Source organism: Dromiciops gliroides, chromosome 1, assembly GCF_019393635.1.
Source record: "Dromiciops gliroides isolate mDroGli1 chromosome 1, mDroGli1.pri, whole genome shotgun sequence".
Lineage (NCBI taxonomy): Eukaryota > Metazoa > Chordata > Mammalia > Microbiotheria > Microbiotheriidae > Dromiciops > Dromiciops gliroides.
The window spans coordinates 680,662,806-680,806,984 of NC_057861.1; the positions used below are offsets into that span (position 1 = coordinate 680,662,806).

Sequence of the window (144,179 nt, forward strand, 5' to 3'; positions counted from 1 at the left end):
CACCACCTAGTTGCCCCAAAAGACAGCTTTTTAAATAATGGAAATGCCATTAAAGAAGAACCATAAAAAAAGACCATAGAGACCTTCCTATCTGACTCAAAGCTGAAACACACACACACACACACACACACACACACACACACACACACACACATATATTTTCCCCTTGTTAGAATGTCAGCTCCTTTTGAGAGCAGGGCCTGTTTTCCTTTTCTATTTGCATTCCCAGTGCTTAGCAAAGTACTCTGCACATGGTGAATGCTTAATAAATGTTTTTCAAATCCATCCATACATCCATTCATCCATCTACTTATTCATCCATCAATTAATCCATAGGAGGCTTACCTAAAGGACCCTTGAAACTGTGTTGTTTTTTCTCACCATTTAGTTATTTTTCTTTCATTAAAAAACCAGTCTTGGGGCAGCTAGGTGGTGCAGTGGATAAATCACCAGCCTTGGATTCAGGAGGACCTGAGTTCAAATTTGGCCTCAGACACTTGACGCTTACTAGCTATGACTCTGGGCAAGTCACTTAACCCTCATTGCCCTGCCAAAAAAAGCCCCTCAAAACAAACAAAGAAACAAAAAAGAATGCTTAAAAAACCAGTCTCTTCAACTTATCAGAGCTCCTGTGATTTATAGAGATAGATAACACAACACACGCATGGTTACTGGACCTTTCTACCCAGTGTCAGCAAGGATATATTTCCTGACCTCTCCTATGGCTATCCTAAGTTCTTGAACATCAGAACCGAAGAGATTTTTACATAAGGATTATTGTTAAAAATAGGCTTTAAAAGTTTGTTTTATATATATGTTTTTTTTTTTTGGTGGGGCAATGAGGGTTAAGTGACTTGTCCAGGGTCACTAGTAAGTATAACTAGTTAAGTAGCTAGTAAGTGTCAAGTGTCTGAGGCCAAATTTGAACTCAGGTCCTCCTGAATAAGGGCTGGTGCTTTATCCTGTTAAATATTTTTGAGTCTCTTCTTTTCTTCTTCAGCTTCATGTCTCTCTAACAACAACAGCGTCTTTTTGTCTACGACTATAAATGACCTATTTGACAGAAACCTTTCTCCGCTTTTCTTCCTTTTATACTTCCTCTGTGATTTTGCCCACCCAACCTTCCTATAAAGAATGCCAAAGATAGAACCTTTCAGGGTGGCCTCAAGTTGAGGGTCAAAAAAAATTCACTGGTCATTAAAGTAGTTATTTCTGGTCAGCATTGCTCCTGGGGGCTGGTAGGGGACAGAAGAGGCATGCAGTGACTTGGCTTAATACTTCTGCTTTTGGATATTTTGGTACTTCTGCATGGGTAAAGATGAAGGAAGTACTGAAAACTGAAAATTCATCTAAAGGAAATAATCCTTATATTTTCAGACTTTGGAGAGTTTTGGAAGGAGAAAGGGTCAAAATGAAATATACCTGAATTTCTTTGGCCTTTTCCCAAATGGATTTGGTGACCCAGCCCTTCCCTCACATTCCACCCCCTATCTTTTGTTATTTTGTTTTGGATATTCTCCGAGTTTTCTTTTTTGTGCACTTCTTTGGTGGAGCAGAACAACAATATACACCAATAAAGGAAATTCTCAGCGGGTCTGAAAGAATAAAAGCAGGAAAAATCTGGTGATTCATGACTTCCAGGTTATTTTTTCACCCTAAAGGGTTTGAGGTGGGGTTTAACTCAAACCTCAATGGATCCATGATTTCATGTATGTGGGTACTTCACTACTATGGTTCTCATCCTGTTATTCTTGGCAAAGTTTTCCCATAAATCCTCCAGAAATGACTTTACCCAACACTGGGAATTAGGAGGACTGTGATTTTGCCACTGATTTGCTATGTAAGTAACTCCAGGCAAGTCACTTTCCCTTTGTGGGCCTCAGTTTCTCCTCTGTAAAATGAAATGGTCAGACTGGATAATTCCTAAGGTGTTCTGATTCTGTAAATTTAGTCATTAGACTGTAATCTCCTTGAAGGCAGGGGCTATTTTTTTTTTTGTGAGGCATTTGGGGTTAAGTGACTTGCCCAGGGTCACACAGCTAGTAAGTGTTAAGTGTCTGAGGTCGGATTTGAACACAGGTCCTCCTGAATCCAGGGCCAGTGCTCTATCCACTGTGCCACCCAGCTACCCTGAAGGCAGGTTTACTTTGGTCTTTATATCCTCAGTGCTTAGCCAAGTAGGTGTTTAATAAATTCTTGTTGATTGATGAATTGATTTTCTTGGTGAGTAGTTTTACAGGTGATACTTCCCCTCATCATCATCATCATTACTGCTTCTCCTATACTACTCCTCATGGCTGGCATTCATATAGTACTTTAAAATTTCCAAAGCACTTTGCATATTCATCTCATTTTACTCTTATAACAACCCCATGAGGTAAGTAGTGCATCTGGGATGTCACTGATGTAGTTTTCAATTCCTCCGTGCTTGCCCTTACTGTGTGATTCTTTCCATGTCTTCCCCAAAGTTTATCTCAGGCACTCTACCCAGTGTGTGTGTATGTGTGTGTGTGTGTGTTTCCTCACTTTCTCTCAAAATCATGAAGATACAGTATATCAGTTTGTTTGCTTTTGCCATGTTTGTTCCCACTGTGATTCCACTTCTTTACTGCTCTCTGAGTGATTTTTGATTTCCATTCTTTGAATATTGTGGTTTTCCATTATTTTATAGCCATATGGCATCACTGGGACAAAAATTTTTTTGGACAAACCCATCATTTCATTGGCATTGGGAACTCCCAGTGGGGAAACTTCTTCTACCAATGTCAGGAGGCACCTACTGAGCAATTTATAGTCTTAGAGATTGTGTGACTTGGACTTGATATGCCAAGTGTGTGTGTGAGGCAGGTCTTGAAACCAGGTCGACTGGTTCTCTATCTGCTATACTTCATCACCTCTCACTTGAAGAATATGGGTCTTCCACATGAACTGAAGCAGAGAGAAATGTACTGTATACAAAATAACAGCGTTAGTGTGAGATGATCTGCTGGGAAGCATGTGGTTATTTTATTTTATTTTTTTTGTGAGTCAATTGGGGTTAAGTGACTTGCCTAAGGTCACACAGCTAGTAAGTGTTAAATGCCTGAGGCCAGATTTGAACTCAGGCCCTCCTGACTCCAGGGTTGGTGCTCTATACACTGCGCCATGTAGCTGCCCCCTTCACGTGGTTATTTTCAGCAAGGCAATGATCCAATATAACTCTGAAGAACTTATGAAAATTGCAGTCCATCTACAGAGAAAGAGCTGATGGTATCTGAAAACAGACTGAAACACATTTTTTTTTTGGACAATTTCTTAATCTGAAGTTTTGTTTTTATCTGTTTTCTCTCACAACCTAGTTAATGTAGAATTGTTTTCCATGACTACTCATGTATAATTTATGCTGAATTGTTTGAGTTCTTGGGGTGGGGGGTGGGAGAGGAGGGAGGAAGAGAAGTTGGAACACAAAGTTTAAAAAAAAATTGATGTCAAAACTTGCTTTTATATGTAATTTAGAAAATAAAAGTCTAAAAAAAGAGAATATGGGTCTTAATCAAAGATGGGTTTTTGTCTCTAAATGAAGCTTAGGGTCATTAAAGACCTCATAATTTCCCAAGGGCAATCCAGCCTGCTACTTGAGTCCTGATCAATTATGGGCCCAATTTGTTATCTATTTGCATTAACTGTTCAAGATAAATATAAATACAAACACAGATGAACAAATTCTACAGGTTGTTCTAGTTGATGGCACATCTTAGTCTAGACAATAGTATAGATATTATTAGTTTCCATTTGAGCTTCGGTTTCCTAAGTGAATTGCTGAAGGTCACATAGTTAGAAAATGGTAGAGGGGGCAGCTAGGTGGCGCAGTGGATAGAGCACCGGCCCTGGATTCAGGAGTACCTGAGTTCAAATCCGGCCTCAGACACTTAACACTTACTAGCTGTGTGACCCTGGGCAAGTCACTTAACCCCAATTGCCTCAAAAAAAAAAAAAAAAAAAAAAAAAAGAAAATGGTAGAGCTCTGACTGCAATTCAGGCTGTCTGAGTCTAAATCTAGTATCCTTTCCACTCTACCATGTAGTAGATGAAAAGTAACTTATAATGAGAGGATTTAGAACTAGAAGAGGTGTTTAAGTTGGCTTACTTCAACTCTCTTATTTTACAAATTAGGAAAGTGGAGCATAAAGAGGTTAAGTGATTTGCCCCAAACCCTACAGAAAGTAAATAGCAGACATAGGATTTGAACCCTTGTTCTCCAGTTTCAAATACAGTGTGCTTTCTTAGAGGCAGCAGGGTGGTGCAGTGGATACAGCTCTGGGCCTTAGATATTTATTAGCTATGTTTCTCTTTCACTTAGCCTCTGTTGCCTCAGTTTCCTCAATTGTAAAATGGGGATAATTATAATGTTGTGAAAATAGAATGGGATAATATTTGTAAAGTGCTTAGCACAGTGCCTGGAACATAGTAGGCATTTAAATACTTGTTTCCTTCCTTCTTTTTCTCTGCACCATGCTTCAGCCCACCCTGGGTCAGAGATTATAATGAATGTTACAAGTGATAAAAGCAAACCTGGACAGGAGTTGACAAATTATTCTTGACATTTGTTTACATTCTGAAATGCTTGACTTTCCTGTGGCTGAGTGCTCACACAAGCTATTTTAACCAAGAATCTTAGCTATGCTTAAATGCCTCCTGGCTCAGTACTGGTTTTGGATTAGAGAAACTTGCTGTTTTCCTCTTTTCCTCTTGATTTCAGGGAAGCTTGTGACACATTACCCTTAATGTTTGTTATCCTTGTTTTCTTTAGGGAGGAAACAAGCATTTATTAAATGCCTACTATGTGCCAGGCACTATACTGGTTTGTTTTGTTTTTTTTACAAATATCTCATTTGTTCCTCATAATAACTCTGGGAGGTAGAAGCTATTACCACCCCTATTTTACAGATGAAGAAACCAAGGCAGACTTACTCAAGGTCACAAAGCTAGTAGGTGTCTGAGTCTCTATTTGAACTCAGGTCTTCCTGACTCCATGCCAAATGCTCTATTTACTATACCACCTAGTTACCCCTTTAGAAGATTTACAGAATTTCAGAATTGGTAGGAACCTGGTCTAACCTCTGTTTGAGCTGGCATTGCCTTTATAACATCCCTGGCAACTCATCATCCAGCCTTCTTCACCTGAGGTCCTTCAATGAAGGGAGAACCCATTCCTTCTTACCATTCAACTTTTGGATGGCTCTCATTGTTTCCCCTGATATCCAGACTGAGCTTTCCTCTCTTCAATTCCTACCCCTCCCCCATGACTAGTTCTGCAACCCAGAGTCAACCAAAACTATTTAATCCCTCTTCTACTTCAAATATTTGAAGGTTGCTATCATATCTCTTTCTGAATTGTCTCTTCTCTACATTAAACATTCTTAGTTCGTACAACCCATTCTTATATGGTGTGGTCTCCAGCTCCCTCAGCATCCTAGTTACCCTCTTCTGTGTAGATTTCAGTTTTGTCAGCATTCTTCGTTCAATGTACTGCCAGGACTGACATAAGATCTCAGGTATGGATAGTTGAGGACAGATTACAGAAGGCTCATCCCATACATTATTCTGCCATTCCTGGAATGATTATTATTTTGTTATAGTAGTCTGATCATATATACATTAGCCCCATGTTTTCATAATTTATCCTGCTGAGACATAAATCTCCTGGTTATATGATAAATAATCCAAAATAGAGGCAATTTCCAACTTATGAAAGGATTGTACTTTAAAATTTATTTTATAAAACAAGAAGAGAGAAATTATATGTTAAATATACAAACTTCAAAATTAGTATGATGCATATTAATAATAGTTAATAATATAGTTTTGAATCTTCTTCAATAATATGGTTTCAAATCATGATACATAAATTGACATAAATGTTGTTTTATTGCTATTTGTCACATATGGACATCTTGTGAAGTCTCTGTACAAGGACCTGCTTTTTTCTACTTATACCAAGACTTAGGGCAGGAGAAAGCCAGTCATCCAGCACTCTACCCATCCTGTGAAATTTCCAGCTTATTTTAGAGAAGAACCTGTCAATTATAACTTGTCATTCATTGTCATTCATTGGCTCAGCCCCCACTTACCAGCTACTCTTCTCTCCAGATCCAATATGTTGTTTCAGTCACTGAAATCTCAGGGTTGTGGTTCAATGGATAGCTTAATTAGATTAGCAAAGTAATAACAAGAGAAATAATTGCTAGCATTTTATAGTGTTTTAAGATGTGCTAAACACATTAGAAATATATGAGATATGATTATCTCTGTTTTATAGGTGGGCAAACTAATATTAAGTGACTTGCTCAGGGTCACACAGCTAGCAAGTGTCTGAGGCTGGATTTGAACTCTGGTAGTCCTGATTCTAGGTTCAGTACTATTTTCCACCATGTCATGTAGCTGTCTCCAAAATCATGGCAAAATCAAGAAAGCATTAGTTATGTGTATTCTGGGAGTTCCTTATATCAATGAAATCCCAGTCCTCACCCCAAACCTATTTTTAAAATGACCTTCCAGGCACTTCTCAGGTTCATTCCTCATGGCTAATCTTGCTTCTCAGATTAGAGTCTATTTCTATTCTCTTCATTCTTCCAAGTTGTTAGAGAGGGAAGTAGGAAGTACATCTGCTTAATGAGAACATCCCCATCTCTCTCCACCACAGAATTATACTATTCATTCATGCCAGACAACTCACAAATAGATGCTATAGTTTGGAGTCTCCTTTCACTGCCACTGGGCAGAGTAGCATGTGCTGGTCACCCCAAGCCATGTTCTCCTAGCTATTTCTTTATCCCTCAGTTCACTAATGAATTCTTATGCTTTGTGGAAACTTAACTGCTAATAAAAAACATCACGTAAACTCCATATTGTGATAAAACCTCAAGCAATTTATTTAGTAAAAGCATGACAAAATCAAGGAAATACATCAGCAGCAACCATGTCCAACATCCACAACTTAAGCTAGCCAACTCATTTCCTCTCCATTCCCACCAACTTCTATTGTGATTTAGACTTCTCTTGAGCCCAAATTCCTGCTTCACAGTCTAACTTTAGCTCTAATCAATCAAGAGAAACTGGAGCCTTTGGAATAACAATTTACCCATCATCATAGGCAACAGGGAGTCTTCTGAATTGTGAAGTCATGGCTGCTTGACCAAGAACTTGGCTTGATATAGGAACTCTGATTTTAGGAGATGTATGGTCCATTCAAGTCTGGAAGTGCATGGGGACCAATGGATCTGTAATCCCGGCAATAGCAGGAACAATGAAATTTAATAAATACCCAGAGTAGAGTATCACAGGAGGGAAAGAGAAATAAGTTTCCAAAACTCTTGGTGTGATGCAATGTATGTGGCAGTGACCATGTTAACCCCTTGACTTAAATTATTTTTAAAGTCTCACCACTAAATGCATACTTATTTAGAGTCCATTTCCCTTGGACACTAGATAACTTGGGAGGAAAGGGCAAGTTAAGCTATACATTAGCATATTAGAATATTGGCAAAGTGCTAGAAGAACCCTCTTATAGATGATAGGATAAAGGATACAGTGAAGATGTGTACCAGTGACATAAACAAACAAATCTAGGTTCATTTTGTCCTGAGCTAAGACATTCCACAGTACAAGTGTGATCCAGTTAGGAAGAGTTCAGTTATTCCAGAATAGCAGACCAACCTAAGCAGCTGCTTTTTCATACTCAAGAGTAAGCACAGGGAGCTGGCACATAGTAGGTGCTCAATAAATGTTTATTGACTAACTGGCACCCTTTACAAATGAACTAATCTAGAGGAAGCAAATGCCAGGAGCCAAGGGATTATAGCCAGTGCAGGAGTGAATGCCTGGGAAAGGGATAGAGGGAGTAGAAGTCATGAGGGAGGGAATGAAAAGTGACTGAGGGTCATTAGGAATAGAGAAAGATAGAATGATAAAAGATTATGATCAGAGAAAGGCATTTCAGAGTTCATGAATAAGGAAGCAGAATACTTGTGGGTGTTGACAAAATGAAGAATATGACCTCCTGTCTGTGTAGCTGAAGTAGAATGGAGTAGGTCATGAGAATGGAGTAGATTGAGGAACTGGGAAATCATGATATTTTAAGAACATGTATGTTGAAATCCCCTAGTGTGAAGGCAAGAGTTGGGGTGGAGAGAGAGAGTTGGTGGGGGAAGTATGGCCCAGGAAGTCTGGGACTCAGAGTGGAGGGAGTTGGAGCAAACTAGTTGTCACAGTGGATAGAACATTGATCTTGGAGTCAGAACCTGAGTTTAAATCTGGCCTCAGACATGTACTAGCTATGTGACCCTGGGCAAGTCACTTAACTATGATTGCCTCTCCCCCCAACCCTCAACCCCCAGCCCCCCACCCCCCAATCCCAAACCTGTCAATCCCACAAAAAATGAAGTCTGGGATCCCAGTCAGGATGCAGGAGGTACTGTCTCTGGACTTTGTCTGAATAAGCAGGGACTGCTGCTGTGTAAGGTTATTGTACCGAAATACATGCAATTAAGGTGCTAGATAAATGAGTTAGTGTTATTAAATATCAAAGTGAAGTACTTTTGTGAGGCAAAGCAGGAAGAATCTCTCAATCATCCCGTTTCAATATACTCTATTGAACCATATAAATCTTAATATCAACATTAATCCACTGTTGAAGATGGCTAATGTTATTCTCACTATCATCTGAGCAAGTATGATTTCTTCTTATTTTGCTTGGCTTTAGAATTAAGCACTGAGATGAATGGGTGGAAGTTACAATGGTAGTAAAGAGAAGATTTCAGCTCAATATAAGTGTATCAAAGATTGAATTCATCCATAGAGATCATTTCAAGGGAGCATGTGTTCAGTACTCCTGGAAACTTGTGGGGACTTCAGTGAGAGGTTTGACTCAGCATTTAGTTATAATCAGCAGCCCTGAAAACTGCTTTATGTTCTGATGTAATTTGAGTATCAGTTTCCCTGCAAATTATAGTAGTAATTAGAAGTTGTTACTGAATCCCATTTTTTGTAGTTCTGTTAATGTGAGCTATGAGTCTTTTATGCTTAACATTTCTTTTGTGTGTAGGAATAAAATACCAGTCCCACACTTGATTCATATTGTATATTGAATATCTTTCTACTCTCTCTTTTTGGGGAAACCCTGGATATGAACCTAAACCCAATGGTTAAAAAACTCTGATACATTTATATTGAGCTGAAATCTCCCCTTTACCCCTACTATAACTTCCACTCCTTCATCCAAGTTCCCTATTCTAGAGTCAAGCAGAATAAGAACAAATTGTATTTACTCAGATGATAGTGAGAAGTTTCAAATAAACAGAAGTTTTGCATAAAATTTTCCCTGAGGCATCTGTGTAGGAGTCAATGAGCCAGAGTATGAAGAAATGGAACCTAACCATTCTCATTAAAGGTCAATCTCTTGAGGAAGGAACCTAATCTAACCATATGTCAACTTCCAGAGCAAAGGGCCTTCGAAGTAGAAAACAGAGTTGTACAGTACCTTACCAGTACCTTTGGGGTTCAGCATGTGGCTTATTGTTAGTTAGGCAAGGAAGAACTTTTTAATCATTAGAGTTGCCTGACAGTTAAATGGGAGATAGTGAATTTCTGGACCCTTAAAAGGTCTTCAAACAGAGTCTGTGTGACCACTTGTTAATGCAGTTGTAGAAGTGATTTGTGCTTCTCTTAAAAACTGGAGCTGATGAACTTTGAAGACCCATCTACCCTTGCCAAACTGGGTCTGCCACATGGAAACTTCTCCAATGATTGATGTAACTTTCTGAACTTCCAAAAAAGCTTCTGACCCTGGAGGTGAGATTTCTTGTCATAAAAAAAAAACTTCCTCATTTTAAAAAATAAAAAGGGGGAGGGCAATGAGACTTTTTTTGGGCATATCCAAAGAAGAGGTGGAAAATTCTACCCCTTGACTTGCTTTCCATTCAGCCTTCTGGGCAAGTACACCATAGCATAATATTATCCTCATCTAATCTTATAGTTGTGAAAACTGGATAGGACTTTAAAAGTTTTTAGTGGCAATGCTATGAAAGATCACCAGATGTGAATATCATAATAGTGCTACTTGACACTACCTGTGAGTATTGTTTGTGTGTCTCTCTCTGTGTACATGACATACCTGAGTTTCTATTTCTTCCATTATGTGTCTGATTCACTGTATGTGTTTCTTTTTCTCTTGTTTCTTACTCTTTTTCTATATCTCTTTGCTGTTCTTTCCAAGAGAGGCTTTGTGGTTTAGTAGACTCTAAGAGTACCAAACTTGGAGTCAGAACACCTGCACTGGAATCCTGGCTCTAACACTTGAAGCCTGCATGACCATGGGCAAGTCACTTAATTTCTATGATTTTCAGTAAAATGGAAAAAAATGTTTTGTCATAGGGTGATTGTGAAAAGTGCTTGATTAGCACACAATGACTACATTATAAGAACTTGTATCCTTACTTCTCTACCCCTCTTCATTTCCTTTCTTTCTTTACATTTTCTTTCATCCTTATCTTGCCAACCCCCACAACCAGAACATAATTTTTATTATTTGTTGTATTTATTGCATAGAGTTTTTATGATATCCGATCTTAATTTTAGATCAGATGAATGGAACACCTGACATTTCTTTCATGTGAATCAAAGCAAAGAAACACTCAATTATATTTTTTCCCTTCGTAGAAGGTCATTAGTTGACTTTTCCCCCCCTGAGGATTAGAAAAAAGATTTACACCTCTAGTTTAAACATGAATGGATCAGATACCTATGGAATGCTCATTGAGAAATCCCTATTCTATATCCAATCTCAACTCCCACTGGGTTCTGGAGATTAGTTTATGATCCTGTGCATATCTGGAGAAAGGCTAGATTTTCCTCCTCCAAAAAAGGAACTGAAGGAAGATTTGGAATGCTTCCTCATTGGTCTGAGCCATCAAATATATGGCAAAGATGAGAGCTGGCCAGACAGAACATGGCAAGTGTGTGTAAATAAGGTCAAGGTATAGATGCAGCAGCTGTCTAGTGGTATTTTTAAGTTCCAAGTTCTTGGAGAGCAGAGATAAGACAGTTAAAGCATTGGTGCAGTGCTAAAACTCATTAGAGGCTTTGTGAACAAGCAGTGATGTTGGTACTGGTTGAAAAACAGAAGAGCTGATTAATGGAACAGATAAGATAAACAAGACTCAGATACACCAACTGAAAATAGCAGTCTGTTATTAGATAAAGTCAAAGATATAAACTACTGGGGTAAGGACTCACTATTTGACAAAGACTATATTTCTTTTGCTTGTATATGTTTTCCCAGCACTTAGCATGCTACCTGGCACATAGTAAGTGCTTAACAAATGCATTTTTTGACTTGACTTGACTTGAAAAACAACTGGGAAAACTGAAAAGCAATATGGAAGAAAGTAGGTTTAGATTAACATCTCATAATATGTACCATAATAAGTTCCACATGGATACATGACCTAAATATAAATGTAACATAATAAACAAATTAGAGGAGAAGGGAAGGAGATACCTTTCATAATTGTGAATGGGGGGAGAGAGACAATGACCAAATAATAGATAGAGACAATAAGAAAAGATAACATGAACAATTTTGATTACATAAAAGTGAAAAGCATTTTATACAAATTAAAAAAAATACAGTGTAGTGACAATTAGAAAGGAAGTAGTTAACTGAGAAAAAAAAACCTTTGTGGCAAACTTCTTTGATATCTACAATACATACGGAATTGATACAAGTATATAAGAATGAGGGCCATTTCACAAATGATAAATGATCAAAGGATATGAACAGAAAGTTTTCAAATGAAGGAATGAAAGATATCCACACTCATATGAAAAAATGCTTCAAATCATCAAAAATGAGAGAAAGGCAAATTAAAAGGACTTTGAGATTCAACCTCACACTCATCAGATTGACAAAGATGACAAAAAAGGAAAAAAATGACAATTGTTTGAGGAACTATGAGAGGATAGCAACACTAATGCAGTGTTAGTGGAGATTTGAATTGGTTCAACTATTTTGGAAAGATATAGAACTATGTCCCCAAATTGTATAGGTGTTTAATAAATACTTGTTGACTGGGCAACTACTTTGACCCCAAAGACAGAGGGAGAAGACACATATGTACAAAAATATTTATAGATATTTTTTGTTATTATAGCAAAGAAGTGGAAACAAAATAGATGTGATTCAAATGGTGAATAGCTGAACAAATTATAATATATGTAATAGAATATTTTTGCATCATAAGAAATGATGAAAGGGTTAGACTCAAAGAAACCTGAAGACTTAAATTAACTGATCCAGAGTTAAGTGAATAGAACAAGCTGAATAATTGATATAATTAGTAAAATGATATAAAGGGGAAAAAACTTTGAAAGAAGTGTCCAATGCAATGATTAATCATGACTTCAGAATATTGATGACAAAGCATGCTTTCCATCTTCTGACAGAAAGGTGATAGATTAGAGGTACAGAATGGGACATTTATTTCAGACATGGACAATTTATGGATTCATTTTGCTTGACTATACTTATTTGTAGCAACAGAGAGCTTTTATTTTAGGGAGAATTGGGAAGGAGAATAGATGAGTAATGATAGTAATGCAAAAAAGAGAGAAAACATTCACAAAATATTTAAAAACACAGATAGAAGCTAAAGGAAGTTTAGAAGGGGACACAGGCAACAAGCAGGGCAGCTTTGTTATCATCATAGTATATTTAAGATATAGGTCCCAATTAGTGAGGATAATGAATCCTTTGAAGTACCTGCATGAATGAGAATACTACAAACATTTTAATGGATTCTTCATTTGCACCAATTTTAAAGTTTGCAATAAAAATAATAAAAAAATAAGAAAATGCAATTCCTTGGGAGTCACTAAGGTAAAGAATATATATATGTATATGGTATAGAATATACATACACACATATACATATATACAAAACATATATGTATATATTATATATACATAGTATGTATATATACATACAAATATACTCCCACTAGCTTGATTTGCCTAATGTTTGCATATGAGGACTGTGGTTAGACATGATGAATAGATTATGGCTAATAGGCTAGACCAATTTGTACCATGAGACCATTTGTCTCTTTCTATGTGTTTTTACATTTACATCTGTTAGTCTCCTGTATCCCTATGCTCTGTTTTTATGTCTTTACATTTCTCTCCAAGGTGTTAGTAGTATGATGGAAAGAACAATGAAATGGGAAACAAGAGTTTCCCATTCTGGCGTTACCATTTACCAGGTATGTGACCTTGTATGAATCACTTTACTACTAAAGGATTCAGTTTCTCCATTGGTAAAATGGGGAGAATAACTTCCCTGAAAACTTTAAAGAGTTATTGTGAGAATTATGTGGGATATTGATCACTTTGAAAACTGTTAAGTAGTATAAAAATACTGTCATGGTTTCAAGCTGTCAGTACAATTCTGGGAGTCAAGGAGGAAGTGGTATTGCAGGGGCAGAGAAGGGGCAGCTGTGGCTAAAGTCTTAATTAGGGTATCATCCTATTCTGAGGATGCCTTCAAAACAGTAAATAAAAGCAGGAGGACCCCGAATCTTTGAACTGGTTTTTCTAAACTGGCCCTAATACTGTAGTTTCAGATTTGATTATGTTGATAGTAGTGAGCCAGGTAAGCCCTTGTCCTGGTGGGTGGTAGCCCCAGGAATTTGGTGTAGCTTTCTTTCTCTCTTTTTGGTTTCTATCCATGGGAATGTCTTGCCTGCAGGGCTGTGCTATAAGCTGCCTGAGCACAAAGAACACTGGAGGGTTGGATAATGATGACCCTATGTAATAAGCAGCTATATTTTAAGCATTATACATTTTTCTTTTTTTAATAAACATTTTTCTTTTTGAAATCCAAATATTATCCCTTCTTCCTTCCTTCCCCTCACTCCTCTCTGTGGCAGTAAGCAATCAAATATAGATTATACATGTACAATTATATAAAACATTTCCATATTAGTCATTTTGTATAATAAAATGAATAAAAGAAAAAATTAAAGAGTGACAAATAGCATGCTTCAGTCTGTGTTCAATCAATATCCATTCTTTCTTTGGAGGTGGATAGTATACTTCATCATTAGTCCTTTGGGATTGTCTTGGATCATTGTATTGCTGAGAATAGTGAAATCATTCACAGTTCTTCATCAAACAATATTGTTGTCACTGTGCACAGTGTTCTCCTGGTTCTGCTCACTTCACTATACATCAGTTCATACAAGTCTTTCCAGGTCTTTCTAGAATCATCCTGCTTGTCATTTCTTACAGCACAATAATATCCCATAACAATCATATACCACAGCTTGTTTAGCCATTCCCCAATTGATGGGCATTCCTTTGATTTCCAATTCTTAGCCAGTACAAAAAAGCTGCTATAAATATTTTTGTACAAATAGGTATTTCTCTCTTTTTTTTGGGATGTCTTCGTGATATAAACTTAAAATTGCTGGGTCAAAGGGTATGTACAGTATGCCCTTTGGACATAGTTCCAAATTGTTTTCCAGAGTGGCTGGATCCTTTCACAACTCCATCAACAGTGTATTAACAGTTGTATTTTTGACAATAACTTCTAAGCCCTTCTTATTCTCTTATGCTTGTCTCTGTTAAGTGGTTGAAGGACCTTATTGGCTATTAATTGTAGGACCACGGCACAAGCATAATCTGTGGTCTTTATCACCCAATGTTTAGGACTGTATTTTTTAATTTTGTTGTTGTTTAGTCATTTTTCAGTTGTGTCTGACTCTTGGTGACCCCTTTTGGAGTTTTCTTGGCAAAGATACTGGAGTGGTTTGCCATTTCCTTCTCCAGCTCATTTTACAGATGAGGAAATGGAGGCAAGCAGGATTAAGTAACTTGCTCAGGGTCACACAGCTATTAAGTGTCAAGTGTCTGAGGTTGGATTTGAACTCAGATCCTCCTGAATCCAGGGCCAGTGCTTTATCCACTGCACCACCTAGCTGCCCCTAGAGATGCTTTAGAGAGGATTTTCTTTAATGAAAAGAACTTTGATGTCCCTTTCAACTCTTAGATTCTGTGATTCAGAGGAGATAACAAGTTCATTATGAAAAATGGGAATTCAAAGAGTAGGTATGTGACAAGTGCTAAAAAAAGATGCAAATGCAACATAGTGAGGCTAGAGGTGGAAGGTACCCTATAGATCATGTAGTTTTTCTGTCAGCATCAGATCTGGCTTCTAACACGGTTGCTATCTGTTGAGTAAGAAGGGAGGGTGAGGTGAAAGAGGGAGGGTCCTTCACTGACAACCTCCCAAAATAAATAGATACTGTTGCCTAACAGACAAATTTTCTTTTTCTCCCCAATCTTATTACTATTTTACTTTTTTTCCAGTTACATGTAAAGATAGTTTTCAGCATTTGTTTTTATAAGATTATGAGTTCAAATTTTTTCCCTCCTTCCCTTCCCTCCTCCCTCCCCAAGACAGAAAGCAATCTGAAATAGGTTATTTATGTGCACTCACATTAAACACATTTCTGCATTAGTCATGTTGTGAAAGAAGAATTAGAACAAAAGGGGAAAACCTCAAAAAAGAAGAAAAACACAAAAAAAATGTAGGAAAAGCATGGTTCAATTGGCATTCAGATTCTGCAGCTCTTTTTTTCTGATATGGAGAGTATTTCCCATCATGAGTGCTTTGGAATTGTCTTGGATCATTGTATTTATGAGGAGAGCTAAGTCTATCACAGTTGATATTTGCACAATGTTGCTGTTACTGTGTACAGTGTTCTCCTGGTTCTGCTCACTTCACTCAGAATCAGTCCATTTAAGTCTTTTCAGGATTTCCTGAAATTTGCTTGCTCATCATTTCTTATAGCACAATAAGAGTATTTTATTAAATTCATATACCATAACTTGTTCAGCCATTCCCCAATTGATGGACATCTCCATTTCCAATTCTTTGCTACTACAAAAAGAGCAGTTATAAATATTTTTGTACATATAGGTCCCTTTCCCTTTTTTATGATCTCTTTGAGATACAGACTTAGTAGTGGTATTACTGGGTCAAAGGGTATGCACAGCCCCATAGCCCTTTGGGCATAGTTCCAAATTGCTCTCCAGAATGGTTGGATCAGTTTACACCAGCAGACAAATTTTCATCCTTGGAAGCTCTGACTCACTAGGTCTCCTCCATCTTATCCTTATGGTTCTTGGAACTTGATCACAGACAGGAGCAAGGGATTTTAGAGATGGGAGAGACTTTAGGACAATATACACAGAATGATAGAGTTGGATAGGACCTCAGAACCTAGACTTTGAAGAGATAGAAGGGACTGTAGAAAAAAAGAAGAAAAATCACATTAGAAATAACATATTCTAGCTCCTGCATCACACTCTCTTTTCCAAATGAAGAAACGGAGACTCAGAGATTAGTGGATTTATCCACAGGTCAAATGGCATTGGAGCATGGATTTCTGCTGGCATTTATGACTTTTGTCTATGGCTTTTCCCTTAAGTACTTCTGCCCCCATTCCTTTTTAGATTTAGAGGTAAGTGTTGGGTGAGGGGAAGATTGTCCATATGTCTATATTAAGGCCCTGCTTTTATTTATTCTGATCAACTGTTTATTCCAATTTCAATATTTCATTCAACAAAATGTTATTATATTTACTATGTGCTAGGTGGGAATAAAAAAGTTTATATGACAGGGTGGCACATACAGTTCTTGGCAATATAGCTCAAGAGATAACACTTAAACACAGATCATACGTACAACTTTGCATGTTTTATGTATGCCATAGCAAAGTGTTGGAGAGGACTTCAGAGGAAAAATTTGGAGACATGGGTCAACTTTGAATATGGGTTTTGGGACATAAATTATCCCCTTTCAAATCTCAGTTTGAATGAACCACAATGTGTAACTACTGCGAATTTATCTGATTTACTTATGGCATTATTCAAAATATGTATTCCAATAGAATGTAACCAAGGGACAGAGAGAGTTTACTGCTCAGAACTATTGTGAAAATAGTTCAGGTTAACTTCTTATCACAAGCATTGACCTAAATCTTGTTTCTCTTCATAGCCACTTAGAGTACACAGTCCACTTTCTAATTTTCTTTTCTATTTTTATTTTATAACCTTTTTTTTTTTTTTTTGGCAGGGCAATGGGGGTTAAGTGACTTGCCCAAGGTCACACAGCTAGTAAGTGTCAAGTGTCTGAGGCCGGATTTGAACTCAGGTACTCCTGACTCCAGGGCCGGTGCTCTATCCACTGCGCCACCTAGCTGCCCCTCTATTTTTATTTTAAAGCTCTTTGTCTTTGCAAATGCACCAGATGAATTCCTTAAGTTGGGGCCTGCCAAATCCATGACTGTCCTCTGCTTCTTATCTGGCCCTTCATAATTTCAACAGGCAGCTTCAGCCAAGAAAATGATGCAATCTGATGGACTTCACAGATATAAAACTATTCACTGAATAGAGAGAAAACTGCATTAGGAATTCCTTTTCTTTCTGGAACAAAAGTATTAACCACAGATAAAAAGGCAGAAATTGTCCAGGTAGCCCATAATTGGATCCTGCAAATATTCCCTGTTCCTTTTAAGGCATAAATTATGTGCTCCCTGACTAGGAATGTGTTAGCATTCTCTATGGGTTGTTCATATCATAGCAATTTAGCTTCAGAAAGCAATTCCGAATTTTTATTTCCCTCCTGATTCCTGTATGTCTCTCTTCCATTACTGGCTTTAGAAGGTTAGTAAAATTAAAACCCATCTCTGCTTATTAATGATTTATGCTTGTGGGGCCTATAGAAAATCAGTCTTCTAGAGTTACTCTGGGCCATAGAGTTGCATAATGGAAAGTGATGGATATAGTCTTTTTTGTGTGTGTGTGGCAATTGGGGTTAAGTGACTTACCCAGGGTCACACAGCTAGTAAGAAGTGTCAAGAGTCTGAGGCTGGACTTGAACTCAGGTTCTCCTGAATCCAGGGCCAGTGCTCTATCCACTGCGCCACCTAGCTGCCCCTGGATGTAGTCTTAGAATCAAAAAATGTCAGAGGTGGAAGGGACATGAAAACATACCTTAAAAAAAGAGTTCCATGTCCAATATTACCCAACTAGTGGTCATTCAGTTTTTGTTTGGAGGCCTCCAATGAGGCTGAATCTGATGTTTCTTGAAGTAGCCCATTCCATGATTGGTTATTTCTTATTGATCAGAAGCTTTTCCTCATCTCCAACCTAAATTTGCCCTTTTTGGGCTTCTCATTACTTTTAGTTCTGTCTTTAGGAAGCAAAAAGAACAAGTCCAAGATCTCCTCCACATGGCAACCTTTTTATTAGACTCTGAGGATGTCCAAATGGAAACTACATACAGCTGTACATGGAAGGCAGAAGGGGCTCGCAGCTGCCTGTAATTATTAATTGCTCCCTGGGTTGTATCATTTGCTGATGGAGATCTATTTGGCATGGAAGTAGGAGATCCAAACTCTGAGTATGTACTATGGAATTTGTTGTCAATGGACAGCTAGTACTGTGGTTGGAGTGATTAATAGTCTGGTGGAAGGAGAGAGAAAATAGTTTGTCAGTAAGTTTGGATGAGAAGTTGCATCTAGAAGGAGAACCCTGGAGTCAGTGTGGCTTCTGGGTAAGCCTTGTTTTGTGACAGCATGGAAACAGTGGGCACTAGGGTTGGGTGGATGCTAGAATGCTTTCCTTGTGCTTTAATTCCTGAGAATATGACATTGGGTCCAGGTGCCCTCCTACATGGTGATATAAGCAATTGGAGAGCAATGAAGAGGAAGCCCTAACAGACATTGTGGCACAATACTGAGCCCTTTGTTGTTGTTGTTGTTTTCAGGGCAATGAGGTTTAAGTGACTTGCCCAGGGTCACACAGCTATTAACTGTCAAGTGTCTGAGGCCTGATTTGAACTCAGGTCCTTCCGAATCCAGGGTCAGTGCTTTATCCACTGCTCCACCTAGCTGCCCCCTGAGCCCTTTGTTGTTACCACTACAGGAAAATAGAGTAACCAGAGTCTATGTGTGTATATGTGGGTAGAGAATGCAAGGACCAGAGAAGGGGTCTTTATATATAATGTATTATGATATGATATGATATGACATGATAGAATGTATTATATAACATAATAATATGTGCTATAAATATATAATATATCGAGCAGTTAGGTGGTATGGTAGATAGAGCACCTTGCCTGGAGTCAGGAAGATGAGTTCAAATCTGGCCTCAGACAGTTACTAGCTGTGTGACCTTGGGCAAACCTCTTAACTCCATTTGCCTTAGTTTCCTTATCTGTAAAATGAACTGGAGAAGGAAATGGCAAACCACTCCAGCATCTTTGCCAAGAAAACCCCCAAATGGGGTCATGAAGAGTTAGACACTACTGAATAAAAGGCTGAACAACAACAAATACAATATATTTTATATATACAACTTACAAAATAAAATGTGTATTTAATTTATGTTGGGGGAATAAGAGAAAGACTATATAAAGCAGCCTATTACAGCTGTCTGACAATGGAATAGGTTGCTCAGACAGGTGTTGAGTTCTCTTTTGCTGGAGACCTTCAAGTAGAGTCTGAAAGACCACCTATTAGGAATTTTGTAGAGGGGATTAATGGTTTTTTCTTTTGTGCGGGGCAATGAGGGTTAAGTGACTTGCCTAGGGTCACACTGCTAGTAAGTGTCAAGTGTCTGATTCTGGATTTGAACTCAGGTCCCCCTGAATCCAGGGCCAGGGCTTTATCCACTGCGCCACCTAGCTACCCCTGGGATTAATGTTTGAGGTCAGAAATAGGGTAGATGATCTCTGAATTCTTCTTCTCCTCTAAGAGTCTCTGATTCTAGGTAAAAAATGGCAAAGAGGGAGGAGCATGGGGAAAAAAGTGGGGAAAGGAAGCTGTTTCCTTCCAGACTTATATGAGATTTAGGATCATAAATTGACAGTTGGAAGGGACTTCAGAGCTGACAGTCTCAACATCTAACTCAACATCCTGCCTCCATTTTACAGATGTGGAACCTGAGGTCTAGAGGGTGCTGAATAACTTGCACAAGACCACACAGGCAGTAAGCATAAGAGGCAGGATTTGAAAACAGGTTCTCTGATCTCAGAATCAGTGTTCTTTCTACTGCAGCGTGTGAACTCCTCTTATTTAGTTTGTTAGCAGGAAAACCTAGATCTCCAGTTTTACCATTTTACAGATAAATGCCAGAGAAAGGAAGTGATAAAAATAGCAAGCAGGAAAGCCAAGATTTCAACCCAAGTCTTCTGATCCCAACCCAAATGAAGGGCCCACTATCTCACCCTGGCAACATCTGTTCTTGAAACATGTAATAACAGTCTTGGAGTCCCCAGCATATGGGGTGTTCAAGGAGTTCTGGCATATTTGGTGTGAGGTCTTGCATAACCCTTGTCAGGGCTATTCATCTACCTTTGATGTCTACCTGACAACTTTCACCTGTGGCTCCAAGAAGCTGTAGCATGTACAGCAGCCACACCATGGTAAAAATGTTTCTGTAGATGGGCTAAACCAGGTTGAGGGTATCCAATAGGCTTCCAATCCATTGATGAGTTAGGGGAGGTGGTCTACCCCAAGCATGTGAAGACTTCCTCCAGCAGAATGGACAGATGAGAACAATTTGTTCTCATGGCCACGAAGGTGTCTGAAACAGGTGTTGTGGAGGGCTTAGAGCTTAGTCAGACCTCTAAAACCTCAAGGTCCTCCATTGCATCCTGGGCAATTGCTAGTCTCTTGACATCTTGCCACTGGACTTGGATTATTCTGGAATCCAATTCATCCAGGAGTCATTAGTTCTCTTTGAAAATGAAGGATGAACAACTGCTTCTCCTTAAAATGTAGTTTTTCCCCAGAAGAGTATAGAAAAATGGCACAATTACATGTAAGTACAGTACATTCTTTATCCCAAGATAACTAAAGTTCATCTCTTGCCTTCTCTTCATTCTTCTTCTGCCCTATCTTTAAATACTCCCTCCCCCTGCCCACCCCAAACCAAATAATCATAGTCAGCAGCTTTGCCTCCATGGAACAAAGAAAGAGTAAATGAATTTTAATAAGGTTTATTACCTGTTAGTAGCCACCAGTTCCCTCCAATAACAAACAATGACAACAACAACAACAACGATAACTGGCATTTAAATAGCACCTTCAGGTTTGTAAAGCAAACACATGGTATTTCATTTGATTATACACAAAATGAAGGCATCTCCAGATTTTGAACCTTATTCCTAAAAGTTATAAGCATTCCTTCTTACAAAGGGCATTTTTTTCTGAGTTCTGTGGGAAAATTCAACTTGAATTTTAAAAATAAACTGTGTTTTTCAGCCTTTAAAACAGCTTCAATGAGGATGTCTGAAAGAGTAAGAGAAATTTTGCAATGAACTTTTGGAAAGTCCATCAGAATTTGAAAGTAAAGTATTGCACTATGAAAATGCATTTCCTGACTCGAGGGAGATGGAAGGGTGGGTATGAAAGTGCCAATAGTTTTCATCCCTAGCATGGCTCTGCAGTGTAGGTGAGAATCAAATAGAATTTGAGTGGGAAGGGGAGGGTAATGAGGGAGATGGAAGGTTTGGTTCAAATCCTTAGAGCCTTCTCTCATTCTCAGAAGTTATTTTCCTAAATATACCAGACTCATTGCTTGACTTTGAGCCTACTAATAGGTTGTAATTTGATTAGGGCAGAGTCTAGGTTTCCCCCCTTAGATTGGCAGTTTTATTGGCATATAATTGGGCAAAATAGCTCCTAATAATTGCTTTAACTTCATCTTCATGGATGGTGCATTCATCCTTTTCATTTTTGATACTGAATTTGGTTTTCTTTCTTTTCTTAAAATCAAATTAACTAATGGTTTATTTATTTTACTGTATTTTCCCATAAAACCAGCTTCTTCTTTTATTTATTAGTTCTCTAATTTTTTATTTCAGTTTTATTATTCTCCCCTTTGATTTTCAGGATCTCAATCTTGCCGTTTAATTTGGGATTTTTAATGTTGTTGTTATTGTTTTTGGTGGGGCTCTGAGGGTTAAATGACTTGCCCAGGGTGACGCAGCTAGTGTCAAGTGTCTGAGGTCAAATTTGAACTCAGGTCTTCCTGAATCCAGGGTCGATGCTCTATCCATTGCTCCACCTATCTGCCCTCTAGTGTTCTTTTTCTTTTCTTTTCTTTTCTTTTCTTTTCTTTTCTTTTCTTTTTTTTTGGTTGTTTTTTGTTTTTTTGGTGAGGCAATTGGGGTTAAGTGACTTGCCCAGGGTCACACAGCTAGTAAGTGTTAAGTGTCTGAGGCCGGATTTGAACTCAGGTACTCCTGAATCCAGGACTGATGCTCTATCCACTGAGCCACCTAGCTGCTCCTAGTGTTCTTTTTCTAGTTTTTTTGGTTGCATGCCAGTTTCATTATTCTATGATCTCTCTCTTATTGACAGAAGAATTTATATGTATATATGTATTTCTCCCTAAGTACTGCTATGGTTGCAGCTCACAAATTTTAGTATGTTGTCTCAATATTGACGTTATATTTAGTGAAATTATTGTTTTTGTGATTTTTTCTTTGACCCACTCATTTTTATGATTAAATTATTTAGTTTCCAATTAATTTTTAATTTATGCTTCAAAAGCCCTTTATTGAATGTAATTTTTTATCACATTATAGTTTACTAAAGGTACATTTAATATTTCTGCTTTTTCTTTATTTTTTTTTGGTGAGGATTTTGTCCCCTTATGCAGTCAATTTTTCTGAAGGTGCCATATATAGCTGAGAAAAAAGTATATTCTATTTCCATTTAGTTTTCTCCAGAGGCCTATCATATCTAGCTTTTCTAAAATTCTATTCATCTCATTAACTTCTTTCTTATTTATTTTATGGTTAAATTTATCTAGTTCTAAGAGGGGCAAGTTGAGGTCCTCCACTAGTATAGTTTTACTCTCTATTTCCTCCTGTAACTCATTTAACTTTTCCTTTAAGAATATGGAGGCTATACCATTTGGTACATATATATTTTGTACTGATATTACTTCATTGTCTATGATGCAAATGTCTATGATGTCTATTTTTTGCAAAATGCATTTTATTGGAATATCTCTTTTAATTAGGTCTATTTTTGCTTTTGATTTGTTTGAGATCATGATTATTGTCCCTGCCTTTTTTACTTCAGCTGAAGCATAATACATTTTTCTCCAGCTTCTTATTTTAACTCTCTCAGTGTTTTGTTCTAAGTATAAACAACATATTGTTGTATTCTGGTTTCTAATGCATTCTTCTATCTGCTTCTATTTTATGAGTGAGTTCATCTTATACATTTTTTTTTGCAGGACTATGGGGGTTAAGTAACTTGCCCAGGGTCACACAGCTAGTAAGTGTCAAGTGTCTGAGGCTGGATTTGAACTCAGGTACTCCTGAATCTAGGGCTGGTGCTCTATCCACTGCGCCATCTAGCTGCCCCCCATCCCATACATTTTTATAGGTATGATTACTAACTGTATTTCCCTCAATCCTATTTTCTTCTCTTTCTGTCTCTCTCTGTCTCTCCCCCCTGTCCCTCCTGAAAAATCTGTTTTGCTTCAGACCACTGCCTCCCTTACTCTGTCTTTCCTCTTAACACTCCTCTTATCTTAACTCCTTCCCCTCCTACTCCCCTGTTGGGTAAGATAGATTTCTATACCCAGCTAAGTGTATGTGTGTGTGTGTGTGTGTGTGTGTGTATATAAATAATCTTCTCCCAGGGCTTCCCTCTTTTTCATCCCTCCATTTTTTGTTTGAGATCATCCCAACATAATTGATTCACATCTGGACTTGCTATCTATGTAGACTCCTTTTAACTGCCCTAATTATGACAAAATTCTTAAGATTTACATGTATTATTATATGTATCATCTTCACATACAGGAATATAAACTGATAATTAAGTCCTTCATGAATTCTTTTTCATGTTTACCTTTTTATGCTTCTCTTGAATCTTGTGTTTGCATGTCAAATTTTCTATTCAGCCCTGGTCTTTTCATTTGGAATGCTTCAAAGTCCTCTATTTCATTAAATATCTATTTCCCCCTTGAAGGATTATACTCAGTTTTTCTAGGCAGATTATTTTTGATTGTAATCCTAGTTCCTTTGCCTTCTGGAATACCATATTCCAAGCCTTCCACTAATTTATCATGGAAGCTTCTAAATCTTATATGATCCTTACTGCAGTGCCACAATATTTGAATGGTCTCTTTCTGTCTGCTCAAGGTATTCTCTCCTTTACCTGAGAGCCCTGAAATTTGGCTATAATATTCCTGGAATTTTCATTTTGAAGTCTCCTTCAGGAGGTGATTGGTAGGTTCTTTCAATTTCTATTTTACTCTCTGATTCTAAGGTATCTAGACTCTTATTTTGATCATGGCTTTCAGGTAGTTCAGTAATTCTTAAATTGTCTCTTCTTGATCTATTTTCCAGGTCAGTCATTTTTTCTGAGATATTTCACATTTTCTTCTATTTTTTAATATTTTGACTTTATTCTATAGTTACTTGATATCACATGGAGTTATTAGCTCCTAGTTGCCCAATTCTAATTTTTAAGGAATTATTTTTTTTTAGTAAAGCTTTGTACCTTGTTTATCACTTCATGAATTCTGCTTTTTAAGGAGTTCTTTTTTCAGTAAGGTTTTGTATGTCATTCACCATTTGGTCAATTCTGTTTTTAAGGTGTTATTTTCTTCAGGTTTTTTTGTGCTTCTTTTGCCAAACTGTTAATTCTCTTTTTAAAATTTTCTTGCATTGCTCTCATTTCTTTAACTATTTTTTCTCTACCACTCTTATTTGATTATTATTTTTTGCTCATTTTTTATTGCTTTCTTTAGCTTTTTTAGTAATCCTTTTTGGGTTTGTGTCTAATCTGCAGTTTTTCTTTTGAGGATTTGCTTGTAGCTATTTTCACGTCATTGTCTTTTTCTGAATTTGTATCTTGATCTTTCCTGTCAATTTAGTAACGTTTTATGGTCAGCTCCTTCTTTTTCTTCTTCTTCTTCTTCTTCTTCTTCTTCTTCTTCTTCTTCTTCTTCTTCTTCTTCTTCTTCTTCTTCTTCTTCTTCTTCTTCTTCTTCTTCTTCTTCTTCCTCCTCCTCCTCCTCATTTTCCTAGTTAATTTCTTAACTTTGAACTTTATGTTAAAGCTAGGCTCTGCTCACCTGGGTTGGGGGCACTGTCCCAAGCATGTTTTTTTTTTGTTTGTTTGTTTTTGGCTTGTTTGTTTGTTTTGCACTGCTGTTATCACAGTTAGTTCTGGGGAGCTTTAAGTTTTTGGTGCTTCTGAGGCAGTATGATCTGGGGAGAGGTGTGGTACTCTTCTCCTTCTCCCACAAGCTCTCATTTTCTTTTTCCTAGACTATCACAATCATTACAGATCTTCTTGTTCCCACTTTCTGTCACTTCAATGTATTCCTCATATGATTGCCAGGTTAAGCTTCTGGTTGTAATGACTGGAATGATGCCACCTGCTGGAGACTTACTGTAGGAAAGCTCCACCATGAGGAGAAGGCCTCTGAGGGCAAGGCCATGAGGCTTTTCTTTGGCATCAGGAAGTGACGTTTGCTTGTGGGTACTATCTATCAAGGCTACCAGCCAATCAACTTAAGGAGCCTCCCATTTCTGGGAGGAGGACACGAAGTAGGGAGCAGATGCTGGCGAAGGGGTTCTGTCTCTTTTGGTTCCTGACCTTGCCATGGTGGGTCAGATCTTGGGGTCTCTTAGAAATAGTTAGATTTTTTACCTTTCTCTCTAATCCTAATGCTCTGTAATAAATACTTAAACACTTAAATACTCCTGATAAAGCTTACAATTTATTTAGATTTTAGATAGTATAGCTAGAATTTTAGCCCCTTACATGGGCTTTACCTCTTCAGGTTCCTGTTTATTACTATAGGTGAACAGATATATGGGAAAGATGTTATGTGGAAAGGCAGGGTAAATGAAACCTGGTCAGCAGAACTATTCATGTGCTATTGCCTTAGGAAGGTACCAGCAGAATTCTTTGACTTGTATCAACTGCCCAGTCATATTTTAGGTTTCATCCCCAGGGGAATTCTAAAGAAAGTTCTGACTTAATTGGCTCATGAATGGTTCCTTTTGGACAGAGCCAATGATACTTCAAGTTTCCCACAGGCCACTTCAAATGTTATATCTTTGCTGGGGTTTCCCCATCACTAGAAGTATAAGCTACCACCTTTAATAAAAATTATTTTAGTTAGCACATTGTGGTTCCTCTCTTTGTCCTTGTGCTCCAATATTATAAATCCAGGCTCTTATCAGGCCCACCTAAGGGCACAGGATCCCATACTCAGCTATGGGACAAAGTCCAGGAAGAGTGTCCCTGTTATAAGGTTGTCTGAGTTTGAGCTCCTTTGTTTGAGGCTGGACTCTAGTCCTTTGTCCCAGACACTATCTGATTTAGTGTTAGAACCTCCCAAGGTCCATTGGTTTCCCCTGAAAATGAAAGGGAATATAGAACAATCCTTTCCCCACCTTATGATTTTGATCATAAGTCCAGATCAGGGGTTGTTAATACTTTTTTGTGGTACAGATCTCTTTGGGAGTCTGCGGAAATCTATGGGTCCCTTCTCAATATCATGTTTTTAAATGCATAAAATAAAATACCTAGAATTACAATAGAAACAAATCATATTGAAATAGTTATCAAAATATTAAAGAAACCATCTCATAGAACCCATGTTAAAAACCCTTAATCTAGAAGAAGAAAGTGACCTTAGTAATAATAGAGTCTGGTAGTTCTGAGAGTATGATCTGGGGACCCTGAAGTATCTTGAGACCTTTTTTGGGGGGAGGTTTCTCAAGATTAAAGTTATTTTCATAATAGTATTAAGGTCTTCTGATTTCTAATAGGATAAATATTGATAGATATAATGCACATAAATAAAATTTCTTTGAGGGGAAGTCCTCAGTAATTTTCAAGAATATAGAGGGGTCCTAAGACCAAAACATTTGAAAACTACTGATCTAATCCAACTTCCATATTTTACTGAGGAGGAAACATACCAAGAGAGTCTGAAAGAGTTGTTCAAGGTCATGTAGCTAGTAAGTGATAGATTTGAACCTGCCACTTTCTACCTTCAAATCTACAAAAGGTAGAGGAGAACCTGTAGAGAAATTCACTAGGCCACAAGAGAAATTGACCAGGGAAATTCTCCTGTCATGTTGACCAGTTTTTCCTCTTATATTTATATTTATTAATTTGGTTTTCTTCACTTCAAAAATGTCAAGATGATGCTCCAAATACCAATAAGATAGAAACTGACTACAACTGACAAAGAAAATGCAGGAAAACTGTTAAACAAATAGCGTCTACAACTTGGGTCCTTTCTAGGTGATGATGATCACCTAGATCACTGGAGAGGGCATAGAAGGCTTCTATCCACTTTTGCAGGATTACCAGTTTCTATTTCTAGTTTGATTGCTGTGTTGAAGAACAGCTGGGGTCAAGCTTGGGAGACTCTTAGCATCTTTCCAGTCTGCCTGTTTGCTCCATTTCATTTTGATTTCTATTGTTTTTAAAGCATCACTGTGAAGCTGAATAAGTATCCTTTATAAAGACACTCAGCGTAGATTTGTCCAGCATCAGTTCCTTTGAACAGGTTGTAGCCCATGCTTGGAGTGCTCAATTTCACTTCTTGAAATGTTACTATTTTCCTTCAAGGCTCAGTGAAAGTACTGTCTACTACAAGAAACATATTCTGATCCTCTTTCTCCCATAGTCTCTAGTGACCTCCTCATCCCCTTTGTATTTACTTGTTATGTATTTTGTTTTTACTTATCTGTGAATACTTTGTTTTCTCTCAGTAGTATGTGTCTCCATTGAAAGCAGGAATTATTTAGTTTTTGTCTTCATATTTTCAGTATCTTGTATGATGCCTGGCATATAGATGGCCCTCAATAAATGCTTGTTGAATGAACAAATGGTCTAAATCCACTTGGGGGGGAATTTTCTCTGTCTTGGCTCATAGCTTCAAAGCAGGGACCCTGAGAAAATGTATGCAGATCAATTGATGAATCAATAAGTAAAAAAGAATTAATTAAATGCTTTTTATGTACCTTGCAAGCATTCCTGTGGAGAAGGGGTCAGGCATCTTAGCTACCACTAGCACCAACTGCTGTATTGTGAGCCCCTAGAGTAATTTAATTTACTACCGATAATATTCTTAACCATTATTTACTGCTTAAGGAGACATTAGATAATTTTTTTAAGCACGAACTCCTTGGACCATTGTCATGAACCCCCTGGGGATTTGAAAACCACTAAATGGGAACCATTGGTCTAGACATATTCTGAACCAGGGCATTGCATAGTAGGACTGTCATCTCCCTCTTTCTGGATATTACAAACCACTTAAAGATCATTTAGTCCAGGGGTTCTTAAGATTTTTGTTTCATGAACAATTTTGCAGTCTGGTGAAGCCTATGGAGCCCCGCCTCAATAACGTTTTTAAATGCATAAAATAGAATACAAGGGATTGCAAAGGAAAACAATTATATTGAAACAGTCATTAGAATATATATTGTTTAAAAAACAGTAAATGGATAGCATTTTAATAGCTTGTAATGACAGCTTTCAGATTATTTTAGAATATTGTTTAACAAATTACCCCAGGTTAAAACCCCAGGTCTAGTCCGGTTTCTTTGTTTTAAGAGGAGGAAACTGAAGCTCAGAGAAATGTAATAACTTACTCAAATTCATAAGTGATTGATCTGGGATTCGAATCCAGGTTGTCTGACTCCAAATCCGGTTCACGTTTTGTAACACCATACGGGTGGCTGAAGACATGTTGAGATGGGAAGGATGGAAAATCTAGCTTCAGGTGGTATCTTTTTTTTATCCCAATGAATCAGCAGCGAGTTTGCTGAAGTGAGAGAATAACAGGCAATGGGACAAAGAGATTAAGTGATGTTTTAAGGATTTGGAAGAGCTGCTGTGGTGTTCCATTGCAAGTTCAGATTTTCTAAGCAGGAATTATAGCTTATTCTCCCATTTTGTTCTGCCTAGAGTATAATCAAATGTTCATTTATTCGCCACGGGCAGGGAAAATGTTCTGAAACCCAATTAAGAATTCTGGGACTTGGAGTTGAACATCTGGTTACACTAGGGAAAACAGAGTGACATTTTCCTTGTACACAATACTCTTTCTCTGTGCACTTCGGGCACTAGCTGCAACTGAAATCAGTCTAATTTGGTTCAGGATAGGAAGGCAGTGGGGTAGTGAAAAGAGCACTGTGCTATTGATTACCTGTGTGATGTTAGGCAAGTCTTAGCCCATTTCTGTGCCTCAGTTTCCTACTTTATTAAATGAGAGGTCTAGGTGATTTCTAATATCCCTTCCCAGCTCTAAATCCTATGCTTGAGTTTTAAAATTTTTTTCATTTTATTTTCTCTAAAATTCTGAACTCAATAAGTTCTAAAGAAGGTAAACATTTCTATATGCATTTAGAACAGGAGAGGATTGTTCCTGAAAACAAAAATCTATATTATGAAGAACTGGCTTTTCTTTTTGTCAAGTACCTAACACATTCAACATGGAAGTTTTGAAGCTGTTCTGTGTGCCTTTGATTTCTCCTAGCCCTCCTCTTCTTTTGCTTTATTTTTCACTATTATTATTATTATTTTTTGTTTTTTTTTTGTGTGTTTTTTTTAGTGAGGTAATTGGGGTTAAGTGACTTGCCCAGGGTCACACAGCTAGTAAGTGTTAAGTGTCTGAGGCCGGATTTGAACTCAGGTACTCCTGACTCCAGGGCCGGTGCTCTATCCACTGCGCCATCTAGCTGCCCCTATTTTTCACTATTATTGATGGAATAAATATATGGAGTCAAACTTGATTGTGTATTAAAGGGAGGCCAAATTTTGGCTATATCAGTCTTTCATCCCAGGCAGGTTTGGGCTAATTGGTCATAGACTTCTTTTTGTAGAGGATTCTGACATTTTGGGAAAACATTTCTGTGAAATTATGCAAATAGCTTTCAGAGATGTGGCATAAGCTCTTTTTGAAGGAAACATTTTCAGCTCCCTGCAGGTGCTCTTTGTTCCAATTTCCCAAAGCAGCGAAGATGCATGCTGAAAAGCTTTAAGTGGGAACTGAAGGATTAATGAGTTGTGTCAACTGATGTGAGTTGAAATTGGAAATGAGCTGCTTTGAAAGTCTGAACCTGCCTATGAACAAAGAGGTGGAACATCTAAAAGTCTGCTGGATGAAATTCATTTCGTGAATTTCCAGCTGAAGTGTGACTACAGGCTAACCAATGCTTGGAATGTGATAATTCGGCTTTTCTTTTGTTATTGTTAGAACTGGAAGAAAAATGCCATGGCATGGGGAGGGTTATTTTATGTTTTGGCTTTCTGATGGATGTCAGAGGAAAATTGAAATCAGGTCTTCTAAAGAAATGAAGGAATGTAGGGTTCTGGGGGGGATGTGGCAGATGGAGATGTTGTCTCTAATTCAACAAATATTTATCCAGCGTTTACTATATAGGAGGCACTGTCAAGCATTGTGGGACTACAAAGATGAATAAAGCATCTTCCCTGCCATCTGTGTTAACCTTGCAGTAGATTATTAAGATAAACAGACAACTACAGTACAAACTGAAATGGGAAAAGCCTGTGGAAGAACTATAAACAAAGAGCTGTTGGACCTCACAGAAAGTAATCTCTCAATTACTTTGGGGAGAGAATTGGGAAAAACTTCATGGAGGATATGTCATTTGATTGAGGTCCAAAGGATGGATAGGAAATAAATGAGTAGAACTAGGAAGAGGGGTTTTTCCAGGAAAGGGAACAATATGGAAAGAAGGCTCAGAGGCAAGAAGTTGTGAAGTATATTCAGGGAATACGAAGTCATTTCATTTTAATCAGAATGTAGGGTATACTGGGAAATGCTTAACAACTGACTGAAAAAATGTAAGCATGACACACTTGAGACTTAATCTTCACTATTAATACTTTCTCTATCACTTTCTTAAATCTAGACAGTCTACAAAATAATAAACTGAGATTTGTTGGGTTTGTTTATTTCAGAGGTGGAAGTGCTCACACTGAAAATTTAACAATCAGCTCTTGAGAGCTTATAAGAGCAGGCTCCATCATAGGTATGTATGAGACACAAATGAATGTATGAGACATAAATGGAGAGTAATGGGAAATAAATAAGGTTGGGGCTAAAACATGGAAATTTAATAGGAGACCAAGGAGTCAGTCTTCTGGAGGTAATAGGAAAGCATAGGAAGGTTTTGACCCCAAAAATGACATGGACCATAGGATTCAGAGCTGCGAAAAGCTCTGAGAAATCTAGTCCAACCCCCTCATTTTCCAGGTGAAACCGAAGCTTGGGGAAGTTCAGTGAATTTTCTCACGTATGAAAGAGGGATCATGCATTAATATTTCACAGGGTGGTGATGAGGAATGTACTCTGAAGACCTTAAGGCCTATACAAATGTGATTGAAAAATTATTACCCAAAGTCACACAAGTTGTAACTCCATGTCCAATGCTTTTGTCTCTGTCCCACAGTTATGTCTCTACATAATCAGTTGAAGATTATTCTTTCAGTGTAGGTGATATGGAATGGAAGCAGGGTAGAAACAAAGAATATCTTATTTCTTTGGTGGGGGGCAGGGTATTAGGTATTATTAACTTAAGGGCTACTACCTGGTTATTGGAACTAGAGACAAGTGACAAGGTTTGGGAATATGGTCCTGCCACAGGCTTAAGAAGGCAAGTGTAGCTATGAAGGAATGGACACATAAGAATGGAAAGTCAAGGTACCTGGTTTTGACATGTCTTGTTAATGGTTTTATATGGGAAAGGGGAACAAGAAATGTGGCCTGAGGCAGCTGGACAGCACATGGGCTAGAGCTCTAGTCAAGCCTCAGACACTTTCTAGCTGTGTGACCCTCAGCAAGTCACTCAATCTCAGTGTCTTCCTCTGTAAGATGGGGATAATAAGAACACCTAACTCTCAGGGTTGTTATGAGGAGAAAATGTATTGTGACATGTGGAAATTTGAATTATAATTACCATATTATTACTATGTAATGGAAACTACCCCAAGTAGGTCTTGGGGAATGGGATGATGGTGGCTGGTCCCTGGTTGTCCAAAAGTGGATTTAGAGAAGTGTTTTCATAGGCCATTCTCTTCTTTTGGACATATGACAGGAGACACGTGGGTACCCTTTTTTGTTTAAGTTAAGTGACTTGCTCAGGGTCACACAGCTAGTAAGTGTCAAGTATCTGAAGCTGGGTTTGAACTCAGGTCCTCCTGAATCCAGGGCCAGTGCTCTATCTACTGTGCCACCTAGCTGCCCCCTTTTTTGTTTAAATGAAGTAGCAGTCTGCCCCCTTTTTCTAACTCCTCACTCCAGCTGTTCTCCCTTCTCCCCATAATTCTACATGGGTCCCAGGCTTGAAAAAAAGGAATCAGGAAATTCCTCCCTTTCCCTCCCTACTTCTCCATGCCCTTAACAGACACAGAAGGCCATTACTTATGACCATGATTTACTGTCCGCAAATTCCTCCTTTCCTCCCAGCTCTCCTATTGTCTGATAGTAGACTCTCTGTCCTTATCATATGGTTTGAAATTAATCAACCAAATCAATCAATATTTATTTAGCATCTATTATGAGTATTGTGAGATGCAACATTGTAGTGGTTAAAGTGAGGGGGACCAGAGCTCAAATTTCACCTCTGACACAAATCAATGTTTAATCTTGTGTGGTGATTCTGGTAATGCTCTAAGTCTAATGCCCTGATTCCTATCTATTTCTGTAGAATGAATGTTCCTGTGGCTAGAATCACAGGTCTAAGCATTGTGGGAGGGCAAAACCTCTTCTTTTCTCTTCCTACTTCCTTGCACCCCTCCCATTTTGTAGTCTGGGCTTTGGCTTAACTGGACAACTTACAGAAGCCAAGAGGGCAGTAGAAGCTTGCCTTGGGGAGGCAGGTAGCAATAGGAAGTATGGGTACACAGAAATAACTGCAGTTACATCATACTATAGATGTATTCATATCAAGGTATTTGTATTCATAAGCTATTTAGATGTCCTGTGCAGGGGAAACATCTGCTTTTTGCACTTGCTCATTTTATTCTAGTTCATTGGAAATGGCAACTTGGGTGAACTGACTTAAGAGCTTAAAAATCACTTAATGATTTCTACATTAATGGACCTCCCAGCTGTCATAATATGGGTGTGGTGCTGGCTTTGTTGTCTTGTGGCGAGTTGCTTTCACTTAGGATAATATTTATTCATTACACGGCAGAAGAGAACGTAAACTATGAAACTGTAGAGTGTACCAATGCTGAGGATGTTGCCTGCATTTGGTATCTGGAATATTTGATATGATCTAGCATAGCTCAGTGAGAGGATCAAATTAATGTTACCTTGAGTTTTGACTGTATTGATTCTACAATGTAATTGATTTTATTCTGTATTGATTTTTATAATTGAGTCTGCATCTGCCTTAAGCTACCTTTCTATGTCCTTGAGTTAAGCTCAGAAACTTAGCTGTCCCTCTGAGTTATAATTAAAAGTTGTTATCTCCCATACAGGTATATTTCCAGGACATCTGTTTGTTATCTTTAAGTTCCACAAATTAACTTGGTACCATCCCCAAAAGATTTGTCTTCTGTCCTTGCATGTTCTTATGCAATTAAGGGAGTTTTATCTCTTTCAAGAAAATGGCAAGCCTACTAGTTTTGATCCCCTAGCAAAGATTACAAGATGGAGATGTGTCCCATAAAACAATTTTTATTGTTGTTGTTCAGTCATTTCATGTCTGACTCTTTGTGACCTTGTTTGGGGTTTTCTTGGCAAAGATACAGGAGTGGTTTGCTGTTTCCTACTCCAACTCATTTTACAGATGAGAAAACTGAGACAAACAGGGTTAAGTGACTTGCCAAAGGTCACAAAGCTAGTAAGTGTTTGAGGACTGTTTTGAACTCAGGTCTTCCTGACTCCTAACTATCTCCTGTGCCACATAGTCGCCCTTCACTGTCAGAAATGGGGTAACTAGCCTCACTCGAATGCTAATTCACTTTTCTTAATATAGTCAATAGTAATGTTCCACAACTACCAAGGCCCTTTCTTTGTTGTGTGTCAATAAAAAGGGTCCCCTCCTTAATGGGGTCACTGGATTTACTGAGGTTGCCAATCTGACCCCCTTTGTTAACAGTTATGTACACATCACTCTTAATAAACTGATTTAGCTGGGAGTTGTATACCTCAGTTTATCTTTATTGATTTTATGTGCTACATCAGCATTGCCTATTGTAGAAGTGGCGATTACATTCGATATCTCCCACTTTTAAAATGCCTTTATAATGATATAATAAATCTGAAAAGTCTTGCTATTGATCTCCAAAAACAGTCTTCTTTGAATCTTATGAATTTACTTAGATGAAGAGAGCTCATCAGTTATGTTTTTGTTTTCAGGTGTGGGGTGGGGAGAGAAAAAATCCCTTGAAATATAATTTTAGAATTTACTTAATTGAAAGGTACAAATAACCTTGACTCCCTTATTATATCAGTTTCTTTTCTCTCAGAAGGAAGGAAAATGAAAATAAACCTTAAAAATGGAGAGAAAAAAAGGCAAGGGCATATCCTCTAGGATTAGATAGTGGCATAAAGCTATCACCTATGTGGGTACCTTTTATTAAGTGCTGGCCACATTACAAATTGCAGAAAACAGACTCCTGATAGAATCTTTGTGGTTTTGAAGAAAATAACACTACATATTACATTTGTACATTAGATCGGTAGTCTGGTTTACCAGGAAGAGTGCCCAACTTGGAGTCAGCAAACCTGGTTTCAAATTCCCCCTCCATCACCAACCAGGGACCATGAACAATTAGCCTCTCAGAGCCTCAGTTTCCTCATCTGTAGGGCTACTAGTACTTGTAGAACTGTCTTATAAAGACCTTCTTCTTCTTCTTCTTCTTCTTCTTCTTCTTCTTCTTCTTCTTCTTCTTCTTCTTCTTCATCACCACCACCACAACTAAAGAAATAAGAAAAAGGTTTAATGGTTTGGGAATTGGCAGCTATCTTTGGACAACCCTTACCTTGATATCGTCTTCCATTTAGACCCATTTCAAGGTAGCTACGTGGTACAGTGGATATAGTGATAGTCTTCTAGTAATAGTTGTTATTGTTGTTGTTATTATTATTATTGAAAAGCCAAGAAAAAAAATCAGAGTAGCCTTAGTAGTGCCCAGGATAGAAGGACAAGGGATCAGAGTCTACTTAATCGATGCACCCTAATCACTGGTGCTTGAAGAGAGAAAAAGGTGTGTGTGTGTGTGTGTGTGTGTGTGTGTGTGTATGTATGTATGTATGTATTTGTGGCCAATAAGCCATCTGAATGGATGTGTTCGGAGAGTCTTGGCAGGGAAAGAAGGGAAGACAGGACAACTACATATACACATGCACACGTGGTGTTGATGCGCAAAGAAAGCAAAGAAGATACACATACACACACACACACACACACACACACACACACACACACACACACACACACACACACACCCTCCTCTCTCGTGTCAGCCGCCCCAGCTTCTTTTCCTTCCCTCCCTCTGTCCCTCCTTCCTCCAGCAGTCCTACTTCTCACTGGTTCCGGCCCCTAACTCCCCTGGAGGATCCCAGAATAGCCACTACATCCTCTTCACCCTCCAGCCCATCCAAAGAGGACCTGCAGTGGGGGGAGGGAACAAACCACAACCCCTCAAAAGAAGAAACAGGAGAGTTCCAGTTCATGGGCGCTGAGGGGCTGTCTGCCTCTGCTGGGGAGGCGGGGGCAGAGGGAGTCGGGGGAGATCGCAATTCGGTTGGCTCTCCTCTGGCTCCTGCGCCCGGGCTGGCACCGCAGACGAGTTGAGCCAGGGAAGCACGAGGCAGAGAGGAGAGAGTGCTGGGTCCCCAGGCATATCCAGGCTGAGCTGGGTTGGTGGGCGCTGCTGTAGCAGCTCACCTACCTCTGGCCGCCTCGAAGTCCCCTTTATCCCCGCCTCCTCCTCAGATCCTCCCCTCCCCGTCCCTCCTCTCCCCGCCTCCACGAGCCCGAGCCAGCCCCAGGCTCCCCTCTTCTGAGAGCCTTCCTCCGCGGCTTCTCCGAAGCGAGCGCGATGGAGCTGCGAGCACTGCAGCGGCTGCAACTTTTCGTGGTGCTGCTCTGGGGTAAGCGGGGGACCCTGGGCGTCTGAGAGGGACAAAGGGACCGGAGCCTGCTGGGCCAGAGGGGGATTCTCGCTGTGGCTCAGGGCAAGGTTTCTTGGTGCAGGGAGCCCCCTTTCTGAAAGGAGGGGAGCGGCCACCCGCCCGCTGGATACTCTTTTTTCCCCCTCCCGCTGGATACTCTTAAGTTTTTCCTAAGAAGCCTTGTCTGCCCGCCAGGAACTGTATACCTGGGAAGCCTCGCCCGCCCTCCTACTGCCTAACTCAGCCCTGCCCTATTCTGCCCTGCCCCACCCGTGTGCTGCGGGGACTTGAGTCTCTGGGAAGGAGGAAGGAGCTGTCCCTGCTGCCCACTCACGGACTTGGGGGAGTGGTGTGGCTGCCAGGCTGTGAAGGGGTTCTGGGGGCGCCTCAGGCTCTTCTGCCTTCCTCTCTCTCCTCCCCGCTCCCTCTCATTTCTCCCTCTCCTTTCCCGTCCCAGTCCCAGGCTAGGGGGCTACAGGAGTAGAAGAGCAAGAGCTAAGGCGCATTGTTTCCCTTTTTCATTTCGACTGTTGGATCTTTTCTTTTTTCGGGGGTGGGGTGGGTGAGGGGAGGAGACAGCCAGATAGAGATGGGCTTCAGTCAAGTCAGTGGACTTGGGTTAGAGTTCGGGCTTTGTTATTGGCTACCGTGTGACACTGAGCAAGTAATTTCTTTTCTCTAAACGTTTCTCTCCTCATCTCTAAAAAGACTAGGTTGCAGCGGGTGGCCTCTAAGATCCCCCTCAGTTCTAAGGCTGGTTCGTTTAGAAAAGTCAGAGAGAGCTCCTGTTTCTTGGATTTTATATAGTTTTCTCTCTGTGAAGATGGGGGCAGTGGCGGCAGTGGCTTTAGTGCTAAGTAGAAAAGGATGATTAGTAGTTGTGAGCAGGCTAGATCTTTTTTCTCGTATGGTCTTCGAGGCATTCTTCTTTGAATCCCTTCATGGGGGGGGGCGGGACGAGAGTCACCTGTTCTATGGGTCCTAGGGGGCATGAGCTTCTCCTCTCTTCCCCCATCCTTCCCTCTCTCCCGAACCCCTCTCTGGGGGTTTTGGACCAGCTTGGAGGCAGCAGTTTGGGTTCTTCCCCTGCCCCCCGCCCGTCCCTCCTCCCCCCCGCCCCCCCCCGCGACCGAGGAGTGACATCTCATACCTAACTTCGGGGTTTTTTTTTTTTTTTTGGTGGCAGAGACATTATTGTTTAAATATTGTGTCTCTGGCAACCCTCTCCTCTCCCCATTCTCTGCTTACTACTACAGTGCTCTGTACAGAGCCTTAATAAATGTTTGTTGAATTCAATTGTGTTAGATTCCCTGCGTTGAGAATGAAAGGCATGGAGAAAAATGACATAGGAAATACGGGTTGGGGCAAGACTATAATTGATATTCATTTCTCATAACTGAATTGATTGTGTAAGAGCTAAAACACATTTGTCATAATTGTATTTTAGTGAGGATCTTTTTTTTTTTTTTTGGTAGAGGTGGGGAGGATCTGGTGGTGTTGTGAATTGGACATGGACCCTCCCTTTAAGGAGGAATCACTGGAAGTGCTAAGAGAGGAAGGCCAGAAATCCATAAAAACAAAAATAGATTTCTAAGATCATGTGGAAGGACAGGACCGTAGTCGCTTCCTCTATTCTATCCCCACCAAATCCAATTTTCCTCATCTCTCTCTCTCTCTCTTTTTTTAGTGAGGCAATTAGGGTTAAGTGACTTGCCCAGGGTCACACAGCTAGTAAGTGTCAAGTGTCTGAGGCTGGATTTGAACTCAGGTCTTCCTGACCTCAGGGTCGGTGCTCTATCCTCTGCGCCACTTAGCTGCCCCTTCCTCATCTCTTAATCAGAAGTTTTTTCAGTAAGGAGATAGCATGATTTCATTTAGTTTGTATAGACTTGGCAGTATGTTGATGCCATTAGAAGTCTTGTAGGTTAACATACACACACACACACACACACACACACACACACACACACACACACACACATATATATATATATATTTAAAAATGTCAACAAGAGTTCTTCTTTAACTTGCTTTAGCTACTACCCAAAAGGAGTTATACTAGATTTTTGGTTTAATGTATCTTTTAATGGTAAGGAACCTAGAACAATTTTTGGTGTTTATGATGTGCTTTACTTTGAGAGTTAAAAGTGGTGCGGTGAGGATGGTTTGTATAGGCATGTTTTAAAGTTGGCTTTGGGTGTGCATGGGTGTGTGAATTGTGTGTGTACCTGCCTTTCTGGCCTGAGGGCTGGATGGAAAATGGAGGAAAGGAAACTTCCCCTCTTCACCAGTTTTATAGGAATAGCTCATGTCAGAAGAGTTTAGTTTTGTGATTTGATTCTTAAATTCCCAAATTCTTTATGATCATTTAAAGGAGATAGCGAAAAGCCATAAGCACCTTCTTTTTGGATCCTAAAAGTGGTTATTTTGGAAGATTCTTAAAATTAATTAAGTTACCTCTATGCATCTGGAGGTCCCTGTTATTATAAATCAAAAATGTACTACCCCACCCAATTTCATCATTAACTCTAATGCTTGCGTAGCCCAGATTTTTCACTTTAGCACAGGACAGCTGAAACTTGAACAAATACTGATGCTAGGAGGTTAATGAAGGATTTATTTATTCTCTCTCTTTTTTTGGGGGGGGGCAATGAGGGTTAAGTGACTTGCCAGAGTCACACAGCTAGTAAGTGTCAAGTGTCTGGGGCCAAATTTGAACTCAGGTACTCCTGAATCCAGGGCTGGTGCTTTATCCACTGTGCCACCTAGCTTCCTCCAGGACTTATTTATTCACTTGAATGTGATTTATTAATTGATTTCTCTCCCTCCCCCCCTCATTGGGATGCACTAATGAAAGGAATGCTTTTGGTTTTAAAGCAGTTTGTTATTCCCTCTCCCACCTCTTTATTATTTTTCTTGGACAATTTCCAGAGATTAACAGTGTGCTATAGCAGCTAGGTGTCACAGAGTGCCAGGACTGGTTAGGAAGGCTCATCTTCATGGGTTCTAATCTGACCTCAGATACTTACTAGCTATGTAACCTTGGGTAAATCACTTAATCCTGTTTGATTCAGTTCCTCATCTGTAAAATGAGCTGGAGAAGGGAATGGCAAACCACTTAAGTATCTTTGCCAGGAAAAAACCCAAATTCAGTGGAGGAGAGTTCGACATGACTGAAGACTACAACAGCAAACAGTGTGCTATCTCATTCTGTGGATCTATAGCAGTTGAAGAATAGGTATTTTGTCCAACATCCTTAGGTAAAATGGATGTTAGGGGCCAGTGCCATAGGACCAGGGTTTTACAGATAGGTAGGTGACTGGCTACATCACATTTTAATGCAGTTTCCCAGCTTGGTTTTAATGTTAATGTGAAATAACTTGATTGAAGCAACTTTGTGGAGATAGTCCTGTAGTTTTGGACAATTTATTTAGGGTAATTTATAATAGTGCAAATATAATTCACTTGTTTTTCAACCACTTTAGTAGGATTATTTCAGTAGAATTTAAGCTCCTTGAGGTCAGGGACTATTTTTCTTCTTTGTCTTTGTGTTCCTAACACTTGTGCCTTGGACAATGTTTTAATAAGTGCTAATTTATGGATTGGGTTGCAATCATGGGATCCTTAGAGTTGGGAGGGACTTGAGACATAATTTAGTTCAATTCCCTTATTTTACAGATGACCTGAGACCAAGAGAGTGACTTGCCCAAGGTCATATTTTGGCAGAGCTGATACTTGAACCCAGGCTTGTTAGATTCTAGTTCAGGCTCTGCTAATGCTATCATACTACCTACTTCTGCCATGGTGATCTTCTTTGCTTATTTATTTTTATTTCTGCACAACTCACTCTCCATCTGTTTTTTGCCATTTACTGCTCCTCTGCCTCTGTAGTCTGGAAGTCATTGTTTAAAACAAAAGAAGCAAATGTGACACACACCAGTTTATTTTTAGGGTCTGTATCTTCTTTTCCAAGCTTTAAGCAGTAAAGAGCATTAGTAGTTTTAATGTTGTATTTAGTTTATTTAATAATATAACAGGTAGTGTGAATGAAAGCACCAATTTGTGTTCATAGAAAACCAGTTCCTGGGCTGAAGTGTGTGTTTTCTTTCTGGAAAGGTAGTTGTTGGCTTAGCACTATTTGTTCAGGTTCATTATCGATCTATTATAGAATCATACTTAGTGCCGTTATTCAGTATAATTTGAAAAGAATAAAGCAAAACAAAACTTTTAAGTGATTTGAGTCTATTATTCTGGGTTTGAGAGAGTAGGTCAGAGGACAACTGGGGAGAGTAAGGAAATGCAAATCACAAAATGCATCAGAACCCTCTTCGTTTATTCCTCGACTCAAAGGGTACCTTTCTGGAAGCAAGAGCAGATGATTTGGTCTACCCTGCTGACTTTACTGTTAAAGTTATGTGCTGGGTTTGTAAGCTCTTGGAACTTTATCAAATCACTCAATCTCAGAATCTCTAAGGTCTTATAGCTCAACTCATATGTACTTAGACAGGAATCCCCTCTATGGCATTCCTAACAAGTAGACATTCAGTCCCTGTTTGCACATCTCTTATTACTTCCTGAGACAGCTCATTCTTCAAACAAACAGACTGACAAAACCCCTTATAGATGAAAGTACTTTATTAGCAGTATCAACTTGAACTTTTTTGCTAAATGGTGGAATTGACCTCTGGTGTTAAAGTGAAGAAGTCTGGTCCCTGATTTATTGTTATATATTTTAGTTCTGTAAATTGCTGTCATTTCCCACAGCTGACACAGATGGGGATCTCTTGAACTATACACATAGGAATTTCATGAATTGCACAAGATTTTCCAGGTGGTGGCAGCAGAAGACATCCTAATTCATGGCCTAACTCCCCAAGCAAATTTTTCTTTGGAAGAGAGGCAGTTTGTTATTTCAGCAGAACTGAGAGAGAGAGAGAGAGAGAGAGAGAGAGAGAGAGAGAGAGAGAGAGAGAGAGAGAGAGAGAGAGAGAGAGAGAGAAAGTGCACAAGAGTATTCCTTTCCTTTTTCTGCTTTTTTGGACAGGATCTCTTAGCTTATCATTTGTTTTTGCTTGGGAAGATGCCCCCCCCCAGATATAGTAGAACCTATAGACTCTTGGAACCCCACTTTTGTGGCACCAGAGTGGTGCTACATTAAAGATGGTCTTTCTTCCATATTATAGCCCTTCAAAAATTTTGGAGGAAGCAATTGGATCTTTCTGAAGTCTTCCCCAAGTTCAGACTTCTTTACTTCATTTAATTAGTTCTCACTTTATTTGTTTTTTAAAATTAAAATTAAAATTTATTTTTATTTAAACATTTTTTAAAATTATGAAAGTATTTTATTCTTTTCCAGTTACATGTAGAGATAGTTTTCAGCATTTGTTTTTATAAGATTTCTAGTTTCAGTTTTTTCCCTCCCTCCCCTCCCTTCCCCCCTCCTTAAGACAGCAAGTAATCTGATATAGGTTATGTATGTACAATAACATTAAACATATTTCTGCATTAGTCATATTATAAGAGAAGAATCAGAGCAAAAAGGAAAAAAACCTCAAAAAGGAAAAACAACAGCACCAAAAACAAAAGAAATAGTATGGTTCAATCTGTATCCATATTCTGCAGTTCTCTTTTTTTTTCTTCTGGACTTGGAGAGCCTTTTCCATCATGAGTCCTTTGGAACTATCTTGTACCGTTGTATTGCTGAGAAGAATCAAGTCTATCACAATTGATCATATGTTTTTTTTAAACCAGCATACCTGATTATCACCTTTTATATCAGAATTCTTCACTTACTAGATTTACTTGACGTATGAGAATCTAAAAGCTTGATGACCAGTCTTGCTTCATATTTCGCTGAAAAAATTGAAGTCATTCACCAAGAACTTCCTCTTCTTCCCTCCTCAACTCACACCACTCAAATGCCTGCTGCCACCATCTCCTCTGTCATCTCTGTATCATATGGCTCTTCTTCTTCTTCCTTATTTTTCTTAACCTCTCTTCAGCCTTTGACACTGGTTACCTTCAGTAACTTTCTTGTCTCTAGGTTTAAGTGACAGTGCTTTCTACTGGTTCTCATCCAACCTTTCAGAGTGATCCTTTTCAGTCTCCTTTGCTGAATCTTTATCTAGGTCATGTCCACTAACTGTGGGTTTCTCCCAAGACTCTGTTCAGGGCCTTCTTTCATTATTTCTTTTGATGATCCCATCTGTTCCCATGGATTTAATGGGTCTTAAATCTTAAATCCAGCCCTAACCACTCTCCTGGTCTCCTCTTTTACATCTCCAACTGTCTGTTGGACATCTCAAACTAGATGTCCCTTAGGCATCTGAAACTCAACATATCAAAAATTGAACTTATCATGTTGCCCGCAGTGCATCCCCTCTTCCAACTTTCCCGTTGCTGTGCAGGACATCACCCTCCTCCCAGCCACTTAGGTTCATAACCTGGATGTTATCTTTGACTCTTTACTCTTTCTCATTCCTCACATTCACACAGTTGCCAAATCCTGTTGACTCTACCTTTTGCGACATCTCTTGTACATTCCTCTTTCTGTATTCCATCATTGCCACTGACTTAGTCAGTAATATGCCCCCATCACCTCACACCTGAACTATTGCAAAAGGCTTCTGTTCTCCCAGTCTAGTTTTTCCTATTCCTGCCCATCCTCTGTTCAGCTATCAAAGTGATCTTCCTAAAGTGCCTTTCTGACTACCATGTTTCCTTTTTCCTCCCCATTCAATAAACTCAAGTGACTTTCTATTAAATCCAGGATCAAATATAAAATCTTCTGTTTTGCTTTTTTTTGGTGAGGCAATTGGGGTTGTGACTTGCCCAGGGTCACACAGCTAGTAAGTGTTGTGTCTGAGGCCAGATTTGAATTCAGGTCCTCCTGAATCCAGGGTTGGTGCTCTATCCACTGCACCACCTAGCTGCCCCTCTGTTTTGCTTTTAAAGCCCTTTGTTACTTGACTCCCTCCTACCTTTCCAGTATTCTTACACTTTATTCCTTTCCACATGATCCAATAACATTCACCTTCTTGCTTTTCCTTGAACAAGTCACAACATCTCCCAACTCTGTGCATTTTCATTGGCTCTCACCCATGCTTCAAATTCTTTCCCTTTTTATCTCCACCTCCTGATTTTCTTCAGGTGTCATCTAAAATCCAAACTTTTGCCAGTAGCCTTTCTCAGTTTCCCTTAAAGTTAGTGCCTTCCCTCTGAAATTAACTCCAATGTATCCTCTCTCTCTGTGTCTCTTTATCTCTCTGTCTTTCTTTGTCTCTTTCTCTCATTTGTAGTTGTTTGTATGTTGTCTCCTTCATTAGACTATTTAGACTCCCCCATTAAAGCTCCCTGAGGGCAGGGACTGTTTTTGCCTTTATTTACATCCCTAATATTTGCCACAGTGCCTGCACATAGTAAACGCTTAGTGTTTGTAGACTTGACGGGAATTTTTTTTCTCCTTTCTGACCTTTTTTTTTTTTTTACTCTAAAATGAGAAAGATGGAAGAGAACTTTTATGAATGCTCAAGACCCAATCAATATCTTATTATTTTTTCTTTCTTCTTCCTTCTCTTCCTCTTTTGTTTATACTTAATATTTATTATTATTGGTACCATGATCAATAATATTCATTCCATGACTTTAAGGAACTAGAATTATAGTAGAGGAGATAAAACATGTATACAGATATTATGTAACACAGAACGTTATTAGTATATAAAACTACAAAGATAGTTGCTAGGAAAGTGATAGGAAACAAAATCACAAAGTTGAAGGGGATTTCAGAGGTCAGATAGTCAGATCCCTACCTGAAAAATAATATATAGTCTATAACAACCCTACAAGATAGTCATTCTGAGTCATTACAATCTCAAATGGAGACCAGAGATCATGGACTTAGAGTAGGAAGGGGTCTCTGGTCCAACCACCTGATTGTTATGAATTAAGAAAAGAAGGCATAGGGAGGCTAAGTGACTTGCCCCAGATCACATGGTCATTAGGTGGCAGAAGTTCATTTGAATGCATGAGCTCTCACTTGTGAGTGTTCTTTTCATAGCTTTGTGCTATTGGATGCTCTTTTGCCCTGGCTGAACATTCTCAAAGGCTTTTCATGTATTAACATAATTTAATACCACCAAAAGTTGGTGTTCCCTAAATCCTCAGTGGGGTAAGGTGATAGGTGGAGGTGATGAGAGGCTGCCAGGTGAGAGTAAGTAGGGCTGTAACCCACTCTTTCCTTTTACTCTACAGAGCCAGTGCCTAGGAGACAGTGGTGACTTTTGTTTAAAGCAGTAGCTTTGCTTTGGCTTTCCTTGCAAAGATAACATATGGACTACTCCTTATTTTTTTTTTTTTGCCAGCAATGGTTGTTCTTTTAAAACAGGTAAAATAGATTATATTTATGGCATTATCTGGGTAAATTTTTTTTTTGGCCACTTACTCCTCAGAAGGGGTTAAAGCATAGAACAGCATGGTAAGTAAATAAATATGCTATTATTTCTAAGGCATGGGGACAATCCTAGTTGTTTATGCCTAAGAAAATCACTTTGGAGATTAGCTTAGTTTTGAAGTGCTGCAAACATACAAGTTCCTTAATTAGAACTGTATGAAGGAGAAAATTGCATTGCTGGCAGAAAACTGCATTTTCTCTGGTTTTGTAAAATCTTAGCAATTTTTGATTTCACCTTAAGACTTCTGGCAGTGTGCCATCCAAGTGATAGGACACAGAAATTGGCAACGTTTTTCTGGGGCCAAATGTTTTAGGTATCCCCTCCCCTCCCCTCCCCTCCCCTCCCCTCCCCTCCCCTCCCCTTCCCTTCCCTTCTCTTCCCCTACTCAACTATCTACTGAAAACTCAAGAATGAGATATTTTGACCTTAGGGTTTCTCTTTGATACCCACAGCATGCTGAAATTTGGTTAGCCTATGGATCCTCCAGATTGGGCGTTCCAGTTCCCAATCTTGCTTCTAAGGCTGGGTGAATAAATGACCAATTTGTCCAAAGCCCTTTACAGCTATGGCTGCTATCACATTATTTGTGAGAATGACATTGTTTTGGTCCAAAGTGCAAGACCACATGTGGGATGTAAATGTGTATAGTTTTGCATGGAATGGAAAATATTAGTGTTTGTGTACTGTAAACACTATGGGATTTACCCAAAAAGTGCTATAGAAGATGAAATAGACAATGAAAAATTTGACCCAAACAACAGAGCAGGAAGTCAGTCTTAGCCAAAATATAGTCATAGTTATATTGGATATTTCATAGCAAAGGAGTAGATAATTTTATTTTATTTTATTTTGCTTTATTTAATTTCATTTTATTTTCTTGTGAGGGAATTGGGCCTTAAGGGGAATGGATTGGGAAGGAAAGAAAGTTTGAATTTCAAATATGATGCCAACTAGTTGAGTGAAAAGAGGATAAGAAGTGGTTGAAGGCCCTAGGGACAGATGTTAAGCCTGGAGAAGACCTAGAGAGCCCATGATAATACCCTTTTATTGAAGGAAGAGTTAGACCTGTCACACAGAACCCAGATCAATGGGCAGAAGTTTTAGAGAAGCAGATTTCTACTTCATATCTGTAAGTGACCCACAGTGTAGTTTGCATGAAGTAAAGGTATGTGATGGGAAACAGTTCATGGAAGATAAAGTTGCAAAGGGAAGATAGTGATAAATTGTAGAAGACCTTGAATGTCAGAAAATTAACACCTTTTGACTTGCTCTTTAGAATCTGGGCAAGGTACTTATGGGTCCTTCTGCGTGTGAAAATTAGATCTCTTATACTTTACTATCTCTTCACTGGAGTAAGCTTGTATTGTAAAATGGGCAACATGACAGGTCAAAATAAATCATTCTGGTGCCATTCAAATAAGAATTTTCTGCCATTAAAACATGGAGATTTATAAAAGTAATATGAAAATGTATTTCTCATCATACCCCACTTGTATGTTATACCCTAGGTAGTTGACTATCTTGCCTAACCCTAATCCAGGCTCTGTTTAGTTGGTAGATAATGGGGGCTTGAATGGGGATGGCGGGGTGGGGGGTGCTGATGGTGGTGGTATAGGGAATGGAAAAGAGGGGATGCTCTTGCTATGTTGCAAGAATCACAAAGGCATCAACGAGCCAAAGATAACTCTAGTATTTGGGCCTAGGAGTTTGGGGAAAAAGGTGTTGCCACTAACAGGTAGTTAGGAGGAGAAGCAGTAGCAGTAGTCAACAAACCAACAAACATTTTTAAGTGCTTAGTCTGTACCAGGTATTATGCCAAGTGCTAGGGATGCAAAGAAGGACAAATCCATTCATGACCTCAAGTAGCTCATTTTTTTTTTGTGGGGCAATGAGGGTTAAGTGACTTGACCAGGGTCACATATCTAGGAAGTGTCAAGTGTCTGAGGTCAGATTTGAATTCAGGTCTTCCTGAATCCAGAGTCTGTGCTTTATCCACTGTGCCACCTAGCTGCCCCCAATGTGCTCATATTCTTATTGAGGAAACAACATGAATATAACTACGTGCATATAAGATATATACAGGGTAAATTGTAGGTAATTTCAGAGGAAAGGGATTAGTGTTAAGGGGTACCAGGAAAAGGTTCTTGCATTGGAAGAGATCTTAGCTGAGAAAGTCAGAGAAGACAAAAAATGGAGATGAGTAGAGAATTCATTCCATGAATAGGAAAATGGAGTGTCTTGTACAAGGAGGTCAGTGCTACTGGAGTGTGTGTGTGTGTATGTGTATGCATGAGTGTGTATAAAGCTCATGAATGTGTAAGAAGGATTGTAATAGACTTGGCTTAGGATGTGTTGAATTTGGGATGTGGGTAGAGCATCCAGGTAGAGGAGACCAGTAAGCAGTTAGAAATATGGGTCTGGAGCTTCCAAGAAGGGATAGGTACAGATTTGGGAATGGGCATAAAGAGAAAACAATGAGGATTAATGACAGAGTCTTGTGAGTGTATAAATCTAAGGCACTAGGAGCCAGTAAGAGAGACAGGATGAGAGAGGTCCTAGAAATAGTAATAGGATCATGAATGTGTGGTGTCAAGGAAAACAAGGGTGGTGAGAATCAAATACTACAGAGAAGTAAAGGAGAATTAAGAATGCAAAAGTACAATTAGATTTGTTTATTAGAAGGCCATCACCAGCTCCTTGGGAGAGCAATTGCAGAATCCAGATGGTGAGTGGTTAAGTGGGTGATAAGGCACTCTGGAAGAGTGGATCCCTTCCAAGCTCTTAGATGATAGCTCGAAGGGAATCAAGGTCAAAGAAAGGATAATGTGGAATAGAGAAGACTAAGATGTGATTAGGAAGGAGTGAAAGATCCAGTAGAAAAGAAGAAATTGAAGATCAATTTATCAACAAGCACTTATTAAGGTCCTGCTATGTGCAATACACTGTGTATTAGGGACAGGGATTTACAAAGACAAAAATGAAGCAGTCACTACCCTCAAGAAGGTTATATTCTTTTGGGGGAGACAATATGTGCATAAATACAGATATATAGGAAATAAATACAAACTAATTCATTTTTATTTGTGGAAGGGGGAGGAGAGGGCATTAGCCCCTGTATGTGGAGCAGGAAGGATCAGGAAAGGCTTTTCATAAAGAAGGTGACACTTGAGAAGAGTTTTGAAGGAAACAAAGGATTCTCAGAGGTGAAACTGAGTTGAGATTGACTTCTAGGCATGGAGGATGGCTGGTGCAAATGGATGGAGAATGGAAGTAGAATATCATGTATGAAGAATATCCTGAAGGATGGTTTGACTGGACTGCAGTGTGTGAGGAAGGGAGTAAAATATAAGTTTGGAGAGGTAGATTAGGGTCCAATTGTAAGGACTTTAAATTATATTTGATATGAGGCAATAGGGAGCCATTGGAATTTATTGAGTAGGTGTGTAAGGCATTAGGCTCCAGTAAGAGTGATGGAATCACAGAGGTCATAGATCTTAACATGTTAAGATCTGCACCTTTGGGAAATCACTTTGTCATATGGGTGTAGGATGAATTTGAGAGGATTATATTTAGGCAAGGAAACTGATTAAGAGGCATAGAAAGAGGGAATACTTGATGTGGGAGTGTGAGGACCAGAGAAATAAGCCTTGGAAAAGAAAGGACCTGCATTATCCTCTGAGATGGGAGGTAAGGATGAAACAAGGATTAATATAGAGATGTTAAGGTAAAAAGGAAGAAAAAAACATCAAGCAACTACTCTGCAAGACGCAGTGCTAGGTAATAGGAAGAAAAAGACAAAACAAAATAGTTTCACCCCTCCCTTCTACTGTGGTGGTTATAGAGATAAATTATGTACTGAGAAAAGCAAATCTCTTGTAAATGCAAGGTCAGTTATGCCAATACTCTATCCCCAATTGGATTTTAAGCTTTTTGGTGAATAAATTCTTATGCTCCTCTCATTTTCTTGATTAAGACCTAGTAAAATGCTTAAAACAGAATTAATTATGTAGGTACATGGTACTTCTAGACTTTATGGTCAGAGAAGGTTTGGATGAGGGTGCGAAGAATGGTACTGGTGCTGGTGAGAAGAATGCCCCTAAGAAAGGGAAGATTGTCCAGACCTGGCACAGATTGTGGGCCATGTGAACCACTCAGGAGGGTGGAGGTTGGTTGGAAGTTAGGATTAGGGCAGGGTTTCCAGAGCTGAAAGGGTTACGCCTGTCTGGGCGTATTTGAGACTTGGTAGAATATGCATGAGTATTGAGTACTGGTGAATTGTCCATTTATGTTTTTCTGTCTTTGGGTCAAAATCAAAATTGATTTCTGATAGCAGCAACCACTCTATCTCAGGAATGCTGAATATTCTTCAAATGTTGCTTTGCCCACAAAATAACAGTGGGTCATTACATTTCCATGTGAATAAATAAGGGCAGAAAAAGTGAAATGGCCTATAAGATCCATCACAGCTCATGTTAAAATGGAGATTCAAGGTGGTCTAACAAATTTATGAATAAAATTTTTTATTAATAGATGTTATTGTCTGTTACACTGAAGAAATATTTGTTGAATTGTTTATTTAATTGTTGACAATATTTGTACTTGCATGTGAAAGTGTGAATGCATGTTATGTGATTATATATCTTGTATCATAAACATTTTTCCAGATAAAATTAAAGCAGAAGGTTTTAGAGAGTCATTTTCTACATTTGCTTTAAATATAATTACCTAATAGATGAATGAAGGAATATTGGATTTGTATGCTTGAGATTGGCATTCAAATTGTGGCTTTCAAAATTATTAGGTATGTGATTTTGGACAAGTCATTTAATGCCTCTAACTCTCAGTTTTTAAAATTGTAAATTGAGGATAAATTCTGCACATAAAGTTGCTGTATGGAAAGAACTTTAAAGCTTACAAAATGAAATTTGAGCTGGTACTATTTTTTTTTTTTTAGTGAGGCAATTGGGGTTAAGTGACTTGCCCAAGGTCACACAGCTAGTAAGTGTTAAGTGTCTGAGGTCGGATTTGAACTCAGGTACTCCTGACTCCAGGGCCGGTGCTCTATTCACTGTGCCACCTAGCTGCCCCGAGCTGGTACTATTAAAAAAAGTAGGTTTGGTTGTTTATAGGGAAAGAGAATGTGTTATATTGCAAAGAAATAATAGCCTAGTATAATGATTGGAATGACGCCACCTGCTGGAGACTTACTGTAGAAAAACTCCACCATGAAGTGAAGGTCTTTGAGGGCAAGACCAGGAGTCTTTTCTTTGGCGTCAGGAAGTGACGTTTGCTGGTGGGAGGAAGAAAGGGGGAGTCTGGCGCTCTGACTGGGGCTCTTTTCCTGGGGACTCTGGTGGAGAGCGGAGCTAGAAATGTGCTCTCCCTTTTAATAGATAGATGAATGTAGGCCTTTCTCTCTCTCTTTACCAAATTCTTATTCTCCTTAATAAATGCTTAAAAGTCTAACTCTTGCTAAAGCTTATAATTTATTGGTGACCACTCATTAGATATTTTAGACAGTTTAGCTAGAATTTTAGCCTTTAAGACTAGTGAAACCTATGGACCCCTTCCCAGGGCAACACTTTTAGGTGGATAAAATACAATACATAAGATTACAAAGGGAACCAATCATATTGAAATACAGTTATCAAAATATGTATAAAAACCCAAGATCATGGACTCCTGAATTAGAAAAAAAAATGATAAAATTCCCCTGGAAGAACAAAAGGTCAAGAATCTCAATGGAAATAATGAAAAAAAAATAGGAATGAAGTGGCGGCGGGGGGGGGGTGTCTAGTATTATCAAATGTCAGACTATAATATGAAGTCATAATTGTAAAAACTATTTAATATTGGTTTTTTTGCGGGGCAATGGGGGTTAAGTGACTTGCCCAGGGTCCACACAGCTAGTGAGTGTCATGTGTCTGAGACTGGATTTGAACTCAGGTCCTCCTGAATCCAGGGCCAGTGCTTTATCCACTGTGCCACCTAGCTGCCCCAATACTGGTTTTTTAAAAAAAGAAAAGCTAATCAATGTAATAGAATAAGCAAACACAATAGCCTAGTGTTCATTATACTCAGGGATGAGACTGTCTTTTTGATGTCTTGCTGGGAAAATTGGGAAGAAATTTGGCAGTAGGCCAATATTATGAAGTATAGGGTGGGCCAAAAGTCACAATGTTTCAATAACTTTTTGAAAATTATTTTTTCTTTATTTTTCACCATTTATAAGATTTGATTTTCCATACATAATGTAAATTCATTTCTGATATATACTATGTATGATGCTATGGTATTATAAATTAAAAACAAAAAATAAAAAAATAAAGGTGTTATTAAATATTGTAATCCGTTTGTGACTTTTGGCCCACCCTATATATACTGTGCTACAATAAGCTCCAAATGGATACTTGACCTAAATATAAATGTCACATTATAACATAATTAGAGGAAAAGAGAAGCATGTATCTTGCACAACTATGGTAAAAGAGAGAGCCCTTAACTAAACAAAGAATAGAAGTGATCATAAAAGTTTATTGAGTTTATTGTGGGAGGAGGAACATGCTTACTCAGGCTCTTTAGGAAAATCCCTTTGGTAGCTGAATGGAAGATGGAATTGAGGTGGGGAATACTTGAGGCCAGGAGACCTTGAGGCTAGTATAATAGTCCAGGTGCTATATATGTATCAGATGGTATCATCACATTGATAATTATAGTGATGTCCCTTCCACTAAGGGTCTCCTTTGATGCCCTCTACTAATGGCATAGTGACATACTTCTCAAAGTTTACACCAGTGGGATGCAAGTTTTTCTAAGCCCTGCCAAGCTGGAGAAATATTGAATTTTGATCTGATAATGGATGATAGATGTCTATCATCCAAAAACCAACTTTGCTAAATGTGGAAAGGCTTATCACATGGACCACAGAATGAACTTTTTTAAGCTATAAAGACCCATAAGGTAGGCTCTTAAGACATAAAGATAATGACCTGTGTTTGGTGGAGGGAGTACCTCAATTAGTGAAATAACCGATTTTTTTTTTTTTGGCGGGGGAGGAATACTGAAAAACCATAAGCAGAGCATGGGTAGAAGAAAGGTTGCTAATATGATTTTCAGTAGCTAAGGAAAAACATCTAAAGTAAATTCCTTTAGGTATTTACAGACTTGGAGAATATTTGAGAAAGGCTAGAAGGAACCTTCAAGATAATCTAGTCTAAATTTTTCATGTTACAGCTGAGGCTAAGAAAGATCTGCCCATGATAACATAGCTGGAGTCAGGATTTGAACCTACATTTTCTTTCCCTTGCATATCAGATTGGAATGACTTACTCTTGACTTCCTGGAAATGGTAGCAGAAGATCTAGAGAAGATGAAGAAGCATTTGGACATCCAAATTAATCTAATTAATTTATTCATTTGTTCTTTGTAGAAAGAACTTTATGGTTTTAAGGTCAGCTCTTTCATTTTCTGTGGATCAACTCCTTATATGGACAGGGAAGAGTAAGAAGCTCATGCTGAAGTTGATTTTTTTGTCATTTAAAGAGTGTGTTGTCCATCTCTATAGAACTGTGAGCAGTGAAGGCAAAAAAAAGTGAGCAGAAACTCATTGTGTTAATGTCCAATGGGCTTAGGTTGCACTAATCTAATTTCTGAAACTCAAAAGCTTTGCCTCATATAGAAGTCAACAATGTTATGTTTCTGCATTATTTGCCTTCTCTCTTTCTGCTTGTCACAGTATGCCTTTGAGATGTCTTTTCCACATTTAATCATCTCTGTCAAGCCCATGGAAGATAGTTGTGAGCCTGACAAATGATGAAGCATCTCTTTTTTTGTGTGTGAGGCACTTGGGGTTAAGTAACTTGCCCAGGGTCACACAGCTAGTAAGTGTCAAGTGTCTGAGGTCGGATTTGAATTTAGGTCCTCCTGACTCCAGGGCTGGTGCTCTATCCACTGTGCCACCTAGCTGCCCCAGCAACTCTTCTTTTTAGTGACACTGCAGTGTAAGTTTGCACTGGAAATATTGTAGAGTGATTGAAAGTCTCTGGCTTCATAGTGTCCCATTGTTCCCAACCCTGCTTATCAATCAGTGTTGGGGGAGGCTCTGGTGGAGAAAGAGACACTAAGTCTGCAGCTTTTTTTTTTTTTATCACTACCTGCTTTTTGTCACGTACCCTACCTACAAATTGTCAGGTTCTTGCTACCTTGGGAAAGAACTGAGACTCAAGGGTGCAGCCTTTTTTGCTGATTATCTTAGTTACTATAAAAGCTGGCTCCACCTTGAAGCCATTACTAATTTCCGGTGATCAGCCCATCAATGTATTGCTACCTTGACATATAATAAATTCCCTTTAATTCTCTTTGTCCTGAGTTTTGCCTTGTTAATCAGAGTGAAAGCCCAAATAAAGAATTTTCCTTTCAACAACAGATCATTGCTAACATAATTTTCTGGAGAAGGGAGGAAAGTTAGCTAGAGAGTTATAAACTGGTCTTTCTTTAAAGATTTTTTTTTTTTGGCCTCACATTATGAGAGGTTGAAGCTACTTTTTTGAAGACATTTTTTCATAAGGGTCAAGAAGAATTTGCAGAAAGCAGCAAGGATAGTAGAGCAGCAATTTCAAGATGTGGTTCAATTGGGGTAGCTTGGTGGTAAGGTGGATAGAGCACTGGTCCTGGAATCAGGAGGACCTGAGTTCAAATCTGATCTCAGACACTTGACACTTACTAGCTGTGTGACTCTGGGCAAGTCACTTAACCACGGTTGCCTCCCCGTGCCCCCCCCCCAACAAAATGATGTGGTTGGATTATAGTGAGCATCAATGATGTTAGTAAAATTTCCGGAGACTGTCCTCTGAAATTCCACTGCATCTTTGATCTCACTGATGTTGTCATTCCCTCTAGCAATGTATATTTGCAACCTATCCTTTTCCTCTTATTCTTTGTGACTTATTTACCTCCTTGTATTTTGAATATATATGCATATATAAACTTTTCTTTATGCAATTCTTTTTTTTATGAGATATTTTATTTTTTCCATTACATGTAAAGATAGTTCTCAACTTTTGTTTATACAAGCTTTACAATTTCAGATTTTTCTCCCTCCCTCCCCTCCCTCCCCCCTCCCCTAGACAGCAGGTAATCTGATATAGGTTATATCTATATATCTCTATACATATACATATAGATATATATATATATACACACACATATATATACACATAATAACATTAATCCTATTTCTGCATTAATCCTGTTACAAGAGAAAGAATCAGAGCAGTGATGCAAAACCTCAAAATAGAAAAAAAAAAACAACAGCACCCAAAACAAAAGAAATAATATGGTTCAATCAGCATCTATACTCCACAGTTCTTTCTTTCTTTTTTTTTCTTGGATTTGGAGATCCTCTTCTATCATGAGTTCCCTGGAACTCTTCTGTACCATTGCATTGGTGAGAAGAATATAGTCCATCACAGTAGGTCAACACTCAATGTTGATGATACTGTGTACAATGTTCTTCTGGTTCTGCTCATCTCACTCATCATCAGCTCACGTAAGACCCTCCAGGTTTCTCTGAACTCTTCCTGCTCATCATTTCTTACAGCACAATAGTATTCCATTGTATTCATATACCACAACTTGTCCAGCCATTCCCCAATTGATGGGCACCCCCTCAACTTCCAATTCCTTGCTACCACGTAAAGAGCAGCTATAAATATTTTTGTACATGTGGGTCCCTTTCCCCCTTCCATGATTTCTTTGGGCAAAAGACCTAAAAGTGGGATTGCTGGGTCAAAGGGTATGCACAGCTTTATCGCCCTTTGGGCATAATTCCAAATTGCTCTCCAGAATGGTTGGATCAGCTCACAGCTCCACCAACAATGCATTAGTGTTCCAATTTTCCCACAGCCTCTCCAACATTTATTATCTTCCTTTTTTGTCATTTTAGCCAATCTGATAGGTGTCAGGTGGTACCTCAGAGTTGTTTTAATTTGCATCTCTCTAATCATTGGAGATTTAGAGCATTTTTTCATATGGGAATAGATAGCTTTGGTTTCTTCATTTATGCAATTCTTAATGCATTTTTGTGTTGTAAGCAACCTTATTCAGATGTTTCTTTTCTTTTGAGGGGCAATGGGGGTTAAGTGACTTGCCCAGAGTCACACAGCTAGTAAGTGTCAAGTGTCTGAGGTCGGATTTGAACTCAGGTACTCCTGAATTCAGGGCCAGGGCTTTATCCACTGCACCACCTAGCTGCACCCCACCGCGCCCCCCCCAGACGTTTCTTGGTTGATATTCTTTATACTGTTTTTCCTATTTAATATTGTGTAGTATGGCATAGCTTGCTCATACCCATCATATTTCTCTCCTTTGTCTATTGGATGATCTTCTATTTGAAATCATATTGGGAATAATGTATTTTAGAAAACCCACCCAAACTCTTTTAGCTAAACTTGTATAAATCAGTGTAATTAGAATTGAGGGAATAAAGGGATCTTTTGAATTGATACCGTGAGTGTGCTCAATAAGTATAGACTGATTTTTTTTTTTAACACAGCTCTGGCATCATATTAATTTTTAAAAGTAACAAATGTAGAACAATGGTGAGAATCATAAATTTGAACAAGATAACTGAAATTTATAATAGGGGTTTTCAGATTCAGAAAAGCAGATTCTCTGTAACAACCCTGTGTGGTATATAAGACAGATATTTTTGTCACTATTTTTTAGATGAAGATACAGGCTCAAAGAGGTTATTTCCCTATGATTACATGGTTAGTAAATGTCAGACCTGAGATTTGAGATCTCCTGATTCAAAGCTTGGGACTCTTTCCAAATGTGGAAAGTGTGTGTGTGTGTGTGCGTGTGTGTGTGTGTGTGTGTGTGTGTGCTTGTGTTTCTGTATGTTAATATTGATGTGTGAGTATATAGGATGGTGCAGCTTGGCATAGAGGATAGATCTGGTCTTGGAGTCAGGATTGTGTGAGATTAAAATTGGACATTAGATCACAAATCTACCGTACTTAACCCTTCCCTTAATTCATCTCCCAGACTAGTAAATGGAAGAAGCTTCTGGTTTTCTAGATAGACCTTTTATTGTATGGTAGTCACAAGGTGATGCTGATTAGAAGGATAGGAAAGTAGAAATACAATACAAATCGTCTTAAGTCTAGGCTTAGTCTATATTCTGTATAAAACTCACCAAAATCCAAGGCCACCTTTGGGGAGAGAGACCGAGGCAAGCGCGTGCTGTTAACCGAGAGCCGGGCCGAGTCAAACTCCAGTCTGCGTCTGTCTGTGCAGCACAGCCAGGAGACCAGCGGAGCAGGAAAAAAAAGGCCCCACTTCCATTCTCTCCTTGCCTTTTAAGCTCGCACCCCGGAAGTGGAGTGCTAGCAGGCAGTCTGACGTGTGCAGCAGGCGGACTGGCGTGCGTAGCTCATGCCGTTGGTCTCCTCCCTGAAAGGGTGGTCCTTAAAAAAACTGGCGTCTTTCAGTTATCCTAACCGACTGTTAAAAAACTTTCATATTTTTTTTACCACAATTGTTAATTGTGTTCAGTTGTTTTTCAGTCAATAGACTGTTGCCCTGGTCTCACAAGGTGTTAAAAAGTCCTAAAAGAAGGACACTGAAAAATTGGATAGAGTTCTTTTGCAGGATTTTTGGGAGGAAAATGGACAAAAATTATACAGAATGAAGAGGCCTGAATAGGTTGTGAACTGTATCATTGTATGGAGTACCCAACTCAGTGAGACCACAGCTCTACCGAAGTTTTATTCAACCTATGCCAATGTCTAGTGAACATTGCTTTCTTTCCTAAGTGCGCACTATTTAAAAAATCCCTTAAGTGTCTAAGGCCGGATTTGAACTCCGGTACTCCTGACTCCAGGGCCGGTGCTCTATCCACTGCGCCACCTAGCTGCCCCGCATTAAGCTTTTATTAAAGCATACCAAATATTAGTAAAGAGAGAACACATAGCTCAGAAAGTTAAGAAGGCCTATCTAGCTTAGAAGAGAGATAGAGCTCAGCCTGGCTTCCTTCTTTCTCCAAGTCCCCCACCACCAGGCATCCATGAGCTTGTATGAGTGGAAGCTTCCTCTGGGTCCAGAGGAGAGGCAGCCCTTCCACACTGCTTCAAGCTAATTGTCTAGCATCATTAAAATTTATTGGTTTTCCTGGACTTGAGGGTGGTCCATGAACAGAACATGCTGAGGTCAGAGTTCAGATAACACACCCTCTGAGGGCCATGCTTTCAGGTAGATGTGGTTTTAATTAAGTTAACTTTAAGTGAGTTAATCAGGAAAGTCAATCCAATCAATCTTAATATTATCCCCTTGAAAGGGGGGGGGCCCTCTGGGCATCCCAAAACCCATTATTTTCTCATAAGTGGGAGACTCTGGCCTTTTTAAACTAAGGTCTTTTCCAGGTCCCAGTTTGTTTGAGACCACACCCATTCAGTAGTTAAAGGCTGGGTAAGAATTGAGGCAAAAGATGTTCTAGTTTGCCTTCACAAAAGAATCAGTCTGGGAGGGGAAGACTCTTAGAGTTTCTTGGCCAGAACACAATTTGGGCAGTGGGGTAATAAATGCTTGCATTGCCATTTGGAAATCCCGACGCTCAGTTAAAATCCTAATTTGCAAAGAACTCACATTTTTAACAAGTCACTCATTTTGAGGATAAAAAATCATCTCTTGGAGCATTCAGACCTACCAATCAAGAGTATAAAAGGGAATTAAGTTTGAGAGACAAGTTTGTTATTAAGACACTACACTTTTTGCCAAGCGGTGATTGACATTTCCCTATCTCTGAAGATTGCTGCCAGGCTTGATATTCTGTTATTCTTCTCCTCTTCCCTCTGCTGTTCTGACAGCTCAGAATGGTAGAATTGAACTATTTTTCTTGACTTTTGCAGCAGAAACTAATGCTATAGGCTTTTGTGAGCACTGAAGTGTATACATGTGTGATGGTGTTTTTGTCCCAGCCGAACGAATGAGATTGATGCCCTCAAAGGTTTGAGAAGCAGTTGACTCTGCTTAGAGAACCTCTTCCTTGTTGAAGAAAATGAGTCAGAGAAAACTGGCTTTCTCAGGTGTTCTATGGATCAACATTGTGTATGAATGTTTATGATGTTTATTTAGTGAATTAAAGGGTGAAATATTCTTAAAGGAACTACATGAGTGGGTCTTATTTATATTCCAAAGAATGACCATTTTTATACAAGTTATTCAAAGATGTGTGTATATTTGGTAAAATGGGAATAGAAGTGGGTGTATCTGAGTATTATGTTGGATATATTTACATGTTTGCCTGTGGCATAATTTATATATATATATGTATATATATATATATCTAAATCATCTATATCTACATATATTTGTGGAGGGGAGGGAATTAGCATTCATCTTTCAGTCTTGGAAACTTTCTGCTGACTTGATATTATAGGAATTTGCTCTCTCCTTTATGGAAGTCATTTAATATTATGTGCCTATCTCCAATAATACAAAGTAATGGTGTTTCTTTACATCTTCCTGGGAAGAACACTACAGTTAGGATAAGAACCAATTTCAAGTCTTTGGTTTGTTGCTTATTAGCTGTTCAACTTTCAATCACTTTATCTTTCTGCTCTCACTTTCCCCATTTTTAAAGTGAGAGAATTGGATCAGATGGTCCAGTGCTTAGCACAGTGCCCAACATATAGTAGGCACTTAGTAAGTGCTTGTTGATTGACTGGCTGACAGTCCCAAAGGTCTCTTTCATACTGTCATCCTTATGATAATTATGAGATGAGACTTGGAAGGAATTTTAGGGTTATTAGTTCAACTCATACCTGAACAGGAAATGCTTCTTCAACATCTTTTTAAAGTTGGTGTCCCCACTATTGGAGGGCTTTCAGAAGAGGCTGGATGACCATTTGTCACATGTGGTATGAATGAATGAATGACTGAAAGAAATAGTACTTATTAAACACTTACTATGGGTCAGGCACTGTGCTAGGCTTTTGGGATACAAGTAGCAAAGTGATACTCCTTGTTCTCAAGTAACTTACAATTCAATAAGGAAATTCTCTCTCTCTCTCTCTCTCTCTCTCTCTCTCTCTCTCTCTCTCTCTCTCTCTCTCTTTCTCTCTCTCTCTCTCTGAAGGGAAGAAAATAATAGGGATATATATGTGTGTGTGTGTGTGTGTATGTCTTTCCCTATTATTGCATCTTATATATTATAGATATATAGTCTTCATTTTTTCCTTCATCTATATATCTGCATATGCATATATGCATACATACACACATATATCTATATATGTATGTGTTTATATCTACTTATCTATGGAGGGGCAAAAACATTTATTAAGTACCTACTACATGCCAGGCACTCTGCTAAGCACTTTACAAATGTCTCATTTGATTCTCTTAATAACCCTGGAAAATAGGTGCTATTATTATCCCTGTTTTAAAGTTGAGGAAACTGAGGCATACAGGTTAAGCCACTTGCCCAGGATCACACAGATAATAAGTGTCTGAGGCCATATTTGAACTCATGTCTTCCTAACTCCAGGCCCAGCACTCTATCCGTTGGACCTCCTAGAGGCCTACAAGGAGGTGATAGCCAGGTAAGGAAATTTTAGTTTGGGAAGTCACAGGGATGGTGAAAAGAATCAGAGCAGTTGATTAGCATTTGTTTTTTTTAAAGAAGCAATGACAGTCAAAATTTGACTGCTGTTTCTAGATCAAAAGATGGAAGTGGAGGGGTAGAGGGATGTAGGGTAGAGGGAGGAGAAGACTAAGCCTGGTGGCAAGGGACCTTGAGTGAATGTGAAGCATGGTCTAGGGCTAAATATAGAGGATATGAGAATATATAATATATAATATGGTGGGGTTTCCCTTTTGGAACCAGTAGGACCATATGCCCCATAAAATCCCTTCCAGTAAATTCGGTAATTCTGTGGTTATCCAGCCACTGCTTGAAGACCTGCAGTTATGGGAACTTATTCTTACAACAGTAATGCTTTAAAATTTTGGGCCTTCTATAAAAGGAAAGACTATTTGAATTTATGAATTTTAAACTTACATTTTTCCTGCATTTATGGAACTGAGCTCTTTGACACTCATCTTTCTCATTGTTGTTCGTATTCCCTTGCTGGCTATGATCTAGAAACTTGATCTAGAAACCTGAAACTGCTATAGATACTGAGGTTTGTTTGCACACATTACTGAATGTGCTTGCAATTTCTGTTACTTTTATTGTCTTTTCCTACTAACTTCATTGTGTTTATTGTTATTATCATTGTCAATCCTCCTTGCCAGATCTTGACAGAGAGATTTGTTCCAGTGTTTGGATAAATATTTATGTAGTATCTATTATGCATTGGAAACTGTTTGGTCCTATGGGGAATACAAATAAATATAGCACAGTCTTAGAGTGGAATAAGCCTCAAAGGCTTATTCCACTCCTTATAAGCATAACTGTGGTTCACTGGTGGGCCTGGAGTCAGGAAGACCTGAGTTCAAATCTGCCCTTAGATGCTTAGATGTGACCTGGGCCAAGTTACTTAACCTCTCTGCCTCAGTTTCTTTATCTGTAAGTTGGGAATAATAATAACAATAACAATAATAATAATAATACCTACTTCCAGAGCTGGGAGGATAAAATGAAATATTTGTTTTTTTATAAAATATATATGATAAACTTTGCAAACCCTAAAACACTATAAAATGCTATTATCTTCATTATTTGAATAATCCATTATTTGAAACAAGTATGTTTTCTAAATTATTTGGTGGCTAGACTGTGCTTTCTAAAATTATTTGCTAGTCATTTATTTGGCTATTTATATAATAATGGCTATTGTGCCTATTTTGGCAGTAGTCATTTATTATTAATTAATATTAAATATTAGTAAGGTATTGACCGAGTGGCAGTTAACATAAGCAGAAAAGCCCCAGTGCCATGTGGCCTCAAGGAGAGCTCATTTATTTATTTATTTATCAATTTATTTGCTTATTCATTTATTCATTCATTCATTTATTTAGAACTTTCCCCAAGTTACATGTAGAAACAAATTTTCTCATCGATTTTTAAAACTTTGTGTTCCAAATTCTCTTCCTCCCTCCCTCCCCACTGCCCCTTAAGAACTCAAGCAATTCAATACAAGTTATACATGTGCAGTCATGCAAAACATTTCCACATTAGTCAGGTTGTGAAAGAAAACAGACATAAAAGAAATTTAGAAAGAGGAACTACCAAAAATTATACTTCAATCTGTATTCAGATACCATCAATTCTTTCTCTGTAGATGAATTGCATTTTTCATAAGTCCTTTTGATAGCACCCTGTTCATCATTTCTTACAGCACAAAAGTGTTCCATCCTAATCTCATCTCATAATTTGTTCAGTCATTCCCCAATTGATTGACATCACCCCAATTTCGAATTCAGCTTTTTAAAAAATCTCTTTTAGGATACCAATGTAGTAGTGGTATTATTGCTAGGTCAAAGAGTATGCATGGTTTTATAGCCTTTTGGCCATAGTTCCAAAGTGCTCTACAGAATATTTGAATCAGTTTACAACTTTACCAAGAGTGTATTAATATCTCATTTTCCCCATATCCCCCACAACCTATGTCATTTTCCTCTACTGTCCTATATCCAATAGGTAGTACCCAGAATTGGTTTGATCTAAATCTCTCCAATCAATAGTGAGTTAGAGCATTTTTTTCAATATGACTATAGGTGGCTATGATTATTTCATCTGAAAACTTCATGTCTTTTGATTATCTATCAATTGGGGGATGGCTCTCATTTTAGAAAATTTGACTCAGTTCTCTATGTGTTGAGAACTGAGGCCCATCAGACAAACTTGCTTCAAATTTTTTTTCAGTTACTATTGCTAACTGTATTACTCTCCATTCTATTCCTCCCCACCCCCCTCAAGGAGGGTTCAGAAGTCCTTTACCTACTCTGTCCTAAGAGGAGAGCACACACCAAATGACCACATTCTGAGTCAAGAGCACAAGCCCAAATGGTGCTAACCTTGAGCCTGAATGGTCCAGGCTTTTATCCGCTTTTGATAGAGGGGGGTCACTATATATTTATCAAAGCTAATTGGCTAGCATCATTCAATTCTATTGGTTGACATGACTTGAGGGTTGTCCAAATTAAAGAGTTCTACCTATGATCTAATGGGAGGGACTATCGGGCAAAGAGTGAAGTCTAGTCTTTTAGGTGTGGTATAATCCCATCAACTCAAATTAGCTAGACAAAAGAATCTATCTCCATTCCTATTGTACACCTTAGGCTAAAGTTCCTGAGAACTGGACTTTCTGGGGTGAGAGGAAGAGAGGGCTAAAACTAGGTCTCTGGGTCCCCCCCAAGAAAACTCATTATTAATAATTATTTTCTCACACAAGTCAGTGTTGCTATTACCATATTAAATTTATTATTTACTTAAAAATAATCTATATGCAATAGAGATATAGTGTCATATACAGTTCTCTTTTCTGTTATTTGTATATAGAAGTGTTTGTGTTTGTCAAGTTCATAAAAAAGCAGAAGCATTTTATAAGAAGATAATATTTTTGTTATTTACTCACCAGGTAGTTTAATTTCCTTACAGAACACTAAGTTAATAATAGAAAAAAAATAAACCTAATCTTCCCTCTTACATATCAGGAATCTGACTTGCATAAATATACTCAGGAAAAATGTGGATTGCTTCTCTCCTCTTTTATGCCATAGCAGAACAACAGCCTGTCTTCTTTTCTTTGCTTCCAGCCTCATGGCCGTGTGGAGATAGTCTGCACCTACTGGGGATAATCTGGAGAATAGCACACCAATCCCTAAATCCCACTGCATCAATTCTTTCAGAAATATAGATAGAAGTAGCACAGATGGAAACCATGTCTGAGTCTCTAGTTGTCTCTACTCATGCAATCTTTGCCTCTTACACAGGGCACAAGGGCACCAGAAGGATGCCAAATTTATATTCCCCCTCTGACAGGGCACAGCTCTGGACTGGACAGACACAGGCAGAGAGATCTCACAGAAAGTGTGTCCTAAATCTGCCCTAGGGTTACAAGTCCCAAACCAGATCACTGTACCATATTGTGTCTTTTTTTTTTCTTTAAAGGAAGGCATATAGTTTAATGTAATAGAAGTTGAGATAAATTGGAAATGAGAAAAAGAGGATGAGGACTGAAAATATGAAAGAAAATCAGAAAGTTGCATAGAAATAATAAAAAGAACAAAAAACAAATGTCCTGAAAATTTACCATGTAAGAAATTGTATTTAAAACCATATTGCAGGGGCAGCTAGGTGACACAGTGGATAGAGCACTGGCCCTGGAGTCAGGAGGACCTGAGTTCAAATCCAACCTCAGACACTTATTAGCTGTGTGACCCTGAGCAAGTCACTTTACCTCAATTGCCTCACCCCAAAACCAAAAAAATAAATTAAAAAAAATCATATTGCAGCTTTCCACGGGAGGCTTCATGTGCCACCACCATTTTTAGTCCTACAGACAGCATCTTTCTTGGCTTTGTATGGAAATTGGTGGAATTTTTATCTATAATTTATCTATATCTATAATAGTGGCTGGGACTGAGCAGCTAGGTGTTGCAGGGAATAGAGTGCTGGGACTAGAGTCAGAACACTTAAAGTGAATACACATTGCCAGTCCAGGGTACTCAAGGATATCTCTCATTCAATCTCAGAAGGGCTATCAGTAATTTTTCTGCCTGTTTATTAAAGAAAAAAGGAAGAGGAAGGATTTAAAATACTAAGTTACATATACTAGAATATATCTAAATGTAATAATGTAGAAAAATATATTATGTATATCATATATGTGTATATGTTTATATTATATCTATGTTTAATATATGTATAAAATTTAATTATAGATAAAAAATAAAATAAAAAAATAAAAGAAATAACAGAATGAAGGAGGTGTCAAAAGATAGAGGAAAGGTTGATACTGAAAAGCACATAGCAGTACATATAACATTAACACCCAAACACTGGGTTCTTTCTTTAGCATAACTCGTTCAGCATTAAGGTGCCTAGATGGCACAATAGATTGAGCACTGAGCCTGGAGTCAGGGAGACTCATCTACCTGAGTTCAAATCTGGCCTTAGACATTTACTAGCTGTGTGACCCTGGACAAGTCACTTAACCCTATTTGCCTCAGTTTCCTCATCTGTAAAATGAGTTGAAGAAGGAAATGGTGAGACATTCTACTATCTTTGCCAAGAAAACTCCAAATAGTGTCATGAAGAGTCAGACACAAGTGAACAACAGCAAATTCAACATTTATTATTAATTACTTAGTAGAAGACATAGAAGTCATACTTATCACATTTGCAGAGGACACAAATCTAGAAAAGATAGCTACCATGTTGGACAATGGAATCATGATTAAGAAAAAATGTCTGCAGTCTGAAATGAAAAGGGCTTAACTCAACCAAATGGAATTTAAAGGGATGATTTAAGGTCCTGAACTAGGGTTTAACAAAATTAGTTTTGGCAATACATGACAGGGGAGATTGGACTTGGTAACAAGTTCATGTGAAAAAAAGATACTGATGAGATTATAGATCCATTGAAATATCCAAAGATTTGAACAGTGCTTTGTAGTTTATAAATACAATATTTCATTTAGTCCTCATGACAACTCTATGAAACAAATAGTGTAATTATTCTGATCAGGAGACCAAGGTTTGGAGAGATAAAGTGGTTTTCCCAAAGTGATTAGTTCATTGTTAGAAGTAGAACTTCAACCCTGTTCCCCTGACTAGTAACCCAGTGTTTTCCTTTTTTGTTTTGTTTTTACACTAGACCACAATGAATGTGCCTAAAAAGTTGAATATAGTAGCAATGTATTAGGGCAGTGAGGGTCCCTGCTGAGAGGAGCAGACGGTCTTCTTTAACAGAGTTAGGTGTCACAGTGGATAAGAATTCTGGGCTTGGTGCCAGGAAGAACAGAATTCACATCCTGTCTCAGACATTTACTAGCTTCTGGACCCTGGGCAAGTCCCTTAACCTTTGTCTGCCTTGGGTTCCTCACATGTAAAATGAGGGTATTGGATTCCAAGATTTTTAAGGTCTTTTACAGCTCTAATGCTTTGATTCTAGTTTCAAGTATGATCCCATGACACTATGAATTAAAATTATTCTACATATAACTTTATTATTGGTCTTCTTGTCCACCTTGCCATCACAGGTAACAGGACAATGGTTCAGCTTCCCCATGGGGCTTGTGCCTCTCTCCCTTTATGCCCATGACACCATGATAGCTTCCTTCCATTTCTGTTACTGGCTTGGTATTGGTTTGTAAATTAGGTTTGGGAGGAGAATAATACTTTTTTTAAATTAAAAATTAAGTTGACATTTCTTGGACCTGGATTTTTGTGAGTTTTAAAAATTATACCTAGATGTCATCTTCCCCGCCCCCCCCCCCCCATTTTATTTGGATTTTTCATTAACCATGAAAATTAGGAAGGGTCAAACCATAGGCATGCTGAAAATGTGAACTTAAACTTTGTTTTGTTTTTTTGAATCAAGTATTCCATTTTCTAGTCTTAGATTATATTTGCATTTGTCCTGAATTCTTTTGAATACATTTCTAAAAAATAGAAGACCCAAGTTCAAATCCTTACTCCATTGGCTGTATAATCTCGTGCAAATCACTCCCCCTCTTTGATCTTTTCATATAAAAATTTTTAAAACTAGAGAACTAGATTGTCTCAAAGTCCCTTTCTGGTTCTGAAATTCCATAAATAACAATAGATCAATAACAAACAGGCATTTAAAATGAACAGTTTCTAGGTATTAAGCTTGAAAAATTTAAAAAGTCAGTTGTAGACTTTAATAACATTTACATTTAATGTCCAAGACCCCTCAATCTTGTGCTACTAAAATTTTAGGAATTTGAAATATTTGCTAAAGCTACAAGTAGCAAACTGATGATTTTCTTAAAAAATTTAAAGCATGGTTGTCAACACCACTCACATAAAAAGAAGTCTTTCTAATTACTGAAATAATTGTAAATAAAAGAAAACAAAATGAATCCAGAACTTTAAGATGAGACAATTGAAGCGAACTTGCATTTTCTGTGATTCTCTTTCATATTGTGTGTTCCTTAGAATAATGGGATGTTTCATACTCAGAGAGATATCATCACAGTAAAGAGTCTGACTTTCCATTTGGAAGATTCTTAGGGTTCAGTCTCTTCACCAACAGGTTAAAAATATTCTCCCTGGTCTAGTTTGCTTCTCCACACTGCACTTTTCATTGTCTTAAGAAGAGAAGGGAAAGTCTCAGTGAGCTAGGAAAAGTTTCAGTGAGCTGCTGTGGTCAGGGAAGGAATCACAGAAGTGGTGTGACTTGAAACAGGCATTGATGGTTAGATGGAGAGTAAGGGTTAGTGGGAACAGGAGAGGTTATTTATATATATATCCCTTTAAACTGTAAGCTCAATTAAGATAAAGTTCATTATTTACCTAAATTTTTTACCTACCCTGATATGCAAAAGATGTTTAATAAATGATTGTTATATACTTACAACATATAGTTATATAATATATTATATATGTCATAGAAGATTCAATAAGTTAAGGAATATATGTTAAGATATATATGTTAAGGAAGTTGTGGTCTTTTTGCACTGACTGTGAATAGAGGGTTTGAATGTAAATGGTTTTTGAAGTTTCAGAAAGGGAGATTTGAAGAAGGCTTTCTATCTCATTCAGATAAGGATATGAGAAATTTTATTTGATTATTTCTTATGATATAGAAAGTATAGAAATACAATTGCAGCATTGAATTATTTAAGGATAGCATAACAAAATTCTGTCTGAAGGATCATTAAAAGGGTGTATTTTAGTCCTTATGTAGGGAATAAACATTCATAATTAAAGAGGGGTGAAAATGAAGGACTATTACTTTTAAATCTTTGGTAATAGACTAACCAGAAGTAGCTGGCAAACTATTACTATTTGAAATTGTAAACCCAAACTTGATTTGGTTGAAATTTTTTCCTAAATTATGAAATTAAATTATGTGGTCTCATTTACAGTGAGATGTATTATCCTATTAGGATAATTGTAGCAAATCAGAATTAAATGCTAAATATATTGACTACATGTATCAGAAAGCCCAAGTTCAGGTCTGGTCTCAGAAATGTATTGATTCATGACTTGATGTGAGTTACTTCACCTTTGATTACTTTAGTTTCCTGATCTGTAGACAGATAATAGCACCCACCTCCCAGGGTTGTTGGGAGGATCACATGATTGTTAGGTGCTTAACATAGTGCATGGTACTTGGAAAATCCTATATAAATGTTAGTAAATGTACATTATATTGATTAGTAAATATATTCTATGTTGGTCTTGAATACAATCAATATAAAATGCAGAAAGTGATGAAATAAATTATTTTCTATGTAGGATAATTTGGAAATTCATTAGACTGAATTATTGTCAACTGACTGGCAATAAGTTTTGTTTCATGTTTTAAATACATAATGTCTTATATGTTATTGTTGTGTTTCTAAATTTTTTCTTATATTGTGAAATTTAGTGAGCCATCATTAGATTAAGGGAGGCACTGCTTTTCTAGCAGGATTTCTGATATAGTAGTATACTGCAACTTCTCTTTTAATGCATATGCCATCAGATTATGAATTGAACTATTAAAATGTGGTTTAAAATGTTTGAAAATGGTTAAATATTTAATGAGATATATTTTGCTTTAAATTGGATAACAACAACAACAACTTACTGTTGGGAGAAAGAATAGCAAAGTTATATTGACTGTTACAGCACACCTGAGAAAAATAACAATATCCTAACCCTAAACTATGATTAGTGAAATTTTGCTATATAAGATAAAATCTCTTGGGACTGTAATTTGATATTGTTCTAAGTTTTGATTTCAGGTATGATTGTCTGGATTGGTATTAAGCCAATATTCCACCATTCAAGGGGAATGCCATGTACAATGAGGTCTGAGGACTGCTACAGGTGGATGTCTGTCCTTGGGAAAAGTTGAGGGGACGACTTTGTGTAGATAAAGGTAGGATCCTCTTGGCTCAGTTTTCCCATTGTGATATTTTCCTTTCTGAACAGGAAGTTTTCCCACCTGGTTAATTCTGAACCTGGCTTTTTATTCCCTATGAATAATGTGGAACTATGCTGTGTGGTTGGCTGTTAACTATGCCTGGAAGCAAACAGAGATAAGGGAGTTTTCCCTTGTTATGGTTTATATCAGGTCAGTCTATGTCCTTGAGGGGACAGTCGATATCATCATAACCATGTCCCTACTTTTTCCTTTCATAGAAAATTTCTATAAACAGGATAGGTAAATAGTGGAAGTTTTGTGCAATACTAGATTTATTAATAGATTAATACTAAAACATTTCTGAGTTACTATAATAAGAATGCAAGTATGAAAAATCTTACCATTTCAGTCAACTAATTATTCATGTATAAGATTACACATTCTTTCAGTATGATATAGGGATAATAGTCTCATAATGGGGGAATTTACAACTTCTATCTGAAAGCTACAGGATCAGTTTATATATTTATATACACACATATACAGATAAACACACATACACAATTTGTTTATATATCTATATATGATTGGTTTGCAAATGTTTCTATATTTATCTATCTATAGAATGTATATAATTGGTTTCCAAATGTTTCTAATGAGATATATAGGTCTTGAGTATGCTTTAGTAACAGTTTCTCAAAATTGGATTATGTATTTTAATTGCATTGATAATTGAAATTATTTTCCTATTTTGAAGTCTCTGATATAGATTCTTCCTTCAGTCTGTTGATGGCACTGTTCATATCAGGTACAGGGTTCAAGTGGATATAGAATGAGAAAATGGTATGTAAAAACTAAAACTTTCTGAAGTTTCAGGTGAATTATGGGTTCTTAATTTGACATTTTTCTTATAGCTCTGTTGTTAATAGAATGAGAACCATAAGACTTGAGCTGGTTTTCACCACATGAACTAGTTAGAGGAGGAGGTTATACTAGATTTGCTTTTCCAATAACTAGTTCATGTGGCAGATTTTAGCAGAATTACCTAGGAATCTCTTCAAATGTCTTGGAACCAGAGAAGCAGATCTACAAGGAGGAAACTCCTTCAGAACTACCTTGAGAATGAGATCAAATCCAGAATGTCTAAGGGAAGATATTTCCAGGGACCAGATGACTACCTGGCATGTCTGGGACTCAAGAAGAAATGTGCTGATTAAATGGACATTGGGAGTAGGTTATCAGGCACAAGGACACTGAAATAACTTCAAGTCTCCTTGTAACCTGATAATCTACTCGTTATTGTATTGCTTCAGCCTTTTTGTTTCATAGTGTTTATATTTGCTAAATGTTCTTGGTTACCTTCTTGTTGTTGAGTCACTTTGGTGTATGACTTTTCGTGACCCCACTTGGGGTTTTCTTTGCAGAGGCACTGGAATGGGTTGTCATTTCCTTCTCCTTCTTGTTTTGCATATGAGAAAATGGAGGCAAACAAGATTAAATGACTTGTCCAGGACCACATAGCTACTAAGTATTTGAGGCCAGATTTGAACTCAGAAAGATGAGTCTTCCTGACTCCAGGCTAGGCACTCTATCCACAGCACCATATAATTGCCCTTGATGACATGTAAATCTCCCCTCTTAAGTTAGTAAGTGTTTAAATAAGTGATCCATGGGGAATAGGTTCCCCAAGAATCAAAAGGAAGGGGGGTGGAAATTGAAGAATCAAACTAACTTCATTTTGTGAACAGCATTCATTTTGTGACTTAAACATCTATATTTCTGTAAAAGCTTTGTTTATATGACTTCAGGGAAATACCATAAAATCTTCTCTATAACTTGTGGTTAGAACCCTTTGGTTTTGTCATGCTCTGGCCAAATGGAAAGAAGAAATGCCTTTGTTGCTCAAGATTATGTAACTCAATGTGTTCCTCATTATTAACTATAGGAAAGCTTTGTTATCTATTATTCAGTGTCCTTGTGCCTACTGAGGGGCCTTGAACCCGATTTGTTATTCAACTGTACACTTTGCTAATAAATTATTATTCATGAATTTAATTGCCTCAGCCTTGACCATTTTCATTTGTAAAAGTGGTGCAGTACATAGTGAGCTGAATTTGGAATCTGGAAGACCTGGATTCTTAGCAATGTAACCTTGGGAAAGTAATTTTACCTCTCTTGGCCTCAGTTTTCATCATCTATAAAATGTTTATTATAAGAACACCTACCTTACAGAGTCATTGTGTGCACTGGACTTGGAATTAGGAAGACTTTAATTCAAATCCTTCTTCAGACACTTAACTATGAGACATTGTGCAGCCTCAGTTTCTTTTGCCCAATCTCTAAAAGGAGGATAATAATACCTACTTCACAGGGTTGTTGTGAAGATCAAATACAATAATATTTGTAAAACACTTTGTAAACCTCAAAACACTCTATAAATGCTAGCTATTATTATTAGACCAATTTGTTAACATCTATTCCTTTTTTTGTTCTGAAAGAGAGGAACAATCTTTCCAAATATAGTATCTCTCAGGCAATGTTCTGATATACTAATTTGTTTGTTTCAGGGTTGAACCAAACCCTCCCTAAAACCACTTTCAATCTTAATGTCAGCAATTAGTGTCTCTGATGCTAATTCAATAGTTGTCTCTTGAAACTATGATGTGATTAGGGGAAAACAATCATCCTTCGGGGAATCATTACTTAAAAGCAATTTCAAGCGGTAATTCCTCTTGTAGAATCTGTTATTGCTGTGGTTACAGGATTACTCCCCTCAGGTCCTCTTTGGATGTCTTGTCGTGGTGGAGAAAAGACTGTCACATTTCTGAGGAAGCTTTCTTTGGAGCGTAAGCTTTGGCAAAAGTCCTGCCAAGTCAGAGAGGCTTCAAGTATGAATTGTGTATCTGCCACCTGAGGCTTAGCCTAGATGAGTACTTGGTGATTCATTGTCAGAAATGTGACTAGGAGGTGGTGATTTTTCCCCCCAATCTCAGCAATTTATGAAACTATCTCCTAAAGCATAGAGAAGTTGGTGTCTTCACAAGAGAGAGAGAGACAGACAGACAGACAGACACAGAGACATAGAGAGAAAGAGTGAGGGAAAGTGTGTGTGTGTGTGTGTGTGTGTGTGTGTGTGTGTGTGTGTGAAGAATTTTAGGTCCTGGACAAATTGAAATGTTATCAGTGCCTGAGCTCTATGGGGTGGTTTAATATTTTGCCATTCTGATATAGGTATTTATATTGGTATTCACCCTTTTCCAGGTGCTTGTCAAAGAACAAATGGTTGCAATGAAACACTCATGCTGGAAAGGTTGCCTGCATGTGGCAAAGCATTTGAAGACATGATGAGGAAAGTGGACATAAAGAATTGGTGCAACTTGACTGAATTTATCACGTAAGTTCTTTTAGTGGATGAACGGGTTGGGCCCTGGCTTCATATTTGCAATTCTGAAACTCTTCATGATTTTTTGTCTGGGGCCTTAGCTCCTAGCATCCTGCCCCAGAGACATGGACCTTACTGAGTTATTCTTGGGTAAATCTTATTGTAAGTTCATTAGGTGAGGATAGATAATGGGTGCATTAACTTTTCATTAACTGGACTGTTTGTCTCTGAATGCCATGGGAAATCATGGAACCCCCAGTACACTTGCATGCTGATTTCACAACTTCATTGTGTTCTGTTAAAAAGTATCTAAAAAGTGTTGTTCTACTTTAGCATAGATTTGTAACTGGAAAGGGAAGATATGTTCTCTTTAAACAACCAAGTTATTTTTTGGAGCTGATCTAGAATAGCTTAATCCTGTGCATACTGGTTGATAAAAGGAATTAAGTGTGTAGGTATAAATTTTTGCTTAGAAAGAAGGGCAAAAACTATTAGCAAGCTATTCAGGAGAAGAAAAGGGAAAATTATTTTCCCCTTACCACAAAAAGATGGACATGGAACACACATGGTCCGAATTTTTTCTTTCTTCTTTTCTGTAGAATTGAGTGGTAAATTTTCCTGCCAAGTAATGGGGACTAGCTGGATGGTTGGATAATGAGAAGGCTGAGCCACCCCTAGGTAGGTGAGAGAGGCTAAGACAGTGAAATGGCTCTCTGCTTCAAGTTTCAACTGATGTAGCAAGAAAATCTACAAGGGAATTTACTGAAGTGAATCGGTCAGAGAAGGAATTAAAGGTTCTCTTCTGAAAGCTTTGGAGGAAAAGAGAGGAAAATTTATGACTGTATGGGACTAGTGAAAAAGCTACCTGATTGTTACTGGGTGTTCGTATCCCTTTACATAATATTAAACTAATTATTATTATTGTAAAAACTGTGAATAGTAAATGTTAATACCTAGTTTAATGAGTCCATTTTTTAAGAAGCATAATTGAGGGGGCAGCTAGGTGATGCAGTGGATAAAGTACTGGCCTTGGATTCATGAGGACCTGATTTCAAATCTGGCCTCAGATACTTGACACTTAATATCTGTGTGACCCTGGGCAAGTCACTTAACCCTCATTGCCCCACAAAAAAACCCAACCAACCAAAACAAAACAAAAGAAGAATAATTGAACAGAAACTATGCCATCCTCTTTGATGCATTTAAAAATGCCTTTGGTGAACATAGATTCTAAACCATGGAATTATACCAAGATAAGCTGCTGGCCTTACAAGTTCAAACATCTAACTAAAGTGATGGCAATGGTCACAGTTTTATTGAAAGTCTTTTTTTGAAGAGTGAGGAAAAGTTTTTCTTCTAGGTCTACTGTGGTTATGGAAACATGAAGTTTAAATAGTTTGCATCTTAAGTTTAAAATAACTTTGATATATTCTCCTGATTATTAGAATTTTAATATTTGAGATTATGTGTTCAGGTCAAGACTGAGTTTTCACAAAATGTGTTAGATAATATTTTTGTTTTTGTTTTTGTTTTATTTTTTGATGGGGCAATGAGGGTTAAGTGACTTGCCCAAGGTCACACAGTTAGTTAAGTGTCAAGTGTCTGAGGTCAGATTTGAACTCAGGTCCTCCTGAATCCAAGGCCGGTGCTTTATCCACTGTGCCACCTAACTGCCCGATAATATTTTTTATAAGACTGCTGACTATTTTAAAGCTACTTCATAGTTATTCAAATTCCCATGAATATTTTTCTGAAAAGAATAAAACTATAGTTTTATGCAAGTCAGTCACTTAAGGTGTATCCTATTCTTTGTGACCTCATTTGGGCTTTTCTTGTTAGATACTGGAGAGGTTTATCATTTCCTTCAGCTCATTTTACAGATGAGGAAACTTATGCAAACAGGCTTAAGTGACTTGCCCAGGGTCATATAGCTGTAGTGGCTCAATGGAGGGAACTGGGAATGGTCTTCTTCAGAGGTGGGATCTGAGCTATTTTGAAGGAAACTAGAGATTCTAAGAGGCAGAGGTGAGGAAGGAGAACATTTCAAGGGGCTGGGGAGCAGTTAGGACAAGACACAGAAACAGGAGATAGAGGAACAAGTAGACCAGTGTAGATGGATAATAGAGTGCTCAGAGGGGAGCTAGAAATAAAAAGACCAGAGAGTAGGAAAAGGCGGGGTCGCATGCCAGTGTCAGAGACAGGGTTTGAATCTGGAGGTCTTTCTGACTCCAAGCCCAGCACTGAATTAAAAATGCCAGGCTGTCTCTTGGAAAAAGATTAGCTTAATATTCTGAAAAGATAACAGTACTCAAATGCAATAGGCAATATATTTTGATAACAAATCTGTGCTGCTTTTTCTTCCTCTCTTTCAAATAAATTATTACTCAGGGATGCTACCCAAAGCCCAACTTTGGAAACAGAGACTTCCAGGATTGTTTATACCAAGCCAGACTTAATGCACTCTCTGAAACCTTCCTGGGAATTATCGTTTAAGTGTTTATTAAATAACTTTGCCTAATTTAGTAAAATTGTTTTCTAATATTTTATGATAAAGTAAATGGGAGGGCATTCATATGCTTTCTCATGTTCCTCTTTGCTGATGAAGTTATTGTGATGTTATGCAACACCATGTTTGGTGGTGTTGCAGTTATTTCCAACTCCAGAATGAGCTTTCTTCAGAGTAGAGATCCTCAGAAGATTCATTTAAAGTGATTCTTAATTGTGTGAATTGCACTAATGAAAAATGCAATGGGTCGGACAATTCCTTTAAGTGCCCATAGATTTTGGGGGAATATCTGGGCTTATTTCTTCAGGGTTTCTCTATGGTATTTCATTGTAGCTAATGATGATGTCAACAAAGAAACATTACACATGTTATTTGTGTTAAAGAAAACAACTGGATATTCTGTGATTCTGGAATTGGAAGAGGTTCCCCCACTGCCAGAGCTGACACTCAGAATTCTTGTGCCTTTTCCTAATCCAGGATCCCCTCATCTCATGCTTTTGAGCCACTAGAGAGTTTGATGCTAGTAATAAATAACTATATGGTCAGTGCCAGCTGTGGTTACCATGAGCTATAGGCAAAGCATCACTAAAGGATAGCAGAGAATGAGGAAGACAGAAAAATTGTGGTGGGGAGCTGCAAATGGAATACCTTGGACCACTCACTACATACAAAGTGGGAATATCATTATAGTTAGATGAGATCAGAGCAGAAGAAAGTTTAGTGGGAAAATGGTGAGGCCACCACCTTGGGAGAGTCTTAGAGAGCAAGGCAGGGATGAAGGAAGTTAGATTAGTCAGAACAATCATGAACCTCCAGTCTAAGTTCAAACCCCTAATCAACATGTAGGGAGAATGTAAAAACCAGGATTGTGGAGAAGTAGATGTGATTAAGGATGAAAGATGAGTTTAGAATGCCAGTGGCCTAGTAAGTGTGTGTGTGTGTGTGTGTGTGTGTGTGTTTGAGGGTGGGATGTTGCAACTGAGGCAGTCCTTCAATGATGATGGGTCTGACTCTATTTCCTTTAGAAATAAGGGCTCCAGGGCCATTTGGGATTTAGAGTTCCTTGACCCAGAGGGTTTTGTGTGAAGGTTGATACCTGGAGCTCTTTTTTTTTTTTAATTTTTTTAGTGAGGCAATTGGGGTTAAGTGACTTGCCCAGGGTCACACAACTAGTAAATGTTAAGTGTCTGAGGCCGGATTTGAACTCAGGTACTCCTGACTCCAGGGCCGGTGCTCTATCCACTGCGCCACCTAGCTGCCCCTGATACCTGGAGCTTTTAAAGTTTATGTTCAGGGTTTGGAGATCCTATTGATGAAAAAAGTTAAGCTACATTATGGATTAAATGGTCCTTTGTGGTCCAGCATGGGAATCTAGCAACTATTGATTCCAAGGGAAAATTTTGTTCAAGTTCCCACCCGAGTCATGTACAAGTGAATTTTTAGAACATAACCTCTTCATAAATTGTCTTCCAATTTGTTTCTCAAATGTCTTATTTATTTCCTGTTTCTCTCTTTCGGATGTGTAACCTACTCTGATGATAGGATTGCTTCTGTTTCTGACCCTGTTGGTCTTTACCCAAGTGCTTTCCGGGTATGCTTCCTTCCCTCTGGTTCCTGGATTTCCTCACTGAAGTCTTAATACAGAGCTCCATTTAATGCCCCCTCCCCTCTGACCTTTTCCTGATCCTATTTTCCCTTTTGAATAAAGTTATTCCTTTAAAGAGCTGTATTCTAATTATGTTTCCTGACTTACTAGTTTCTCAATGTCAAATCTGTGAGGTTAAATCTGTCTCCTTCTGTTAGGATATATTAGTTCATCTTGCTTATTACCAATACTTTTCATATTTCACATAAAGACATCTCAGGCCAAAGGTTTCATTGCTGACTCATTCCTTGATTCCTCATCTCCTGTGAAGTTCTGGCCTCCTGTCTTGCTTTTCTTTTTTCCTACATGATAACTACCATCTGTGGCATCTCAGTTGATATAGATAGACTCTCCTGCCCCCTTTCCTTTTTGGTTGAAAACCCCTTTGATTGCATTGGTAAGACTCCAGGCAATTGGATTTTTTACTAGCTCTTGCTTGGTGGGCTAGTTGATGTCTTCTGGACCACATTCTCAGTTGTTATTTGGAAAGTCAAGTCTGATTCATGAGAACTATATTCTCACCCAGAACGACGTTTCCTAGACTTTGTATTCTGAATCCCTTGACTTTGATGGGCAGCAGTGGTGAAAACACCACATGTACCCTGATGGTCTTTAGTTATGTGTCTAGGACTTTATAATCCCCCCAAACATCTCTAAATTACTTCTGATGATATCATTTGTGTCCAAATGACTTACCAACAGTGGATAGCAATCATCAGGTCTGACTGATCCTGGGAGGTTCTCTGTCACACCCTGGTTATGCTCCCTGGGAACACAACAGACCTTTCTATGATTCTTGTCAAGTCAACAAGGACTCTGCAAGGAGTCATTGACCGCTGTTAGTTGTCTCTTCTTTTGATTCCTTCTCTCCTCCGACAATGTGATCTATTCTCTGATGGCAGCTGTTGTTCCATATCATCATTCCTTTGGAGGTCAAGAAGCTCCTTCCTTCTCACCTCTTTCATCTTTGTGGACAGCCAAAGCAAGTTAAATGATGTGACCAGGGTCACACATCTAGTTAATTAAGTTACAAGTGTCAGTTGTATTATTTGATTCAGGGTTGAAATCATTCATTTTTCAAACATTAAGCATTGTTGGTGTGTAGAGTGTATTGCTCAGCCCTGAGGGAAATATAAAGTTTAGTCTACTAAACATTTTTGTGCCACTAACTAGCAGCTTCACTTCTTCTTCTTTTTTTTTTTTTTGGTGAGGCAATTGGGGTCAAGTAACTTGCCTAGGGTCACACAGCTAGTAATTGTTAAGTGTCTGAGGCTGGATTTGAACTCATGTCTTCCTGAATCCAGGACTGGTGCTCTATCCACTGTGCCACCTAGCTGCCCCACTATCTTCACTTCTTTGGGGTCTTAGTTTCTCATCTGTAAAGTAAAGGAGTTGACTAGATCATCTATCAACCCCTTCTAGCTTAGAAATGACATAATTTTATGATTGTATATCAGGAAAAGAGCAAGTGAAAAATAGGTTATTGCCTGCCATGCATGCAAAGCCTCTATAGGCACATGTCACTTAACTTTGTGAATTAGTTGTATGAAAGTACAACATTAAAGGGGGTGGGATAGTTATTTCCTTAGGAACAATGATATAAAATGGGTAGATTGGATGAACAGCATTTTGGCAGAGTTTCACAATATTATGGTGGGCGGTGGTTGTAATGGTAGTGTGCTACAATGGGAAGAACATTGTATTTGGAGTCTGAGGACCTGGGGTCAAATTCAGCTCTGGGAGAATTGGAACCTTTATGGGCCCCAGTTTCCTCATGAGGAATTAGACTGGATGACTTTTAAGGTTCTTTTCCCTTCTGGTTCTATGGCCTTAGGATTCTATGGTATGAATATTGTTTAGGACAGTGTAAGGCCTGGGGTATTGTGCATGAGTCTTACCCTTTACCACCAGAGGGCACTCTTGCATCGCTAAGGCAAAATATGGGCTGAATTTTCTACTTTTGGTGGTAGAAATGGCGGAAAGTAGTGGAAATTGTCCAATTAGTGGGTTAAGCGGTAGGAAGAAAAATATGGGATTGTTATGTGACTGTTAGGAGAAAATATCATCAGAGTACAAATTGGTGGAAAGTGCAAGAAACTTGTAGCTTTCCCTTACTCTCCATGCTGGTACAAGATCAGAAAATTCTCAGTTATAGGATCATAGGGTTTCCAGTTAGAAGGGGACTAGTCCAATTGCTTCATTTTATATGAAACTGAAGTTTCCCCTTTACTGTATCCCCTCCTGGCCTGCAAAACCCAACCAAAGTGTTACCTCCACCGGGGTGTGTGTGTGTGTGTGTGTGTGTGTGTGTGTGTTAATAACTCTGAGCCCCATTCAGTAACAATGGTCCTTCTGGGATTTCATGATACACTTTACTTGTTCTCTCTAGAGTTTGAACATGTAGTATTGTTATTTGTATTAGTGTCTTTTCTCTTTGTTTGACTGTAAGTTCCATGAGACATAGACTATACTTTATTTAAATTTGTATTTTTCCCTTGACACCAAGCACAGTCTTTTATGTCCAGGCCTTACTTAATGTTGCCGAATGAATGATTGACTTCTTCATAGTAAAAAATGGCTAATCTTTTCTTGATGTTTTGTAGCTGTTTTGACATGACTGAACATTCTGGACTATAATGAACTTTTTTTGGGGGAGGCAGGGCAATGAGGGTTAAGTGACTTGCCCAGGGTCACACAGCTAGTTAAGTGTCAAGTGTCTGAGGCTGGATTTGAACTCAGGTCCTCCTGAATCCAAGGCCAGTGCTTTATCCACTGCACCACCTAGCTTCCCCTATAATGAACTTTTAAAATTTAAACCTATGGCTCAAATTATGGGTAAAGTAGGATCCCTGTATGCAGGTGTTATCAAAGAGAGAAAGTTATCCAAATTGCTTATATGCCCATCTTTTCCTGTTTCATAAACAAAAAATGAGAGTATCTGTCTTTTAAGATTCCTGAGAAGCCTTGATGAGAACTCAGAAACTTGGTAATGCCAACGTTAAGCCCAGAGTCCAAGCTTTATCATTTCTTCAAAGCTCTCCACTTCTCTATCACCCTTTTCTGAAAGTTTATTTTCTTTTCCTTTTTTCCTCCTTTTCACTATCTCCAATTTCTAGAACTCTCTTCATCTTTTTCTCCATCTCCTGGATTTTTTTGTTTCCTTCAAGTCTCAACTAAATTCTTATCTTCAAGAATCCTTTTCTGGTCTCCTTGATGCTTGTGCCTTCTCTCTCTTGATTATTTCCAATTCATCATATATATTGCTGGTTTGTACATAATTATCTCTCCTATTAGACTGTGAGCTTCATAAGAACAGGGATTGTCTTTTGCCTTTCTTTGTATCCTCTGCATTTAGCACAGTGCCTGACAGAGAGTTAGTACTTAATAAAATGTTTATTGACTTGATTTCTTTTTGAATCTTTGCCTTAGGCACAGAGGAAATGGCTATAAAATGCAACATGAGTAGTTTTATGTCTTTCTAGTGGGTGATTTTCTGTTTGAGATATGATGTTGAATATTAGATGTTCTGGGGAATTATTTGGGAGGGAATAATTTTCTTGAAACAACAAAAGCAACATTTACATTAGTAAATTAATAGATCCTCTGTTTTATTTTGTCTTACCTCCCTGGTAGAGTGCTTCATTCATTCACATTTAAATAAAGCATTCATTACATACCTCCTCTGTAAGGGGCATGAGAAGCAGTAGCATCTAATTATGGATTACAAAATTGGCCTTGGAGTTAGGAAGACATGGGTTCAATTCTAGCCTCTTGAACCTGCTGATTGCATAACCCCTCACAAACCACTCTCAGTGCCAGAGGTAACTCTCTAAGACTTTTAGTTGCAGAGAAGGTGCCAACCTGAATTGGTAGAGGGAGTTAGGTTTTCACTGTGAGCTCATTATGACATCATAGGGGGCACTAAAAACAAACAAACCAAAACCCAAAATATACTGAACACAGTGCTAAATGTTGAGGAGCATACAAAGATGAATATAAGACAGACCCTGCTTTCAAGGTGTTTACTTTACCTTTGAAAATCACTTTTAAATTTAACAGAATCACTTTAAAAACATTTCCCACGATCCCTACAACAACCTTCTAAGGCAGGTAGGAAAGCTGTCATTATTTCCACTTTATAGGTGAAACTACTGAGGCTCAGAGAAATTAAGTGACTTATCCAGTGTGCTTCACTGCCAGAACTAGTGTATAGCATACAGTAGGTGATTAAATGTTGACTTGATGGAGCAGAGCCTTGAATCTTGGTCTCCTGACTCTTGAAGTATTTTTTTCTTTAGCATACTTTCTGTTTCTTCCTTCTCTCTCTCTTTCCCCCTTATTCTTTCTGTTTTCTTACCTTATCTTCTTGCCTTTCTCCTTAATTTTGAATAAAGCCTTGTGTTAGAGAAATATTTTGATATGGAAAAATGGCTACATCAAAATGAGATGGGGACTTTTTCTTCTAGCACAAAGTACTTTTATGTTATGTCCAAATTCTCCTTGCTTTGATAGATTCCATCCTTTTGCAAGTGTACCTAGAGTTTCTTTCCCTTCAAATCATTGGATTTTAGTGCTCTCATCAAATAACTGAGGATGTCACTATATCTTGAGAAGTCATGGAAATTTTTAAGAATTCCAGCTGATGGCATGTCATTGAAGTAGTCTGAAAAATAATGTGTTTCAAAATAAGAAATAGCCTTTAAGCTCTTCTCTGTGCTGATAATTTATTGCAGACATGTAACTGAGAAGATTCTGGATGAGGCTTGAAGCATAATTTTAAACATATTGAAAGATCTCAATATTCACTAATGAGTTTATGCTTACTTAGCTTGAGTTTCTTCCTCCTACACATGTGTTATATTGACTTCAGTAACAGACACAAATGAATTGGGGTGGGTGACTCAGACTAACAGCTCTCTAGATGGAAGGCACTGAGGAGCTCTGAAGTGAAATAATTTTATAACTACACTTAAATGAGTCACCCTCACAATATTTTCCTTAAAATTTCTGCAAGAAGAAAAACTAAGCTGGAAATAAATAAAAGTGAAAAGGGATTGCTTAAATTTGGAATTATGTCCCCAAAGTTACTAAAAATAGTGCCTTCACTTTGACAAAAGGATACCACAGCCAGGCATATATCCCAAAGAGAACAAAGGAAGAGGAAAAGGTTATATATATATATATATATATATATATATATATATATATATATATATATATATATGTATTTATATACACACACACATACACATACATATGCAAAAATATTTTGAGCATTTCTTTTTTTTTTTGGTAGTAAAGAACTGAAAATTAAATGGGTGCCCATCAATTGGGGAATAGTTGAACAAAGTGTGGTATATGAATGTAGCAGAGTATTATTGTGCTGTAAGAAATGAAGAAAAAGACTATTTCAGAGAGACCTGGGAGGACTTGTATGAACTGGTGCAAAGTCAAGTGGGTAGATCCAGAAGAACTTATGCTATAGCATCAATATTGTAAAAATTACCAATTATGAAAGGCATAAGAATTAAGAACTCTGATTAATTAAATGATCAGTCATGATTCCCAAGGACTGATAAAGAAGAAAATTCCTCTTAGTCAGTTTGATATTCTAACATATATCTGAGAGATTATAAGAGAAAAGACAGTACACGTTGTTTTCACTGTCTCTTTAATATTTCACTGGATGTGTGATCTCATGAAAATGGGTATTCCCTCCATTGGTGTTAATTACAACCCTTCTCAGCCTATGCAATTTTTGTCCATGAAGGTCCAAATGGAGTATCAATCTAGTGTGCTACGGACTTTCCTCTGGGTCTTTTTTACATTATATTTGCACCAGTGGAGTATTCTCACTGTCCATCTGTTATCTCTTGCTATTCACACATTACCTGCCCAACTCCTTTTTTTGCTCTTATGTTTCTCTTCTTGTACATAGACTGTTCTTGGAAATAAGTTGCTGATTACCTTGCATGTCTCTGTTACTCTTCGGAGTACTTTCAACTTTGATTTCTTGAAGATCCTGGTGTCCTAAGATTTGCAAACATACAGTGTTGCCAGGAGAACATTCATGTTATGGTGGGCCTTTGTGACAGGGAGTAGCTTGGTCTTGTTAGAAACATCACACAGTTCCTAAGTGCAATGAATTCTTCTTTCTCCTCTTCAATTTTGGATCAACTCATTTTCTATCCATGGTGCCTGTCCCAAATAAATGTAGTGATGTATCAACTTAGTTGATTGACCTTAACAGTTGACATTTTTATTGATATTTTTTGTTTTTACATCGATTTTATTTTCTATTCTTTACCTCCTCCATTCAGAAAGATATCCTTTACAACAAAGAAAAAAAAGTGGAAAAAACAATTAATTAAGCAAAACGTCACCAAAATCTTTTATCAGATGCAATGTTTCTCATGTATAATCCACCACTTCTGAAGAATAGGGAGGCATATAATTCCTCTTTGGGGTCAAGCTTAGCCATTATAATTTCACAGTATGTAGTTTTGATTGTTTTTTCTACTTACATTGTTGTTGAGTATATTGTTTTCTTGGTTCTGCTTATTTTACTTTGTTATCAGTACATGCACATCTTCCCATGTTTCTCTGTGTTCATCATATTCATTATTCCTACAGTACAGTAGTATTTCATTTTGTTCAAGTACTACAATTTATTGTTCCATTCCCTAGCTAATCAAAAATGTTTATTTTCAGTTCTTTGTTATTGCAAAAAGTACTGCTATAAATATTTTGGTGGTATGGGACTTAAAAAAGTCTGATCTCCTTGGGTTACAAGCTTAGCAATAGGATTTCTCGATTAAAGAGAATGGACTTTTTAGTTACTTTCTTAGAAGAACTCCAAGGTTTTTTACAGAATGGTTGGATGAATTCACAGCTTCATCAATGGCATATAAGTGTGTTTGTATTTCTACAACACCTCCAACAAGTCTGCATCTTTTATTAATTTTTCTTATATGTATTGTTTGGCTGACTTTTCTTGAGCATTCATGGCTCTCTTTGAGGAAGCCTTGCAGTGTTCTGGGGTTTGATGTAATGATCATTGTTTACTTCCCGCAAATCAGCCCTTTTCCCCAATTTCCCAGTTTCCTAATTTCTGTTGCCATTAAGCCAGTCAAGGTCAGATCTAGGATTTGAACTTTAGTTTTTTGACAATGTTAAGTATGCTGATGATTGGCTTGCTATAGAGAGGCAAGGAACCTCTACAAAGTTGATATAATATCCAGTTTTAACAATAACTATGCAATACTAAAATGTCTTTAATTTTTAAAGTGATTAAATATTCATGTTAATAGAACTTTAAACTAAAGACCTTTCTTTCCAGAATGATGATGGATCACATTATGGGTTTTTTTTAGCAACATCATAATTAACTGGAATAGTAATGGCTAACATTTATTGAACATTAAGGTTTACAAAACATTTTAGGTACATTATCTCATTTGAACATCACTATAAACCTGTGGGATAGACCCTGTAGTTATTATAGCCCTATTTTTGAAAGTGAGAAAACTGGCTTGCAGAGGTTTCAGAAGTGAGATTCAAACCTAGGTCTCTGTTGACTGCCTGTCTGACATTTTCCTCCACTATACTATTCTGTCTCATGGTAGCAGTGGCAGTGGCAAATGTTGTGGCTAATTGGAAACTGACCAGAAAAAGTTTTCATTTAAATTTTTGTTTAAAACACTTGTACAGGGGGCAGCTAGGTGGCACAGTGGATAAAGCACTGGCCTTGAATTCAGGAGGACCTGAGTTCAAATCTGACCTCAGACACGTGACACTAACTAGCTGTGTCACCCTGGACAAGTCACTTAACCCTCATTGCCCTGAAAAAAACCCAAACCGAAACAAACAAAAAGACCCATGTACAGTAATATTTATCTAATCATAAGGCCATCTATTTTACAACTTGTGTGTCTATGAACAGCCAAAATCGATGTCACAGTATTTACATACTTTGCTCAAAGGAGAGTTGTTCAGCCTTGCTTGGAACTTTTTGACTCATACTTTATACTTAATTCCAACACACTTAGTTATCTGGTTTCCCAACCCCCAACATATTGGAAGTAGCAAATTAGGAAAAAGGGGGAGAACTTTTATAGATAGTTTTAATGTCAGTAGCAAGAAATGACAGCTTAAAATATGACCTTGAAGAGAAAAAAATAAAACTACAAAAAGAGATTTCTCTCTTATAATAGACATAAGAACAGGGACCTGTTATTTTAGTGGTGTAGGGAACTCCCAAGTGATGCAACTCTTTATATTAATGCAGTCAGCACCTTCTCTGTAATTTAGTCAGATTTTGCTAAAGCAACAAGACCTTAAATGACTGGCCTAGCATCACATGTACCATATGGGAGGCAGACCTTGAACCCAGATTTTTTGGGTTTGAGGCTGACTGTATCTACTCTGCCATACTACCTCCCCATCTCTTATAATAAAGAATAAAAAAGAGGAAAAGAAAGTACTAAGCAATGTCAGTATTCTCTTTCAATCTTCTCCCTTCTTCTAACCCAAACATTGTGCATTTCTCCAAGAGATCCAACTCATCATCTAGACTTAGAATGAAACAACAATAAAGCAGCAAATGCTATTTCAGAGACAATTTAGGAAACTATACACACCTGACCCTATTTTTTTTTGCTGTAATCTTTAGGAAAACAATATTTTGAGGGTGACAAATTGAGATCTTTAGTAGAGTTAAGAAACTGCATGAGAGATTAGTTTTCTATTCAAAGCATTTCTCCAACTATCAAAATGGAGATTGCATTGTTTCTCTAGAAATAGTAATGGATTCCAAATCCTGAAGAAACTTTCTTTCCATTTGATACCAGTAAAATTTCAGAGTAACAAAGATTGATACCCTCAATTCTACAACCAAACTGAGACCTTCTAGGTCATTCATCATCTTTTCATCACACTGTTGTTCCACTCTCCACTGGATGTCTCTATTGGTAACAACAAATTGAAATAACAGTAATAACTAACATTTATATAGTACCCTAAAGTTTGCAAGAATGCAAAGCACTTTACATATTTTATCTATTTTGACCCTTATAAAAGCACTGTGAGGTAGGTGCTATTGTTAAACCCATTTTACAAATGAGGAAACTGATGCAGAGAGAACTTGAGTGATCCAAGGTTACACAACTTAACACTATCTGAGGCAGAATTGGAATTTGGGTTTTCCTGATGCCAAGCCCATTTCTTTCTCAGTTATACCACTTAACTTCTCCATAGCTAGTTTAATGGTGGTTGACCTTTTATTTATCAGCTGTTTGTCTTTAGCTATTTTATTTAGCTTCTTTTGGGCCATTCTCTACCATTCTCTGTTACCATTTGCTGAGGGGGCGGGGTACAGTGACTAGTAAGACTCTCCCAGGCTAGTTAGTCAAAATTTGCCTAGAAATCTTTTAGTGTTTACCACAGGACCATACTTCATCATAGTTAAAAAACAAACAAGCAAAGAAAAACAAAACAAAACAAAACAAACGAAAAACCCCACCAAACAGAAACTCCAGTTTAGATTGCCTATTCTATTCACTACCTTTCTCCTGGTGCCTAGGTCTATGGTTCTAGCCAGTTAACTGAATTAGAGTGATAAAATTCCTTTTAAATCCTCTCAAGTCTCCAATTGTCAATCTGCATTTCCAAAACCTACTTTGGGGTCTCCATCTAGATCTATGTGATGGTTGAGGTGATGAAGCTCCCCTTGGCTGCTGTAATTCTCTTTGGTCAGCAAGCAGATGAACCTGAGGATAGGAGCAAAAGGGCCAGGTGAAACCCAAAGGGCTACACTTTTTCCTTTAGTCTTCATAATTGACTTTATTGTGTATTTCTGCTGGCAACAATATTTCTGACTCTTGCAGGCATTGTGGCCTGTACAAATCTCCCTGATCTCCCTATACATTCATTACAACTTTTCTTTAACGTACTATTTTTTAGACTGGGTTTGTGATTTCATTTGTATAGAGGGTTCTGATGATGAAGTTATCTCTATCAATACAGATTGGTACTTGTTTTTTGAAACAGTGACTGAGAGAGCTGCCTAAGCTATGGAGAAGTTGAATGGTCTGGCAGGGCTCCCACAGCTAGTATGTCAGTTGTGGGACTTGAACCCAAGTCTTCCTGGCTTTGAAAAATCTATTCCACACTGCCTTTCATACTGAACTGAAGGGGATACTGCTGGAGCAGTTCTATATATCCAGAAAGTATCTTTACAGGATAAGATGCCCTTACCTTGATGGGTTTACAACTAAGCTTTTATTACATCAATCTCTTTTTCAAGAGCCCAGGCTACTGTACTTGTCAAAGGGGGAAAGGGATGAGGAAGAGGTCATTGAGATAACACTTCCTTTTGATCTAAGTGGCAAATCTGGCAGAAGAGATAGAAGAGAAATGTGAATTTGGAGAATGGGAGAAAGTCATGAAGAGGAAGGAAACTCCTTGGAGCTAAAAACAGATTTGAGACTTTTCCACAAGAAAAGAGGTTTGGATGCTCTAGAAGGAAAGAGTTACTTGACTTCAAAGGGGTGTTAAAGTAGACCCATAGATGGTATCAGGTGAGTGATAATACAATAAAGGTCATGGGAAGATGTTTAGAGGTGAGAAGACCTTTAGTGATAGGAACTAGTGATGGTTGGTAACTTCCTGATCAGTGGTACCGAAGAAGCTATTTCTTTATTTGCTAACAACTGGTAGGTCTTTCGTCTTCCTAGGATAAATATCCAAGATATAACAGAGAAACTCCTAAGACTTTGTCAAAATGGACAGCAATTAGTTGCTTTTGGTGATTGATGCAAGCACAGATGATGCTGCCAGAAGGAACATTTCAAGGATTGCTAAAGATTTCAAGGTCTTGGGCAAGAAACAGAGGATCAGATGGGTTATTGGTGGTGTTTTCCTCCTTGAAGCCCATTGAAAGCAAGTAATATATGAGAAAAATGATTTGGGGAAGTGAATAGGCTTCAAATAATGGTGTCTGAGAGTGAGATTTAGGGGTCTGAATTATAGCTTTAAATATGAGTCTAGTGGCCAGGGATGGAATATACCTCACAAAAGCTGGTAAGAATATATTCACCTGGGGGCATCTAGGTGGTGTAGTGGATAGAGCACTGGACCTGGATTCAGGAAGACCTGAGTTCAAATCCGGCCTCAGACACTTAACACTTACTAGTTGTGTGACCCTGGGCAAGTCACTTAATCCCAATTGCCTCACACCAATACACACACACACACACACACACACACACACACACACACACACACACACACACACACACATATATATATTCACCTGGTGTCTTCGAGCTTTAATCAAAAGAATTTGAAACTGAAAAGGAAGGGAGAGGGAAAAACTACTTATGTATATCCATCTGCCAAGTTAAATATTGTAGATACTAGCTATAGTATAGGAAGATGGATAGTAATAAAGAAGGTAAGAAATTCACAGGAGATAAAATTTAAGAAAGGAGCAGTAGAATGTGAAAAATATAAGCTAAAAGCAAGATAAACTAGAGGTTCTGATGTATAGAAATAAATTTGACCCCATGGGAATCACTGAAACTTGGTGGGATGAGGCCTATGACTAGAATATGACTCCAGATTGGTGTGCCTTATTCAAAATAGATGGGAGAGAGAAAAATTGGCCCCCTGGAGCCTCTAAATCAGCTGCAGCACTGACATCATCTGGATCTAAGCTCAAGGTCTGCTGAGAGGGCTGAGCAGTTGGCTGGGGGTGGGGAAGACTACAGGGGTTGCTGCTGGAGTTGAGGTGGAATTTGGTTGTTCTTCCCCAGTGGGGAACCAGGAAGAAATCTTGAGTGGCAGTGGCCCAGGTAGGGGAGGGACACAGGTTTGATGGAGATATTAACCCAGTGAAACTTTTTGTTGCCTGGTTAATTAGCAAGTAGCCATGGGGTTAGTTACAGACTGAAGCACAGGCCAGGTGAGTGGAGGAACTGCCTCTCCTTAAATTGTACCACCTTGGACCCCCTGAAGCTTGGGACAGTGCAGCCTGGAAGCACTGCCCCACTTTAAGAAGGAGTTAAAAATCAAGAAATAGATGGGCAAGATGAGCAGACAGAGAAATATGCTGACAATAGAAAGTTTCTTTAGTGACAAGGAAGATCAAGGTGCACCCTCAAAAGAGGATAGCAACATCAGGGTTCCTACATGCAAAGCTTCCAAGAAAAATATGAATTGGTCTCAATCCATAGAGGCACTCAAAAAGGACTTTGAAGATAACGTAAGAGAGGTAGAGGAAAAAATGGAAAGAGAAATGAGAGTGATATAGGAAAGTCATGAGAAAAAAGTCAACAGCTTGAAAAGACAAATGGAAAAGCTCTCTGAAGAAAATAATTGCCTAAGATTTAGGATTGAACAAATGGAAGCTAATGACTTTATGAAAAACCAAAATAGATGGGATAGCTAAAAGAAAATGGGAGAATGGTGAGGGTGGCATTATATATTAAGATGATAGACTTGTGAAGAAATCCAGGAACTGCAGAGGAGAAGCAGAGTGAAGCATAGCATATGAGTGAAAATATGTGGTGGGAGAAACAAATAATTTTTGTCATTAGAGCATATTATAGGCCACCTAGAGAGAAAGAGGAGATCAATGAGGAGTTTGGGAAACAGATCACAAGTCTGGGACAGAGGTGTGACAAAGAAGACATGGGGTACTCAATTATTTAGACATCTCCTGGAGCACACACTCATTTTGACAATAGCAGAGAAACTCATGATTTCTTGATCATAATATTTGCCATAGTGACACTTTCATCCTTGAAAATGTGGAAATGTCAAGGGGAAGTTCTATTCTGAACCTGATTCTCATTAACAGGAAGTAACTGGTTGCTGGCACAAAAATGAAGAGAACGTTGGAGAGGAGAAGCCATTCTATCCTACAGTTTGTGGTAGAGGAAAGAAAAGCTGGGCATAATCTGACATGCTCTCCACATTCTGAGGACAGCAAATTTCCAAGGGTTCAGAGGAAGGTTGGGTGAGGACACATGGACTAAAATTCTTCAGGGGAAATCAGTCCAGGAAGGCGCACACACACACACACACACACACACCCCAATTTAGGTGACAAAAATGGTAGTTGTCTGAAGGCCTGGATGTGGATGCTTAAAAAATTCACCAAAAAACTTAGAGTTTAAAAAAAGATATGTGTGGGAGATAGCAAGGGCAAATAACAGGATGAATATGAAGGCATGGCAAATTATTCTAAGGATATCAAGAGTGTTAAAGCTCAGAATGAACTAGGGTAGTGAGGATTACTAAGAACAACTTAAAAAAATCTGTCTTGGGAGAGGGAAAGGGATCAAGGAAGAGTTATCACTTCTGGGTGGATGGGATAGTGATAATGGGTGACAGAAAAGGTAGAACTGATCAAGCTTGACTTTGCCTATATTTTCCTCTTCCAATGAGAATTTCCTTTGAATTAGAAAGGACAGAACAAAAATGGACAATAGCAAATAAACTCATCTGTTGTGCTTGTTGAAATCCTTTTCTTCTTTTAAGCTTAGGTGTCACCTCTACCATGAAGTCTTTTCTAATTTCTTTTGGGGAAAATGATATCTTTTTCAAATTTTCGTAAATTACTCTATCACTTTGATCTGCCTCTGCCTTGTGTTATACTTAACTGTGTATGTGTTATAACCTCTTTTCCCCACTCCCCATTCCTTGAGTAGATAGAGTTTCTTGAGGTCATGTATCATGCCAGTTTTCAGCTTTGTATCCCTATCAGTGCAATAACCTGCACAGACAGGCATTTATTATTTATTTATTTATTTATTTTTGAGCATTTTTATTCTTTGTTTTGTTTTGTTTTGTTTTTTGGTGAGGCAATTGGGGTTAAGTGACTTGCCCAAGGCTGCACAACTAGTAAGTGTTAAGTGTCTGAGGCTGGATTTAAACTCAGGTACTCCTGACTCCAGGGCTGGTTCTCTATCCACTGCGCCACCTAGCTGCCCAAAAGATTGCTCTTTTTTTTTTTTTTTTTGGTGAGGCAATTGGGGTTAAGTGATTTTCCTAGGGTCACACAGCTAGTAAGTGTTAAATGTCTGAATCCAGATTTGAACTCAGGTCCTCTTGACTCCAAGGCAGGTGCTCTATCCACTGCGCCATCTAGCTGCTCCTCCAGACAGGCATTTATTAAATGTTTATTTGAATTGTTTCTTTAATAACTAGAATGTGAACTCTAGAAGAGCAGGAACCTTTTTCTTGCTCCATAGGACTTCCCTCAGTACTATTCATATAAAATAGATATGCAACAGATATCTGTTGGTGAGATAAAATGGAAAGGATGCCATTTTGTAGGGTTAAAGTATTAAATAGCCATAGTTATATGATAGTGCTAGGTTTTTGGTTTTTTTTTGGGAGGGCAGGGCAATGAGGGTTAAGTGACTTGTCCAGGGTCACACAGCTAGTAAGTGTCAAGTGTCTGAGGCCGAATTTGAACTCAGGTCCTCCTGAATCCAGGGCTGATGCTCTATCCACTGCACCACCAGCTGCCCCAGTGGTAGTTTTAATAATACTGTTATCTAGAAACAAAAGGTGCTTGATTTTATCAGCATAAACATTCCTCCCACCAATGCCAATCATAACATTTCCTCTCCATCGCGCTACATTACTTAATAGATAGCTTTATGAATTGTTATGGGCCAAAACAATTCATCACCTGTTATTAGGTCCTCTTTTGAGGACCTTCTTTGAACTTAGCTCTGCTGGTTCTTGATTGTAGATATAAGTCCATTGCTTCCCTGTACTTGAAGACTCTTCAGCTTAGTTCTCATTAGAAACTGCTCTGCTATTAAGTATTTGAGAAAAAGAGACTTGAGAAGAGGATTTTAGTGGGTAATATGGAAATACATGGTTTCCAAATACTTTATTTGGTTCAGTATTTTATTATTTTCCAGTTACATATAAGGATAGTTTTCACCATTTGTTTTCATAGGATTTTTAGTCCCAAAGTTTTCTCCCATCCCTCCTTCCCTCCTTCCTCCCCAAGACAGAAAGCAATCTAATATAGGTTATATATGTACAATCACATTAAACATATTTCTGCATTAGTCATATTGTGATAGAAGAGTCAGAGCCTAAGGGAAAAACCTCAACAAAGAAGGAAAAAAACAGCCCAAAAGTAGAAACAGTATGGTTCAATTTGCATTTATAGACTACAGTTATTTTTTCTGGATGTTGAGAATATTTTCTATCATGAAGTTCTTTGAAATTGTTTTGGACCATTGCATTACTAAAAAAGAACCAAATCTATCACCCAAATACTTTATTTGGGATGCTTTTCCAGATGACCATAACCTGACCTTCAAAGAATAGCTTTTTCTTTAAACGATAGGATGCAGGAATTTGAATTAAGAAACTTGTTTACAAGTTGACTGTGTCAGAAGTTATAGCTGTTGATATGGTCAATTGTTTTCAAATAGTTTCCAATTATTATTTTTTACATGGTAGAGTTAGACTTGATTGAACTTGGTAAATGCCACAATCCATAATTCATACTGGGATTACAACCAAGAATCACCTACCCAGAAAAACTGAGTATAATCCTTCAGGGGAAAATGGGAATTCAATTAAAGAGAGGACTTTCAGGCATTCTTGATGAAAAGACTTAAGCTGAATAGAAAATCTGACTTTCAAATACAAGACTCTAGAGAAGCATAAAAAGGTAAACAGGAAAAAGAAATAATGGATATTAAAAGGGTGAAAGGAGAGAGAGAATAGAGTAAATGTCACAGGGAAAGAATAGAATGGAGGGAAATACAGTTAGCAATAATAACTGAAAAAATTTTTGAAACAATTTGTCTAACAAAGGCCTCATTTCTCAGAGAACTGAGTTAAATTTATTAATATAAGAGCCATTCCCCAATTGATAAGTGATCAAAAGATATGAAGAGTCTTCAGATGAAATAAGCAAAGCTATCTATAGCCATATGAAAAAGCTCTTAGTATTGATTAGAAAGATGTGAGTCAAAACAATTCTGGGGTATCACTTCATACCTTTTAGATTGGATAAAAAGACAGCAGAGGAAAATGACACATGTCATAAGGGATATGGGGAAAAGGAGACATTAATACAGTTGGTAGAGTTGTAAACTGAAACATTCTGTAGAGCAATTTGGAATTATGGCCAAAGGGCCATAAAACCATGCATACTCTTTGACCTAGTAATACCACTACTAGGTTGGTATCCAAAAAAGAGATAAAAAAAATTTAAAGGACCTGTATGTACAAAAATATTTATGGCAGCCTTTTCTGGTTCAAAGAATTAGAAATTGAGGAGATGCCCATCAATTGGGGAATGTCTGAACAAGTTGTGGGGTGAGATTATGATGGAACACTATTGTGCTATAAGAAATGATGAGCAGGACGCTCTCAGAAAAACATGGAAAGACTTACATGAGCTGATGCTAAGTGAAATGTACTGTATACAAAGTAATAGCGAATTGTAAGCTGATTATCTGTTAATTATTTAGCTATTCTCATCAATACAATGATTCAAGACAACTCTGAAGGACTTATGAAAAATGTGATGCATCTCCAGAGAAAGAACTGATGGTGTTTGAATACAGATCGAAGCATAATTCTTTTAGTTTCTTTTTCTTAAGTTTTTTCTGTTTTCTTTCACAACTTGACTTATATGGAAATGTTTTGCATGACTACACATGTATAACTTATATTGAATTGCTTGGGGTGGGGAGGGAGGGAGGAAGAGATTTTGGAACACACAGTTTTAAAAATGGCTGTTAAAATTATTTTTACATGTAATTGGGGAAAATAAATTCTAAATAAATGAAAAAATTAAAAATCCATAAATCATTACAAGGGATGAAAGATATGATCCAATGTGATTTTAAACTTATGCCAGAATCCCAGAGATACTTAATATCAAGATTCAGATTAGATTGTAAATTGGTATCTAAGCTGGAAAAAGAAGTGAATTTTTTTGGCATATTCTTCTATTTGTTTTATATTTTGCAGGAAGACACTCAGTGGGGGGAGGGGCATAAATTACCAGTCAGTAATTCATACCTTGGTTCTGTCTCCACTCTGTGTGTGTGACCTAAAACAAACAAGTTATGAATTATTCACACTTAAAGTGTTTTTAATGTTTGGTTAATATGGATGCAGAAGATATGCAGCTGAAAAGAGTTCTCCAATTTTAAATTAGTTAAGTTAATGTCCTGCCAAATCATATTACAGAGGGAGCCATAGTTTAGCTATTTCTACAATGAACAGGAAACTAATATGACTGGGGAGAAAGCTACCATTCCTGATTGAGTAGAAACAGTGACTTGGTTATGTGTTATAATCACATCTTGTTATTAGCTTCTTTGGGTGGTACTGTCTGGGTGACCTCCCTATGCTTTATTATTATTATTATTTTAAAAATTAAATTAAATTTTTTTTGTGGGGCAATGAGGGTTAAGTGACTTGCCCAGGGTCACACATTTAGTAAATGTCAAGTGTCTGAGGCTGGATTTGAACTCAGGCCCTCCTGAATCCAAGGCTGGTGCTTTATCCACTGTGCCACCTAGCTGCCCCTCCCTGTGGAGGAAATGGAGAGAGTAATACCCTCTAAGAAATGGTTGTGTGGCTATTAAAAGTCATATGAAGATGATAACAGAGTGAAACAATTCATGGGAGATTGAGGTGGAAAAAGGCCTCTCCAAAAAAAAATGAGGAAAGCATTCTAATAATACAAGAAGATTGGAGACCACTGGCAGAGTACTGAGTGTATGCCACATAAGGATTGGCTGAAGGAATTGGGAATGTTTATCTTGGAGAAGAGAAGAAAGGGGAAGTTAGAATTTTATTTAAGTATTTGAATAGCTTCATGAGGGATGGGGAAATAGGCTTGTTCTGTTTGACCCCAGCGGGCAGAGCTAGGATAAATAGGTGGAAATTGGGAAGGCAAATTTAGGTTTAAGGTAAAGAAAAACTTTTTATCAATTGATATAATCCAAAGTGGAATGGTTTGTCTCTGGAATAGTAGGTTCCTGCTCACTGGAGGTAGATGATCACTTGTCAGGTATTTTGTAGAAGGAATTTCTTTTCTGGTACGGGTGAACCAAATGGACTTTGAAATCTTTTTCAATTCTGAAATTATCTGATTAAGTATTGAATCATAAAATCCCCAAATCTTTTCTTTTGGTATAGCTGTTAAATCAAATATCTCTAAGACTATACTCGACTGGTTGGATATTTGCTCCAAAAATGCAAGTATTCACATTTATATCCTTTTGAAATTAAACCTCACCTTAGGTTATTATATTAGGTTAACTGGGCTTGGAAACATCTAGTAGTGGAGTTCTCTTCATATCTTAATTCCAGTTTTCTCTCTTCTTTCTTCAGGTACTATGACAACTTTACCTCTTGCACAGAACTTGAAACCAACATTGTGGGATGCTTTTGGCCTAACCCCCTAACAGAGGGCTTCATCACAGGGGTTCACAAACAGTTCTTCTCAAACTGTACATCAGACAAAGTGCATTGGGAAGACCCACCAGATGAAATTCTCATTCCCCTGATTCTGATTCCTGTCCTGTTGACAGTGGGGATGGCAAGCTTGGTCGTGTGGTGCAGTAAACGGAATGATGTTTTGGTGTAGTCTACATTTTCCTCTTTTGACTCTTCTTTTTTAAATTTTTTTTTTTTTGGAAAAAGCAGAAGTCAAGCATCAGGAATGATTGGTCTATGGCTGCTTGAGTCGAAACAGCTCCTATCCAGAGGAAATCTTTCTGGGTTTGAAAAGTCTTGTTGAAAAGCTGCCATTTTGGAGTTTGGTTTGTGTGATGGAACTTACTCAATTTTAGAGATGCAAAGATACTGGGTTTCATCAGATTTCCAACCCTACCAGAGACAAAGTTGAAGTTTCTAGAGGAATCGACAGTATATATATGGAAGCTGCTAAATACAGAAAGATAAAAGGCAATCTGGGCCAGTGAGAACTAAGTTTATCCATTGTTTTTTGCTAATCATTCATCTCACAAATAGCTATGATAAAATTGTAGTCACTTGTCTCTGAGTTGGTAGAGGGCTTGTGTTGTGAGCTTAACACCAAAGGCCTTCCACTAATGGATTTCACAGAAGACGATCTCAGTTCTTTTATTTGTAGCAAAGGGAAGAAAATATAACCAAAGATGGGAACGGCTGTTTTGAAGACAACAATTTAAATGGCCACATCATACCTTTAAGGAAAAGGACTGTATCACATGAAGGGATGATAGCAGAAGTACTTTCTAGGGATGGACTTCTTGACTTGAGGAGGACATAGAAGGGGCTTTAAGAAGGATGCAGATCCCTTTCTCACAGTGTGGAAAGAGTGAAAGAAAGTGGACTGCCTTAATTTATTAAAGGGTAACGAAGGAGCTACAGACACATCAGATTCCTTCATTTGTTCTTTAATTATTGTTGTAACTTTTATGAAAATATGAATACTCACCGGTTTCTTCCCATGCCTCCTCTCTACTCCCAAAGGGATTGCGTGCACAGTGTTCTATAAATAATAGAATACCCAGGCGGCAGAGATGTCTTTGAAATGTTAACTGTCAGAAACTAGCTTTCATTTTAGATAGACAGATTAAGGACAGGCATCAGGAATGGGAAAAAAGGGCACAAGGAAGCTTGGAGCAGTCAGTATGGGTTACAAAGAATGAGGAAGAAAACAGCTCCTCCAGCAAAGTGGGAGAAAACAATTACTACATGTTGCCACAAAAATGTGTATGCCTGTGTATTTGCTGGGCAATTATTTTTCTTGTTCCTTTTGTGAGCCCCTTTCCTGTCACTTCCCAAATTGTCTTCTAAATATTCCATGTGGAGTGAGTAGTCCAGTTTGGCTTCTTCAGCCAAAATCTTTCATTCTTCAAATGTATCTTTCCTGGATCCCAGTTGGATCTTTTATTCTTAAGGGAGAAGAATTTGTGTTTCTAATAATTGTGTGTAAAATTCCTACATGTAAGTTGTGTTTATGGGTTTGAACTGTTCCGTGGTCCTCTGTTTTTAAAATGTCTCTAAGTAAATCTGTATATTTGTTGTTTTATTTTTTTGTCTTCTTTCACACTGCTCCAGTAAATGGTAACTGCCTTCACCAATGCTGAGAGAAGTAGACCATGTTATTTATTGGCTGTTGTTCTAATAATCGTATTTCTATTGATTTCCTCCCCAAATAAATTATGCAGATTGGGTTGGTCTTTCTTATTGTCAATTGGATTTCAGATACAGCAGTGACAACAATCCAGGAATCAGATTTTGATCTTTTAGGGACCAAAGAGATGTTCTCTGTGAGTGCTTAGATGATGCTACACCAGTGAATTCTTCTACGCTGTGATGTTTTAAAAGCCACAGATTGCTAAATAACTTTGTAAAATCAATCGGGGGGGCAGCTAGGTGGTGCAGTGGATAAAGCACTGGCCTTGGATTCAGGAGAACCTGAGTTCAAATCCAGCCTCAGACACTTGAGACTTACTAGCTGTGTGACCCTGGGCAAGTCACTTAACCCTCATTGCCCTGCCAAAAAAAAAATCAATCGGAAGGATTGTTTTTGTTTTCTCAAAAATATCTCCTATAACTTAGAAAATAATTGCTTAGCCTATCCCCAGTGGCTGTATATGGCTATGAACTTTTGTTGGAAACTTAATCACAGGATCTCAGAGTTGGATAAGATCCCAGAGATAATCTAGTATGGTTGAATAGAAATTTACTCTACAACATTCCCATTGAGTACTTATTTACTCTATGTTTGAAGACTTCTAGTGATTGGAACAAACCTATTACCTCCTAAGGCATACTATTCAACTTTTGGAGAGCTATGAGGATGATTATTATGATAATAACTATCAATATATCCTAAAACTTTAAGGTTCACAAAGTGCTTATTTCATTTGTTCCTCACAGATGAAGAAACTGAGGCTTAGAATGGACATGTACCATGCCTATCTAGCTAGTGGTTTCAGAGCTAGGATTTGAATCCATCTGTAATTGTTAGGAATTTTATTTTCTTATATTAGACCTAAATCTGTATCCCTGAAGCTTTGAATGATTCTCCTAGTTCTGCCTTCTGGGTCCAAACAGAAGTGAAGTCCTACATTTCAACATTATAGTCCTCTAAATAATTATCCTGTTCTTACCTTCCACCAAGTTTCCTTTCCTAATATCCCCAGGCTTTCCAACTGATATTCATATGCCATGGTCTACTTTTACCTCACTGTCACAGCTGCCTTCATTCGGATGTGTTTTGGTTGACTAAATTCTTTCCTAAATGTACCCAGAACTGAACAAAATACTTGAATGCATTCTGACCACAGCAGTGTATAATGGGACTATCACCTTCTTCATTCAGGTGCTTTTTAAAATCACATTAATATTTTGACCACCCTTTCACACTGTTGACACATTTTTATTTAAATTATATAGCTGTGCTTTCCCCATTATGTATTTCTGCAATTGATATTTTTGAACCCTGGGCAAATCACTTAAATATGTTTACCTCACTTTCCTCATTTGTAAAATGAGCTGGAGAGGGAAATGGCAAACCACTCTAATATCTGCCAAGAAAACCCCAAATGGGGTCACAAAGAGTTGGACACAACTAAAACAACTCAACAACAAATAGTATTTTACTTTTATTACTATTAAATTTTATCCAATTAGATTTAGTGCATTATTTTAGTCTGTGAAGGTATTTTTGAATCTTGTTTTTAAAGTTATGAATGTTAGCTATTGTTATTATTAACTCTATAATTCAATTGTTAACTATCCCAGGTTTGGGTTATTAGCAAAAATTATAAGCAAGCATTTATTATTCCATTACTATATATCTGTCACTGTACTAGATGTGTGGGTATACAAAGACATTGATTAAAATTTTGAATAGAATCAACCAAGGACAAATTCTCACTGACAGTCCACCAGAGGTATCCTAAGGGTTGACACTGATCCATCAATCCCTGCTCTTTGAGTTTGGTCATTCTAGCAGATCTGAATCAACCAAAGTATACTATCATTTAATACACAATAATAGCATGAAAAAGTTTGTCATATATTTTGCTGGAATTAAGGCCTACTATATCTAGGTCATTTTTCCCATGTACCCATTTAACAATATTTTTAAAGAAGGAAGTTAGATTAGTTTGGCATCATCTTTTTTTAAATGAAGTAATTAAAAAAATTGATCACTGATCCTTTTTCTAAATATTTGCAAATTATTCCTCTAATAATTCATACTAATATTTTGTCAGGAATCAAATTCAAGCTCACCAATTTATAGTTTATACTCTATCTTTACCCTCTTTCCTTTTGTGAAAATGGGGTCATTTGCCCATCTTCAGTCCTATGGTACCTCTCTCATTCTCCACAGGTTTTCAGAAATCATTGATAATACTTTATTAATCACACATAGTAGTTCTTTAAGTATTTTGAGACGGACTTTTCCCTCACTTTCATGACTTGCTCATGGCATCTTTTACAAAGTCCTCTTCTAATACATGATCATAGTATGGAGATATGACCATGGGTCCTTAAAGTATATGCCAGTAAAGTCCAAGTTTTGTCATGTCTGACCAAGCTGAAAAGGCTTTGAGTATGTCTTTTATCTGGGAATCAGCCTAAGTAAGGACAGAAATTTTTATCGGAAGGTTGATTACTGGTCTTGATCCTGCCCTCCCTCCCCCAGCCACTCATGAAGATGATCCAAGCTATAGTAGGAGAGGGAATACTCTGATTGATGTAATCACAGATCTTAGAAGTACTGTAATATAGTATACCTGTAAATGAGAGTAATTATAGCCTTCTTGGATAATTACAAATATATACATCTATACAACACATCTATACATCACACACATGTGAGCATGTATATGTGTATAAATACATACATGCATATATACATGCATGTGCATATACACATACACACATGGAGTATAGCACAGTGGCATGAGGGTATCGTCATAGTACAGGGTACTATACTATGGTAGCAGTACTATGGTAGTACTGGGTCAATAGATCAGGGTTTCAACTAGACACGCTATGAATGCAAGGCAAGCTCAAGTTAATCCTGAGATGGTTCAGGCTGGCTAAGGAAGTGGTTGGTCTTCTGTCTTCAAGGTAGGTAGAAATCACCAGACTAGATGTCAGCACCATGGATAGTTCTGAAGCATCCTTCTGGGCCTATTCTCTCCTTCCCTCACTCCTCCTGACCCCAAAGAATTCATGAACTTGGATGGGTCATTTTAATATGTCACAAATATTTCAGTATAATTAGTTTTCATTGTAATCCTATTTATTTTATTCATTTAAAACATTATTCCAAAAAGGATCCAATTTTTTTTTTTTTTTTTGCGGGGCAATTGGGGTTAAGTGACTTGCCCACGGTCACACAGCTTAAGTGTCTGAGGCCGGATTTGAACTCAGGTCCTCCTGAATCCAGGGCCTGTGCTCTATCTACTGCGCCACCTAGCTGCCCCCATTGGTTTTTACCAAATTGCCAAAGGAGTCTATGACACACAAAAAAATATCAATGCTTATTATGGGGGTTGAAAGAGATAAGGCCCTTTTATTTGGAGGCAGCCTTATGCCTTTTTGGTCACTTGTACTTCAAAGTAGAGCCTGCTGATTCTTAAAGGTCTGATTCTGTTACATTGCATTCTGTAATGTTAGAGGCTATCTTCTATCCAGGACCTGAAAAGGTTAGAATCTGTGAGAATTACTACACTTCTGATGAGTTAGGGCTTGCAGTGTTCACTTACTGGAATAAGCCTTTCCTATGGCTGTCAGATCTTTAGAATCTTCCTTTTGTAATGTCTTGAACCCATTTTAATTGGAATTCTCAGTTCTGAAAATGGACCCCCTGCCTCGCTTTGACCCTTAGGAATAGTTGGTAGGATGGCCCACTACAAATTACACAAGCCTAACACAGAATTAGACGGTCACAAACATAAAGCATCATTTGAATATTATTTTTTTCTAGTGGGAATTTAGAAACTTATTGATAGATCTCTTACACCAAAGACAGATTTGTTACTTTTTGCTGTTTTACTATAGAATATATTTTAGAAAGAAGAAGAAAACTTTAAAATGTTCCTTTTAATATTTTATTTTTTATAATTACATGTAAAAACAATTTTTAACATTAATTTTAAAAACGGAGTCCCAAATTTCCTCCCTCCCTTGATGCCCTCTTCCCTGATGGATAAGGAAAGCAATTTGATATAAATTATACATGTGAAGTGATGCAAAACATTTCCATATTAGCCATGTTGTAAAAGAAAACATCCCCCCCAAATAAAGTAAAAAACAAGTATGCTTTTATTTGCACTCACATTCAATTGATTCTTTCTATGGAGGTAGATAGCATTTTCAAGGAAAATCCTTTGGGATTGTCTTGGATTTCTTAGGATAGCTAAGTCATTCACAGTTGAGCATCATACAGCATTGCTGTTACTGTATATGCTGTTCTCCTGGTTCTACTCATTTCACTTTGCATCAGTTCATATAAGTATTTCCAGGTTTATCTGAATCCATCCTGCTCATTATTTCTTACAGCACAATAGTATTCCATCACAATCATATACCACAACTTGTTGAGCCATTCCCTAATTGATGTGCACTCCCTCAATTTCCAATTCTTTGCTACCAGAGGAAGAGCTGCTATAAATACTTTTGAACATAAAATTCTTTTTCCTTAAAAAAATCTTTTTAATATACTGACCTATTAGTGGTGTTGTTGGTTCAAAGGGCATGCATGGTTTTATAGCCCTCTGGACATATTTCCAAATCACTCTCCTGAATGGTTGGATCAGTTCACAACTCCAAAAGTGCTTTAGTGTCCCAATTTTCCCACATCTCCTCAAGCATTTATCATGTTCCTTTTCTGTCTTATTAACCAATATAATAGGTATGAAGTGGTACCTCGGAATTGTTTTAATTTACATTTTTCTAATCAATAGTGATTTAGAGCATTTTTTCATATGACTATAGATATCTTTGATTTCTTTGTCTGAAAACTGCTCACATTCTTTGACCATTTATCAATTTGGGAATTACTTGTATTCTTACAATTTGACTCAGTTCACTATATATGTGAGAAATGAATCCTTTATCAGAGAAATGTGCTGTAAATTTTTTTCATAGCTATGATTACTCTGTATTTCCCTCATCTTATTCTCTCTCTCTCTCTCTCTCTCTCTCTCTCTCTCTCTCTCTCTCTCTGTCTCACCCTGTTCACCCTCTTAGGTGTTTTGCTTTTGACTACTGCATCCCCAAATCTGCCCTCCCTTCTATCAATCCCTCTTTTCTCTTATTCCCTTCCCCTCCTACTTCCCTATAGGGCAAGACAGATTTCTATACCCAATTGAATATATATTTTATTCCCTCTTTGAGCCAAAAAGTTAACATGTTGTCTACCAACCCTCCCTTCTTTGCCTTCAATGTAAAAGCTCTCTCTCATCTCTTTTATGTAAAATAATTTATCCCATTTTACCTCTTGCTTCTCTCTTCTCCATCCCTCTTTTTTACCCCTTAATTTTATGTTTTTTAGATATCACTCCATCATAATCATCCCCCAGAAAGAGGGAAATTTAAAAAGAAATAAATACCGGGGCAGCTAGGTGGTGCAGTGGATAAGTCACTGGCCCTGGATTCAGGAGGATCTGAGTTCAAATCCGGCTTCAGACCCTTGACACTTACTAACTGCGTGACCCTAGGCAAGTCACTTAACCCCAATTGCCTCACCAAAAAACCCCAAAACAAAACAAAACAAAACAAAAAAGAAATGAATACCATCTTAATGTAAACAGGAGTAAAGGATGAATAAAAGATTTCTTCATTCAGGTTTTCTTTGGTATATAGAGTAATGATAAGATGTACCTTAAAAAGTCACCCCTGAGGAAAATAGGGCCTTGAATAGGTCAGAGAGACATGTCTTTAGAGAAAAGATTTTGAGGTCATTATTAGGAAATCATAGATTTTAGAGGTTTAAAGGACTTTGAGGTAATCTGGCTCCTAATACCTCATTATACAAATGAAGAAAAGAGTCTTCAAGGATTTGGGTGGCATTTTCCATCATCAATGAGCTAATAGAGTTAGGATTTAAATATAGATCTTCTGACTCCAAATAATGGCAAAACAGAAAAGGCAAGGACAGTAAATTTAAAAAAATATTATTAACTCCCCATGTACTTAAAGACTACAAGGACAAAAATGACACTCTACGACCTTACTGATCTCACATTCTATAAAAGGATCTACATATCCATAATAAATGAATATGAACTAATTTGGGGAGGAAGATTATTAATAAGTGGTGGGGATAGGGTGGTTGTGGAAGGTTTGAAGGAGGAGGTAACACCTGAATTGAAACTTGAAGTCAAGAATTTTTAGAGAGGGAGATGGGGAGGGAATGAATTCTAGGCTTAGAAAGTACTGCTGGTATAAAAACATGGGGAGGGGAGAGAGTCAAATTTGAGGGATATCTAGTACTTTGGATAGAATGTATCATATATAAAGAGTAGTAATCAAAAGCTGTGAAAGCAGGCTGAAATTAGATTATAAAGGGCTTTAATTGCTGGATTTAGGAGTTTGTATTTTGTCATAGGGCTAATGGGATACCACATAAAGTTGTTGAGCCGGGGGAAGTGACATGGTCAGAAGTGTATCCTTGGAATATTAATTTGGCAGTGGAGAATGGAATAGGAAGAGAAGACACAAAAATCAGGGAAACCACTAGGAAGGATATTAAAATATTTAAAATTAGAGATGATGACGAGGACCTAAACAAACACAACAAATAACAACAATCACATTAACATTTTATATACTGTATTAAGGTTTGCAGAATGCTTCACCTATATTATCTCATTTGAACCTTACAACAACCCTGTGAGGCAGGTACCAACTATGATGGTGACTGAATGAACAGGGAGAAGGGGACAGATTGGAATAGAAGGCAAGTAGAGGTAGAATTGACAAGATGTTCAACTGCTTGGATATTTGCTGGGATGAAGAAGAAAGAATAGTCGAGTGACTCTAAAGTTATGAACTTCAGAAACAGGTAAATTTAAGTGAAATGAAGTTAGGAGGGAAGATAATGAGTTTCATTTTAGAGATGTTGAATTTGACATGTCTACATCCAGGCCCACAGACACTATATGACATGGGATTGGAGTTCAGGAGAGTTTAGAGATCTATAGTTATTTAGTCTGAGCAATCATCCATATAGAGATAATGGAATCCATAAGATTCGATTAGGTCAATGATGGAGAAAATTCACGACAGGGAATTCAATTCAATGATAGGGAAAAAAGGGGTGATTAACCCAAAGAGGTTACAAGATATGAATAAAGATCCAACAAAGGAGGTGAAAGAGTGGTGTGACTGAAATCAGAAGACATGAAGACCTCAGCAGCCAAGAGGTTTTGGAACCCTTGTAGTTCAATAGAGAAGCAATGTTTCATAGTTGTTAGAGAGCTGACCTTGGAGAAATGAAGGCTTGAGTTCAAACCTTGCCTCTGACACATATAGACTGTGTGACTTTGGGCAAGCCAGGTAACCTTTCTCTCTCTCTTTTTTTTTAATTTAAAATTTTCCCTTTTTTTCTTTTTTCTTTCATGTAACCTTTCAATTATTTAACTGAGGGGCAAGATGTTGGAGAGAATCGAACATTTCTTCTGAGCTCTTCCAACCCAACCCTCTAAACAACTTAACCTCTCCCCCAATACCTAAAATCAAATTCTAAGCAGGATTAAAAAAGTCAGATAATCTCAATTTTTATGTCAGGACAGCTTCAGAGAAATGAGAGAGTTCTGCCAGCAGACACTGGGGTGGGGACTGGCTGGGAGCTTGTGTGGAGGAAACAGAATCAGTTGTGGGACCTGGTGACAGTGACAGCAAGCAGCAGCAGTGGTGATACCAAGAGCAATAAGGGAACTAGGTTCCTGGTCAAAAATATTAAAGAGAACCCTTGTGTTAGCTCTGGGTGCAGGACTGATGCTATTTGGCAGCTTCTTTTCCACTTACCCATTTCCAAATCATGGTACAAGGATGGAGAAGAGTATTTATGGTCTGTGGTCATGAGGGAGCAGAAGTCCTACTTGGGTAAGAACTAAAGATAAGGGGGATAGTGACCAGAATTCTTTCTGAATCGCACCACTTTGGAAGCACCAAAAACATACAGGCCTAGCCACAGAATCTAGCCACAGAAGCTGAAGAGAACAGAGCCCACCAATGAGGTGATCAGAGCCCAATGCTAACATAAAAATCCAAAGTCAATAAATAAGCAAAAAACAAAAAAAGAGAACTTGACCATTAAAATCTTCCATGAAGACTGGAAAGCTCAACACAAAAACTCAGAAGTCAATGATATGAAAATGGCTACAAACAAAGCCTCAAAGTAAAATGCACCAAGCCCAATAAGAATTTCTATAAGAGCTAAAGAAAGGTTGGGGCAGAAGGCAGGGCAAGCTTTCTGAGGAGACGGTGCTTGACCTGAATATTAAAGAAGTCAGGAATTTAACAGACGGAGAGAAGAGTAGACGAGGACAGACAGCCTGAGCAAAGACACCAAGGCTTGAAAGGGCAGAGTCAGGATGTAGAATGATGATTAGTCTGGTTACTCTGCATTATAGAGGATTGCTGGTGGTGGTGGAGTTAGAATAACAGATGATGCTAGAAGGCACCAGATTACTAAGGGCCTTTAATGTTAGACAAACCAGTTTAAACTTTACTTAGCAGGAAGTTTGACTTTTAAAAGAGAAGGTGGGGGGGCAGCTAGGTGGTGCAGTGGATAAAGCACTGGCCCTGGATTCAGGAGGACCTGAGTTCAAATCCAACCTCAGACACTTGACACTTACTAGCTGTGTGACCCTGGGCAAGTCACTTAATCCTCATTGCCCTGAAAAAAAAGAGATGAGGGCAAGGGATAAAGTAGTACAAAAGGAGATCAGGGCACCTGCCTGGCTGCATTTTCCCAATTTCCTATTCTAAATGAATAAATCATTTCCAGAGGGCTACTGCTCTGTCACTTTTTAATCTGAAAGTTGCAGTGTGGTTAACATGATGCTGGATCTTTACTTTCATGCATCTGGTTCTAAGTATGGTTTTCTTCTGGGTCAACAAAAAGTAATTTAGGGGCTTGAAGCTACAGTTTTCCCATCCACAAAAAAGGAGGAGAAAAAATATCCCAAGTTTCTCTGAGATTTAAGGAGACACACCTTCTTTTTTTTTTACCCCAAATAAATATTAATTCTTCTCTCTCCCTCAACTCCCATATCCATAGTTTCCAATTCTTATTCCCTTTCCCATAGAGACCCTCAAAAACTACTTCCAGGTTTATGGTATTCTTTGTGACAATATTCAAAACCTTTAGATTGAGCCTATGAAAGAATACATAGACTAAGTCAGATTTTATATACGGTCATAAAACACATTTAATAAAACTTAATAATTAAGTGATACAAAAATAAATCCCCACATACATGCAAAGGTATACTCTTCTACAAATTTCTATGTCACTCATAGGAGAGGGAACACTAGTAGCCCGTACAACTCATACTTCTAAGGTTGTGTCTCATCTGGAATACCTCTATTTTCAAAGCTGCTACTTACTATTTCATTGCAAAGCTGCCAAAGTCAACTCCAAGACTGGTTTCTCAATGGAGCTGTCATCTGCAACTTCTCTGCTAAATTGCCAGTAGGTTACTTATCACTAAGCTGCTACTTTTAATTCCAGATGTCCTAAGTAAGAAGCCTCCAAGAACTCTCTACCATCCACGAATTGCCTTCTAATCAGAGTGGAATTTGTGATCTATGGAAAAATCTCAATATCACCAGATCATAATTCAATAAATGCTAAGAGCATACCATGCGAAAGCATTTTGTTAGGTGCCGGGGATACAAAGACAAAAAAGAAACAGCCTTTGACCTTTAATTGCTTATACCTACTGGAGGGATTCAACATGGATGTAAACATACATAGTAAAAAGAAAAAGGAGGAGAGAACAAAAGCACTAAAACTTACTGAGAGGGACTACTGAGGGAATCCATAGGGAGGTGATGCCTCAGTTGAGCCTTGAAAGGGGGTAAGGATTCTGATTTAACAAAGGAATGCATCCCTCCTAGGCATGGGCTATGATTTAAGCGAATGCATGGATGTGGAAAGTGGAAAACTGAATTTGGTCAATAATCCAATTTGACTGGAGTAATGAGTTCCTAAAGAGGAATAATATGAAGTCAGAATGGAAAGGTAAGTGGGAGACAGACTATATAGAGGGCATTTTAAATGTTAGGCCAAGGAATTAGAGCTCAGTTTTCTTACTAATATGTCAAAATATATTGGTTAGTAGAGGAAGAGTGAAGAAAGGTCACAGAAAAGTCATTGTAATTTAGTTATACAATTTGGAAATTTGGATGCTAATATTTTTTCAATTAATACAGTTTGACATTAAATAGCTCAAAGGCTCGGGATTGTGAGTTTAAATTCTGGACTCCCAAAGAAAGTTTTGTAGAAATCTCTTGATAGGTTAGAATGTTAGGCAACATCTGATGGAAATAAATTTTTAGGGATAAATATAATTTTATACTTGTGTTAAAAATTGAGCTTCATAAAGACAAGATTGGGGAAAAGACAGTGTCTGTAAAAGATCTGGGAATTTGAGAAGCTTGGAAGCTCACTGTGAGTCGGTGATATCACTGTGTGATGCATTGGCAAAAAGACTATTACAATTTAAAAAATCTGGATCTGTAATTTTACTGGTGAAGGAAACTTCTAGGGGTAGAAACTTCCTGAACTGATGCTGATTAACACCTCATCTATGATTTATTAACTTAGAAAATTGCCAGGGCTGCTGAGAAATTCTTTCAATTTATCTTGCTGTTAAGTGGATTAAGATATGCTATAGGTCAGATTACGTTCTCTGAAGGATAATTGCTTGTAGTCTTCATTGATTAACATGATTAACCCATAAGGGAGGTTTCAAACTTTTCTCTGATATAAGGGTTTTAAGGGGCTTCAAAATAGCTATAGTAATTAACTAGAGAGATCATATTATATGGTGATAGATAATATTAATACTACTAAATGACAGTCTAAGGTTCTATTCTTAGCCTTATGTTATGTGTAACAATGTGTCTGAGACACATATTATCTGAAAGTTGGAAGAGAATTGTGATCATTCAGTTCAACCAAAACCTGAAGGAAAAAAATCACCTCTCCAACCGTCTTGACAAATGGCCTAAACTTTATTTGATGACCTCTAGTGATGGGAAATTCACTATGTTCTACCATTTTTTTTTTTTTTTGGTGAGGCATTGAAGGTTAAGTGACTTGCCCAGGGTCACATAGCTAGTAAGTGTTAAGTGTCTGAGGCCGGATTTGAACCCAGGTCCTCCTGAATCCAGGGCCAGTGCTCTATCCACTGCGCCACCTAGCTGTCCCCGATTCACTATGTTCTAAAAGAAGTTGATTCTATTTTTGGAAGGCTCTTTTTGTCAGTTTTTCTTCCCCTTTAAATGAAGCTAAATTTTGCTTCCTTTGCATGGGTTTCAGCTTTTGCTATTTGAAACAGTTTGATCCTAGTCCCTTAGGTCATGGCCTAAACTACTTGAAGACAATCTCACGTTTCCTTAAACCTTCTGCTCCAGCTTAAATATTCCTTGTTCCTTCTCCCAACCCTTTTAGGGAAGGATCTCTAGTTTTTTTTTTTTCCATTGAGGTCACTTTCCCATGAAGCTCACCAACATGTGATTGTCCTTTATAGAATGTGGTACCTAGACCTGTACACAATATTCCCAATGTTATTTGACTAGGTTAGAGTGCGCTGGGAACTTTACTTTCTTTATTCTGGACAACATTTTTTTCTTTATGCTTTCTAAGATCACATAATTTTTTTTGGCTGAAATGCACACCTTTGGCTATATTGATCTTGTAGCCACATTTGACTCATATTGACTTTTCTTCCATCTGGATGTTGAATAGTTGCTGTCTGTAAGGTGGGTAAGATTCTAGCTAGGCTGTCTAAAAATCTAATGAGTGGTTGCCAATAAATTAGAAACTTTAGCAAGAGTTTAGACTTTTAAGCATTTATTAAGGAGCATAAGAATTTGGTGAGGACAGAGAAAGAGGCCAAGGTGCCTACATCTATCTATCTCAGGGAGCTAGCATTTCTGCTCCACTACTCATGAGGTCCCAGTGAAAGAGAGTCTCGCCCCTTCTTTGTCCCATAAGCCTCCTGTGAAAACCAGAAACATCCTGTCCACACACCTCCAAGCTAATTAGCTGGTAGCTTTGATTGACAATACCCATGAGCAAACATCACTTCCTGATGCCAAGGAACTGACCTTCTAAGCTACATGGCTTGTCCTCAGACTCCTTCTCCTCATGGCAGAGCTTTCCTACAGTATCTCTCCAGCAGGGGGTGTCACTCCAATTTTCACAATGTACAGGGCAGACCAAAAGTCACGAATATCTAATAACTCCTTTATTTTTTGTTTTCAATTTACAATACCATAGCATCATATATAGGAAATGAATTTATATTATGGGTAAAAAATAAAATCTTGTAAATGGCAAAAATTAAGAAAAATAATTTTCAAGAAGTTATTAAAAGATCAGATCTCTTCATGACTTTTGGTCCACTCTGTACTTTTTGTTGCCTTTATTTATGGTTCACCAACCTCTAATTTATTGTGAGAGTGTTGTGTATGAAAAAAAAGCACTTCCCTTCCTATTCCTACCCTTCCTTCTTCCTCCTCTACCCAGTTCTCAATTGAATATTTCTTCTTATTCTTATTTTAAAAATTTTATTTTGAATTTCAGAAATAAAGCAAGCATTTTCACAACATAGTAGAGTAGAAAAAGATGATTACATGTGAAACTGCAAATCTATAATGTACAATTTGCTATTAGCCTCAAATATATAATAAAGTTATCATGTAACTTTCCTATTTAAAACCTTTTTCTCCTTCCCCCCTTGCCCTAGAGATGGCTACCATTAGACAGAAATGTGTGTGTGTGTGTGTATATGTAATTATTCTACATATACTTCTATTTATAAGTTCTTTTTCCAGATGCAGATAGCATCTTTCTTTATAAGTTCTTTGTAGTTAATTTGGGTATTTATAATAGAAACTTAGTCACTCAAAGTTGTTCTTAAAACTATATTGCTCTTACTGTATACAACATTTTCTTGGTCCTGCTTATTTTGCTCTTCATTATTTTGTGCAAGTTTATTCATGTTTTTCAAAGACCATTTAAGCCATCATTTCTTATAGCATGGTCAGGATGTTACTTCTAGGTGTTATAAACTTGTATAAACAGGGTAGTCTAGTCTCTTTGCCAGCATTTGCTCTGACATAGCATCACCTTCCCCTTTGTTCTCCTGGGCTGATTTGTAGATAGCAAATGGAGGGAAGCAATGTAGATGTAAGATTGCATGCAAGTTTTGAAGGTGAGGACAAGGATTGACAGAGACATGATGGTAGCTGGGTAATTTCCTGACCCTCTGATGCTATTAGTGTTGGATTTTCAACAGTAAGGTGATGTCTGTGGGCATTAGCCTTTGAAGCATTTGAAGAAGTGCCTGGTTTTCTATTCTGGGGTTGCAGAGACAGACAGGGACCATGAGTAGAACTTGGAGTGGAGTTCTGGGTCCCTAAGCTGCTAAAATGCAAGTCTGATAACATCACTATTACCTCCAGTGGCTTCCTATCAACTCCTAGGATCAAATATAAAATAGATTTTTTAAAGCCTTTCATAATTTGACCCCTTCCTACCTTTCTAATATCTTTCCGTTTTATTTCTCTCCATATACTGTATGATCCAGCTACATCGGGCTATTTGCTTTCCCTTGAACTTGACATTTCATCTTCCCTATGACTAGCATGCTTTTAATCCTTAACTCCCTCTCCCTGGCTTCTCTGGCTTCCTTCAAGATTGAGCTCAAATCCCACATTCTGTGACCCTTACCCCTTACCCCAGTGTCTTTCCTCTGATATTGCTTCCTATTGACTATATATCTTGTGTATATGTGTAATTGTTTGTAAGTCATCTCCCTCATTAGAATGTGAGGGCAGAGACCATTTTTGGGGCCTTTTTTTTGGTTCTCAGCATTTAGCAGTGCCAGATACATGATAAATAAATTAAACTGATTGACTCTAAAGAAACAAATCATGTAATTCTGTTTGCCTATATAGCTGTGACCATGAGAATCACTGAAGTGATTACATAGAAATGCAGAGAATTCTATAGAAAACTCTGCTCTAGTCATGAGTTAAATTCAGCATTCAATTCTTAACTCATATCTATTACAAGACATTGAACTTTCATGAACTTTTCATCTCTCTTATTCTCATTCTGTGGCTGGGAGACTAAAGAGAAGGGAGATGGAGTTCTTGCCTTAGGAAGAGCTTGATATGGGTATTGAAATGGATGTGCTGTCTGTGTTACATATGATAATACTACCAGTTTTTCTATGTATTTGGTTTTTTTGGGGGGGCAATGAGGGTTAAGTGACTTGCCCAGGGTCGCACAGTTAGTAAGTGTCAAGTGTCTGAGGCTGAATTTGAATTCAGGTTGTCCTGAATCCAGGGTCGGTGCTTCTGCCCCCTTTTCTATGTATTTGAATAAATGAATAAAAAAAGTATTTATGAAGTTCTGAGGATACAAATAATAAAGGAAGACCGGTCCCTCCTCTCAAGGAGCTTGCATTATAATAGGGAGAAACAACATATACAGAAAGTTTTAGCTGTAAGTCAGATAAAAAGATTTGTGGTTTGTAGGATGTAGTGGTATAGTACAGTAGTGTGCCTTTACTGTAATTTCCATTTTTTAAATCATATCTGGTTCTGATATCGCACCATTTGACAGTATCCAAGATTTGGGTATTAAGAACTTTCTTTTCTGGGGTTTCAGAATCTGGGGCTGTTGATGAGGCAAAATCTGCAACACCTAAAGAGGAATTTGCCAGGTTGTATTTCCATAATAGTTGTTCCCCTGGCTGATACCCACAGGGGCTGGGATAGAAGGTATTGTGGGGGATATTGCTATTTCCAGGGCTCTCAGAGTTACCTGCATGTAGGGGGCAGTTGGTCAGTTTAGTGTCGATGGTGACAGGGATGGTGGAGTCTCTTCTCCACATATGTTGCTCTCATGGAAAATGGCTGGTCTAGGAACAGAGCCAATGGTCTCTCTCTGTGTGTTTGTATGTGTATGTATGTGTATATGTGTGGTTAGGGTTAAGTGGCATTGACTGATTAAACATCATGTTTAAATCATGACCACTATATGCAATGAATAGTATATAAGTGAAATAACAGAAAGGGAAAGTGAAGGAAGGGGCATGGCTAAATAGGTCAGGGATAAGCCAGAGCTAATTGGGCAATGCCTACCATCATTAGCACTAACCTCTGACCAGCTGCTACCATCAGGCAGAAAAACTAGGCTATCTGAAGCAACAAGGTGCCCTGAGGGTGAGACAGGAGGTAGCACATGTTAAACAGATCAAATGAATCATACTCCTCCATAAGACTCCCAGATGATCTCTGGCATGGAACATGTATAAACAAGCATAATAGTCTGGGTTTTTTAAACAGTGATGACCCAGAGGTCATACAGCTGTCAATCAGCCAAACACTGCTCTCTCTGCTAAGTCATTGTTATGTCCTGGATTCTCATCTGGGAGAGTTATATGATACATGTAGAGTTGCACTGACTGGCAGTGGACCCTATAGAATAATTGATGTTATAAGAAACTTATGACTGAGTAGGACATTGGAAATATGGAATCATGGGACAGAGGCATAAATTAATCAGGGGAGTTCTTTCTATAGAAGGGCAGGGACCAGCCAATATCTGTGACTTAGAGACTTAGGAGAATTAGGCGTGGGTTGTCATTCTGCCTGGGACAAGGTTGGAGGCTGAGGATACAAGCAGCTCTCTAAATTTCTTAGTGATCAGAAGTTAAAGAAAGTTCCCCTTTTGATGATATAAAAGCAAATACAAACTCCCTAGAGAGCCAAGGAGAGAAAATTAGAGGGAGAATAGGCTTAAATTCAAAGGGATTCATCTCTAAATAAGCTGGAAAAAAGTTGACACTAGAGCTACTCTTGGGAGGCTCAGTACAGTATGACATACAGTAAATGTTTCATAAGTGCCTACTGATTGTTAACTAATTGAATCCCTCCACTTGAGGTCTCTAGGATCCATCAACACTGGCCTCCTTAAAGTTCCTCCAACAAGACACTCCTTCCCATTCTTTCTTTTCTTTTCTTTTTTTTCCCTTTTTCTTTTGGTGGGGCAATGAGGGTTAAGTGACTTGCCCAGGGTCACACAGCTAGTAAGTGTCAAGTGTCTGAGGCCGGATTTGAACTCAGGTCCTCCTGAATCCAGGGCCAGTGCTTTATCCACTGCACCACCTAGCTGCCCCCCACTCTGTGCATTTTCACTGGATACTCCCCATGCTTGGTTCCCCAATTTCAACTAAATGCCTGGTTTCCTTGAAGTTGCAGCTAAAACCCCACCTTCTAGGAAAAGCCTTTCTCAATCACCCTTAATGCTAGTGTCTCCCCCCACCATGAGATTATCTCCAATTATCATAAACATCTTGTTTGTACATCCTGATTTGCCAGTTGTCATCCCCATTAGACTGTGAGCTTTGAGAAAAAGGACTATTTGTTTTGCCTTTTTTTTTTGTATCCCCAGCATTTAGCAAAGGGCCTGTCACTATTGTTTGGTGACTTGACTTGATTATGCCTGTAACTGTTTTCCTATATAAGTAGTATTTGATTTCCCCTTCCTCCCCAGGGCTTTCATGGAAACTTTCTTTAAAAGTGGATTTTGGTAAAATGTTGTAGTAAAGAGAAACAGCTTTGTATAGAAGAAAGAATGTTGGACTTGGTAGAGTCAGGAAACCTGGTTCATGTCCCATCTTTGAACTCACTAGTCATATGATGTTGGACAAGTCACTTAGCCTTTCTGAGACTTGATGTCTTCACTTTCATACTCGCAGTTCCTACTTCACACATTTGTGAGGAAAGTGTTTTGTAAACATAGGAATGTGAGTTATTAATATTTTTCTGCAGGAAAATGTTATTAATGGTGAAGAACGTTATTCTTACCCAAGAACTTAGCAGCCAATAAATCACAAATGTGGTCAACAATATGTCAAGGAACTTACAATCTAACGAAGAGGAGGAGACTCTTAAGATATGACTCACATAATATTAGGCTTAATGTTAAAATAACATTAGGCAAGATATGATAAGTTCAAAGGGGCCAATTTTAAAAAGACATCAAGATAGGAGAGGGCAGGGGAAGAACAGGGGATAGAGAATTGCTCAGTTGGGCACATGAACAGCACACAAACAGGAATTAAGGCTGGAAAGGGTCTTGAATGGGAAAGTCAAGGTCAGGAGTTTATACTTTATGAAGTTATCAATGGGGACTCAATGAAGGCTGTAGTATAAAATACATCTATTGCCTACCACCTGGACCATGGGGATGGGAATTCAGATCAGAACCAGAGGTAAGATGGTACCTGATATGGGCAAAGGTATGTCTTGAATGGGGTCTAATTGGGCTTATTAGACAAATTCAGCTGACTTTTGGAAAAACTGATGATCAGGTAGAAAACCAGACTATGTTGAATGGCAAGGAGGTCATGGTCTAAAGCAATAAGTTTACAAGAGGAAAAGGTCACCAGCTCAGAGTCTAAACAAAAAAGAATTCTCAAGGCCAAGGCCAGTCAATCCAAAGTCTGAGAACCAACAAACCAAGGGGCAGAGAGGCAAAGTCAAAGTTGACCACTTCCCAATTCAGGATGTGTTTACATTTCTTATGGCAACAGTAAGAAAATGGCAGATTTTAACAGTAATAAAAAAGAGTGGGTAAGGATCACAGAGGAAATATACTGTATCTAACTCTAGGCCTAATAAACCCTAACTCAGCTAAATCCTGAGTTTCTGAATTCTTTGGACATTTTCCAGTGAATGTGGTTGAAGTCAAAGTAGGCAAGCCATAGTAGTTTAGATTTTATCAATGAGGTGTATATAATATATAATATAATAAATAAATATACATATATAAAGAAAGAGGAGCATTCATCTCTTCAAACAAAAAAAGTCATTTCATAAAAACATTTTTATCACTTCCAGGTTAAGAAGCTGGGATCAAAACCAGAGCAACATTTGGAAACAGTGAAAAAGGTGACCAGGAGGAAGGGAATGTGATTAGTCAAGTCAGATGATATGTTTCCTTTGGGTCATAGCTCAGCCACTAGGCTTCCCTAATCCATCCTTCTGGAAATGTGAAGCCTCTCTATCTGACTTCTCTCAGGCAATTACCCATTTTAATTAATGGTTATCGCAAATAGTTTTGTCTCTCAGTTGGAATGTAAGATCTCTGAAGGCAGACATTATGTCCTTTGTACCCTCAATGCCAGATAGGGTTTTGTTGTTGTTGTTGTTGGGCAACAAGGGTTAAGTGACTTGCCCAAAGTCACACAGCTGGTGTCAAGTGTCTGAGGCCGAATTTGAACTCAGGTCCTCCCGAATCCAGGGCCGGTGCTCTATCCACTGTGCCACCAAGTTGCCCTGCCAGATAGGCTTTTGAACATAGTAGATGAGCAATAAATATTTGTGGAAATTATTTGAGTAGTCTATGATAAAATAAAATGAAAATTTAAACCTGAGATCAGCTAAATTTTATAAATAGATATAGTTGTTGAGGAGAACTGGTAATGAAATTAGATGAAGTTGTGAAACACAGGAATCCCAACCTCACTGGGCTTATCACAACCTGGTACTGATTTTATTCTTTTTCTATATTTCTTTTCTTTTTTCTTTACATTTTAATGAGTTTCACTACCTTCTTGACGTTAGTATGCTATTGAGCATGGTGTTCTACATGTTGACTCAACATGAGTGAACAGTGTGATGTGGTTCCTTGTCTCCCAAATATTAACTCCTGCTTAGGTTTCATTAAGTCTCAGATTAGAAAGGTTGCAAGTCCCCATATATTGGGCTAAATAGACCATGTCTGCAGCATTGTGTTAAGTTCTGGGTACCACATTTTCTGAGGGACACTTACAATCTGTTCCTAATAAAGGCAGGTGTGTATGCTAGGTGGGTGGAAAACACTGACTTTGGTTTCCTTACCTTTTCTTCTGTCTCAAATTCATTTTCATGCTAAGTCAGCAAAGATCTTGGGAATTATTGACCCCCAAGTCAGATAGCTGTTTGGAACAGAGGATTATCATCTTTTTTTTTTTTTTTGGTGATGCAATTGGGGTTAAGTGATTTGCCCAAGGTCACACAGCTAGTAAGTGTTAATTAAGTGTCTGAGTCCAGATTTGAACTCAGGTCCTCCTGACTCCAGGGCTAGTGCTCTATCCACTGCGCCACATAGGGATTATCATCTTTTACTCAGATCTAGAAGTTCAGAAGAAAAGATCTTAGCCTGAGAACACTGTACCTGGTGTTTGTTATCTAATTGTGGACTACCTAAGCCTTCCCTTATCAGGAAAATAACCACATCCTATAAGACTGGAGTGGAGATGGCTGCCTGATTGGTTCTGAAGAGATGAAACCCAGAAACTGGTGGCAGGGAGCATTGACCAGTAGACACCATGAGACCAGCAGAATGATGTGCTCTGGAGAGAGTAGAGAATCCCCGTAGAGAATGTTAGGGGTTAGCAAGAACATAACACCCAAGAGAGAGTGCAGAGACAATGTAAAGACTAGGTGCAAACCCAGCAGAGAGGAATGGCTCCTCTGAAAGAAAATCCATTCTTCCCAGAATTCTGCTAATAAGTGCTGCCAATAGGGATGGCTTTAAGAGGCTATGGGACCTGAGGTAGCACACCTCCCTCACAGGGTTGTGGGGAAGCTTTAAAGAGAAAATGGATGTAAAGAACTTTTATTTCTACATCCAGATATTTCTTTTTCTTTTTAAAATTTCCATTGAATTGCCATTTAACCTTTTTTTGTGTGTTCTTCCTGGATATTTGCCTGGTACCACATAATCCTTTGCTTGTAATGTGATCCCATAGAGCCATCACTTGGGGAGAGTCTGCTGTGGAGAAGGGGGTCAGCCATCTCCTTCAACTACCAATCAATTGGCACTCACAGAGCAGGTCTAGGGGTTGCTGCCACTCTCAGGGCTCTTGTGCCTATCTGCTTTGGGTGACAATGAGTCAGCAGTTGTTGCTGGTGGTAGGGAAGGTGGATCCCTTCTGTCTATTAATTTCTCCCTTCAGTCCTTCTTGTGTCCACAAGGATCTGGTAAGTCATCACTGATTCTGGAACCATCACATTTAGCAATATGTCCAAAGAACAAGATGAATAATGCACCCAGAGAGATAGCTGATGTATGCAGCATTATTTAAAAGACTACACACATATTGTTTAAGCACTACCAAAGGCATCAGTGGGTTGTATGATTAATGAGTACTCAGGTGGATCACATTTACAAGCAAAGAATTATGTGGCACCGGGCAAAATAGCTTGGAGGAATACAGGAAGGCTAACTGGCAGGTGAATAGAAATAAAAAAAGAAAAAGAACTTTCTAGATGCAGAAATAAGTCTTAGAAATAATCAGGTTCAAATCGTACAGCCCTTTTATAATCTCAAATTGTTTGTTGGAAAAGTAACACAATAGATTTTTAACAGTAACAATATTTTGAAGATATGATTATGAATCACAGGACATCACAATATCCAAAGATTCAAAATTTCAAGTCATACAGAGAGCAATGGAAAGAAGTGTAACAGACATAAATAGCCTATATAGCACATTAGCAAAGCATCTCAACTTCTTGTGGCATGTGGGTTCCCAGAAAGCTTATCTTAGGATCAAAGCACCTCATGGGGTAGCATCCACTCAAAATCACAGCTCATGGGTCCGCATGATGTGTCTTCTTTATTAGGTCAGTCAGAGGATACATTTGAGGCATGCTGAAAGCAACATACATTGAATCAATCAGCATAGTAACAAAAAATAACTCATGTTTCCATGGGCACACTCTTCTACAAGTTACCATATTATCAAAGGCGGAAGGGTACACATGTAGGGAACATGTGTAGCCAGCAGAAAATGTGTGCAGGGGCAAACATATGGGGGACATGTATGGCCAGGGAATACTTGTGGCTGAGAAATTCATCTCCACTGCTATAGAACCATTGATGTCCTCTGGTGATGTCATCAATTTAGATCCATTCTTCTGTTGCTGTTTTCTGTGCTGCTCATCTTTTTTGCTATTCAGTTCTGGGTATCTCCAGGACTACTTTCTGCTGCCAACTGTTGGTTTGGGGCAGCTATGTGTCCTCTTTCATTTTCTATTGCTCTCTGCTTCTATTTGTTGGTTTGCAGTTCCTAGGTAGCTTTTTTGGTTGCAACGAAGCTTTTTTTCTGTATGAGGAAGAGTCAGCCTTTTCTTTTGCTATATATTAATTGTTGTTTTTTGTCCTTCTATTTGAAGAGGACCAATGACTTCATGAGGTGACATCTTGACTCCTCTGAAAGAGGCTCCTCTTAAATTAGGCAATTGCACAAAGTCATTACCCTCACTCTCTTCCAGAGTCATCAAAGTCCAGTGGCAAGACAAAAATCAAGATGACTACTGGTGGCCCAGCATGCAATGGATGATTTTGATGCCTGACCAAGCTCTCAGTACTCCACAACACCTGCTTCAACCACCTTCATAGTTGTTGGATCAAATTGTTATCATTTGCTCATTCTGCCAGGGGAAGTCTTCAAATGCTTGGGGTAGACACTTCCCTAACTCATAGATGGGTTTGAGGTCTATTAGTTACCTTTGACCTGGTTCAGCCTGTCTGCCAAGATGGTTTACTTGGGTGTGGCCACTATAGTATAGTTTACTATTGCTTCTTGGACTCACAGGTGAGAGTTAAGTACCAGCTAAACACCAAAGGTGGATGTTGCTACATTTTAATAACATTTAAGGGGATTGTGAGATTCGGGGTGCCACCCACTGCTGAGAAAGACATTGTGAGAACCAGGGCGACACCCCCCTGAGAAGAAAGCATGTGACTAATATCTGGAAGCTGCCTGGCTCTGGAAGTTACATCTATTCATAGACCACCTGTAAGTCATGTCAATCAATGGACCGGCCAATTAGCTTAGAGCTGTGTGCGGGGGGGGGGGGGGGGGGGGGGGGGGGGGGGGGGGGGGGGGGGGGACCGCCCCTCTTCTGGTCCTGCAGGAAGCTTCCACTGAAACAGACTGAGGATGGCTCCTTTTTGTTTGATAACTGGTGTGTGTCAGCAGGGGCAGGCAGAGTAGACAGATCTCCTAACTTTCAGAACTTCACGGGTTCTCTTTGGAAGCGTGGATAGCTAGGTAAAGGTGGCTTTCTCTCTCTCTTTGCTTAAAAGCTTAAATTGTTGCCGAATTTATCAGTAAATTTAGCTAGTTCTACCCCACCACCCCCAATGGAGGGGCAGATAAGGCGATCACACATTGGATTTTAAATATCACAAGATAAATATGCTCATGTGTAATGAATGCATTGCTGTGGAAATATAAGATGCTCAAGGAGATGCTATCCCAGAAATTGACCAGTTAGTGATGTTTTGGAACTGAGAAGTCAGTGGAAGGAGAAAGAGAAGTTATGAAGATTTCTTGGAGAAAGAAACATAAGGAGTTGAGAATTATTGTTGGTTTAAGGAATCTGTCCTCCAGTTTTATAAAATTTGGGCATATGCCAAATATCCAGTCATCTGCTCCCACTTGTGAGAGACTGAAACCAGTGGTGGCCATTGCTACAGCTGTTGCTGTGGCTGATGAGAGTTTTGCTGGGCTGAGGCAATGGTTGTTGAGCTAAACTAAGCTCCCCTCAAAGACAATTCCCTTTTCCTTTGCCTCTGAGCTTGAGAAGGAAGCAACTCATACTAACTGAACAGCTTTTTTGAGTTTTGTTTTTTTTCTTTTTATGAGGAAGGAATTTAGGATTCTTGCTGGCAGAATAACATGCAGTGTGATGGAAGAAGTAGTGACTCCCACTAAATGTCACAAATATGTTGGGGAAACTTTGAGATAGGAGTTCTTAGTTCAAGTACTATAAGCAGGAGAGATTTTTATGCAGGATGGGATTAACAACCCTAAATGAATTAAAAGCCCTAGACATAGTAAAGATGTATTTATGAGCTAAGGACGTGGAAAGGGTGATTTATGACACTGTGTATTACATGGATTTCTTTTTGGGTTCCTTGATGATATTTATACATCATGTTTATCCCTGCTCCCTCTACATTGCTATCAAAGGTTCCTGTCTTATCAACCCAAGCTTTTACCTGAGAGCTGTTTTTATCTGTCACCTACATTTGGATAAGGACAACTATTTAAGTGTCTGAGACTATCTGAATTCAGTTCTTCCTGATTCTAGAGTCAGTGCTCTATCCACTGGATCACCTAGTTGGCATTGTAGAGCTTAAGAAAGGCTTCCTGTGGAGGTAACACATGAGCTGATCCCTGAAAGAAGGTAGGGATTCTGAGAGGCAGAGGAAAGTGCATTTCAGGGGAGTTCATTTCAGATCTAATCAATATGCATGCCCTCATTGAAGAAAACTGAGACCCAGGAAGGGAAGGAAAGTTGCCCAAGGTCAAAGCAGAGCCTATAGAATAACCAGGATTTGAACTGAAATTTCAAGCGAGGCAAGTCACTTAACTTGTTTGCCTTAATTTTCCCATCTGTAAATGGGGATAATAATAATAGTACCTATTGAGGATCAAATGAGATAATAAATGTAAAGTGCTTAGTACAGTGTCCTCCACACGGTCAATGCCATATAATAATAGTAATAGTTATTATCATTTTCTGATTCCAATTTCACTGCTTTCCTCACTGTACCATATGAATTATCATCTACTTCAGGAAAGATTCTTGCCTCCTCTATAAGTGATACAATGCATCTGTCTTTCCAGGGTTGTGAGGATCAAATGAGATAATATTTATAAAGTGTTTAGCCCAGTTCTTGGCACACAGTAGGTACTCTATAAATACTAGCTATTAATAATAAACATTCTCTTTTCTCTTCCTCATTGAGCAAGAATGGAGGCAATTTTGTCTTCCCAGATCATGCAATTTCTCCTGCTGGGCTGGTTGGTCAGCTTAGCTGGAGGACAGTTTCTAATCATCCCATCAAACTTCTAATAATCCAATTATGATTCCAATAGGAATTTGAAAACCTCTCTCATCAGCTGGATTCACGCTGAGAGGATCTTTGTCATCTAGGGACTGCTGCAAGATGATTGGGAAACTCTTGATATCAGCTTTAACTCAGTAAGAGCAAAGCTCTTACAAGAAAGTTTAGTTTTGAAAAGGAAAGCACAGCTTAGGAAAATTGGCATGATTTCTGTGTCTTTAAAATGTGCTAGTAATTCATGTAGCTTTTAAAGGGGTTGGGATGGGGGAAGGGAGAATGTGAAGGAGACCACAGAGTCTCTCATGTTTTTCCAGTTAAGGGCAGACAATATTTTAACACATAAAGCCAATGTTAGGGTGAGACAATGGAAACAGCTCTGCCTCTGCTGTCAGAGAACCAGGTTCCAAATCTTCCTGGTGTGAATTACTACCTATGTGACTTTGGCCTCAGACAAACTAAGACCTGAGAAAAGTTTTAATTTAAAAAGGCCAAGTTCATCTACTGAATCCTGGGCCATTGCCAGTCTTTTTGACTTTTTATCTTGCCAGTAGACTCCCATTACTCTGGAAGACAGAATGAGGCTGATGACTTAGCTCTGCCTCACTTAAATCCAATTCATGAGCAAGTCAAGACATCACCCTCATGATGTCATTGGTGCTCTTTGAGAACAAAAGACAAACAACAACCTATGTGACTTTGGGACAGGAATTCTCTTGGGCCTTGGCTTCCTCATGAAAAAGATGAAGGGATTGCAGTAGATGGCCTTTCAGTTCTTTTCTGACTCTATGTCTATGATGCTATGATCCCATGACGTTTCTTCTGTCCTTAAGGGCAGTGGAATTTTAATATCTACACTGTGTTTTTAGGCAGTACATTTCATAATGATAATGGTTCATATTTATATAACATGTAACTCAGCACCTCAATGCTACATGGAGCAGTTTTGACCTTGAAGTCCTGGAAAGAATTATCTTTTTGGCTTGTTTTCCCAGAGTTGTCTCTGGGAAATATCAGAATATTACTCGAATTGAGCTTGGCCAATCCTAACATATTTCCCAGGCATTCCTCCAGGGACCAAAGTCTACTTTCAAGACTTTGGGTTCTGACATGCTCAGAAAAGGAAGAAGTCATAAAGGTCTCAGCCAACCAATTCATCCCCAATAAATGAGACTTAAGGAATCAAAGCACTTAGTATTTCTTTTTTTTTTTAAATTAATTAATTAATTTTTGGCAGGGCAATGAGGGTTAAGTGACTTTCCCAGGGTCACACAACTAGTAAGTGTCAAGTGTCTGAGGCAGGATTTGAACTCAGGTACTCCTGAATCGAGGGCCGGTGCTTTACCACTGCACCATCTAGCTGCCCCAGCACTTAGTATTTCTTAAAAGTCTACTATATGCTAGGCACTATGCTAAAGACTGGAAAGACAAAGAAAGGCAAAAAAACCAGTCCTGGCTTTCAAGGATCTCACAGTCAAATGGTGAAGACAACATATAAACAACTCTGTGCAAACAAGATTTAGACAGAATAAGTTGGGGGTAGTCTTAGAGGGAAGGCACTGGCAGTTAAGGGGATTGACAAAGACTCCCTGTAGGAGGTGGCACTTGAGCAGAGCCTTGAAGGAAACAAGGATGTGTAGATGAGGGAGAATGGTCCAAGCCTGAAAGATGGCCAGTGAAAATGCTTGGACTTGGGAGATGGAGTGTTGTTTTTAAGGAACAGCAGGGAGGCTATGGAATACATGGAGAGCATGTACAGCAAAGTACATGGAGAAGAATGAGGTGTGAGAAGACTGGAAAAGTAGAACACAACATGATTAATAGCTATTGTTGACTAGTCGTGTCAAACTCTTTGTGACTCCAGTTAGGGTTTTCTCGGCAAAGACACTGGAGTCATTTGCCATTTCCTTCTGAAGCTCATTTTATAGATGAGGAAATTGAGACAAACAGGTTTAATTGACTTGTCCATGGTCACACAGCTAGTGTATGTTTGACACCAGATTTGAACTCAGGGAGATGAGTCTCCCTGATTTCAGACCCAGTGCTATCCAGTGAATCACCTAGTTGCCCAAGCATGTTTTCTCTTAGGCAACTAGATGACACAGTAGATAGAGAGCTAGAAGACCTGAGTTTAAATCCAACCTCAGCCACTTAACTTCTATTTACTTCTGTTTCCTCAACTTTAAAATGGAGCTAATAATAGCACCTACCTCTCAGGGTTGTTGCGAGGATCAAATGAGAGGAAAAAAGTCCTTAGCATAGTGCTTGGCACATAGTAGGTACAATATAAATATTTATTTCCTTGGTTTCCTTCTACTTCTCCACAGGAAGATGTAATCAGAATTTCAGGCAAAAGTTAACTATTTGCAATCTAAAAAACTGATCAGGCAACTCCCCTGAGAATGTTATAGTTAATAAATTGTGCACAGCAAATACTTCTTAAGTGAATAGGCACTATACTTGCTTCTGAGGATACAAAGATGAATAATACATTCATTCAAGCAAATCACAAATCAGAAAGGGCACTTTGAATTTGAACTGAGTGTACTAGTCCAGACCATTCTCTCAACCAAGATACTGGGCAAGGAAATACAATTAAAGATTTTTCAAAAGTAAGGAACTTATAATCTAGTAAGGGAGATAAGACAAATGTGTAATTTTTTTGTCTTTTGCTATTTCTTTTGTTCTTTAGACATTTCAGTTGCATCTGACTCTTCATGATCCCATTTGGGGTTTTCTTGGCAAATATACTGGAGTGGTTTGCTATTTCCTTCTCTAGCCCATTTTACAGATGAGAAAACAGGCAAACAGGGTTAAGTGACTTGCCCAGGGTCACACAGCTGATAAGTGTCTGAGGCTGGATTTGAATTCAGGTCTTCCAGACTCCAGTCTGAGTACTCTATCCACTGTGTCAGCATGCTGCCCAATGTATAATTAGGGCACAAATTAATAATAATGAAAGCTGACATTTATGTATTTGGTAGTTTTAGGTTTACAACATGCTTTACATATAGTATCTCATTTGAATCAGATAAGTGTCCAGAAGTTGTTGATGAAGTGCAGTAAAGAAGTTGAGTGAGCACTTCCTGGATGGGATGGGGGAAGAGATTGGAGAAGGTTTCATAGACAAGGTGGCATCTTAGATGGACCATGAAGGATGGCAAAGGTTTCAACAAAAACAGGTTAAAAAATGTGGTGGGGGAAGGAGTTTGGAGTTGGAGAAATTCCAGGCATTGGACATGCTATAAGCAAATGTAAAAACAACCAGAATAAGATGGGATGAGCTTTAGAGACAGTGAATATTTAAAATTCTGATCAATAACATACACCAAATAGAAAAAAAATAATGTATATGAAAGTATAGCTTTCTAACTTTTAAAGTCCTGCCTGTGTTTCCAGACTTCCTTCTGTTCTCTTCTGTGATTAAAAAAGATGTTTCAATGATATTATTTTCTTTCTTTTGGCAACCCTACTACTATACCTAATGTCTCACCTCTTCTCCCTGACAAAGAGAAAAAAATATCCTTGTAACAAATATGCATAATTAAGCAAGACACATTCCCACATTGACTATGTCAAAGAATGGAACTCTATTCTACATCTTAGGTCCATCACCTGTCAGGAGACAGGTAGCATACTTCATTATTGGTCCTCTGGAATCATGGGTAGTCATTGCATCTAGCAGGGTTCTTAAGTCTTTCCTATGAACACAGATATGCATATATATATGAATTTATACACATGAATATATACATATGTATATATACATACATATACACATATAAATATACACATAATACATATATCTATATCTATATTTATCTATCTTTGAATACAGAGTATTCTTATACAAAGACAATTTAGAAACCTGGACTTTTGACTTATTTCTGTCACTAACTTGTTGTAAGACTTTAAGCAAGTCACTTATTTTTTTGTTCTTGACTTCTCATCGACAAAAAGAAGATGGTTTATGCCTCACCTATTTCACAGGGTTGTTGTGAGACCAAAAGTGATTTGAAAGTGGTTTTGGTAGTATAAAACATTATACAAATGTACACAGTGGATAGGATGCTGGAATTGGAGTCAGAAAGTTCTGAATTCAAATCCAGCCTCAGACACTTACTAGTTGTGCGACTCTGGGCAAGTCATTTAACCTCTCAGACTGAGTTTCCTCAACTGCAAAATGGGGATAATAGTTGTACTTATCTCCAAGGATTTTTTGGAGGATCAAATAAGATAAAACATGAAAAAATGCTTTGGAAACATAGTAGTAGTAGTAGTAGTAGGCTTCCACCAGTCGAGGACGACCATGAATCAGCACCTTGAAGAGCCACAGGCCACAGTGTGGTTGTGCAGTCCGCTACAGGGGCTGCAGCTCCTGCTGCAATGAGGACATCAGAAAACTGTGCTCTCTGTTGCCGTAGGTTCCTGTGTCTCATTCGTTTTTCTTCCTCCCGAGCTTGGAGGCCCATCTCAGCTGCATGCAAACTGCTCCTGAGTACTGAACTCCATCGATCGTGGTCCTTGGCCATCTCCTCCCAGCTACTGATGTCTATTCCCAGAGCCCTCAAGTCTCACTTGCATACATCTCTGTAACAAAGCTGGTGGCATCCAGCAGGTCTTTGGCCTGAGGCTAACTCACCATAGAGTAGGTCTTTAGGAATGCGCCCATCTTGCATGCGGTGCACATGATTGAGCCAGTGCAGCTGTCTTTGTTTCAGTAGCATGTAGATGCTCGGAAGTTGCGCGTGTTGGAGCACTTCTGTGTTGGTAATCCTATCTGACCAAGATATGCCAAGGATGCGCTGAAGCTGTTAAGCTTCTTCTCTTGTCTAGTATACGTAGTCCATGTTTTGCTGCCATACAGTAAGGTACTCAGGACGCATGCTCTATAGACAGTAAATTTGGTTCGTCTTGTCAGTTTACTGTTTGCCCAGACATGCTTGACAAGCTTAGCCAAGGTTGAAGTAGCTTTCCCAATCCTCTGATTGATCTCAGAATCAAGTGACAAATTGTCACTGACAATAGAGGCGAGGATTGGCTTCCGACATCCAACTGGTAGCTACTGATGTGTATCAATGGAGGTGACATAGCACTCTGACACATGACTTTTGTCTTTTTAAGATTTATGGTTAAGCCAAAGTCCGTGCAAGCTTGGGAGAAGCGATCCATCAAGGTCTGCAATTCACGCTCTGAGTGACAGTCAAGTGCGGCATCATCGGTGAAAAGCAGGTCTCTAAGGGTGCTACCTCTCACTCTGGTTTTGGATCTCAGATGTGAAATGTTGAACAGGCCTCCATCCAACCGGGAATGCAGAGAGATGCCATCAGTTGACGAACCAAAAGTATGATGCAACAGCATGGAGAAGAAAATTCCAAACAGCGTGGGAGCAAGCACGCATCCTTGCTTGACTCCGCTGTTTATGCTGAATGCTTCAGAGGTGTTGCCTTCAAACTGTACAACACCCTGCATGTTGCAATGAAAGGAGCGAGTGAGGCTATGGAGTTTAGGAGGGCAACCAATTCTTGAGAGAATTTCAAAAAGACCTTCTCTGTTAACCATATCAAATGCTTTGGTCAGGTCTATGAAGGCAATGAAGAGGGGTTTTCTTTGTTCTCTGCACTTTTCTTGCAGTTGGCGAAGAAAAAAAATCATATCGATAGTTGACCTCCCTGCTCGAAAGGCACATTGCGATTCAGGGTAAACATGGTCGGCAAGTTTATGCAGTCTAAGCAAGATGACCTTGGCAAACATTTTCCCAACGATGCTAAGAAGTGAAATTCCTCTGTAGTTGTCACAGTCACTCCTGTCTCCACTGTTCTTATAAAGAGTAACTATAGGGGCATCACACATATCCTGTGGCACTTCACCTTCTTTCCAACACAGGCACAACAGTTCATGTAGGGATTTTAATAGGACATTTTTAGAGCATTTGATCAATTCAGCTGTGATACCATCTACACCTAGAGCTTTTCTACATCTTAGGGAGCTAATTGCATTCTCAACTTGCATTACTTCACACAAGTCTTCCCACATTTCTCTTATTTCTTCATTTTTGTCATTTCTTACAGCATAATATTCTCATACATTAATATGCTCCATTTTGTTAAGTTGTTTCCTGGTCATTAGGCACCCATTTATTTCCTGTGTTTTTGCTATCACAAAAATTACTGTTATGAATATTTTGGTATTTTGGTATATATAGGGACTTTCGGTTGTTAATTGCCTTGGTTATATATCCAATAGTAGGATTGCTGGGTTGGGGGCTTTGCTTCCATGATTCCAAATTGTTTTCCAGGAGGATTAGAGTAATTCACAGTCCTACCAACAGTGCATGAGCATACAGGGGGCAGAATTTTTATCTGAGTTGTACAATCAAGTCTCTTTTTGCTTCTGCCTTGATAAAGCTTTTTCCTTCTTTGTGTCTGGGAATTCTTGAGCAATGCTCAAGAAAGGAATAACAATGACTCTGGAATTTCATGCTTACCTATGCCTCTGTTAAGCATCTTATCAGCATTCTGTTGGCAGCTCTGAGGAAGCTGTGGTGGCTTCATTGGCTGCCTAGCACATATTATATTGTTTTGTAGAGATGACCCTTCCACTCTGTAGAATTGATTGCACTAATTTTTTCTTGCTCTAAAATCCAGGGCACCCTGTTGGATTAGTCCAGTAAAGAGTCATTTTTTGCTTCCTGTCATACTGACTGACTGGTAGGATTGTAATGCTAGCTGACCCTGGAGAATAATCTGCTTTCAGTCCAAACTAGATTTTGTCCTTGTCTCTCAGAGTAGATTTATTTCCTAACTTACTTGGACTGATTCTAAATGGAGATTGAAAATGTCACTTTGGCTTAGCCTCAGATCATCCTGCTAAGAATAATTTAGATGAATATCTTTACTTTTGGATTTCTTTGACAGGAAAATTGCATGAATAAAGAAGCTGACTTTATAAAAAAAATCAGTAAAATAAATTTGTGTAATAAAAGGGGGAAAAGGTGCCCTTTTTCTCTTTTGGCACAAAGTTGGGGGCAGGGAGATCTTTCTGTACTCAAGAGAGTTCTATTGTTTTTGGTAATAGAAATTATCTATAGGTACTTTGACATTTCCAAAAGTCAACAAACATTTATTGGGCACTTACTATGTACCTGACAATGTGCTAAAGGCTAGGAATACAAATATGAGGAGAAAGAAAACCAGTTTCTCAAGTTCCTCAAGGAGCTTACATTCAAATAGGGGAAGATAACATATAAAGGAAAGCTGTGAAGGGAGGAGAGGGAGAGAGGGAGATGAGGCATACCAGAATACAGGCAGCAGGGTAGAAAAAGTTCAGAGTCAAAAATGAAGCCTGGAAATGACTGAAGATATGGCTGCCCTAGATGTCCTCTTTAAAATAGAGGTTATGGGAGGAACCATCCCATTAGAGGAAGAAGCCACTGGGACAGAGGATACTTCCTGTGTGAGAAGTCCAGAGGTTTGAATGAACTTCCAGGCTGAAGAGGTTTCTTTGGCATGGTGAAGAAAGTCCAGATATGCCTCTCATGGTGGTGTAGAAATGAATCACAGTGTTTGAAGGCTATGCCTATGGAATGCAAGTTCAGGAAGGTCCTACTAAACTGGAAAAACCTTGATTCTGTTGTCCAAGGACAAATCTAGATAAATTGAAGCCATCAATCAGTTGACAAAAATTGATTAAGCACTTACTATGTTTCAGTTGCTGTTTTGAGGGCTAGAGATACAAAGAAAGACAGAAACAGCTCCTGCCGTAAGGAGTTCACATTCTATTAGAGGAGATGATATGCCAAAATTATGTACTTACATGATATTTACAGGGTAAATTGGATGTAATCTCAAGCCTCTTCTCAGAAGGTTGACCACCAGTAGATGAATTCTTTTGGCCATGGGTAATACATGAATAATGTCTGAGCTCAAAGGAAAAAAACCATCACAACAGATTAGAAATAGTGAAAATCAAAGACATAAGCTCAATTTTCTGAATGGAGTTCTCAGTCTTCCTGGGGAAGTTTTATAGCTCTCCTCTGTGAGAATTTTCCTGAGATCAGAAGAGTCATCACTAGAAGACAGTAATGGAATAGTTTTCTCACTGAGAAATGGTATCACAAGCCCCCAAAGAACTATTAGGATTTCTACAGGTCCTCATGATGTTGACCTGAGGAGATGTGCCAGAGATTGAGTGAACACAGGAACAGGGAGGACGTGGAATTGAGGAGGCAGCTTGGTGTAATGGAAAGAACATTGGCCCTGGTGTCAGAAGGACATGAGTTCACATCCTGTTTCCATCGCTTACTAGTCGTGTGACTCCTATGAGTTCAGTTAACCACTCCAAGCTCTATCTTCCTAATGTGGGGAACATTTATTTAGATTTATGATTTTAACAGTGTGAGTTATGTTGGAATAATGCAGATTGCAATCCAGTAGACATTTACAAGAAAGTCTTTGTGTGTAACTCTGATTTTGAAAATGGATCATTCTGTGGTCAGCTTTTTGGTTATGAGTCCATCTGAACTTAGACTGGTCCTCAGATGATAGACATATAGGTTCTATTTGCCAGGGTAGGACTCTGCCAAAATAGCCTTTGAGAATTCAGAATCACCTTCATGCCATGAAGAGATATCTGAGTGGATATTTTTGTGCTATGTAAAATAGGAGTTCATTCATTCACTCAATATTCAACAAACATTTATAGTACTCTACTATGAGCCAGACATCTTGCTTGTCACTGCAGATATGAAGACAAAGGAATACCAATTAATCACTAGAGTTATGAAAATACTTTCTCTTGGAGGAAAAACACATACACAGTTAAATAAATATGAAAAACATACAATATAAATACAAAATAATCTCCCAGGGAGGTGGAGGAGAAGGAACAACCAACCAGTCAATATTTACTAAATGCCTACTGTATGCCAGGAACTGTACTAGATATTAGGGATACAATTACGAAGAAGGAAATACTTCCTATTTGCAATGAGCCTACATCCTAATGTGGGAAATAGCAAGTTCATATAAAATATATACATTATATTTAAACATATAATACATATTGCATACAAATATATATATACATATATACACACACACATATATATACATACACACACACACACACACACACATATATATATATATATAAAATAGTCATGTGCAGCTAAGTGGCACAGAGGATAGTGTACTAGCCCTGGAGTCAGGAAGAATCATCTTTCTGAGTTTAAATCTGGCCTCAGACACTAAAAAGCTATGTGACCCTGGGCAAGTCACTTAACTGTGCTTCAGTTTCCTCATTGGTAAAATGAGCTGGAGAAGGAAGTGGCAAGCCACTCTAGTATCTCTGTGAAGAAAAGCCTAAATGGGGTCATTAAGAGTCGGACATGAAGTGACAACAACAACAAGAAGTTAAACAAGAAAAGTTTAGATAGACCATGTGGCATTTGGTGGTGGCACTTGAGCTTAACATTGTCAGAAAGTCATGGATAGTAAAAGGTGAAGGGAAGGCCTATGGTACAACCAAACTGACCTTTTTGTTGTTCCTCACCAGACTTTGTATTTCCCACTTCTATGCCTTTGTTCAAGCTGACCTTCATTTTTTGGATGCATTCTCTTCTCATTCCTCCCTCTTAGAATCCATTCCATCAAAGCTCAACTCAAATAGCACCTCCGATATGAATTTGATTCTGTTCCCCTAACTGCTAGAACCTTCCCCCCAAATAACCTTTTGTTTATTTTGTAGATATTGGGTAAAATGTATAAAATATTGATCTCCTGGTGCAATGTAATTTCCTTGGAGGCAGGAACTATTTTATTTTTGTCTCTCTTATCCTAGTGCCTGGCACACTGTAGGCTCTTAATAAATGCCAATTGATTGATTGAATGAATCCAGGCATGGGTGCCAGCCTATGAGAAGGGTCAGTGATAGAAGATAAAATATTGGCCAATATTGGTTGTAATGTAGGGTTTGTGATGGAGAATATTGTGCAATGGGTCCAAGAAGAAAGGTTCATCTAGCAGTGAGAATAGTATGGGCTTTAAATGCTAAAAAGGAATTTGAATGTTATCCTAGATGCAGGAGGGAAGCATTGATACTTTGTAGTGGGGTGGGGGTGATATACTCATACCTGTATTTTAAGTTTGCTTGATATCAGGCAAGACTCTCATTCCCCACCCCCAGGCACCTAACACAGGCCAATCCTTAACTATGTACCAAAAGTAAAGAATTTGGGGGTGTATTTTTCTTACAATGTATAGGAAATAGTTTTTAGATTCTAATGATTCTTTCTGGAAACAATGTGAGAGGAATCAAATTCATGTCTTATGAAGATTAGTGCAAAGGAATGATTTGCCACAAGCAACAATAGTATTGGCTACTGTGATTCCGAGCTTACTTTGGGCAAATAAACTGTTTTTCAGATCAGTCAATCCAGGATATCCTCAAAAGTTTTAATGAAATTTTAAGTTTTAGAGCTGAAATGAATTGTTTTCCAGATAAGTCACTCAGTGTCCCCAAAAGTATTATTGAAGTTTTAAGTCTTAAACTTTTTTGGGACACCAAAAGTCAAAGTGAAGTTTGAAAATTTAAAACTTCACTAATACTTTTAGGGACACCCTATATAGTGACGGATTCCAAGATTGGGCTTAAGAAAGGACTTGGAATGGAGGAATGTAGAAAGGGAAGGAGGGATACCTGGAGAAAAGAAAAAAAGGAGGAATCAAAGGCAGATGAAGGGAAGCAGATTGTAGAAGGGAGAAGTTGGATGATCTAAATCTCTGATTCTGAGTCTCTGATTCTGCTACCTTCAATATTTTGTGGTACAAAATTTACAGTATTCAGTACTAGAAAGGGCCTTTGGAATCATCTAGTTTTCCTCATTTAATAGAATAGGAAACTGAGGCCTGGAGATGTTAAGGGATCTGTCCAAAGTCACACATGAAGTAAATAGCAGAACAGAGATCCAAAATCAAGTTCTCTGAGTCCAAATGTAGTGAGTGCTCTTTCTACCACTCTATAATAATTATGTGATTAGAAATATGATTAAAATGAGGGATCAGAATCAAGGCCAGTCATCAAGGTGGAGTTTAGAGGGTTTGAGGTTTACAAGAATACCAGGGGTTTAGTGAGCACCTGGAATTCAAGCAACTGAGGTCCAGGGTTATTTGGGGACAGAAATAGAAATCTTAGAATGTATCACCATCTACAGAGGAGCCTAAATAGTATATTTACCCTGATCCAAAACCCTGGCAAATTCTGATAACTGGTCTTAAAGCCAGTATCTCATTTTTGGGATGATAGGATCCCTAGGGATTAAAAGATAACTATCTCCAGCATCAGAGAAGGCAATAATGGATGTGGTTATGAAAGTTCACTTGGTGATTTGGGGTTTATTCTTAGAGCAAGGAATGGGAAAACATTAGAAGTATATACTTGGGTGATATAGGAACTTCAGGGATATGCAAACCAGTTTAGATCAAGTAGTCGGGCACCCTGAAGGAGAGAAAGGAGATAGAATGTACCAGGCAGATCAAACTACCATTGACATCTCAATGATTACACCTCCTCAGATCCAGGACCTTGAACTCAGGAGCCTTGAAAATAGCAGTGTTGCCTTGACAACTGGCCCTGCTTCCAGCCATCACTGAGGGAAACAATCGTTATGGAGGAGGGACTATCTTCCTCACAACTCCCAACAACAATTGCCAACCAACCTATGGATACATAAGCCCAAGAGCCTCAAGAGTGGCAGCACCCCCAAGACTTCTGGTCCTGCTTTTAGGCTATTCCCAGGAGCCATTTTAGAAAGTAACTTCTGTGAAGATGTGACTTGGCAACAATATCTTTTCCAAGTACTGCAGTCATAGCTACTGAAGATCCAGAAAAGAAAATTCTTGCCACCAAAGTCCGTGGCATTGTCAAATGATTCTACATCAAAACTGGCATCATTGTAAATGACATTAAAGAGATACCTTACCCTTACCCTTGTCACTGTACCCTAAGGACCATGGGACTCTTCCGTATGATTTGTAGCATTCTATATGTAATGTTTCTCACAATAGAATATGACCTACATGAGAACAGAGACTATCTTACTTTTCTATTTGTATCTCTAGCATTTAGCACAGTGCTTTATAATTAGTGGTTAATAAATATTTTTTCATATATCTATCTATCCATCCATCCATCCATCTCATTTGTATCCAAGTGTCTCTTGAAAGTCCAATGTTGATTACTCTGTGTAACCTGCTTAAGAGGTCCCACAAGCCAACTCTTTGAGACAAAGTTGGAAACAGAGGTTGGAACAAGATTACGGAAGGACTTGAATGCTACCTAGAAACTGGCACAGTACAATTTGAATCTCTGGGATTCTCAATCTAAGTCCAAGATTCTTTCCAGTATATCACTCTGGCTTTCTTGCTAGTTCTTTTTTCATCTTCTGATTTACATGCAGTACATTTCCTTCAATCATTTTGAAAATAAGAATATTTCATTGGGGTGTCATTTTTATCCTCTGGACCATTTTTCTCTTGGTAGCAGAAAAGCATTCATCCCTCCTTTATCTCTTATTGCAGATGGATTTATGTCTTGCTCTTTGTGTTGCAGAAAATTAAATGCACAGATGTTCACTTTCTAGGCATGTACCCTCCAACATGCTTCAATTCCCTATCTGTTAACCATGTTGTGTGGCTTTCTTATCTACCTCACAATTTTCTGAGAAAAGCAGACTCCCTCTCAAGTTCATTGTGGCAGAAAGGAAACCTATTTGCTAGAGCAAAAAGTTAATGTCTTCTTTTTTGTTTTTCTCTGGTCAACATGTTGTTTTTTCTTTTTCTCATTCCAGAACATTAACTTGATGGTGAAGTCACAGAATGTACACTAACCCAGAGAAAAGAGCTATTTTGGGGACACTAAAAGTACTTTGACTATAGGAGACTAAACACAGGGTTACCTTTATTCACAAACATTCATTTGCCTCTAAATCTTAAAGCTAAATATCTGAGAGCAAAACCCTTGGTCTTAGTGCCATATTGAGGAGAATATAAAGGACATTGTACCACAACATTTGACTACTTTCTAATTGAACTTTCAGTCTGAGAAATGTGATGTGTTACTTGGCTTATTTTTCATGAATAGTTCAGTTATTCCTCCCTAAAACTGTTCCATGTCACTGACACCATTTCAAAGAAATGAAATTTTCCACTTAATGGTCAATTTGGGACTAAATGTCAGTTATCTTTTGAGGCACAAATCAGAAGTAATTTATGAGTGAAATGTATAGCTTTTCTGAGAAGTTTTCCATTAGGCCAAATCTAAAGGAGAATGGCCCTTCTAGATTTCCAACTCTACCACTTACTACCTGTCTTATTTTCATCAACTCACTTGTCTTTCAGCCTCAGTTTCCTCTGCAGTAAAATGGAGGGATTGGATTAGATGACCTCTAAGAGTACACTTATAATTTGTGATCCTATGATCTATAGAATAAAGAAATATGATTTCTAAGCTCTCTTCCAGTTCATGGTCTCACAAACTTCTTTGTGAGAGACCATTAGAGACCATTGTGGCAAAAAATAAAGGATAGGGGGCAGAACTTGTATATCTCAGGCCTCTTTTCAGGAATTAGGATATATATATATATATATATATATATATATATATATATATATATATATTAGGTGGGTGTATATACATAGACATATGTGTATATTTATACACACATATACACGCAGTATATATTTGGTATATATTAGATATATAAATAGGTATATTAGGTATACATACATACACTCATACATATACATACATATGTACACACACAAAAAAATTTGGGAAAAGGAAACATTTTGTTTCATCAGATGATGTGATTTAAATACTGCTAGTCATGCCCCAGAACAATATGTGCTTCAGCTTTGAATCACCTTGGTAATAGATTTTGCATAATCCCAGTTGATAACTCTTATCTCTGTTCTAGGTTTAAATTTCAAGTCTTGTTCTGTTCTTATCATAATAGGTAGAGTCTTAGATGACTGATGCAATTGTGGTTGCCCCCTAGAATGTCAATCTGAGAGCAGAACATGTCAACTTGAGAATGGCTGTCAATTGCTTTCTGTGAATGACAGGATGTATAGCTCTGCCTCTTTCTTTCTCTCCCTTGTGCCCTGTAACTCATGACTGAAGGCATTTTTAATGGCAAGAGAAAGAAACTTAGGAGTTTGAGGGCTTGTATTTCTACACATACAGATATATTTTCTTTCCCCCAATGTCTCATTGATCTATTCTATTTCTATCAACACTTCTGTAGAGAGAAGAGCCATTGGTAATATTTCTCCCCCAGCATGTAGAAATCTCCAAGTCTCAAAAAAACAGCTGTCATAGCCTGGGACAATAGTGTTGGAAATTGACTTTCTTTCTCTTGAATTTAAGATATAGGTCTGAGGGGGTGGAGCAAAGATGGTGGAGAAAAAGCAGGGACTTGTCTGAGCTCTTCTGAATTCCCCTCCAAATAACTTTAAAATAATACCTCAAAATGAGTTCTGGAGCCATAGAACCAACAAAAAGAGAGAGTGAAATAATTTTCTAGCACAAGGCAACTTAGAAGGTTGGTAGGTCTGTTGCATCAGGTTGAGAGTGGAGCACAAATCCAGCACATGCAAAGTCCAGGCAGGATAATAGTAGGTCTTGGGGGCAATTGAATAACCAGTAGTGGCTTCCAAAGCTCTCATCCCACAGATGGTAAGGGGGTTGGACAACTGGTTAGAAAAAGATTATTATAGGGGTCCTTTTGTTGGTACTGAGTGCTGAACTTTGTTGCACTGATCATGTATGGATCCAGGTCACAGTCCTGCATTGCAATCCCAGGGCAAGGACGAGCACTAGCACACCAGAGCTTGTGGCAGCAAAAATTACAAAATCCACTGAAAAGAACTCCTTAAAAAGTAGAATTGGCCAAATGGAAAAGGAGGTACAAAAGCTTGCAAAAGAAGAGAACTCCTTAAAATTAGAATTAAGCAAGTGGAAGCTAATGACTCCATGAAACATCAAGAGAAAATAAAACAAAATCAAAAGAATGAAAAAATAGAAGAAAATGTAAAATATCTCATTGGGAAAAAAAACTAACTTGGAAAATAGATTGAGGTGAGATAATTTAGGAATTATTAGACTACCTAAAAACCATGCTCACAAAAAGAGTCTAGACATCATCATCCAAGAAATTATCAAGAAAAACTGCCCTGATATCCTAGAATTAGAGTGTAAAATAGAAATTGAAAGAATCTATGATCACCTCCTGAAAGATATCCCCAAATGAATATTATAGCCAAATTCTAGAGTTTCCAGGTCAAGGAGAAAATATAAGTAGCCAGAAGGAAAAAAATTCAAATATCTTGGAGTCATAGTCAGAATAACACAAGATTTAGCAGTTTCTACATTAAAGGATCTGGAGGTCAAAAGAGTCAGGGTTACAATCAAGAAATACATACCCAGCAAAACTGAAACTAATCCTTTGGGGGTGTAAAGAATTAATTGTTATTTGAGGTTTTTATGACCCCATCTTTTGGCTAGAATTAAAAAAAAAAACCCAAAACCTCAGTATGCACACTGGCCTGGGGCTCCGCAAATAACACAGTGCTCCACCCACTGGTTGTAGCTGTTGCCATGGCACTGGCACCTCACATCATCACCACTCGCTGACATCTACATGGGCCTGGCAAAATTATAATGATTGGAAGCCCAGTGAAGGCAGTCATGTGACTGTCAGAGCAGCCAGCTAATTGGATGGGGGCTGTGTGTGGTCAGCCTGGGGTCTGCTGGGAAGAAGGGAGGTTTTCCGCCACTCTAGCTTGAAGCTGAAAGGTGACAGGATGCTGCTGTGTGTTCTCACCTGATTCCTGGGCAGTGGTGTGATTCAGGTTGTATCATTTTCCCTTTCCTATATTGTTATTAGTATATTGTTTGTCAGCATTGGTTGATATTCTGTTATTTTTTTATTGTTTATTATTTATTGTTCCATCAAGGAAACACCCTGTGTTTCTTTTCTTTCTCTCTTTTTTTTTTTTGTGAGGCATTGGGGTTAAGTGACTTGCCCAGGGTCACACAGCTAGTAAGTGTCAAGTGTCTGAGGCCAGATTTGAACTCAGGCACTCCTGAATCCAGGGCCAGTGCTCTATCCACTGCACTACCTAGCTGCCCACACCCCATGTTTCTTGATGAAACAAATGGGGGAATGTAAGGAATTAATTGTTATTTGAGGTTTTTATGACCCCATCTTTTGGCTAGAATTAAAAACAAAACAAAACACCTCAGCACGCACACTGGCCTGGGGCTCCGCAAACTTCATGGTGCTCTACTCACTGGTTGTAGCCATTGCCATGGTGCTGGCACCTCACGTCATCACCACTCGCCGATGTGTACATAAGCCTGGCAAAATTATAATGATTGGAAGCCCAGTGAGGGCAGTCATGTGACTGTCAGAGTAGCCAGCCAATTGGCTGGGGGCTGTGTGTGGTCAGCCTGGGGTCTGCTGGGAAGCAGGGAGTTTTTTCACCATTCTAGCTTGAAGCTGGAAGGCGACAGGATGCTGCTGTGTGTTCTCAGCTGATTCCTGGGCAGTGGTGTGATTCGGGTTGTATCATTTTCCCTTTCCCCATTTTATTTCCTTTCCCTTAATACTACTGATCCTGTTTGTGTTTTTTTTAAGTTCGTTCTTGTTAAATAAATCCTGCTCTGTATTGAGGGAGGCTGTCATTCTCCTTCCTTGCCCCAGTATTGCAACGAGCTGCCTACCTAATACTCCCCAATTAAAAATTGGTCCTTACAGGGGAAAATGGATATTTAATGAAATAGAGAACTTTCAAGCATTCCTGATGAAAAGACCAGAGCATAATAGGAAATTTGACTTTCAAATACAAGATTCAAGAGAAGCATAAAATGGTAAAAAAGAAAGAGAAATCATAAGGAATTCAATAAGGTTAAACTGTCTACTACATGGGAAAATGATACTTGTAACCCCTAAGAACTTTCTCATTATTAGGACAGTTAGAAGGAGTGTACATAAGCAGAGGTTATGGGTGTGAGTTAAATATGATGAGATATCTAAAGAATAAAATTAAGAATTGAGAAAGAAGAATGCATTGGGAGAAGGGTAAATAGAGAGGTAGAATGTAAATTATCTAACATAAAAGACATAGGGAAGAACTTTTACAGTGGAGGAGAAGATGGGGTTGTTGAGAGGGAGTGCTTAGACCTTATTATCATTGGAATTGGCTTAAAGAGGGAATGACACACACAATTATTTGGGTATAGAAATCTAACTTTCTCTATAGGAAAGTAGAAGGGGAAGGGGATGGAAGGAGGCTGATAGAAGGAAAAGTAAATTGGAGGAGTCAGTAGTCAGAAGTAAAACACTTTTGAGGATGGGCAGAGTAAAAAGAGAAAGACAGAGAGACAGAGAAAGACAGAGTAAGACAGAGTTAGAGGGAGACAGAGACACACAGAGTATGATAAACAGGGAGAAAAATAGGACTGAGGGACATACATAGTAATCATGACTGTGGAAAAAATAGCAAGTTTCTTTGCTAAAAGCCTTATTTCTCAAATATATAGTGAATTGAATCAAATTTATAAGAATACAAGTTATTCCCTAATTGATAAATGATCAAAGGATAGTAACAGGCAATTCTCAGAAAAAGAAATCAAAGCAGTCTATAGTCATATGAAAAAATGCTCTAAATCATTATTGATTAGAGAAATGAAAATTAAAACCATTCTGAAGTACCTCCCCATACCTATCAGATTAGCTAATATTACAGAAAAGGAAAATGTCAAATGTTGTTGGAGGGGATGTGGGCAAATTGAAGCACTAATGCATGACTGGTGGAGTTGTGAAATGATTCAACCATTCTGGAAAGTAATTTTGAACTATATCCAAAGAGCTATAAAACCATGCATGCACTTTGACCCAGCAACACTACTAGTAGGTCTGTATCCCAAAGATATATAAAAAAAGAAATAGCCATATATATGCATATATATGTATACATAAATATACATACATATGTGTATATACATAAAATATTTATAGAAGCTCTTTTTTGTGGTGGCAAAGAATTAGAAATTGAGGGGATTCCCATCAATTGGGGAATGGTTGAACAAGGTGTGGTATATAATTATGATGGAATACTATTGTGCTATAAGAAATGACAAGCAGGATGCTTTCAGAAAACCTGGAAAGACTTTCATGAACTGATGTAAAGTAGTATGCACAGAACCAGGACAACATTATACACAGTAGTAGCAATATTTTACAATGATTAACTGTGAATGACAGTTATTCTCAGCAGTACAATGATCCAAGACAATTACCAAGAACTTAAGAAGAAAAATGTTATCCATCTTAAGAGAAAGAACTGATGAATTCTGAATGCAAATTGAAGCATACTTTTAAAAATACATTTATTTTCTTTTTTTTAGTGTGTTTTTCTTCAAAAATATGACAAATATGGAAATTTGTTTTGCATGACTGCACATGTATAACCTATATAAAATTGCTTGCCTTCTCAATGAATGGGGAAGGTAGGAAGGGAGAGAGGGGGAGAATTTGGTTTATTTATTATTTAGAATTTTCCCCAAGTTACATGTAAAAACACATTTTTTTTTCAAATTGATTTTTTAAAACTTTGTGTTCCAAATTTATCTTCCTCTCTCCCTCCCTGCCCCACCCTAAGAAATTAAGCAATTCAATATGTCATACATTAGGAATCATGTAAACACCTCCACATTAGTCAAATTGTGAAAGAAAACAGAAAAATAACTTTAGAAAGAGGAACTAACAAAAAATTATACTTCAATCTGTATTCAGATACTATCAGTTCTTTCTCTTTAGATGGGTTGCATTTTTCATAAGTCCTTCTGATAGCATCCTGCTCATCATTTTTTTCATAGTTACTATTGCTAACTGTATTGCCCTCCGTCCTATTCCCTCCCCTTGATATTTACTCTATTTTCTATCTTTTTTCACCCTATCCCTCCTCAAAAGTGTTTTGCTTTTTACTGCCCCCTCCCCCAATCTGCCCTCCCCCCTTATCCCCTTCCCTTCCCACTTTTCTGCATGGCAAGAATGTATATGTTATTCAACAAGGGGAGAATTTGGATCTAAAAAATTTAAAAAACAAATGTTAAAAATTGTTTTTACATGTAACTGGGAAAAACATAATATAAAAATAGGTGTTAATTATCCTATATCCTATCTTTGGGCTCTTGACTAGTGATGGAGTAATTTTAATAAGGACCCAGACTTAATGATCAAATCAAGAGTGCTTTAAGCTAAAGATGAAGATGGGAAAGAGAAAAGTACCAAGATACAATTACCAAAATAGATATTGATGAAGGCAACAGGTATACCATAGAGAGGATAAGAGCAGTGGAAGGGTCAGTAATTTCCAAGAGGAAAATAATTTAGGAAAAGGACTCAAAACAATGCTCCTGACTTCAGATGGTTATGCATCAATGCACAGAGTATGGATAATAAATAAGGTGACCATGAAATCTAAGGCAGGAGATAAATATAAACTCAAAGATTTTGCTGGGACTTGCTGGGACATAACTCTTTACTGGAATGCAGTCATGGAAAGGGATATCTTCTTCTAATTGGATTGTTTTTGAAGGCATAGATAGCAGGCTTGTCAAATTTGTGGTTGAAAAGAAGAGGAGATTTATAGCAGATACATTAAATGACAAAATGAGAATCCTGGAATATTTCAACTAGCCATAATTATAGGACAAATTTAATTAGGTAAATGGCAATAAGGATAAATATAAGTTCCTGAACTTATTAAAAAAGCAAATGTGCAAATATAGGATGGGTATAGGATATGGTTAGACAAGAAGTCATGAATTAAAAGAATGATAAAATCTCAGAGCTAGAAGAGACCTCAGAGGTCACGTATCTTGTATCTAACCTAGAATTTGCTTAATGAAGTGGTCATTTAGCTGTTGCTTGATGATCTCAAATGAGTGGAACATACTACTTCGCATCCTTCTATGGTTGTATAGAGCTCCAATTATTAGGACAATTTCCCCTTAAATTGAACCCTAATATGTCCTTATTTAATTTCCACCTAGAGATTTTGGTGACTTGTGAGTTCTATTTGAGCAACAATGTGATGTAATAGCTCTTCTTCCTGCTCCTCTTCCCCCCACCCCATAATGTGACCTTTAGTCTTTATTTTTTTTTTGCGAGACATTGAGGGTTAAGTGACTTGCCCAGGGTCACACAGCTAGTAAGTGTAAAGTATGTGAGGCCAGATTTGAACTCAGGTCCTCCTGAATCCAAGGCTGGTGCTCTATCTACTGTGCCACCTGGCTGTCCTCGACCTTTAGTCTTTATTAACAGAAATATAGTACTCAGGACAAAGGAGACGATAATCCTGCTTTGCACTGGTCACACTACATCGGGGGTATTGTGTTCGGTTCTCCACATTTAGGTAGTCCATTGATAAATTGTCTTGTGTTCAGAGCAGAATAATGAGAAAGGGAAAGTGAGGGGAATTGAAACTATGCCATAGGAGAACTGGGGATGTCTAGCCTATAGATGAGAAGACTTAGGGTATACATGATAGAAATCTTCAACTCTTTTAAGGGCTGTCACTTGGAAGAGGGTGGACTTTCATTTCATTTTTCTCAGATGTCAGAACTATGAGGTACTATATTGGTCAAGTATCAGATATCAAGGAAAAGAGACAAAGTTTCATACTCTATTAATTTAAATATAATATTTGCTGATAGTATACAAAACACTTAATAGACATGTTCACTCCTACATGAAGGGTAAAAAAAGGGTACAAGAGATGTACATACTATTTCACTTCCATTCTGGGACCTTACTCTGGCTGAGTTAAAGGATATAAAGTCACATGCACAATTGCAATTCGAGTAACTGGTTTTATGTAGGCAACAGTCTGGTTCTGGATAGTCCACAGTTAGGGGCTGTGTGGTTTCATTCTAAAGTTGACAAAGGGAGGCAGAGTCTCAAAAATTTGCCAGTCCAGGCAGACCTCAAATACCTTTGAACACCCAAATAATTCATAGTTCAGATAAAGCTGAATAAAGTAATTGATTGTATTTCTTTTCCTTTTAAGTCTATTTGTTTATTCTTAGCATTCTTTAAAATTTTTTTCTGAGTTCTGAATTTTTTTCTCTCTCCTGTTCTTCCACCTGTTGAGAAGACAAGAAATGTGATATCAATTATAAATGTGAGATAATACAAAACACATTTCCATATTATCCATGTTGCAAAAAAGAAAGAAAAAGAAAGTGAAAAAATTATGCTTCAATCTACACTCAGATTCCTTCAGTTCTCTCTCTGGAGGTGGATAGTATTTTTCATCATAAGTCCTTCAGAACTGTTTTGGATCATTGTATTGCTGAGAATAGCTAACTCATTCACAGTTGATTATCATACAATCTTGCTGTTACTCTGTACAATATTCTCCTGGTTCTGCTCACTTCACTTTTTTATCAGTTCATATAAGTCTTTACAGTTTTTCTAATCCCATCCTGCTCATAATTTCTTATAGCACAATAGTATTCCACCACAATCATGTACCACAACTTGTTCAGCCATTCCCCAGTTGATGTATCCCCTCAATTTCCAATTCTTTGCCAGCACAAAAGGAGCTGCTGTGGATATTTTTGTACATATAGGCCCTTTTCCTTATTCTTTGATCTCTTTGAGATACAGAAATTGTCTTTCCTAGTAGTAAGTTTCTGCATTTGTGAATATTTGTTGTTAATTCTGTTTCTATGTAACTTTTTATTATGGGAAAAGTGTCTTGATTTAACAGTCCTTCTCAGGCAGATTTATGTTTCAGGTAAGGAAAAATTTCCAAACAATTAAGGTTATCAAAAAATGAAATGGGTTGCTTCAGAAAGAAGTGTATGAATTTTTACCGTACTCTTCAGAATGCCACTATGATAACCTCCTTCAGGGGCCAACATGCATGGAAATACCAGGTCATGAGAACCTAATGCCTGACCATTGGTAGTTTGAGGCAGAGCCCTATTTTGATGACTCCTCCCATTAGTCACTGTATCTTTTAGATTAGTTGGGAGCAGAGACTGAGAACATTTATGCTTTTCCTCCTAATAATGGGTTAAAAGGAAAGACAGAGAGAAAATTCTGAGTCATCAGTGAATAGCATAAAAAAAGAAGGGATGATTATAGTTGAGAAAAGTAGCACTGCTATGTGACTTTCTCAACCTATCTTCCTGTTGTCATTAAGACTTATGTGCAAAATAATTCCCTTTCTGTCTGTCCCAGTCAAAGTCCAAATAGCAGGCAGGGACTTGGGGAGAGGCCAAATGCTAATAGAAGTTGGGGAACAAGGAGGTAAGGAGGGGGCAGTTACCATAGCTAGGAATAGCCATTAGGGGACTTGCAGAATGGGGTGGAAGAGACTCTGATCCTGTCTGGGTGGTATACCCAGGGAATAAAGGTCAGCAGCTACAAGAAGAATGTTTTAGTAAGGTATTACTTTTGCAAAGTTCTTTATAGACATCTCACTCGATCCTCAAACAACCCTGTGGGGTGAGCAGTGCAAATATGATTACTGCCATTTTACTGATGAGGAAGCCAAATTTCATTGGACTGCTTGAGGTAATAAAGCTAGTAAGTGTCAGAACTTGGACATGAACATGGACTCCAAACCAAGTATTCTTTCCATAATACCATATTGCCCATATAGATGCATATGAGAAACATTGGGGATATTTCCAGGTGATTCTTGTCTCTTAGCATCTCTCTTATATATTCTTTGTGGTGGGATATTCTAGATCAAAAAGTTAGGTTAGCCTGTTAGCTTCTTTTTTGAAGGTTCATTTAGTCTCATCCTGCTGTTCCTGAAATGAAATTCTTCCAAGTGAAGCTTCCCTTCATCTCAAAGATGCCTAGCATGTCACAGGCAAGCATCTCAACTCAAGAATGTCTCAGGGTGATACTAGAGGGAGTTTTCATCCCCAAATCTCAGTAAGATATTTATTAAAATGAAAAAGGTGTCATCAAAACTGCTGGAAATTATGTAAAAAGAAATAATTAATAGGGGTTGATGGTGCTTTGAGTGCAAAGTGGAAATCAATGATGTCCATGTCTTGTATGAAAATCCTAAAAAGATAAAAGTTTCAGAAGCAGAGATGAGGACATGGATAATGGATTTCCATTCACACAAGGCTGTACTCCTTTTGCCAACGATCTTATTTCCATGGCTTTTCTTATTACTTAATTATCCCCTGATAATTGGAAAATTCTTTGGAAAATTCTTGCCTTGGATTCAGCATTAATCTCCTTCACTATCACAGATGACAGGGTAACCTGGTTTTCTGATGCAGCAAGAGAGTAGGGGAACTATGCACTAATAACTAATAACTAAAGCATTTATATATTGCTTTAAGACTTACAAATGGCTTTTCAAATATTATTTCATTTTATTTTCACAATAAGCCTTGGAGGTGGGTGCTATTATTCTCCGATTTTACAGATGGGAAACCTGAGATATACCAATTAAGTGACTTTCCCAGTATCACAAAGCTACTGTCTGAGACCAGATTTGAACTTAGTTCTTTCTTTCTCTAGGGACAGTGCTCTATCCACCACACTATCTAGCTGTCTCAGTCCTCTACTTCTTTAGTCCTTCACCACATTCTCTTGTTGTTGTTTGTTCTTCATTCTCAAAAGGGACCATGACATTAGGACCCCATGATCTTTTCCCTTCTTTTTTGTCAGGAAAAGATCTGGATGGATAAGCATCTGGATTATCATCAAAGCCATGCCTTCCATAAGTGAATGAAGACAAATAGCAGAGCATTAAAGTACTTATTTGAAAGGGATAATGAGGAAGGAACTAAATTTCACTCTGTCCACCTTGGGTACTTTACATGGCTACAGTCAGACTACCGGTACTTTGCCAAACACGAAATGTCTACTAGTCTCCTATATTCTTCATGTGATAGCATGGCACATGCTCCATTGGTTTTGTTAGGACAGGCTAAGATTCCTGAAATTGTTGCTATTTTATCTGAAATTATTTCATCTCATTTATTCTCTGTTTAGATCAAATCAGCCCACTTGCTGTTCCCTATATTTGACTCTGCTGAGTGGAGGCACTTCTTTCCTGCATGAAATATTATATGTAGGGTTCCAGGTATCAATTGCCCTGTGGTTCCACTCACCATTCTGTGACTTCTCAGACCAAATCATCCCTTTGAGATACCAATCCCTTAGATTTATTAGTTTTCCCTATAATGTAAACTCCTTGTGGGCAGGAACTATCTTGTTTTTGGTATTTGTATCACCAACTTGTCACACAGTTTTTGGCACATAATCAGTCCTTAATAAATGCTTTTTTCATTAATCAATCAATCAGTCAACTAATTCATTGTCTTTGTTTCTTTTCCCCTTTGTCTTTTATCATCTTTGTCTCTTCCTTTTCCCCTATTTTCTGGCTATCTTTTTTGTGTTTCTTTCTCTTTTTTGTCTTTGTCTCTCATTTCCACCTTCAAGAACATAGTAAGTGAAGGCTACCTACTGTTTCCTATTATTTTTCATTGTAAACAAAAGGGGACAATAGGTTTTGTGGACTGGCCTGGATCCCTACCCATCACTGATAGCCTTCTTTCTATTAGAATATATGCTCTAA

General features: G+C 38.2%; 1 protein-coding gene across 1 annotated transcript; it reads left to right on the forward strand.

Moving 5' to 3' along the window:
* Nucleotides 1-36,121: 36,121 nt before the first annotated feature.
* Nucleotides 36,122-95,529, forward strand: RAMP3 (receptor activity modifying protein 3). Its single transcript, XM_043973726.1, has 3 exons — nt 36,122-36,247; nt 71,034-71,166; nt 93,699-95,529. Exons 1-3 carry the CDS (start codon nt 36,196-36,198, stop codon nt 93,952-93,954), a joined length of 441 nt encoding a protein of 146 aa, XP_043829661.1. The 5' UTR covers nt 36,122-36,195; the 3' UTR covers nt 93,955-95,529.
* The last annotated feature ends 48,650 nt before the right edge of the window (nt 95,530-144,179 follow it).

What these genes read in the sequence shown, in the direction of transcription:
- RAMP3 (XM_043973726.1), top strand. Translation starts at nt 36,196, where the DNA reads ATGGAGCTGCGAGCACTGCAGCGGCTGCAACTTTTCGTGGTGCTGCTC. An exon ending in TTTCGTGGTGCTGCTCTGGG is followed by an intron (nt 36,248 to 71,033) that starts GTAAGCGGGGGA and finishes ACCCTTTTCCAG; the next exon opens with GTGCTTGTCAAAGAACAAAT. An exon ending in AACTTGACTGAATTTATCAC is followed by an intron (nt 71,167 to 93,698) that starts GTAAGTTCTTTT and finishes TTCTTTCTTCAG; the next exon opens with GTACTATGACAACTTTACCT.